This window comes from Nelumbo lutea, chromosome 3 (assembly GCF_056320005.1).
Source record: "Nelumbo lutea isolate HS-2025 chromosome 3, American lotus-T2T, whole genome shotgun sequence".
Taxonomy (NCBI): domain Eukaryota; kingdom Viridiplantae; phylum Streptophyta; class Magnoliopsida; order Proteales; family Nelumbonaceae; genus Nelumbo; species Nelumbo lutea.
This window is the reverse complement of record NC_142686.1, coordinates 44,474,856-44,613,079: the sequence shown is the minus strand read 5'-3', so window position 1 is coordinate 44,613,079 and position 138,224 is coordinate 44,474,856. Positions and strand designations below refer to the sequence as shown.

Sequence of the window (138,224 nt, the reverse complement as noted above, 5' to 3'; positions counted from 1 at the left end):
ATGCACTGCTGCTAAAGGCTGTGAGGATGGTGTGAGGATCAAATCCAAATGTATTGAAAGACTGATTGAAGAGAACTTTGGCAGTTTGGCTCCAATTAAATTGGTACAATCACTTTTTCACAATGGATGCTAAACCTACCTATTGATTATTCAAAAATTTTGACAAAAACAAGGGGTGTGGGGTTATCATCCACGTTAAAAGATTGTACATAGAATTTAAAAGGACCGAAAGTTTTTTCGCTGTATATGATATCATTAGTTGAGAAACGTGCATTTATATATGCAGGAGAGAGGGAATGGGGGATGATCCAAAGTGAACTCTAAACCTTTGCACGGCGGTTCAGTAGCAGTGGTAAATCAAAAGCTTTCTGGAATGCGTCATGGAGCCTTCTTGTCCAACCAAAAATCAAACACTTTCTGTGAAAATGTTGCAGAAGCGGTTTAGCCGTCCAAGAAAAACTTTTTAGGAGAAGGATTATTCAATCCCCTCTTTGTATGAGGTGTGAAAAGGACTCGGGATCAGTAACGCATGCTCTTTTTCATTGTGATAGAGCTAGGTGTGTTTGGTTTGGGGGTGGGCCTTAGAGCTAATAATATTGATACTAATATCTCTTTTGATATCTGAATAGAACCTTTGCTTCTACACAAGGAGTTTCATGTTGATGGTTTTGTGCAGAATGTCATCTTAAGTCTTTGGAAATTATGGAAAGATCGAAATCCATTTTATTTTGAAGAAGTTATTTCAGATCCTTACAAGGGGATTTGTTCTATTAGCATGTCCATAGCAGAGATATCTCTGACAATGCAACAGGAATCAGGAAACTCTTCAAAATCTAAAAAGGAAGGCAGTCCCTCTTTTTGCTAGGTTCCACCCAGAATTGGCTCTCTAAAGATATGTGGATGGTGGCTTTTTGTCTCCTAATAAAGGTTCTTTTGGTTTTTTTTGCAAGAGATAATACTAGTTTGTGCTGATGAGTAGGCTGTGGCTCTTTTGTTGCATCTTCACCCTTAGGCCCTTTTCATTTTTCAATAAGTTATTTATCCGGGGAAATGTAATTATCTTGGTAAGTTTTTCTTGGGAAACATTTACCCGGATAAGTGCATTTACTCATGTTCTTTTATTTCTCAAGTAAATAAGGTAATGACCATTTTAATCATAAAAATCCATTATTAAGAAGAGTATTTTGTCCTATTTAAGTGTGCAACTTTCCTCCTAGGGGCTTCTTTTTTTGGATTTGGAGAATGGGGGAAGTTGGTCAATGGGATTTTGGTTCCCATTAACTAAGAATCCCATGTTTTTTTTTTTTTTTCATCTTTATGTAGGGATTAAGAAAAGTTTATTTTCCTAGGTACCACTTACCCAGGAAAGTGATACTCATCTCCTAGGTGGATAAATAACTTTCACACATAAGAGGAAAGTTGCTAACATTTGAATGAGACAAAAATACCTCTTTTAATAATGGATTTTTATGGATAAAATGATCATTGCCTTATTTATATGGGAAATAAAAAACATGGGTAAATGCATTTACCTAGGTAAGTGTTTCTTAGGAAAAATTTACCCAGGTAAACTTACCGAAAAGCAAACAAGACCCTAGGTGAAAAAGTTATTTACCCACCTATGAGATACCCAAGAAAATAAACTTCCCCTCGTCCCTACATTAATCTGAAAAATGAACATGGGATTCTTGGTCAATAGGAACCAAAATCCCATTGACCAACTTTTACCCCTCTCAAAATCCAAAAAAAGAACACCCTCTTAGTTGTAGAAACTATTTCTCTTTTTGAAACTCTAAAAGCGTTGAAGAGGAAAGGTATGGAGAATTTGGAGGTGGAGCTTGATAGCTTGCAGCTGGTCAAACTTCTCTCAAGCCAAAAAAGTTCTCTCACCAAGATCTGGTTTTCATCAGAAATGATATTTTGAGTTTAAACGAGGACCTCTCTGTCCGGTTTAGCTGGGTTCCTAGTGAAGCGAATGTGACTGCGCACATTTTAGCAAATTTGGGTTTTGTTCACTCATGCTGGATGGACTCGGAATTTCCAGCTTGGTTTTATTCTATTTTTCACCTTACTGTGTATTAATCTCTGTTATTCTTTTTCCTGCTCTGTAGTTTTTCTGTTTGTTGGAAATTGGCTTTGAACCTCTTTGGTATTGATACTTAAGGGCTAATTATTTTTTGTGCTAGAACTATTATTCAATGCCATATCATCTTCTAAAAGAATTGGAATCAACTAAAAATCTGGAAATCACCAAAAAAGATGATCCTTAAAAATGGCTGATATCAATAATTGATTTGTGGCTGATTTCCTAAAAATCATCAAAATTGATCAACCAAACAGAAATTTCAGCACCAATTCCTCTAGCGCTGATGTGGTTCCTGACAAGGCAGTGATTTTTAGAAAATCAGCATCATGCCAAATGGAAAAGACCCAAAAAGTTCATTTGAAACTTCCTTATCATAGTCTTTTTTAATCTTACATGTGCTCATCTTCACGTCTTTTGGTCTATGGAATACCAAATGGAAAAGACCATTTTTTGGTCTTTTGAGCTTTCCGCAGGTCAAAAGACACGCTGAAAATACGTGCCAAACACCACCTATGTCTTGGACTTTCAATTTGAAAATTGGATGGTATTGAATAAAATTTGGCTCTCTACATTATTTGACACCCTATGCTGTCCACAGAGCTCTACTTGCTTGACACGTTGGTCCATACAACAACTACTTATTTAATACCATTACTATTGCGGCATGGAATTCATATGGGCTAAGCTAACATGTCACACACGGGCTGTTAAACGTACACAGCCAAAGTCCTCTCATGAAAAATAGTATGGTTTTCAAAATAGGACCGGACGGACAGATGGTTGGATTGGAAAAGTCAGGAACCAATTTAATTTTTTTAGAAAATTAGATTTTTCTAAAAACCGTTGATTTTGGTAAGTAAATCACCGACCCAGGCGGTTAATAGTTCAAACGATTTTGTCTGTTATTTATTTATTTATTTTTAATTTTTAATTTTTTTTGTCAGGATGGGTCGACCGTTCGACCCAGGAATCGGACCCTGATCAGTTCGTTCTCCGGGTCAATTTTAAAAACCTTGAAAAATAGTATTTGATGTGGATCTACCTTCGTTTTGCAAAGCAAACTATGAATATCCTATGCACCTTTAGCAAGTTTGTTGGTGTGAATTGAAGAATTATCTCAAACACCTTGGCATTTTCCTCCTACCCATCTATGTCCAGTCCAGCTCAAGGTTTAATTTATGCTGCATGTTCGTCTCCCGCCCCATACCCCTTGTTACCATCTTCTACATCCAGCTTTTAGTCTCAAGCTAACCTAAAGGGTATCCTTCTGTTGAGCCCATCAATTCGATTTCCCCCTCCGGATTAATAAGGAGTAAGACACAGAGATAGATAGATTCTTCTCTATAGATCTTCTTGTCCATCAACTGTATCCTTTATTGGGTGTCTCAATAACTGAGAACCTTTTCTCAATAGACCTTCCATCCCAGCCCCAAGTAGTAGAAAGTATATATAACTGAAATTTTTAATAGTAATTATTGATCTCAGAACATTGATATACAATTAAAACAAAACTGCTTCAGTCGATCTTCAGTTAATACATTATATATCTCGATATATATGAGAGGGAGAGGGAGAGGGAGATGGCTAGCTAGCACATCCTTTATTAATTTGTTCATTAGTTAATTAAGATAGATCAGATAATTACTTAGACAAACCATACAAGGCGCGTATGCCCTGGACGTCATCCCCATGGAGGTTCCTCTTCACAGCTCCGTCAGGAATAGAAGGATACATTATGGCCTCCGGTACCGAGCTGTGGCCAAGACCCAGAAGGTGGCCAATTTCATGCACTGCAACAGACTCCAAGTCGAACATTCCAGGCTGGGGATTAGTGCTCCAGCTCTCGTCTGCATCATAATGGAACCGACCTACGGTTGGTGCAAAAGCATGAGCTAGAGTCCCCCCACGCCCATCAAAGGAATACCCATCCCCATGATCACCTCTGTGGAACCCAATCACAATATCTGAGGCCACACCGTTCTGAACTTCCTCAAATGTGAAATGGCTCACTTGCTGCCACCTCGAGAAAGCCCTTGAGCAGATGGACCTCAGTTGCTGCAAGCCAACAACCGAGACACTGGACCTGAATCGGTAGGTTAGGTGAGTCTTGGAAGGAGGCCATCTTGGGTTGTTTGGAAAGAATGTGTAATGGGAGACTGTATGGAGAGAGCTGGGGCCGTGGTGATGATGATGGTTCTTCTTTCCTGATCGCATTGAGGTCGTGCCATTGATAATATCTGGGATACCGCATCTGGGCATCATCATCTGTTGCACCGTCTTGGAGTCAAGACTCCCGGTGACCTTGAGATGGTAATTGAGCTGGTATGTCTTCACTGCAGATTCTAGTAGCTCGTCAAACTCGTCGTCGTCGGCATGAGTGAGGCTTTTGTTTCCAGGTGGATAGTTCAGATATCCGAATTTTTCGAGGTATCGTTTAAGCTGGTGGACTCCTTTTAGGTCTTGACCCTTGTGGCATCCCTCCAGATGGTGCAGGAACTTGAAGGGCTGACCACTTGGTTTGGATTGAATTTTTTTGGGTAGCAAGAGAAGCAGGAGAAGAAGAAAAGATGACAGAAGCAGAAAGGAAACCCGAGGGGCCATCAGACTGCAACTGAAAAATACTCTCCTTAATCACTTTGGAGTTGTAATTAATGGAAGGAGCTGATCTCTGTTGATCTCTGTTGATCTCTGTTGGTTTTGGCCTCCCATAACGTCTCGTATTTATAAGCATATCCAGGGACGTCGTTGCCACAGTTTGGGGGAAAAAACACTCAGCGTAAAGGCGTAGGCGTGCTTGACATGCTAGATAGGTCATTCCGGTTCCAACTATTTGGTTGGTCCATTCTCATTTTCTGTATTCTCCCATTTGAAGGAATACCCGTTCCCTCCCACTTTCCTTGAAAAGGAAAAAAATGACATTCCATCTGGTTTTAATTCTCGTTCCTATGATTCTTGTATGAATTAATCAAACAAACTATGCATGGGAATAGATCATTCAGATTCTGATTTTAATTATGAACCAAACAGACCCTTAAGACACCAAGATCAAGGTACTGAACGACTCTGAGTACCCCAGGTTGACAATGGAATTTCATAATCACATGCAATTTTCACACTTCCCTGTTACGAGTGTATATTGTAGTACTATGGCAGGTCAAGCACGGCCTAATCTCTTATACGTCTTCTTGTTCGTTTTGGGTCTATAGAATGAAGCCTAGTCATTTTGGTCTAACCTTTGGTTGTGTCCACGTCAATCACGGCCTAAACTTTGGCTGTGTCCACGTTTGACGCCTACGTATTAAATAGGTAGGTTACAATTAGGTGGGTCAAGTGGGTTGATTTAGGAAATTAAAAGAAGTTGCCACCTCTACTTTAATGTAACATAGCTTGTTAATATAAATGGTCTAACCGATGGTTTTCAAAATCGGACTGGACCAGACAGTCGGATTGGAAAAACCGGGAACCAACTGTTTTTCTCCAAAATATAATTTTTGTCAAAAAAACATTGATTTGGTCAATAAACCGCTGACCCAGGCGATTAAGTTGTAAGTGTGAATGCAAATATGTAGAGTGTAAAAGGGCTCATATAAATTGCAAAATTAGGTTAGTTTTGCACTAACAAATTTATCTTCTTACCAAACATATCTTAGTTGTAATGGATGCAAACATGAATTCTAATAAAGCATGTGCCTTTTTTTTATCAAAAGCCCACTTGAATGCAAATTTACTTCTTTTTTATTTATGTACTTTTACATCTTATTATCAATGTAAACTAGTGAATGACCCCATACTAAGTACGATGAATCAATAATGTTAAATTTACATTATGGAATCAATAATGTTAAATTTATATTTATTAATATTTTAAATGATTATTAAAAATTCAAAAAATAAATTTTCAATAATTATTAGAATATGAATCGTTTTCTTTTGTTATGATACGTAGAGGGTTAATGGTTAACTGAGATTGATAGAATGTAAGGTGAAAGTGGTGTGGATAACCAATTTTTCATTTTCTACAGTTTTTATGAATGGATTGAAAATGGTGGTAGTGGGTTGTGGGCTTTAGCAACATCTTCTCAAAAAATGCCACATATCTAACTTTTCAGAAAAAAAAAATGAGAAGGGCATGTGTGGTGGGGGGCTATAGCATGGTAATGGGCTATGGGCTTTAGTAGAAATTTCTCAGAAATTGCCACGTATCTAACTTTCTAGAAAATGAGAATGGCACTTTTTTGAATGGTGACAATGGGTTGTGGACTTTAACAACTTCTTGTAAAATGACATGCGTCTAAATTTGAAAAAGCCAAAAGTCCAGATGGTGGAGGCTATAGCTTGAAAGCCTTCCTTTAATATATATATAATAGATATGCATTCGTCTATCATTTATCAATGCATAGATGTAATGTTGTCAAATACATGCAAAAATGAACCAGAGTGCAAATTTACTTTGAATCGAGAGTGTATAGGCGAGTCCTATGCATACTCGCGTTTTTATGTTGTTGCAATTTGAACATATAATTGAGTTTCATATCAAATTATCAATCACCCGAAAATTAATCAATGGATACAAACATTTGTAAGAAAGCTTGGAATACAAATGATAGTCTTGTCATGAATGTTGGACAAGACACAGCAAATGGAGCCAAAGAGTGTGCGGCTTGATTAATATGAAGGACAATGAATAACCTTAATTTGCAATTTGCAATAGTGGTTCTAATGCACCACGGGACTTCTGTAGTATCTCCCAACAAAAGGATGGCCATCACGGTTTATATACGAGATACTAAGCTCGGCAGCAAATTGCATGTAAACTTAGGTCCCGTTTGGTGTATCTTTTTGTATGGTCTTTTGGCTATTTATAAGTTAAGAAGACTGAAAATCGGTTTATTTCTGTTTGGTATGCAGAAGATCTCACTGTCATAAAATGAGGCGTCAAAAAGACGTGAGAAGCCTATTTTAGGCTAATTTCGGGAAGCTCCAAATGAAGTTTCCTATGTCTTCCACGTTTTAATCTTGCACGAAAAGACCCGAAATGATACACGGAAAGATGCGCATTTATCAAACGGTTTTCGAACTGCCTAGATCTTATATCAAAAACTCAATACGTCTATTGACTGTCAAAACTACGAGAAGATCTTCTGACAAAGACTTGCTAAACAGGCCCTTAACTTCTAGAAAAGCAAAAGCTTCGATAACTAAAGCACTGGAGGTAGACATCTGAAGAGGTCTAACTAGCATATACAAAACTATCAATAAGGTGATCTCCAAAATCTCAAACCAATGCTTGAGGAAGTAGGGCCATTGGCCCCATTCATCAACATTGAGCTTCAACATCCCCTCAATGAGGGCAACCATCTGGGCAAAGAATCATTGATATCAACAGTCGTAAAGGTCTGATGAAGAGCTTCAAGTGTAAGAAGAGGGATGTTCTATACCAGTATTTTAAAAACTGATTTGGAGGCCTAACCATTTTTGCCTATTGGTTGCGAGTCACCGATTCGACTGACAAGGCACCATGACAAAGTGATGAATAGACCAGAAACGATGCAACTAATCACCAATAGACGTTGATGGTTGAACATCTATTCGAATATTAAGTCCATTAGCAAACCATGCTGCAAATTTGCAATTGGATAGAGCTTCAAGTAAAGCTATCTACGAGGAAGGATGTTTTTTTACAGTTATTTATTCATTTATTTCTGATAGAATGATAGATAGGATTTTTTTATAGTTATATATCACCATTTACTCACTTCTTTTATCTCATAATAATTAACTTAACTATAAAACAACAATAATGATATTTTATATGGTGATGATCCTCAAAATACTTTTTTGATTATTAAATGCTTAACATCTACAAAATCATTTTTTATTACAAATTGACCAAATTCCTATTCAATTCCACCCATTAATTGCATGGTGGGGCTGCTTCGGCTGTATTGTCAATTTGGAAATTGGATGGTATTAGCCAAGGACTAGAAAGTTAAAGACCAAGACAACATTGTTATTATTATTATTATTATTATTATTTAAATGCCTCAAAGGCATACTATATATGACTATGAGCTTTGGAAGTTTTATGAGTACTTCATGGTAGGTGAGGAATTCCATTTTTATGAGATTTATTGTGTATGTCGGGTTTAACTTGCTATAATACGAATACGCGGAATGTGCCCCCTCAACTTGGGAAATGCCCCACCAAATGGCTCAGGATGGAGTAGAAACTTAGAATCTGATCCCACTGCCACCAAAGTTGGGGGTTAGGAGAGGGAAGGGCTACCCCTTGTGTATCCCCGTGAAGGACGTTATAGAAGTCTGATACCAAGAAGCTCCTTCCATTTACAACTAGATCCATATATATAAATAACACTACTTACAACCCAAAAGCATAAGTTATTGTGTTATGGGTCATACTTGCATATAAGTCTTTTCGCACTTCTCATTTCTTTCTAATATAGGATTCTCTTCATTAACTCCATATATATATATATATACACTATTTACATGTAAATCCTAAGAACTACTTATTAAAAATATTTTTTTTTATATACAGCTTTTCTAAAACTATAATCCAGAATAGACCTGTTCATGGGCCGGGTGGCCTGACGGGCCGGCCTGGCCCACTGACGGGCTTGAACAGGCTTTTTGGTCTGTGGGCTTAACCTAGGGCCAAAAAGCCCGGCCCGCATAAAATTCGAGCTGGCTCGGGCTTTGCCCAAATAGCCCGGCCCGAGCCCGACCCGGCTCGACTTATAGTTAAAATTAAGTAAAAACCCTATGTGATGTCCACTTAAATAAATTTTTTGATTTAAGAAGGTTGTTGATTCACTTGTAGGCCCATTGTTCATTTAAACAGAGGAAAAAACATCTGAATTAAAATAGATAATGTTCATTTGAATAGAAAAAAATTCGAATTTCTTTTATTAGGTCGGACTTCGGGTAAGGGAGATTGCAAATTAGACCCTTTCTTAGAAGCAGACCAAGCATAAGAACCAAGAGACCTAATGTGAGGCATTGGGTAGTGGAGGGTCTGCATGTAGGCAGACAATAATGTTATTGCCACTCCAAGCGGAGAAGACGTTTAGTCCAGATCCATTTAAGGTTTTTCTTTCTCCCTTGTTTCCTTATCTTCTTGGGAAGAAGGTATCGAAGTTCCCTTTCTCCTCTTAATCATCAATGTGAAGGAAGCTATGTTTTTGTTGTTTAGATCAATCAAAAGAATAAAACGGAGTGTGGCTGCAATTCAAGGCGGGTAGAGCTAGTGTGGGTAGAGAGTAGTGGGAAGGAAATTCAATTTATCACTATAAGAACTATTTCCTTTCAATAAATAATGGTAACTTGAAAAGCAGTCAACATTTATCAGCAAAATTATTGAGAAAATAAATGCTATTAAGTGTTATAGCGAATTAAATTGACATTATTGCCTTCCTCCACAAATGGAAATATCTTAGAAGTAAAAAGTATGGGCTGTTTCTCTCAAGAAAAAATCCACAATCTCGATAGCTCATTGGTACTATATAGATATATAGATTTTACATAAGAAGACATGTCAAGTTTGAGTTGGTCAGGTTGGCCAAAGTCTCAATCTTAACCAATCTGAAGTTAAATAAGGTTCATATACGAATACAAGCGTATCCTGTCAATCATTCATAACTCCACAGAAAATGCAAATGAGATGATTTGAACTCAGTCACCTAACATGTTTAGAACTTGTTGCAATTCTAAACCGCTAAGCCACACTTCATTTCATGAAATAAATTGGAATAAAACAAAATTATTAACTTTTTGTGTTTACATGCAATTTAAGTAAAAAAGCACATATTTACATTTGACAACTTAACTAAAAATTAAGAAATAATATTCAAAAATAGTACTTTATAAACTAATAGAATAAATAATGTACCAATATTCAAAAAACAAGAATAATTGTTTTTTTATGATAGAAATTAAATACAAATTTAAAACAACCAACCCAATAATACATTTCTTTTCCTATTTGGTAACGAGTCAACAATTCAACTTTTTGGGTCAAAATTTAATTACTAATTAATTATTAATTAATAACAATAATTACTAATTTATTACTAACTAATAAAAATAATTATTAATTAATAATAATTACAGTACAAATTAATAGTAATTACTGTAATTATTAATTAATAATAATTATACTAATTAATAATTACTGTTATTATAATAACAATAATTAATAATTAATTACTGTAATAATAATTACAGTACTAACTAATAAAAATAATTATTAATTAATTACAGTAATTAATATTGTAATAACATGCACCCATTTCCAGTAATTACTTACTAATTAATTACTGTAGTTAATAGTGTAATTATATAATTACTGATTATGTTACTAATTATATTAGATTCCATTTCGTGAGTGCAGAGAGCACCCATTTCCTTTTAATATATATATATATATATATATATATATATATATATATATATATTACTGTAAAAATAATTATATATACTGTATTATTACTGTTATTATTATTATTAAAAAGTACTATATATATAAGATTACTGTAATAATAATTACTGATTATCACAGTAATTTAATAAATATATAATTAGTGATTATAATTGATAATTACTGTTATTATAAATACTGTTAATAAATTTAGTAACCCAATTTTAATAATTACTGATTATTACAGTAATTTAATAAATATATAATTAGTTATTTATAATTAATAATTACTGTTATTATAAATATTGTTAATAAATGAATATTTACTTAAATTTTACTTAAAATTAAAATTATAAATACTGTTAATAAATATAGTAATTATTGTTATATTCAAATTAATTAAAAATGTTATTAAAAGTATTGTTATTGATTATTTAATAAAATACTTTAATTACTGACTATTACTAATAAATATTGTTAATTCAATTTAATTTTAGTAATTATTAATTTAATGAATATTGTTAATAATTCCTATTCATAAATTTAATAATTACTGTTATATTAAAAATAACTAAATAATATTATTAAAGGTATCATTAATGATTATTTAGTTAAATAGTATAATTACTTACTATTATTGATAAATGTTGTTATCTAACAACCGACTCTTCGACCGTTTAGTTCAAACAGATGGCCCATTCTAACAACAAAAATTACAAGCAAAAAATAACAGAACCATTATGGCCACCGGTTTTGGGTCGACAATTCAATCATCCAGTTCGAACGAACAATCCATTTTGACAACAAAAATTATAGGCAAAAAACTGAGTTTGTGAGGTCCATTAAGTAGTATCATACGTGTTATGTCATTTGAGTGTGTGACTCATACGACCCAAAAACGGAACCGTTTTGGCCACCGATTTTTGGATCAACGGTTCAGCCATTCAGTTCGAAAGGACGACCCATTTTGACAACAAAAAATTATAAGCAAAAATTTACAGAACCATTTTGGCCATACCGGTTTTTAGGTCAACGGTTCAATCATCCGATTCCACAAAAAATGCAAATGAAATGATTTGAACTTAGTCACCTAATGTGTTTAGAACTTGTTGCAATTCTAAACCACTAAGCCACGCTTCATTTCATGATATAAATTGGAATAAAAAAATTATTGACTTTTTGTGTTTACATGTAATTTAAGTAAAAAACACATTTATATTTGACAACTTAACTAAAAATTAAAAAATAATATTTAAAAATAGTATCTTATAAACTAAAAGAATAAATAATGTACCAAATCCACATTTATATAAAAAGATGATTTTTAATATCAAGAAATTTATACAAAAAGAATACTAATAATAGAATAATCATTTTAATACTTAAAATTTATAAATTTGCATATGATATGAATCTTAAAATTTTTATATACTTTTACTAGTTAGTAACTAATATTTTAATTTACATTAATTAATAACAACATATTTATTATTTAAAAAAAATAAAAATATTATATACAAAGTATTGATGAATATAATATTAAATTGAATCTATCAAATCCACTAAGTTAAGATTATATTTTTATGAATTATTAATTGATATTTTAATTTTCACTTGAAATTTTAATATTTAGTTGACTTTTTCTTAATGTTAAAAAATTAAAATAATAAAATAGTAATAATTGATACAGTAATTAGAATAGAATAGGTGCATATGTTTAGTGTCTTGGGCTTTTGATTGATGCACTATAAATAAAATTATGCATCCTGGTATACTAATCGTAATATATTTCTTCATATATATCTTTAATATTTACATTTTCTATTTATTTATATACTATTTTGTGGTCATTTTGAATTTACATTTAGTGTTATTAATGTATTTATAAAATTGGTATATATTTGCCTAGCGTATCCATGCGCTTCCATCTTTTTTGTCCATATCCATACGTTTCCAAAGCGTATCTGTATTTGTATCCATATCTGAGTTGTCTAATACGATACCCAATACCGATACTTTAATCATTGTCTATATTACTTATAAAGGTGGTTGCAAATGGGGTCCCCTTTTTTGAAATTTTTATTGGACATAAATTGTCCCTCATTTATAGATTTCAAAGAAATGATTTTGTATTTTAATATTTTAATATAGAAGTGGTAATTTTCTCCATATACACCATTAAAAGTGTATTAATAATCATATGTGAACACTTCACCTCCACATACACCATTAAAAACCTACTTTCCTCTAACATTAGCACTTCTATCCTTACGACTTTTCTCCTATTACCTCTTTCCTATCAAATGCAACCTCACCACCTCAGCTATGAGCCAACCATACACCCTAATTGGTTGCATCTAGTATTCCTACTTATCTCAATGCCATTATTGAAATTATCATTTTTTTTAACTATTACTAAAAGTATCACATGCAACACACGTGCACATTTTCTAGTTACTATTAAAAGTGTGAATGAGAATGTGGAATTTTTGTTTGACTAAAATACCCCAATTTTTTAATTTAGTCCATCTCTAATTGTCGAGAAATGCAATTTTAACAATCACTTTTCTCATTCAAATGCCTCTCATTAACTCTTATATTCAATGTTTAACTCAACATTCATTGAATCCTATTCTTAACTACAAGATCCTTATTTTTTAACAACTACATTTCTCCTCATTCAATTTCCTCTCATTAAGTCTTATATTTAGGGTATTAACTCTCATTCTTTCAATGAATCCTTATTAATTAACTATATTAAAGAAAAAAAGTGTGAACAAGAATAATTGTTTTTATTGATGATAGAAATTAAATACAAATTTAAAACAACCAACCCAATAATGGAATCTACTCGTGCAAGTAGATCCCACGTGCGAGCACCCATTTTCAGTAATTAATTAGTAATTAATTATTAATTAATAACAATAATTACTAATTAATTACTAACTAATAACAATAATTATTAATTAATTACAGTAATTAATAGTGTAATTATATAATTACTGTAATTAATTAATTATTAAATAATAATAATTACAGTACTAATTAATAATTATTGTTATTATAATAAAAATAATTACTAATTAATTACTGTAATAATAATTATGGTACTAGCTAATAACAATAATTATTAATTAATTACAGTAATTAATAGTGTAATAACATGCACCCATTTCCAGTAATTAGTTACTAATTAATTATTAATTAGTAACAATAATTACTAATTAATTACAGTAATTAATAGTGTAATTATATAATTATTGTAATAATAATTACTAGTAATTTAATAAATATATAACTAGTGATTATAATTGATAATTACTGTTATTATAAATATTATTAATAACTAGACATTTACTTTAATTTTACTTTAAATTAAAATTATTAATATTCTTATTAAAAATACTGTCAATAAATTTAGTAACTCAATTTTAATAATTACTGATTATTACAGTAATTTAATAAATATTTGATTATTTATTATGATTAATAATTATTGTTATTATAAATATTGTTATTAATAAGTACTATTAATAAATGTAGTAATTATTGTTATATTCAAAATGATTAAAAATGTTATTAAAAGTATTGTTATTGAATATTTAATAAAATATTTTAATTACTGGCTATTACTAATAAATACTGTTAATTTAATTTAATTTTGGTAATTATTAATTTAATGAACCATTATGGCCATCGGTTTTCGGGTCGACAGCTCAATCATCCAATTCGAATGGACAGTCCATTCTGACAACAAAAATTAAAGGCAAAAAATTGAGTTTGTGAGGTCCATTAAGTAGTATTGTACGTGTTATGTCATTTGAGTGTGTGACTCATACGACCCAAAAATGGAACTGTTTTGGCCACCGATTTTTGGATCGACGGTTCGACCATTTGGTTCGAACGAACGGCCCATTCTGACAACAAAAAATTATAAGCAAAAGTTTATGAAATCATTTTGGTCATACTAGTTTTCAGGTCAATGGTTCGACCATCCAGTTCAAATGGACAGTCTATTTTAATAACAAAAATAAAAAATAAAAAAAATAGCCAAAAACCATTGGACAGGTCAATGGGTTGACGATTCGACCACTCAGGTCCATTCGAATGGACACATAAACCATTGAATCAGTCATTTGAGCATGTGACTTATACAACCTAAAAATGGAACCATTCTGACCACCGATTTTGGGTCAACGGTTTGACTGTTTAGTTTGAACGGATGGCCCATTCTGATAATAAAAAAAAATGACCAAGAACCATTGAACGGGTCAACGGTTCAACCATCCAGGTCAATGGGTCGTTGATTGATTCAACGATTTTTTGCTACGGATCGAGATTAGGATAAAACAGAACCAGTTGCCTTGATGACCGATTTAAAAAATAAAAAACAGCCAAAAATCATTGAACAAGTCAATGAGTCAATAATTCAACTGCTTAGATCAATGGGTCATTGACCAATTCAATGATTTTTGGCCAAAGACCGGGTCAATGGGTCGACAGGTCAAGGGTTCCATTCCAGCCCCTACGAATCTGGGCCCCTCCACTAGTAAAAATTTAAAAAGATGAAAACACAAAGTATAAAAGATACAAAAAATGATCGTATATTCATCATATTAAACAAAAAAGTGTGACAAATCAAAATAATTTTTATAAATAGAAATAAAAAAATGTAGAAAAATTTAGAAACATATCATTTATTATCATCAATATAAAAAATTTCCACATGCATCACGTGCACACTAACTAGTAAAATAAAAGGGAAAATACTTAAACCTCTCATATATTCTTTCCATTGAAAATTAAATCTTCATTTCTAATAGCATGCTTTTTGTTTATATATTATTTATTAAATTTTGGATTTTTTTGTTTCTCATAGCAATCATTTGGGGTTTTTTGTTTATTATTTATTAATATTTTGTTAATAAGAATTCAAATGATGAGCTTATTGTGTTCAATTTAGAAAACAGATTTGTTAATTAGTGGTGCTCCACTGGCTCTCAAAGTGCTCATGTTTGATACCAATTACAAAATCTAACAGGTTTAAGTCATATGCCAATTATGGAGTTGGTTTTGGTTTCAACCCTTGTACAAATTATGAGACTCTTCAGTTATCACTTTTAACAAGTTTTATGGAGGCATGTTACAATTCTCATGTTATGTGTCAATAGATCCACGATTCAAAGTATAATAAGATCAAAAGAAACCCTGAAATGATATTTCATAAGAAGATATCAGATTATGTAATCAACTTTAAATCTTTAGTTTAACTAAGTAAAGTTGTATTTGGATTTATACCCATCCGTGAAAGTTGTATTAATGTTTGTGGTTCTTGCATAGAAACATCCTGGAAGCTTGCTTAAGGGCTTCACTCAGACCCAAGTTATTACATTACTAATAAAGGACAAGTTGTTGTTAGTTGCTGGAGGATTTCAGGGGAACTTATCTGCAAAGTAACTTTTTCTTTGGGTAATTAAACAAGCTAGTAGTTAGTTTTAACAAGGTGTGTTTAAGACAATGCTTTGACATTACCATCTTAGGAAGTTGGCTTCTTCTTTATCTTTTTTAATGAATCAATACAATACCTTTTGCAAAAATGGAACTTTGATCATCCCTTTTTACTTTTTTCTACTCTGAAATTTTTAAATAAATGGATACCTAGGAATTGAACTTAATTATAGATATGTTGTCAAATGAGGGATTTGAAGGTTTTATGTAGTTTTTGGTGATGGTTCTTAGAAATTATCTTGGAGTTTTAGTTGTAGTTTAAGGACATTAGTATAGAAGATCTTGGAGACAATTTGTGATCTAGTGTGGATGTGGTAATTGGTAATCATTACGAAATGTTGTTGTTTTCGTTTATGTTTTCTATCTTAAGATGAATCTTGTTTCACCATCCCACTTTGTTTAATGTCAATATCCTAGGAAAAGATGTCATTCATAATTTCATTCTATTATAGTACATGCTTAGCTTGCTGGTGATGGACATGATACTTATTAGATACAACGTTAATGAATGCTGCATGGAGACATCAAGATGTACTCTATAGCATCACCACTTTTGAAATACATAGAAAATTGTATATGCAAAGGATTTAATAAATTCACATTATATCTTGAGAAATGACATTTAGCTATAAGATTAAATACAAAAATATGATGTAAGCATTTTACATGGGATACCATACTTGTATCTGTGTCCAAGATTCCCTCATCTGTGGTCATGTTTGTATCCATATCTGGGTGCACTTCATTAAGATGCCAAAAGTAGCCATTATCATAAGTTCTTTTATCCTGATTTCAAAATTTACATGTGGCAAATTTATAGTGTCCTCAAGAAAGTTGTATATGCAGTTTATTAAAAATGAGTGGTGTTTGCTTTTATAGGTCTTGCCCAACTATATGGTTACTGGCTTGCTATTGAAGACATAAATCTAAGGGAAGTGTCTAAGAGCAATAGTAACAATACTAGTTGAATGCTCAACTAATCTAAAGTTGTAATAAGTTTATTTTTATTAATAAACACTCAGCTAGTCTATTATGTATCTAAAACTTGAAAAAACAAAAAAAAAAATGTTTGAAGATAATTGATTCATTGTATAAAGTTTTATTTGGAATGAACCTATTATAACCCATTACTTAGGTTTATAAAACAAAATGTCCAAAAATGTTCATTTAGGCCAAAAGGTAATATATATATATATATATATATATATATATATGCATCCCATTATATTAATTGTAAAGATATATATAATATGAGTCTTGGACTCTTGATTGATGGATTATCAACAAATTGGTATGATATGTATGCATCCCATTGTATTAATTGTAATATATTTGCTTCATATATACCATTAAAATATATATTTCTTATGTATTTATACCTTATTTGTGGCTATTTTGTCCCTAAAGTTAATGTGAGTGATGTATTTACTAAATTTGTATGTATTTTCATAGCGTATCCATGTGTTTCCATATTTTTCATTTGTATCTATGTGTTTCTAAAACATATCCATATCCATATCTATATCTAAGATGTCCGATATGATACCCAATACCAATACTTTGATCCTTGATCATAGATCACAATTATAATCAGGTCTAATTGGGTGAGACCCGGTTATCCTGATTAATAATTGATTGTGTTCTAGATTTATTTCATATAACCAATTAATAATTGGTCTAGGACTGGTCCACCTCGTTCCAAACTAGACCTAACTCGTTGACATCTCTACAATGAAATATGCACATACACCCCTTCCATTGATAATTTTCATGAAAACATTGACATAATGCTTTGAATTTTTAAAATCCCATTTCTATCTATGAAAGTGAAGATATGTTAGATTACCCCTAGAAGTGATTCACTTAAGGCCAAGCTTCTAGGATAAAGCTTAAACTCCCTAGAAGTGATTCAATAAAGATATTAATAATGTATGCAAAGTTTTTATTATTAATTAGATGCAGATTGCAAAATTTTTGTATAAACTTTATGCCTAAATGCTTTCTTGCAAAATTTAAGTATTTTTTATATTTTATTAAATTTTATTATTTATTTATGACATTAAAGGTTAATACATTTGACCGAAAAGTCGAATTATTGATCTTTGACAAATAGTAAAATAATTTTATTTTTTGTTAGTTCTAAATTATGTATTTCATTTTCATTATCAATAAAAATAATTCTTGTTTATTACACCTTTTTTTTTAATTTGATTAACAAAAATATCATAAATGTGTCTATTTTTTTATAAATTTTTATAGTTTTATATATTTTTTTCTATTTTAAAACTTTTATTACCTAACTATGACTTCATAGATGTTATGGGCCCGGGCGTAGGATCTCGTCACGGGTCAGTCCACGAGGAAAACTCCTAGCCTTCCCTTGCCCTTCCCTTTGCGTGCTAACCCTATTGTGGCGAACTAGGGGGTGATTTGTCCAAGAGATCACCCTAACTCTCTTAAGCTCTTTCTTGATCGAAAATTCAATGCCTTTATTCCAATTCCAAACTCCTTTAAATAGGAGATTACAAGAGGGTTTCGTTGTTGTACTCGGCTAGGATGATCCATCTCTTATCGAAACTCAAACTCCTACTTCTAATGGTAATTAACTTCCTATTTCTACTGGTAACACAACTCCTACTAAGAACAGGGGATAAGTAGATGGGATAAGGGATAAGGTAAGCTAGTGGTGAGTTGGCTAGAGTGGCAAGGTAAGTGGGCCCCTGATGAGCTATCGTGTGGGCCCCACTCTACTGCTGCTGTCGGGCGGTGCGTGCGTCTCACAGTGCTGCTGTCGTGCGGTGCGTGTTGCTGCCTAGTGCTGTTGCCGTGCGGTGCGTGTTGCTGCTGTCGTGCGATGCGTGTTGCTGCCTAATGCTGCTGTCGGGCGGTGCGTGTTGCTGCTGTCGTGCGATGCGTGTTGCTGCCTAGTGCTGCTGTCGGGCGGTGCGTGTTGCTGTGCGAGCTGTTGTGTGTGCTGCTGTCGGGCGGTGTGTGCTGTTGTGCGTGTTGCTGCTGTCGTGCGATGCGTGTTGCTGCCTAGTGCTGCTGTCGGGCTGCTGTGCGTGCTGCTGCCGGGCGGTATGTCCATAACAATAGATTGATCAATTTGATTCAAATGATTGAATTGATTAACCACCTCTTGGATAAAGAATGATTTTATTTTTGAGTAAGTTTTAAAATATATGGGCTTATATTGTTAAAAATATTGACATAAATCTAACTAGTAGCATTTATTAGTGAAAAATAACTGAAATATAGGATTTAATAAGAGAAAATGGGAGTTAATACTATAAGACTTAATGAGGAGGGATTAAATGAGGTAGAAAGTAATAATTGAAATTATATTTTCACCCCTTACAATTAGGGATGGACTAAATAGTTATTAAAATTGTAATAAAATGACTTTTATACCATTTCTCAAACAAATAAATAAAGGGTAATTTTAGTCCTAAAAAATAAAGATATATAGATAGATAGATAGATGGATAGATAGATAGATAGATAGAAAGAGAGAGAGAGAGAAAGAGAGAGAGAGAGAGAGAGAGAGAGAGAGAGAGAGATCACCCGAACGGTCAAACCTCCTCCTTCTTTTCTTTCTCACATATGTACATATTTACTTTTAAATTAAATCATTAAAATATAACAATTCAAAATTAAAACACTCATGGGTCTTCATTGTCTCTTATAGCTAGAATCCATATTTACTCTCATATTAATAAGATTATTCTTAGATCTCTCTCTCTCTCTCACCCACCTTAATAGTCAATGTTAGTAACATCTTCCCTTCCCATTAAAACCCATTTTTTCTCTTAAATATCTCTTAATTTTTTTTGGCTCTCTCTAATAATGTAGGGGAGTAAATTAGGTGTATTGGGTTGGTTTAAGGGCCAATTGTAAATATGAACCCTAGTTTGGACCCAAATTTGTCAACCCAGTAAAAAACTATTTTTTAGACCCAAACTAAAAAAAAAGAAAAATATTTTTCTACTATTTTATATTTAAAGAACTAGAAATATATATAAACTTTGATGAATAACTATTACTCCATTTTTCCTTGAAAATAAAATTTTAAACAACAACCCGTGAATTGCATAGGTCACCACTAGTAAACAATATGAAGAGAGAACAATGGTGTCACTGTGCACGTTTATAACAAGGGCATAATCATGAATTTAGCATCTTTGTTATAGAATAATCAACGGAATGGGCGTGTTTGTATATTTATTCGAAACATGAAGGTTCTTGAAAAGGTTAAAATACAAGAGAGGTTTAAGCATTTATATTAGAAAAATAGAAAAAGTTTAAATAATTTTTCCAAAAATAAAAAGGATAAAAAGATGAAACAACATGGGCTTTGATAGACTTTTCACTCTACTCATGCCTTTAGATTTAAAGATTAAAATATTTAAACAAACTACGACCTATAAACATTTACATTTTATGATGCCATTAAAATATTTTGATTTAACTTTACAACCTGGACATGAATCCAAGTATGAGCATTGTATAGTAAAGAATAATGCTATTGGAAAAAAAGATTAATGCTAAAATCAACCAACCTTATATTATCCTAAGAAGTGAAAACATTTTAATAAAAAGGACTTTCTCAAAAGAAGGAAAAAATAAAAAGGAAATTCTATATTCATATCTATTATGCTAGGGAAATACATGGTCTACTCTCTATAAAATTTTTTTATTGATTTTTTAAATGTATTGTCGCAAAACCCCACCTATGTTATGTTATTTAAATTCCCCACTTGTTACTGTTCTCAACTGTACAACTCATAAAGATTTATAAGATGGACTGAACAATAAAATCCCTAGATATTTGCCTTATATTTTATGTAAAATTAAATCTAATTATCATATATCATATATGATTAATATTTATTTAGACAATTGCATAACACTGCTCTTACACTATACCATATATCATATATTTATAAATATATGATTGATAATTGCTGCACGTTCTTATACATTAGTTTTAATAAAGAAGAGGAACACTGGTACAGTAGTAAAGCATCCTAACTTTTTCTCCCATTATTATATGCATTTATGCTAAAGTTAGTCAACCTATTCGGTAAACAATGCGCCCAATGTCCCAAATCATATCACTATTAGGTTGGATTAAAGGTCAGGATCGAGATTTCAATAACGTGTACCGGGTTAGGGTTGATCTTAACCCAGCCTGGCTTGTACCCCTGGGCTAGGGCTGCAAGTCGGGCCGGGTTAGGTTGGGTTGAGGCCAATCCTAAGTTTTAAATCACTAACCCTAATTCTTACTCAATTCGATTTTCAATTTGACCTACCCAATCCTAATCTTAACTAAATTCCTTCAATCATAACCTAACACGAAGTCTCAACCTAACCTTCTTCCCATCCCTTAAAAATCTCGTACAAACTCTCAAACTCAGATCTTAATTCAACTTTCACTACATATATTAATCCTATATTTTATTAGTATTTATTTTTTGATGTTTTTATTGGTTTTTTAAGTACATAATTTAGAAAAAAAAAAGTGTTTGAAATGGTAATAGTTTATTATAAGCTATGACGTATAATAGATCTTTTATTGGCAGTAAGCTATGGGTGGCAAACGATAGAGAGGAGATAAAGAAAATTTCCAATTAGTATTGATGGAGCGCGATCCGGCTGGTCTTAGCTGTCCGCTGCCTTGCTTCCGAACGGGGTAGCAGGGAACCTGAAACGGAGGAGATGGGAAAGCTTCGGGGGGAACCCGGTGTAGAGGCTCCGAAGCTCAAGTTAGAATCCTTCAAAAGCAAAGTAATACCAGATAGCGCAAAGTTTGCATACCTCCATTGTCGGGGGGCAGGGGGCTCTTATAGTCACTTCGTGTACTCGTCCCGAGGCCCTTGTCAGATCGGGTATGATTACCCTTGTGCTTGTCAATTCGGCCGTCGTCCTTTCTGCTGAGACAGAACCGTCACTGCCTAACCGTCTAACTGGAGATGGCGGTGTCAGTGGCAGTGGCAGGTGGCCGTTTAGGGTGCTGCTGCCAAACGTCAGATCCCAAGTCAGTCAGGCGTGGCGCCCTCGGGCACGGACTTCCCTAGTGTCAGGCATGGTACGACTTGTTTGGTTTTGGTGCCCAGAAGGTGATGCGAAGTGCTGAGTGAGGCGGTCTTGAGCTCGGAGGTATCTATAGGGCAGGTCAGTTCGGCGAGGTGTATCCCGAACTGTTACAAGGTGGGTCAGTTTGGCGAAGTGTATCCCGAGCTGTTACAAGGTGGGTCAGTTCGGCGAAGTGTATCCCGAGCTGTTACAAAGTGGGTCAGTTCGGCGAAGTGTATCCCGAGCTGTTACAAGGGTCAGTTCGGCGAAGTGTGTCCCCTTGTTCCCGCCTAGGCTTGGCCCCTTTTGCCGAGCTGTTGTTTCTGCCACTTGTCACATAATAGAGAGGTCGGGCCAAATCTTCCTTCATCAATTGCCCCCCACTCCTTGCGGCGGGGGTCTTGCCATGGTGCGGGGAGTTTTCGTGAGGTAGCTGGTGGATTTGTCCCGTCCTTCGAACCTTCATTGCACGAGACGCTTTTGCTAGGGTTCTTTCGGTTTCCGAGAAGGCTGGAAACGTGCTTACTCAAGAACGCTGGTGGTTGTGACCGCGCGTTTTAAATTTCAAACCAATTCGCGCCACTGGGACGTGACAGCAGGTCATTTCAAAAAGGCGCGCCACTGCTGTACGTGCGCAGGCGACTGTCAGGGAGACGTGCGGCGCGTCAATTTCAAAAAGACGCGTGTCGAAGCGACGTCGGTTTCAAAAAGACGTGCGCTAACGTTTTGCTTTTTTCGGAAAGACGTGCGCCAATCACGTCTCGACCTTAAGGGTTGTGCGGTCGGTAAGAACGTGGGCCGTCGGATCATCTTCGGTCTGCACGGTCGATTCTTGGTTACTATAGCTATAAATAGTGGGGGACCCCGGTTGTTTTGTCACTTCTGCGGTTTGTCTACCGAGTTCGCGTCCAACCTTTCAGCTCGCGTCCAAGCCTTTTCCAGCTCGCGTCAAGGCTGGTTATACAGTCTTCACGGTTCTTTGGTTTTTCTTCAAACTTTCCGGTGAGTACTTTCTTGAATTCGTCTTTTCCCCAATGTCTAGCTTTGATAGCTCAGACGATTCTTCGAGCAGGGCCAATGTAGGTTCCACTAACCGAACCGTGTCCCTAGACTGCCTCAGTGATCCTGAGGTGGAGTTTGAGGACTACGAACCAGTAGGTCGAGTCGCTTCGGGCAGTTTGGCGTCTACCTCCCGCCGAGGTCGGATGCTAGACCGGTTTGGCCCTTTGACCATGACGCCTGAGGGGCTTCAATCCATACTTCTATCTTACAATCTTCCTAGGGGGTACACATATTTTATTCCTTCGGGTAGCTTTCCTTGGGAACACGGTCCCGACGAGATCGTGATTTTTCGAGAGCAGCTCGCTGCAGGGTTGCGACTTCCTTTCCATCCCCTTCTCACCGAAGTCATAAACCACATCGGTGTCACCATTGGCCAGCTTCATCCGAACTCTATTCGGAACCTGGTGGGGACAATTTCCCTTTTTTGCGAGCAGAACTTTCCCTTAGACTTAGAGATATTCTCCTCTATCTTGATGCTCAAGAGACAGGCGGGTTCTCTTCCTGGGGGGAGACGGGCGTATTACCTTTCTCCTCGCCAGGGTTTCAAGCTTCTGCACGATCTTCCTAATAAGGTCCCGGCTTGGAAACGGGACTACTTCGGCATGCGAAGTGCACAAGGATGGCCCTTCCAGACCGGGTGGGGTGAGGCTGCTCCCGATTTGGGCATAACTCTTGATAAAGAGACGGTGAAGGGTCTCCGGCAATGGGCATGGCAAGGCTTAAAGTGCCACCACTACTTAACGGAGGCGAAGCTTATTGCAGCCGGCCTGAGTTCAGGTAGGTTTCTAGCTATGCGGTTTCTTGCTTGCTTTGTTCTTTCATTTTTTTTCTGATGTCGAACTCGTTTCTGTAGGTGTGATGGACGCGGAGAGAACTCGTGGGGGGCGTTTGTTCCAAGGTATGAAGAGGAGGAAGCGGGTCGCCAAGCGAACTCGTACCAAGCTGCCCCTGGATGAGGAGCCCCAAGCCCCAGACCATACGCCAGAGGATCTGCCCAGGGAGCCCGAAGTGACTCCACCGGTGCACGAGACTGTCGGGGCGCCTTACGCTGAAACCACACATACGGGCGCTCCTGTGTACTCAAGTGCTCCTGCTCACTCCGGGTCTGCTCATACGCGGGTTGGGCCCTCTGGCTCGAGAGCTCAAGGGGAGTTTAGGAGCGTGTTGACGCCGAACTACGCTCTTCAGAAGAGTAGGGATGTTACTTTCCCCGAGGAGGTCGCGGCGTGGACCGATCTTCCCTTGAATCAGGTCACTTGCCGCGTCGTAACACATGCCATGGTGGTAAGTTAGATTCTGTCTTCCTTTTTTATTCTGTTGCTTCTGCTGTCATTTGCTCACTTGTTTATTTTGGTAGGTGAATTCTTCGATTCATGCCTTGGCGGCCCAAGTGGAGAGGAGCTCGCAACAGGCACGAGCTGCTGAGGCTGCCGCTCATGCTGCTGAAGAAGCCTTTCGTGCTGCAGAGGCAAATACCTGGGCTGCTGAAGAGGCTGCTCGCGTCACGATGGCCAGACAGGCGAGGTCTCAGCGTGACGCCGAGGCCATGGGGGGTAGTTGTCAAGCATATGGCGGACTTGAAGTTGGATTTGCAGCATCAAGTCGAATATCTTCAGGAGGACATCAGGGAGAGAACACAGATTTTTTCTCAAGGCATTGAAGACACCAAGAAGAAGGCAGTTGAAGACTACATTGCCTCCCCGCATTTTGACGATCTGATGGTGGACTCTTACAGGAGGGGGTTCAAGTTGAGCCGGTGGATGATCCGGAATACGTACCCTGACCTCGATGTAAGTGCCATAACCACTTCGCGTATAACTCAGGAGATGGCCAATGCTGCCGATGGCGAGCCGGACTCTGAAGGAGAGGCAGGGCCTTTGGGTGTTGTTGAAGTGCCTTCCGATGGCGAAGAAGTGGATCCGGGTATGTAATTTTTTTTTTTGCCAATGTACTGTTTCTTGCAATGGAGTGTCTTTTTCCCCTTGCTCATCTTCCCCGAGCTGTTTCTTTGTCGGGTTTTTAAATTTTCATGGTCTTTTATGCCGCGAACTGATTTTTTGCCGAGCTGATAATGTGTTGTCTACGCCAAAGTTCCTCGGCTTGCCTTGTGGCACATAGGGCCTGATTTCGTCCACTTCGCTAGGTGGTTTATAGGTAGTATCGCCTCAAGTTCACGATGTTCCACGTTCGAGGTACTCGTTTGCCTTCCAAGGTTTCGAGTTCATATGCGCCCCCGAGCGCTGTTTTTACTTTATAGGGCCCTTCCCAATTAGGTCCAAGCTTGCCGATGCCGAGTTCGGGCACCATAATCTTACGAAGGACCAGGTCGCCGACTCGAAAGCTTTGTTGCTTTACTCTGCTATTGTAGTAGTGAGCTACCTGCTGCTGGTATGCCGCTGTTCGGATGTGCGCGAGGTGCCTTACCTCGTCCAGTAGGTCGAGGTTGGTGCGTAACTCATCTCCGTTCGTCCGATCGTCGTATGTTTCTAATCGCAACGTTGGTATTTCGATTTCCGCCGGGATCACTGCTTTAGTGCTGTAGGTGAGGTTGAAGGGGGTTTCTCCCGTGGCTGCTTTTTCGGTCGTTCGGTGAGCCCATAAGACACTTGGTAGCTCTTCAGCCCACAATCCCTTAGCTCGATCCAGACGTGCTTTCAGTCCACGCAAGATGGCTCTGTTCATTACTTCCGTCTGACCGTTTGCCTGCGGGTGCGCGACTGACGTGAAATTTTTCCGAATCCCCATGTTCTGGCACCACTCTTGGAACTTGATATCCTCGAACCGTTTGCCGTTGACGGAGATTAGAACCCGAGGTAACCTGAACCGACATACTATGTTCTTCCAAAAGAAGTTCTGTATGTTTCGAGCCGTAATAGTTGCCAGAGGTTCGGCTTCTATCCACTTCGTAAAATAATCTACCGCAACAACTAAGAATTTTCTTCCGCCTATTGCTAGTGGGAATGGCCCTAGGAGGTCGATGCCCCATTGTGCAAAGGGCCACGGGCTGGCGAGGTATTTGAGGTCGGAGGCAGGTTGATGGTGGATGTTAGCGTGCTTCTAACACTTGTCGCATTTTCTGACTAGCTTGACAACTTCTGCCTTCATCGTTGGCCAGTAGTATCCTTGTCGAAGTGCCTTTTGGGCGAGTGCTCTGCCCCCCAAGTGTCCGCCGCACAGGCCTTCATGAGTGTCGCGGAGTACGAACTCGGCTTCCGTAGGTCGCAGGCAACGCAAATAGGGGAGCGTGTATGACCGTCGGTATAACCGTTCGTCTATTATGATGTATTTGGCCGCCTAGCGTTGCACCCTCTTGGCCGCATTGCGTTCTGCAGGGAGGGTTCTGTCTATCAGGAAGCTCGCGAGTTGATTGATCCAGCTCGGCTCTGCTTCTAAGACGGGAGCGACCTCCTCTGTCCCCCCGAGAATACTAGGCCGTGGTAAGTCCTCTATGTACACAGTTCTCATATTGTTGTGACTCATACTGGCTAACCGGGACAGGGCGTCGGCCTCAGTGTTTTCTGACCTCGGGATTTGCCTGATGATGTGTGACCGGAAGTTGAGCAGGGCTTCTTTTACTTTGGCCAAATATGCGATCATGGAGAGATCGCGTGCTTCGTATTCGCCGGTAACTTGGTTTACCACGAGCTGAGAATCGTTGCAGATGACCAAGTGTTTTGCCTTCACCTTTCGCGCTAGGTCCAGCCCGGCGATCAGTGCTTCATACTTTGCCTCGTTGTTGGATGCCGTGAACTCAAAGCGTAGTGCGTATTCTACTTTTGTGCCGCTCGGGCTGCACAAGACTATTCCAGCTCCGCTGCCTTTCCGGTTCGAGGAACCATCCACGTGAAGGATCCACGGCTCCTCATCCCAGTTCGCGCTTCGCCTGACCAGGAGAGATGTCACACTGGCTGCTACTTCACGGGGTTCGGACTCTATGGGCTCAGGAGCTCCAGGTTCGCCGCAACTGGGGACCTCGGGCTCGACTTGTGGGGCTTCGTGGCTGAAAGTGCACTCGGCGATAAAATCTGCCAAAGCTTGGGCCTTGAGAGCGGTTCTCGGTTTGTACTGGAGGTTGTACTCGCTGAGTTCGATGGCCCATTTCGTCAGTCGACCGGAGACTTCAGGTTTGAGTAAAACTTGTCTAAGAGGTTTGTCAGTTAGGACGATGACGGTGTGAGCCTAGAAGTACGAGCGGAGTTTCCGAGCTGCTATTACTAGGGCGTATGCTAGTTTTTCTATCTCCGGGTACCTTGCCTCTGCTCCCTGCAAAATTTTACTAACATAATATATGGGTCATTGGACCCGGTCTGTTTCCTTTATCAGTACCGAACTGACCGCCTTGTCGCTCGCCGAGAGGTACAGTTCTAAGACCTCGCCCACCTCGGGCCGGGCTAAGGTTGGCACACTAGCGAGGTAACCTTTTAGTTCGTCGAACGCGAACTGGCAGTCCTGGGTCCACTCGAACCCTTTGCCTTTGACTGCCTTGAAGAAGGGTAGGCAGCGGTCTGCTGACTTAGACAAGAAGCGGCTTAGAGCGGCTATGCGGCCGTTTAGCCTCTGAACTTCTTTTACTTTCCGAGGTGGTTTCATATCTAGAATGGCTTTTATTTTGTCCGGGTTGGCCTCAATACCGCGTCGATTGACAATGTAGCCTAGGAACTTGCCCGAGGTGACGCCGAAGGCACACTTGTTGGGGTTCAACTTCATGCTAAATTGACGCAGGATTTGGAAAACAGAATCTAAGTCTTGTATTAACTCTTGTGAAAACTGATTCTTGACGACCATGTCGTCTACATAGCACTCTATCTTCGTACCAATCAGGGGCCAAAATAGCTTATTTACAAGTCTTTGGAAAGTCGCCCCGGCATTTTTTAGTCCGAAGGGCATGACTTTGTAGCAATACAGGCCGAACTCGGTTATGAAGCTAGTTTTTCCTCATCGGATGGGTCCATCCTAACTTGGTTGTAGCCCGAGTAGGCGTCCAGGAAGCTTAGCAACTCGTTTCCCGAGGTCGCGTCCACTAGGCGGTCAATTCTGGGGAGGGGGAAGCAATCTTTCGGGCAAGCTCGATTCAGGTCGGTATAGTCGACGCACATGCGCCACTTGCCGCTTGCCTTTTTTACCAACACCGGGTTGGCCACCCAGCTCGGGTAATGGACTCCCCTTATGAAGTTTGCTGCGAGGAGCTTCTCGACCTCCTCGTCGACCGCTCTCCAGCGTTCTGGGCCTAAGTTGCGTTTCTTCTGTCTAATGGGTCTGACTATAGGGTCAGTATTAAGTTTGTGAGTTATCAGTCCGGGGCTAATGCCGGGCATGTCGGCCGCGGACCAGGCAAAAATATCTAAATTTTGAAGTAAAAAACTCACCAGTTCGGCTCATAGGGGGTCTTCGATGGAAGCTCCGATGCTTAGTGTGCGAGCTGGGTCCATAGCTGAAGTCGGGATTGGGACTGTTTCATCCGTGGGCAAAGCTCGCTCCTCACCTTGCTCCGCAGGCCGCTCCAGTTCGAGGTCGTCGGCCGCTTTGGTTTTTCCCTTCAGGGCGGCAATGTAGCACTTGCGGGACTCGAGCTGGTCGCCTCGCGCTACCCCTATACCGAAGTCCGTAAGGAACTTCATGGCCAAATAGTAGGTGGAGACCGCCGCCCGTAGGATATGCGTGATCGGCCGCCCTATTATGGCATTGTATGGGGAGGGGGTCGCGACTACCAGGAAATCATGGTTGATTCTGACCGCACAAGGCCATGTGCTGACTTCCACAGGGACAGTTACTTTTTCGAGGGGCCTGACTTCCTCTCCGCTGATACCTACCAGGGGAGTGTTCGCGGGCTTTAGCTCGCTCCTCTGTAACTGCAGCTGGTCAAATGCTGATTTTAAGAGGATGTTCGCTGAGCTGCCCGAATCTACGAGTACGCGCCTGACCTCGAAGTTGCTGATCCTTAGCTTAATGACAAGCGCGTCATCATGTGGGTAGTGGACTCCTCGCGCGTCGTCCTCCGTGAAAAAGATTGGTTCTTCGGTCTTTGGTCTCTTTGGGGGGTTCCGTTTTCGAGGGCCGCTTCGCGAATTGAAGTCCGAGCTGCTGCCGAGGTACACCCCGCTACCACCGAACCTCCCACTATTACATGGATGGTTCCCCGAACTGACCTCTCTTCCGGAGGCTGCTTCTGCAACGGTTCGACAGGTCTGTTGCTAGACTCGGGGACATCCTTTTCATGCTCCCCTTGCCGACATGTTTTATTGTTATTGTTGCGCTGTACAAAGTTTCTCAAGTATCCGCGACGGATGAATCCCTCTATCTCGTCCTGGAGGTTATTACACTGTTCGGTGCTATGACCATGGTCTCTATGGAAACTACAATACAAATTCTTGTTTCTCTCGTTCGGATTTCCCTTTAGGCGAGGTGGCCACTTAACGTACGGAGCGTCTTTGATCATCATTAAGATCTCTGTCCGCCTCGTGTTTAACGGCGTGTAGTCCGTCCGAACTGCTAGGGGGGCCCAGAAGGACTGGTTCGGCTTCGACTCCCGGTTCGGGTTTTTTCTATTCACCGGGTTGGAGAGCTCGCCTTCTCTCTTTCTTTTCTTGTTCCCGCCTTCGATTCGTTGGTTGATTTCTTCCTCTGTCCTCATGAACTTATCTGCGAGTTTGAGGAATTCGGCAACGGTCGCGGGCTGGTTGGCCACCATGTGCCATTTGAATTCTTTGTGCGTCACCCCTCTTTTGGCCGCCGTGAGCTGCACTGCGGGGTCCAACCGCGGTATCTGCAAGTATGCTTCGTTGAACCGCTTGATGTAGCCCCGAATAGATTCTCCTTCTCTTTGGACCACTCCGAAGTTGCTTTCCTCTGTTCTAGGGCATCGTCGGCTGGTGATGAAGTGTGTGGTGAAGACTTGCACGAACTAGGCCCAACACTTTATCGACCCGGGGGCCAGGTTCCTGTACCAAGTGCGGGCTACCCCCTTGTGGGTGGTGGTAAAGGACACGCACATGCACGATTCGCTGGCCCTGGCGAGGTGCATTTGTGACTGAAAGGCGTCAACGTGGTCGTTGGGGTCGAAGGACCCATCGTACTTGTCCAGAGGTGGGAGCTTGAAGTCTCTGGGTAAGGGGACCGCCAGGAGTTCCGATGCGAGGGGGGAAGGAACAGAGAGATCCGGGGCAGCCCCTACCTCGTCTGAGCTCGTGTCTTTGCCTCTGAATTCCGACAAGGTGCGGGTGGCGGTTCGGCGACTTCGCCGTTGAGCGGGCCTTGTGCTGGTGCTGCTGGCCTCCGTGTTACCGAGCTCGATGGGCCCGGAATGCTGGTAGTCTGCCGCCAGGGCGCTGAATCGGTTTTCGGTGAGCGGGAGCTCGGGCTTGGAGCGCCGGGGTGCCGACCTCGCGGGCGAGGTTCCCGACCCGACTGCGGGTTGCGAGGCGGGGATGACATTTTTCTCTCTTCAGCCTAGGGACGAGGCCTGGCTGTTGGGGTGGTTCTGGGGTCGGGAGGCCTTCGCCTGGCGGGGGCGCCCATCCTGCGGGGAGGCCTTGACCGGCCTCGGAGCGGGGTGGCGAGGTGGAAGTAGTGGTTGGTTCAGTGGCAGTTGGGGGAACTGCTGTTGATAGTGATACTGGGAGATGTTGTGCAGCACTTGGTGCTGGTGAAGCTGGATGTTGCTGGAACTATTGCATTTGGGCTTGCATTGCCTGCATGCACTGCATCAGGTCCTCCAATCGGTTTTGGCTAGCTGCCAGGGGGACGGCAGTTGGTTCAGTGAAGGTTGTCTCAATGGGGAGAGGAAAGGGGACGCTTGTGGTAGGAGGGTTTATGGGTGCCACTGCTTGTGGTGCGTTCAAGATGGGGATCCCATCCGCCGAAAGGGGGATGGTGAACTGTCCAACGCACACTACGGGGACCTAAAGTTGCTCCCCGATGGCGTTTGTCTCCGTGCCACGTCCGGTGTTGCTGGAGGATGCCATGAGTGTTGGGTTTTTTGAAGAAAAAGGGGTTATCGAAGTTTGGAGGGAGGCTTTTTGAAGCATTTCCCACATACGACGCCAATTGATGGAGCGCGATCCGGCTGGTCTTAGCTGTCCGCTGCCTTGCTTCCGAACGGGGTAGCAGGGAACTTGAAACGGAGGAGATGGGAAAGCTCCGGGGGGAACCCGGTGTAGAGGCTCCGAAGCTCAAGTTAGAATCCTTCAAAAGCAAGGTAATACCAGATAGCGCAAAGTTTGCATACCTCCGTTGTCGGGGGGCAGGGGGCTCTTATAGTCACTTCGTGTACTCGTCCCGAGGCCCTTGTCAGATCGGGTATGATTACCCTTGTGCTTGTCAATTCGGCCATCGTCCTTTCTGCTGAGACAGAACCGTCACTGCCTAACCGTCTAACTGGAGATGGCGGTGTCAGTGGCGGTGGCAGGTGGCCTTTTGGGTGCTGCTACCAAACGTCAAATCCCAAGTCAGTTAGGCGTGGCGCCCTCAGGCACGGACTTCTCTATTGTCAGGCATGGTACGACTTGTTTGGTTTTGGTGCCCAGAAGGTGATGCGAAGTGCTGAGCGAGGCGGTCTTGAGCTCGGAGGTATCTATAGGGCAGGTCAATTCGGTAAGGTATATCCCGAACTGTTACAAGGTGGGTCAGTTCGGCGAAGTGTATCCTGAGCTGTTACAAGGTGGGTCAGTTCGGCAAAGTGTATCCCGAGCTGTTACAAAGTGGGTCAGTTCGGCGAAGTGTATCCCGAGCTGTTATAAGGGTCAGTTCGGCGAAGTGTGTCCCCTTGTTCCCGCCTAGGCTTGGCCCCTTTTGCCGAGCTGTTGTTTCTGCCACTTGTCACATAATAGAGAGGTCGGGCCAAATCTTCCTTCATCAAGTATCAAGTTAAGTGATTATCTTAAATGAAATAAATTCATCTAAATAAATCAAATTGTGATATATCATATATATATATATATATATATATTTATATATATATATATATATATAATAGGGTTCGGGCCAACCCTGCCCTGGTTGCAGACTTTCCCTGGGCCCTGGCCCTAATAATAGGGTCGGTTTCAATATATCGGATTGGGTGAAGGACTTTGGGTTGACTTCAATTCAAGCCAACCCCTTAATCTGTAGTAACTAAACACAGTGCATTCTTTAAGGGGGCAGGTAATAGGACCCTCTAACGTACGAGGAGAGTGACTGTGTCTGTACTCTGTACTATCTGTAGCAAGGAGCCAAGGATTGCAATTTGCAAAGCGGTGATGTTTGTTGGTTCGATGAGTCTACGACTACGAGGCCCCACTGTGTACGAGTCATTGGCTCCGAATCACGATAGTGGGGAATCCGAATAACATGAGAGGCGAGAGAGCTTTTTCTTCTGAAACAATTTTACAGTTTCACAGAACGGTCATGGCTCTCACCGCAGCTATTAAACCCCAATTTATAAAATGTCGTTGTCGTTGAGGTGGGAGACCTCTTTTTTTCGATGCTTTCCCTTAAAGCTGCCCGCGAATAATGGCCGCCCCGGGCAGCTTAGCCGGAGCTGCCCGACCCGTCTCTGGCTGTTTAAGTTGGGAATCACTTTTGGAGAACGTCCTTCCTAGTTTCAACGCTAACACTGGTGAAAAACAAGCATTCTGAATTCTCAACACCCTTAGTCCTTTCTTCTTCTCTGTCATTCCTTCTTTCTTTCTCGCCATGAGCCTCTTTGGCCTGGGCAGGTAAATTTTGTTCTGTTTCTAGCAAATTCCTTTTCTCTTTTATTTCGTTCTGTTTTCTTGCTTTCGATTTACCTCTGTTCTTGTATATTTTCATATGGGGTTGGTTTGGGATCGTTTACTTTTGGGCAAGTAAATTGATTAGTTCTCCCATTTTTCTCTGATTTGGGTAGTGAAAAAACTCTGATCCTGGGTTAGTTTTGTTTCTTACTGTCGGTTTTGTTGTTTTGATTAATTCGGCTCTTTTCTTTATCGTTTCAGTATTTTTCATCTTTCGTTTAAGATTTACTTTATTAATATAATTATTGATGGGTATTTTGAGTATCTGATTTCTTTGTGCATGTGAGTTTTAAATTCTGTCTTGACTGAGAACTCAAAAAGTCTCTTACCTCTGCTATTCTTCTACCGAAAATCCTTTTAATGCTTATTTTCATTTTTCTCTTTTTGCGCTGAGACTATTTAAGTTAATTTTCAGTAAGTATTTGTAAGAAAAAGTGATATTCTAAGTGTTTTTTTTTTTTTTGCTTTTTTTGGGGGGGAGGGGGGCAGACGAAGCTGGGGTTAGGTGGGGTGGGTTTAGAAATTTTGTTTACTTGAGTTCTGGTTGTGCAAGTAATGCTAATGTTGCATTTTATAGAAGATTATTATATTGGAGATTGCATATGTGCATGAAAATATTAGACATTTCAGTAAACTTAATGTGAATTTAATGGTTTACATTAAGTATTATATCACAAATATTTGAGTTTTGAGCATTTAGATGCTTTTCCTTGTAGAAAATTCTCCTTTTGCTAAGGGTGCTACTAGGATTGTCAATATTTTTGTGTCTTTAAAGCAGAATTGACATTGCTAGGCTTGCAAATATCAATTGGAAGTGGAAGGTCTTTACTATTTGTTGATTGGGAAACTTAATTTTTTCTTTCAAAAAAGTGCCAATTAAAATGGAAAGAGAAACCGATCTATCAAAGTTAGAGGTTGCATTGAGAATTGAGATGATGTTTGAATTTAAGGTTGCATTGATTTACTGATGCACCATCCAGTTTAATTAAGGCAGCTAGGCAATTTGTAGGCATTTTGGCCTGGTAAAACGAGTAAACGCCTAGGTGACAACTAGATTTTACCTAGGTCACATTTATAATTTATGTCTTTAACCATACATAATTATTACAGAAATAATGACAAGATTTTTGAATAACCTCTTTGTTCCAAAGTATAACAGACATATATACAAGGTTTAAGAGCTCTGTTTTTTAGCTCTAAATGCATTCACATCTACTAAAAATCAATTACTCATACTCATATCAATAAACAAGGGAACATAATTAGTTGTTTGCCCCAACTTATATGTTTATATTATACTGCTTGCCTAGTTGGCCAGCTGGGTGATGGGCCTCCAAAATGCATAGGTGGCCATCTAGTTAATGCCTAGGCACTGCTTTAACTATTCTGGCACCGTTGTATTAAGTATGTAAAGTAAGCAGTAAGTTGCACAACATGCAATTGTATTTTTAGAATGGAGATACCAAAATATCTGAATAACTATATCTATATTTAGGTTAATTTCAGAACACAATAAATTTGATCAAAGCCTTTATTGGAAGCCAAATGCAAATAGTGGATAAGAGGGGATAATTATGATAAATTTATTTTCTTCAAGGACCAACTCTTTGTTAGAAATCCCAGTCTTATGGTCAGCATTTAATATTCCAACTCTACAAGCGTACACAAATTCTGTAACATAATTGAGTGCAGGTAATTTTGAATGTTATGACTTTAATATAAAGGCTATCACTTGATATCACAATAATAAATGTCATGATGTAGGATTGGAGACCAAGAGATAGCTCAATGTGACCTTTTTCCGTTATCTTGTTTCAATAATTCATAACCAGGGAGAGATTGAAGAGGATGTCACCCATAGAATCAGAGTAGAATGTGCTGAATGAAGGGTGTGTCCGGAGTTTTATGTGATAGACAAATACCACTTAGATAAAAAAAGGAAAATTCTATAAGCTGATAAAAAAAGGGAATTTTCTATAAAACAGTTGTAAGGCTAGCTATGCCATATGGAGCAGAGTATTGGGCAGTCAAGAAACATGTTAAAAAAAATGAGTGTGGCAGAAATGTGTATACTAAGATGGATGAGTGTAAAAATTAAAAATGATAAGATCAGAAATGAAGTCATTCACAGGAACTTAGGAATAGTTCCAATAGGTGATAAAACAAGAGAAAGTAGACTCAGATGGTCCTACTCCTCAATGAATACAACCTACCTCAAAATCCTTTCGGTAAATTCTCTTCTGTAATAAACTTATTTTCACACAATCTTTTGTTCCTTTCCATCCATATTGTCCAAACCACTAAAGCTGGTCCTACTCCCCAAATAACCTTGCCTTCCTTAGAAACACCTTTCAGCTGCCAACCCCTTAGTACCACCAATACATTTTCTGGAAAACAAAAATGAATTTCAAACAGCCCCAAAAACCTTGCCGAAAGGTTTCTCCCAACCGTCCAGTGAATCAGAAAATGATCTAAACCTTCAGAAGCTCCCCCAAACATTACACATCTGCTAGGGAACGCATTCAGACCTCTCCTAGCCAAGACATCTGCTGTCAAACACTTACCCAGCACTACCACCCATAATAAAAAAGCAGCTCTTGGAGGAGCTTCAGTATTCCACACTTTAGCTGCTAGGAAGTCCATCATCTCCACCTCTGTGAGCTTATTGTAGAAGGATCTGACTGTGAAATTACCTTCTTACCCTGCTCATACTATCAGGTGTAATGGCCGAGGTTTGCTGGATCAGCTCCATCCACATCTCAACCTCCCAGTCATTTAGATCCCTTCTAAACATAGGGCACCAATCTACTGAACCTGCTACCCAAGAAAAAGCCTCAGCAACCAGGCACTCTTTGTTCTATGCAGTCTCAAGGAGGATAAGGAAGCTCTCTTTAAGTGGATGATCTCCACACCATGTGTCAGACCAGAATTTAATTCTGATGCCATCTCCCACTGTGTACTTGATACCTTTTCTAAACTCCATAAGAGCTCTTTGAATGTCTCTCCAAACAGAAAAACCATAGGGCAATCTTATAAAATCAAAATCCCAGTCAAACATTATAAAGATATAGCCCCAGATGGAATGTCTGCTTATTAGAATATGATTCATGATGATGATGATCAAAATATTAAGAATGTCTGCTTATTGGAAAACATAAATTTAAATGGGCATTGTTGAGAGGACTATTATTTACTAAATTTAGGGGCTTTCCTTGTTCCTCAAGTAGTTTAGCTGTGCTGTATATAAACTTGCTTTTTAGCTAAATCAGGCCTTTATGCTTCGTGATACAAATTATGTCCTTTATTTTATGTGGTTTTGTTCCCTTCAATTAACAAAAAAAAAATAGAGTTGAGTTGGTAAACTCCTCAAACCTCTCATTTCTCAGTTGTAACTCTTTTTGACTATCCTTCTCTCTTCAGCATTTCCTTAACCTCAATTTCCTACATGTAAGCTTCACTTGATCTTATGGACCTTGTATACACAAATTATTGGTCAATGTTAGATAATGTTCATGTGAATCTCTTTTATCAATAAAGTTTTAAAGTGGCCCCTTAAACATGGATCAAATTCAAGGGTTAAAAGAATTAGCTTTTATGGTTAAACCAAGCTTTTTCTTTCCTTGCTTTATGTTAGGGATTTTCTACTTTAAATTACCGCTACTGAATTTCTAGAACTTAATGTGTATGTTAGTATAGACTCCAGTTGTAGTTGTTATCACTTCTGTTTCTTGATTTAACATTTTCCCGACTTTCTTTTTTCTTTATGTGTCAAATTTGCTTAGAATTGAAATTTATCAAGTTCTAGCCTTCTAAGTGATGGCTTGTGGACAGGCATCATTAATATGCTTAAATTGAATGGATAAGATGACTTGATCTGCTACATATGACATATTAATTTTCACCTTTGGATTTACTCTTGTTTGTTATTTCTGAGATTGAATCTGTACTCATGATAGCTCATGCTGTATGTGCATTTGTGTATTCTTTTTGGACGCTAAACAAATGCATTGTAAAATTGTTGGTATTCATTTTTTGGAATGTTATAGCTGCTTACAGGGCTAGTAACTTCCTCAATACTTGTCAGAGGTAAAATTGTTAGATGTTCTTAGATAGATGTTGTTGGCTTCTTTTTCCACGCTAGGATCAGCTGTGTCTATTTGTGGTGTTGAAGATTACTATTCTGGTCATTAGTTTATGAGTTTTTTGAGGTTTGTAGTTTTATGTCTTTCTTTGCCCTGGTTTTCTTCAAAACTTCCATTTGTATGTAACAAAACAAATCTTTTAAAAGATTTAGTATTTGCATTCTGTTTATTCCTTATAAGTACTCTATTCATTCCATTGATTATGTCTTGAAAAGATGAACTGCATTTTTTTCATGAAGCTAATTTATATAGAGATAGGTTGTAATCATCATGGTTGTTTATCCTCCTTAGGAATTTGAATCCTCAGAAGTTCATTCTTAATGTCTCATGGAACTTTATCTTGCATAACTGTTCTAGATACCCTTAATAATTGATTGATTTGTAAACAGAAACCAAAAGACATTTCGCCCAAAAAAGAGTGCACCCTCAGGCAGTAAGGTCTGTTCTCTGTTCCATTAAGGAATTATGTTCTCTCCTTTTGTTTGTTATAAATATATGAGGTTACTGACCATTTATCCTTCTTTTTTTTATCTGTTATATTATGTTTTCTCCTTACATGGATTGGTAATTTGTTCCTACCTATAATTAATTAATACAATAAGTTTTTTGCTGATAAAAAAAATACCATTGCCTCTAATTGTATTTTCAAGAGCTCAAATCATCACCATCATCATCATTTAAGCTTTGTCCAAACTATTTGGGTTGGCTACATGAATCCCATTCTACCATTTCATTCTATTCAGTGCCATATCCATTGTTAAATTGTGACTATTTCTCATCACAAATAGCATTGTTGTGGCACGTCACCTCCAAGGATTGTCATAGCATACCATTGTCCGTTTCTCACCACACTAAGCTCTAATGAGTTCATGAGATACATAGTGATGTGGCGTAATCCAGCTGCTCCCTGCTGGAGACGATCTGGCGGCCAGCAACGACGAGAACTGAGGTTCCTGCAAGAAAGGAGTCAGAGATCCCGGGGTGGCTTACCCGGCAGGGACACTCCGATGGCTAAGTTAGCACTTAGTAGTAGAGAGCTTGAAGATGATATCAGAGAAATAGAGAGCTAGAGAGCAAAGATTACACACATCATACCTTCACCCCTAGGGGGTGAGGTCTTTATATACCGGAGTCCATGCGGGTTTGGTGGAGTGGTTCCTGGATCCGCGTTGTGATGGGATCCGTTTCCGTGTTAGGTGGGGATAATGCCACCAACCGGTAAGGTTGCCCACCTCCGCCTAAATCGGGGAGTGGGTGAGCTAATGTAGCCGTTACAAAGTACGATCTCATAAGATGCGGGGTACGGTGGTGAGATCCTCGGGGTTGTCATGCGGAGATTGACCTGACTAGGTAGCGAGCTGCCTGTGAAGTGCCGGGCTGCTTGGTGGCGAGCTGCCCAACATGCTCTGAATGCCGAAGTGCCTTAGTACTGAGGTGATCTTACACCGAGGTAGGCTTTTCTCGAGGTGGATTCTTTCTGAGGTGGTCCATCTGTCCGGGTTCGATCTGTAGCGGACTCGATATCGTTATCCTGGTCGCAATATGATACTGGGGTGACTATAGTTCGGGGTATCAAGGCACCCGAGGTTGCTTTGTAGCGAACTGATCCGTCACTTGTGTCGAGTCACGTCCACGTGCCGATCTGATCATGTTGAGTTGTCACTTATGCTGAGTCACGTCCACGTGTCTCCCTGTTACGAGGTCGGGCCAAATTTCCCTTCATCACGTAGCATATCTAGAATGTATCATATTAGGTCCCTTCTTGTCTTCACCATAGGTGTAGGTTGCCTGTCGACTTCAACCTCTTACCTCCATGCTTATTAGATGTTCCCTAACAATAGGTGATAAAATGAGATAAAGTAGACTAAGATGGTTTAGTCACATGCATAGAAGACCCCTGACAGCACCTGTAAGAAGAAGTGATCTGTTGCAAGTTGAAGGGGCTAGAAGGACTAGGAGTAGACCAAAAATGGCATGGGTCAAAGTAGTAAGAAATGATTTAAGAACTCATAATTTAACACTGATATGACATTAAACAGAATGGAATAGTGAAGCAGGATTCATGTAGCCGGCCACATATAGTTGGGATAAAATAGTTTTTCTTGAATGCTTGATCATTATTCTGTTGGGCAGAGGACATGATGAAGATTGTTACTGTTTTCCACATTGGACTTCTGAGCTGCCAATGATTTTGTTACCCTTGTTTGCCTTCTTCCAAAACTTTGTGAATACAATCTTCATCATGGTAATCCAGGAATATTGGGTATTGGAGTGGCCTGAGAAATGAACAGCAATATCTTATCCTTATTCTCAGGCTTGGTGGGAATAGGTGATTCTACAAGGGTTAAGTTATTAGCTGCAGTACAAGGGATTCAGATTGCCAAGTGCCAACCAGATTGGGGTGGAAAAGCTACTAATTGAAGAAGACTCAAAGGTGGTTGTGGGATGGCTGTTGGATCCAGATTCTGTCATTTGGAGTTACAGGGACATCATAACAAAAAAAAAGTGAAATGGTTAATAAGGCACATGACAATTAGAATCCAATGGGTGGGCAGGTCAGCAAATGCAATGGATAATTTTCTTGCTAAACAATGGACTTCCCGGGAATTATTATATTGGGCTGCTTAACCAGTAACCACTGTTAAAGGAGAGGTCACATCTAGTGCCTCTCCTAGGGATGCCTGTAAAAATTTTATCCTCTTGATTAATGAAATATCTATTCAATTATCAGAAAAAAAACTTGTGAATACAATTATTATACAAGGTGTATTAATGATTTTCTAAAAACATATGCAACATTTTTCTTTTCAATTCCAGGACCATTATATAAAAGAGAACAGTTTCTGGGGTTTTCTGATTGTAAGCTAGGCTTGGCTGATTTTCTACAAATTGGTTTATGCAAATGCAGGGTGCTCAGCTCAGAAAGCACATTGATGCCACACTAGGTAGTGGAAATCTGAGGGAAGCAGTAAGGCTTCCTCCAGGGGAGGATGTAAATGAGTGGCTTGCTGTTAATAGTAAGCTCTCGTTCCTAGTTTAAGAGTGAAATTTCATTTCTCTTTCGCCATAGAGTATTTTTTTTTCTCTTTGGAATTTAAATCTTCAACCATGGTTTCTAATGCTGTTATTGTTACCCTTTTAGAAACTACCTTCTTGGTATATGCCATTTTTCTTTGTCATTTAAAATGTTTAGATCTCTTATTTTTGGGTATTTCTTGCAATTATTTTCTGAAAAATGGGCAGCTGAATTAAGATAATTGAGGTTTTTCATTTTTTTCAGCTGTGGATTTCTTCAATCAGGTGAATCTACTCTATGGCACCCTCACTGAGTTCTGTACCCCGGAGAATTGTCCTACAATGACAGCAGGCCCTAAGTATGACTTACTGCATATTAGTTCTCTGTTTGTTCTATAGATAAGCATTTCAGAGTTGTGTTCCACCAAATATAAATGGATATGAAATTACCACCAAAGCTTGTCTGAGTAAGATAGTGAGTTAAGAGATAAATGAAACAAGGTTGATTTTGATAATGACCATAATAAAATGCTATCATTGGTGCTATAATGGCCATATATTGTTTCTGTTAAACATCTCATTTTTTTTCTGAATAAAATACACATTTTGTTATTGCCCTGATGAAATGACACCAATTAAATGTTTTCCCCATAATAGTGGTCTACTAAAGTTAACTTTGGACTTTTGTAACATTTTCATATTTTTTAGTTATGTGTTTAGAGGAGTGTTAGTAAACAATGCCAGAGTGCAACTCCTTGGATGCTGCACCTTACAGACAAGGTGGGACCCATGAAAAGAGGTCCAACTTTGTCTTGTAGTTTCCTTTTTCACAAGTCCCATCACGTCTGTAGGGAAGAATTACTAAAGAAATGTATGAGAAAAAACAACCCAGAAATCTTCCATGTGGAATCATGGTTAGAAGCCCAAGCATGTTCGACATGTTCCCCTCAGTTTACCTCCCTCATTCAAGGGCAAATTTCAACCCCCAAAACCTGTGATGTCTCACCAAAATAAGTCCTCTTTTCTGATTTTTTAAATTAAAAACCAAAAATATTTGGGTAGATCTCTAATACAAGGTTGGATACAGGCTAGATGTGGAAGGGGCCACGTGGCCAATTCAGAGAGTTCACCAATCCAATGGATGTTTCAGGAGGCTGTCTAGAGTGATAAGAGTCTAGACAAGTTGCTACATCATGGGAGAAACAGAAACTCATCTACTCGTACCATCATACATGTTTCCATTTCATGGGTTCTTCAATCACCAAAATCTCTTCCTATGTCCTACATGAAAAGACATAAGCACCCCTAAAAGGGTGCAAGTAGATGACTTCATCTCATCATATAAGTAGGCATATAGCATTCTTCATCTTAAAATACTTTTTTTTATCACTTTTTAATTTTAACATAATTTAGAAAATTTCAAATTCTCATTATGGCCACTGCAACTGTTAAAACAGTATATGGTAAGGGTGCAAGATCATTACCCCCTATTTTCATTATTTGAAAGCTTGATAGTGACTGCAATCCCTTCGGGGGGCTCATCAATTTTTCTTCTGAACTCTCCATCAATTGCCTAATGTGTGCATCCTAGAACAAGAAATACGTTTGTCATTCATATAAAATTTGAGTTCCTGAATTTATGTGGATTAAATTCCACAGGTATGAGTATAGATGGGCAGATGGCGTACAAATTAAGAAACCAATTGAGGTTTCTGCACCAAAATATGTTGAATACCTCATGGACTGGATAGAATCTCAGCTTGATGATGAGTCAATATTTCCTCAAAAACTTGGTAAGTATCTGATGCCAGTTTTTGTACAGCAGATTTGTCTTATAAATTTTATTCCGATTAAACCTAATGAAGCCCAACCCCCAGGGGATTGTCTTCAACAACAAAAGATTTCTCACATAGTAAAATAACCAAGGCCAAATATTGGCACAACTTTGTAAACCTGACCATCTTATCCACATTTTTTGGACATCTGCAATATATTTTTTATGGTCAAAAGAAGGGTGTGATAGCTGGATGTCATCATGGAAACTATTTTTATGCAAGAGATCTCTTTGGCAATATATTGAATGGTTATTTCTGCAACTTTTTTGTGGCATGACCAAAAAGGGCAGATACTTATGGTCTGCCATCAATACTGCAGTTTTGTGGGCTATTTGGGTGGAAAGAAACAACAGGGTCTTTGAGCAGAAAGACCCTGTACTGCTGGACGAACTCAGGGGCTGGATGTCCATTTCTGATGTATTAAAGATGATGTCTATGCAAATTTTTTTTGAGGGTGGACTTTCTTTTATTTATTTATTTATTTTTTTTTTAGGGGGGGGGGGGGGCGGGGGGGTCCTAGTACTGATTATATTTGTAACAGCATCTCATTGTAGAGGACCTTCTATGCTTTTGACATTAATACAATATACTGAACCTTTTCAAAAAAAAAAGAATATATTGAATGATTATTTTACCTCTGAGCATGTAATCATGTCAATTTTGATGATATGGTTATTATGGTAAATTCAACACAATTGGTTCATGTTGTAAGTGTAACATTCTAACCTCACTTTTGTAGGCACACCCTTCCCTCCCAACTTCAAAGAAGTTGTGAAGACCATATTTAAACGCCTGTTTCGTGTGTATGCTCACATATATCACTCACATTTCCAGAAAATTGTGAGTCTTAAGGAAGAAGCTCATCTCAACACCTGCTTCAAGCATTTCATACTATTCACATGTGTAAGAATTTCTTACCATGGCAAAAGTTTTACTTAGCTTTGTTTCCCAATTTAAGGCATGCTTTAAGACTCGTTGATCATATGTATTGCAACTTTTATCCATTTCATATGGCTTAAACATTTAGAATTTACAAATTGGACCATTTCAAGATTCATGGTGATCAACCTTATTGTCTAGGGATTGACTTGGATCCGGGGGCACTGGATGGTACCATGTCCTTTACTTATTTGATCCGGACATTAAATATCCTCTATGCAGATTTATTGAACAGAAATCATGAACAATATCTAGCACTGTAGAAGCCCACACTGGACATTTCCAAAGTTAAAACAGTTTTTTATTGTTGTCTTGAAGAAATTTATTCCTTAGTAAAAAAATGAAAAAGGAGCTTGTATTAGAGCTATGGTTTATTTTTTAAGAGAATAGGGTTTTCCAAATTGAGATCACTACTGTATTGGGGATACCTAATGTAAAATGAAATGTAAGCAACATGAGGGGCAAGGTGGAGGCGTGGAGCAGCCAGCCTCTATGGTGTTAACACACTTGTACATATCTAATTCTTTTCATTTTAATTAGTAAAATTTACTGTTGCCAATGAAAAAAAACATCTATCTTGGTCCTGACTCGTGAGTAACCCAGAGAATTCCTCTTGAACCATAAAACGTTAGTGGCTGCCTCACCAGGGAAGAGTAGGTCCCTTAATTCTGACAATATGAATAAAGTGGTTCAATTTGCATCTGAAAGATGAAGTATGACCAGTTGCCAAGTGGCAGGACCACAGGGTTGATTTACCATACTCTACTAACAAAAATTCTTCTGAACTGGATTTCTGTTATTCTTTGTTGCTGAATGCTAAAATCACTCCTTAGTTTACATGTTGTATGGTTCTATGCAGGAATTTGGTTTGATTGACAAGAAGGAGCTAGCACCACTTCAAGAGCTTATAGAATCCGTTATAATGCCTTACTGAACTGGAACTGTATACCTGGAGACTCAATTTAGATGGTTACTAAAAAATTAAAATCAATAATGTTATTGTCTAAACAGCTTGGTTTTGCTTGTTACTTACTATTAATGTGTTTCTAAGTGTAGATACTCTTGGTCTTGTAAATAGCTGTCTTCTTATCATACAGCAGCTCTGTTGGAAAACCATGGTTGCTGCACAAGTTCTCCTTGATGAGATGACGTGCTTGCTTTGCTAATTAGTCTTTTTTATTTGGTACATGAAGTTTCTCTTTCTTGTTCTCAACAACTTTACTGCAAACAATTCATAAGTGTGCTTAGTTTGTGCGTGATTTCCAGTTCTTTGCATTGGAGTTTATTTCTTTTCTCTGGAATTGATTGTGGTGTCATCTGTCACTATTTTGTATTTTCTTTTCAGTGGGCGTTCGGCCATAAATCCTGCTTTATCAAACAAAAAATATATTGAAAATCCTGAATTTCCCGACTGCATTAGGAAATTGAAGTCTTTGAAGCTAATCTTGAAAATTCTGGCTTGGTGTTCAAAGGGCCAAAGCATTACAAGAATCTAGGATCCATTGTGGTTTGCAGGAATAGAGGTATGGAATCGGAATCAGAATGACCCAATTCAATTCTAATACTTTGGTTGGAGGGCATCGGAATCCCATTCTTATTCTCATTCCTGGTGAAATGTCATTCTCTCATTTGTCGGGAATGAGAATTCATTCTAGATGATTCCAATTTCCATTTGAACCATATATAGAGGGGAATAGACTATTCTGATTCTGTTGGATTTCATTTCTGATTGGAATTGCTAATTAAACGGATCCCTTAATCTTTTAAGATAATCTGAAGAAATTAGAATTGTTTACAGACAGTTTTCCCCAGTTTAGCTTAGACTCATTTCGCCAAATGGATTTTTCAAACTCGGTTTTTTATCCAAGCTACAATTCAAGGCGCATGCTTTAGAACGCTGATCCTCGCTTTATTCGGGGTTTGTCAATTATACACAACACATCTGAAAATGGGTCACCTTAATACTTAGAAGGTAGAACTGACCTGACTGCGCTCATCAAAACACCTGTTTTTAAGGGGTTCTTGTTAAATTGTATGGCTATTTGGTACTTCCCAATCCCTAACGACGCTATAGGTTGTACCCTTTATTTTGGGTAAGATACTCAAGCTCCAGATAAGAAAGTTTATCTTTCTCCTTGTAATTACATTTGTGATTAATTAATGAAATGTGGTTATTGATAAAAAAAATACTTAAACTATTCTTAAATTTTACGAAATTAATTTATTATACCTTTACTGTTTCAAAATGCCTTAAAGCACCTTTTAATTTTTTCGACAATTTACTCACTCTACCCCTACCATTAGTGTACCATCACCTTCCAATGGCATATATAATAAAATTGGACGTGTCATGTCAGCATGTCTGATGTAGGACCAACTCAGTTTTAGTCCTTAGAGAATGTTGAATGGTCTTATTGATCAGAGTTTTATGGTTGCCGATGACTGTAATGGCTTCTTGAAGAAATAAGAGAGAATAGGGAGAGAGAAGAGAGAAAAATACCTGGAATCGCTCACAGATGCCTAGAATCACTCTAAGGCATGGGAATCACTCACCATAGCTAGCATAAGCTGAAAAAACTCAATAAACATCATTGCCTTTGTGTAAAACGTCCATACATATTTATAGACTCTGAATCAAACTGTTAGACTCACAATAGTCTTAGGAGTCAAAATGTTAGACTTAATAATCTTAGTAGGATTCAAAGTAAGTTGTCATATCCTATTTCAATTCAAAGAAGACTCAACATTTCTAATCCTACTTATGCAATGACTTTGAAATTTTAAACATAAACAAAGTATAACTAACGATTTAAACCATATCGTTAGACCCCATAGAAAATTGAAAAAATGATAAAAATACCCTTGATATCAATTCAGTCCAAATCCCAAGTGCCATCACTAAACCATATCAAGACCTGTTGTAAGGCCTTCTTTCTAGAATAAGTATTCAAGGGTGTTGATCGATTCCTATCAACGTCTCTCCTTTCAACAAATCTATTTATCTTTTTTTTTTTTCTCATTATTTGAATTTTTAGTTTTTTCTTAAAAAATAACAAGCTTATTTAATGATTTAATTCACGGTTGTCTCCTCTGAAATGGTTACTTTTACCAATGCATCTTCGCCATTAATGACTCTACAAATTGCCATTGGTATCTGTTCAACTTGTTCTCTTTTAAAGCATCTAATTAAGTAGCGCCTTATGAATGCTAAGAGACGATTCGTATTAGTAAGTTTCCTCTTTCTCTACTCCACAGAACAACGAGGGATGCATACAAATCGGATTGGATTCAAATCAGGGTATATCTGAATTCAATCCGATAGTATATGATCGAGGATAATTTGACCCGACCTATGAAACGGTGACATGTGGACATTGATTCAGCACGAGCGGTAGCTCAACATTGCAGCCTAGTGTGACCAAGTGGCGGGCCCATGAAGCAGCTCGCTACATTGTAGCTCACAAAAAGAAGAGCTCACCACAACGCAAGCTCCGAGTTCCCCGAGCTACCTTTGAAGGGATGCTCCGAGGCAACTTTAGCTCGCGAGCTAGGGGAATTAACTCGCCCGAGCTCCCAAGAAGACAAGTCATCCCAAGGACCAATTCTATCAAGGGTAATCCTGAAGTGTTTCGACCTCGCTACAAAGTAGCTTGTGAATGAGCCGCATGAGCGCTCCTCAGGAAGCTTCTATCTGACAGGTCGTACCGATCGGACTGCGCCACGTCCCTTACTGATGGCGCAATCCCTGTCCTTTCGACAGTCTACGTCCACGTCTCTCGGCAGACGGAGGCGTGCCTGCCACCTTGGAGACGTGTCACTCACCCGGGTGAGAAACACGTCACAACGGCCACCTGCACAGCCCTACCAGGTAACGGTTGTGGCAAGAGCCCAATGGCGGTTATGCCCGACCTGACATGAACGTCCCATTAAAAAGCCCTTGGGGCAGAAGAGAAACTTGTTCTTGAGACTTCTAATCTCTTGAGTATAGTGGTAACGCACTATCTGCACTCTTAGCTTTCGTCTTCTCCTTGCTTCTCCTACAAAGTACTAACTTAAGCATCAGAGTGTTCCCATTAGGCAAGCCCCCGAGGATTCTTCTTCTTCTTCTTCTTCATCTTAGGTATCTTCTAGGAGCCACGTGAGTGCCAGTTAGGAGTGACCGGATCGTGCTACATCATTTGGCATCGTCTATGGGATATGCTTCGAAAAGCCTTTCTCTAAACCTTCACAGCTCTTTCTTCCTTGAAAACTTGATACTCATGGCTTCCTCAAGCAACATTGGATGAAGCATGGAGATGGATAACTCCAGGGAACAGCCCCAGCTTCCTACTGTCTGCATTGGACAGTTCACCGTCCCCCTCTCAGCGGACGGGATCCCTAGTTTGAACGTGCCTCTTACAGGGGCACCCATCGTTGCTCCACTCCCTACTACAGTTGGAGAAACCTTCACCGAACCCTCGGTTGTGCCCCCAGCGGCCAACCCAAACCAACTGAAGGACTTGGTGCAGTGCATGCAGGCCATGTGGGCCCAAATGCAACAGTTTCAACAGTTCCAGCTCTATCAGCAACAAGTGCTACACCAGGTCTTCCAGTACCAGTATCAGCAGCAATTCCCTCAACTGCCTCAACCTTAGCTTCAGCAGCCGCAGCTCTCTCCTCGGCACCCAACCTCACAGCGAGCTAGGTCTCGCCGTCAGGAGGAACACCTTTCTCGCCAGGGAGAGGCCCCCCAGAACCCTCCTAGGAGTTAGGCTTCCACCCGCAGCAGAGGAGAAAGACCATCCACTCCGGCCTTACTGCGGGCAGTCAGGCCGAGAGGACCTTAGCTCGCCAGGTCCACGTCGCTTCAGCCCTCAAAGCCCGATACCCCATTCCTAGAGAACCGGTTTGAGATCCTGGCCGCAAGCTCCAAGCAGGATCTCTTTGTCCGCAGCCATCACCAGCGGCCTGAGCTACTTCCTGCACACATTATCCCTAACAGCATAGAGGTGAGCAGCACAAACGCCAAGCCTACCAAGAAGCAGAGACACCGCCGCCGAGCTCGCCGATCTGCCACCCATGACCTACCCGAGCTCGGAGGCAAAGAAGAGGTAAGCTCGAGCAAAGTCAAAGCTCCCCTCCTTTCGGTTCAATCCCCCTTATCTCCTGAGCTCCTGGCAGTCCCAATGCCTAAAGATTTCAAGCTCCCCCCTCTTGACAAGTACGACGGGTCGTTCGACCCAAATGATCACGTGGATGTCTTCCAGTCGCAGATGCACCTGGCGAGAGCCAGTGAATCGTGCATGTGCGTGGCCTTCTCCACCACTTTCAAAGGAGTAGCCCGTACATGGTATCGGAACCTGGCACATGGATCAATAAGAAGTTGGGCATAGTTCGCGCAAGCCTTCACGTCCCACTTCGTCACCAGCAAGCGATGCCCGCGAATTGAAGAAAGTCTCCTCAACATAGTGCAAAGAGAGGGAGAGTCCATCCGGGGCTATATCAAGCGGTTCAATGATGTGTGCATGCAGATACCGTGCTTGGACCCCGTCGTGCGCCTCACAGCAACCAAGAAAGGCATGACGCATAAAGAGTTCAAATGGCACATGGTCGTTAACCAACTGGCGACCATAATCGAATTTCTTAAGCTCGCAGATAGGTTTATAGCCACCGAAGAAGAGATCATCCAGAAGGGCGAGGGCGTGCCCGAAAAGAGGAAAAGGGAAGGAGAGCCTTCCGGTCAAGGGGACAGCCGAAAGAAAAAGGATGCAGCTTGGGGGGCAAAGCCGAGTCAGTCGTTCCGAGCTCCAATAGCGGACTGAACAGATTACACCCCACTGAATGCGAAGTGGGCCGAAATCCTGATGGCAATCAAGGATGCCCCGTATGTCAAGTGGCCACCCCATTTGAGGGGAAATCCTAATGAAAGAAACAAGAATTTGCACTGCAGTTTTCACAGAGATCACGGTCATAGTACCGAAAGTTGTAAAAACCTTCGCGACGAGATTGAGGAGCTCATACGTTGTGGATATTTAAGGAACTTTGAACAAAATAATAATAATACAACAACAACAACAACAACAACAACAACAACAACAATAATAATAATAATAATAATAATAATAATAATAATAATAATAATAATAATAATAACAATAATAATAATAATAATAATAATAATAATAAACCAGGTCGGCAAGGGGAGCACGGTAAGGATGCTCCCGAGTCCAGCAGCAGGCCAGTCAAACAGTCACAGAGGCAACCTCCGGAAGAGAGGCTGGTTCGGGGGACCATCCATGTAATAGTGGGAGGTTCAATCGTCGCAGGTTGTACTTCAGCAACAGCTCGGATGTCAGTTCGTGAGGCCGCGTGGGAAGAACAGAATCCTCCGAAGCGGCCGAAGACAGAAGAGCCAATTTTTTTCACGGAAGATGATGCATGAGGGGTCCACTACCCCCATGATGATGCACTTGTGATAAAGCTGAGGGTCAACGACTTCGAGGTCAGGCGCGTACTCGTTGACTTGGGTAGCTCGATAGATATCCTCTTCAAAGCCGCATTCGACCAGCTACAGTTGTAGAAAAGTGACTTGAAGCCCGCAGACACTCCTTTGGTGGGCTTCAGCGGAGAAGAAGTTTGGCCCCTTGGGAAAATAACAGTACCTGTGGAAGTCAGCACATGCCCTGCGTAGTCAGACTCAACCACAACCTCCTAGTGGTCGCGACCCCCTCCCCATACAATGCCATAATAGGTCGGCCGATCACCCATGTCCTACGGGTGGTGGTCTCCACCTATCATTTGGCCATGAAGTTCCCTACAAACTTCGGTGTGGGGGTAGCGTGGGGTGACCAGCTCGAGTCCCACGAGTGCTATGTCGCCGCCCTAAAGGGAAAGACCATGGTGGCCGACGACCTCGAACTGGAACGGCCTACAGAACAAGGCGAAGTGCGAGCCACGCCCACGGAAGAAATAGTCGCAGTCTTGACCTCAACAACAGACCTAGCTCAGATGCTTCAGATCGGTACTTCCATCCAGGAACCTCTATGATCCGAACTGGTAAGTTTATTACTTCAAAATTTAGATATATTTTCCTGGTCCGCAGCAAAGATGCCCGGTATAGACCCTGACCTTATAACTCACAAGTTGAATACAGACCCTGTAGTTAGGCCCGTTAGACAAAAGAAACACAACCTAGCCCCAGAGCGGTGGAAAGCGGTCGACGAGGAGGTTGAGAAGCTCCTCACAGCTGACTTCATAAGAGAAGCCCATTACCCGAGCTAGGTAGCCAACCTCGTCCTAGTAAAGAAGGCCAACGGCAAGTGGCACATGTGCGTCGACTACACCGACCTAAACCGGGCTTGCCCAAAAGACTGTTTCCCGCTCCCCAAAATTGACCGCTTGGTGGACACGACCTTAGGCATGAGTTGCTAAGTTTCTTAGACGTCTATTCGGGATACAACCAAATCAAGATGGACCCGGCGGACAAAGAAAAGACTGTCTTCATCACGGAGTTCGGTATATACTGTTACAAGGTTATGCCCTTCGGGTTGAAAAACGCAGGGGAAACCTTTCAAAGGCTTGTAAATAAGTTGTTTGCGCCATTAATCGGCAGAAAAGTAGAATGCTATGTAGACAACATGGTCGTCGAAACTCAATTTTCGCATGAACTAATACAAGACTTGCATTTTGTTTTTGAAATTTTGCGTAAGTTTAATATGAGATTAAACCCAAACAAGTGTGTATTCGGTGTGACCTTGGGAAAGTTCCTAGGGTACATCGTCAACCGGCGCGGCATTGAGGCCAACCTGGATAAAATTAAGGTCATCTTAGATATGAGACCACCTTGGAAGTTGAAGGAGGTTTAGAGGTTGAACGGCCGCATAGCCGCCCTGAGCCGCTTCATGTCCAAGTCGGCGGACCATTGTCTACCATTCTTTAAGGCAATTAAGTGCAAAGGGTTCGAGTGGACCCAAGACTGCCAGCTCGCGTTTGACGAGCTCAAGAAGTACCTCGCTAACATGCCAATCTTAACCCGACCCGAGGAGGACGATGTTTTAGAACTGTACCTCTCGGCAAGTGACGAAGTGGTATGTTCGGTACTAATAAAGGAAGTAGATCGGGTTCAACGACCCATCTGTTATGTTGGTAAAGTATTGCAAGGAGCAGAGATGAGATATCCAGAGATAGAAAAGCTAGCATACGCACTGGTAATTTCAGCTCGGAAGCTCCGCCCGTACTTCCAAGCTCACACTGTTATCGTCCTCACCGATAGACCTTTGAAGCAAGTCTTACTTAAGCCCGAGGTCTCTGGTCGGTTGACGAAATGGGCCATTGAGCTCAGCGAGTGCGACCTCCAGTACAGGTCGCGAACTACCATTAAGGCCCAAGCCTTAGTAGATTTCATCGCCAAGTGCACATTCAGCTCCGAAGTCCCCAGGCCGATTGAGCATGAGGCTCCCAGCTCAGGTGAGCCCGAAGCTCTCAGGTCGGTCGTGTCCGAGTCCCGTGAGGTAGCAGCCAGTGTGGCATCTCTCCTAGTTCGGCCAAGCGCGAGCTGGGATGAGGAGCCCTGGATCCTTCACGTAGATGGCTCCTCGAATCAACAGGGCAGTGGAGTTGGAATAGTTCTGCACGGCCCAAGTGGCACGAAACTGGAGTACGCGCTACGCTTCGAGTTCGCAGCATCTGACAATGAAGCGGAGTACGAGGCGTTGATAGCTGGACTAGCTCTAGCCAGAGAAGTAAAAGCCAAGCACATCATTATCTGTGGCGACTCCCAACTTGTGGTCAACCAGGTCACTGACAAGTACGAAGCTCGCGAGCCAACCATGGTCGCCTACTTAGCCAAAGTCAAAGAGGCCCTGCTCAACTTCCAGTCACACTTCATCAGACAAATCCCTAGGTCGGAGAATGCTGAGGCCGACGCCCTATCTAGGTTAGCCAGCACCAACGACATCACCATGAGAACTGTGTACATAGAGGACCTACCTCAGCCTAGAATTCTCGGGGGGCAAAGGAGGTCTCTCCCATCGTTCAAGCAGAGCCAAGCTGGATCGACCCGCTCGCGAGCTTCTTGCTATACGGGACCCTCCCTGCGGATCGCAATGCAGCCAGAAGGATGCAGCGCCAGGCAGCCAAATACGTCATGATAGATGAATGAATATACCGGAGATCCTACACGCTCCCCTACCTGCGTTGCTTGCGACCTACCGAAGTCGAGTTCGTACTCCGCGACAGTCTTGAGGGTCTGTGTGGTGGGCATTTGGGGGGCAGGGCCCTCGCCCAAAAGTCACTTAAAGGGGTATTATTGGCCAACAATGAAGGCAGATGCTATTGAGCTCGTTAGAAAATGTGACAAATGCCAGAGGCACGCCAATATTCACCACTAACCCGCTGCCCATCTCAAGTATCTCACCAGCCCGTGGCCCTTTGCACAGGGGGGCATTGATCTATTTGGGCCATTCCCGCCAGTAATGGGTGGGGGGAAGTTCTTAGTAGTAGCAGTGGACTACTTCACAAAGTGGGTAGAAGCTGAGCCCCTTGTAACGATTACAGCTCGGAATGTCCAGGATTTCTTTTGGAAGAACATCGTGTACCATTTCGGGCTACCTCGGGTATTGATTTCTGACAACGGCAAGCAATTCAAGACATCAAATTCCAAGATTGGTGCCAAGACATGGGAATCCGACAGAATTTTACTTCAGTTGCGCACCCTCAATCAAACGGTCAGGCAGAAGTCATGAACAGAGCCATCCTCCGCGGACTGAAAGCACGACTGGACTGGGCTAAAGGGTTGTGGGCAGATGAACTACCCAGTGTTCTATGGGCCTATCGAACCACGGAGAAGACCGCCACGGGAGAAACGCCCTTCAACCTCACCTACGACACCGAAGCAGTTACCCCCGTAGAGATCGAAGTCCCTACACTACGACTAGAAACATATAGTGACCAGACGATTGAAGATGAGCTCCGTACCAACCTCGATCTACTCGACGAAGTAAGAGACCTCACGTACATCAGGACCGCAACTTACCAGCAAAGAGTAACTCGGTACTATAACACCAGGGTCAAGAAGTGGAACCTCCACGTCGACGACCTGGTCCTTCACAAAGTTATGGTACCTGAGCCCAGCGCTGGCAAGCTCGGGTCCAACTAGGAAGGACCTTACCGAGTGAAACGAGTGCTCGGAGAAGGAACGTACGAGCTCAAGACTCTCAAAGGGAAACAAGTACCTCGAGCATGGAATATTGTCAACTTAAGACAATACTATCTGTAAGAACTAAGTAGGCCACGAGCCACTCCTGGAGCCTAAGGGCCAAGATGCCGAGCTAACATGACCTCGGTGCAATAGGACCCAGTCGCCTTTATGGCATAGGCAAACTCCAAGAGTCACTCTCAAAGCCTAAGGGCCAAAATGCCGAGCTAACAGACCTCGGCGCAATAAGACCCAGTCGTCTCCATGACATGGGCGAACCTTAAGTGTCGAGCTGACCAACACCTCGGCATCAAGAAAGATCTAGCCATTTCGATGATGAGGGTAAAGTATGAGAAGCGTAAGCAGCTCGGGCTTAAACCCCACCAAGCATAGCTCGTTCTAGTATGATGATCAAACTAAGAGAATAGACGACGAGCGTATAGCTTGGGCACACGTTTGTCGTGCACCATAGAGATGCCTTAAATAATTTAAGGGACAGCTCGAGATAACGATTATCAAGGAGTCCTACTTTGGGTATGTAGCTCTAATAGCTTGGGAGTTGAGATCGCCTTAGCATAGATAAAGAGAGCACGTCATACTTGGAAGAAAAAGGGAGAACTTTCATTACCATTTCAAAAAAAAAAGAAAAAAAAAAGAAAAATGACAATGCAATAACCGAGCTAAACAGCTCGGGAAAGTTTGACTATCACAGGGCACAACCGCCCAACCAAAGACCTTTGAAAGACCGGGTTTATGGCACTCGGAAGCCACCAGAAGTCTAGAGAAACACATCCTCAGGGATCTGCCTCCTCATCCTCATCCTCTGGGGAGTCATGCTCCTCTTCCTCCGCTTGATCCGCCGTCTCAGGAGACAGGCCCTTCATAGTGATGCCGTCGAGGTTGAGCCCGGAGAACTTTTTTCGAACCAGCCACCGATAGAGCTTAAACCCAGAGCGGTACGAACTTGAGCCGTATTCCACCTGGAGGTCGTGGTATTCATTGGAGTCTCTGAAATCACAAATCGCTTTCTCTGGTTCAGCCTCCACCATCTGGTCAAAGTTTCAAGTCCGATCTAGAAGAGTGGACTCCAAGTCCCGCACCTGCTGCCGGAGGAGCTCCCTTTCCGCCTCCACCCTCGACGACTCCTCCCCATAACACGCACTCTCTTCAGAAAGCCAAGCAATTTGAGCCTTCTAGTCGCGGACGAGCAGCTCTTGAGACTCACTCCCCTTGCGAATGTGATGGAGCTCGCCCTGGAGCTTCTTATTAGTAGCCCGCTGGTCGAGGGCGTCGCCGCAGTGGATGCGCGTCTGGAGAGACATGGCATGGATGGCGGAATTCACTTGCCAACCGAAGAGAAGATCAGAGGACAGTGAAAGGAAGCAAAATGAGAAAAGAAAAAGGGAAGGAATCACTTACCACCATGCAGTGGGCAGAGGCAAACGCGGCGAGGTGCCTGGGCTCCATATTCCCCTAGTGAGCGACTTCATCGTTACTAATCGCCTTACAGCTCCTCTAACAAGCCACGAGGTAGTCGTTCACCCCTTCCCAGTTCCCCACTGGGAACGGAGGGTAAGGGTGTGGCTGGAGGGGGTTACAGGGAGCCGCCCCCTGCTGAGGGAGCTCGTTCCCTCCGAGACCAGCCCCACTGGTCCCCTCGGATGGAGGTGCTGAGATCTCAGGCGGAGGAGAGGATAAAATCGGCTTGGCAGATCCGAACTCAGTACCCCCCGAGGGGGGAGTCTGGTCAGGGCGCGACTTCTTAACTTGGCGCCTCTGGTTGCTTGAGAGAAGGCGGCGCGAGTCGATACCAGACATGATGGCTGCTAAAAAGAAATCAGTGTTAGTCCGGTAAGAATGAAATATATATATGCATGTGAACACAATGTCGTGACAAAAACCATGCGACCTAAAAGGACAACCTACCTGGGCTCAGGCCGGCCTACATGAGCTTCTCCTCGGCCAAGTAGTCCGAACAGAGGAAGCCTACTGATGCCCAAGACAGCATCGTTTTCTGAGTTTCGAGGTCCAGCTCAGCCCCGGGGTCCTGGATGGCGCCCCTCCAAGAAGTTGGGAAGGGCCACCCCTCAGGGTTATGGACCACAAAGTAATCCCGCTTCCAGGCGGGAACCTTATTCGGTAGCTCGTACAAGAGTTTATAGCCGTGGCGGGGAGAGAGGTAGTAAAAGCGCCTCTCTGGTAGAACCCCAGGAGCAGCATTTTTTATACAAAGAATAGAGGCAAAAATGTCAAGGTTCAAGGGAAGACAGTACTCATGACACAAAGATATAGTCCCAACCATGTTCCGAATGGCGTTGGGGTGAAGCTGATCGATGGTGACGTTAAAATGATTTAGCACCTCCACTATCAAGGGGTGTAAGGGGAGACGCAGGCCAGCCTTGAGCTGTTCCTGGAAGATTACTATGTCATTGAGACCATGCTCCCAAGGGAAGTTGCCAATATGGAGGCTGTAGGCCAGGTCCCCAGGGAGGCAAAAGTAGCATATTAGAGACCTGAGTCTCTCCGTTGTCATGGAGGAAGGGCCAAGAGTGTTATGCTCCCTCCCCCGAGAAGTAGATGCTACATCACCATAGGCCTCCCGAGCCTCTGGGACCTACTCCCAGGCTCCCCTCGAGCTCGAGGGAGCATTGTCGTCCTTGTTATCGCCCCGGTGGTAGGTGCGGTATGGGTACCCAGACATGGTTGACAGCGCTTGGGACTCAGCAGAAGAGACAAAACAAAGTAAACTGAAGAGCTCAGGAAGACTAGATGAATGTGCGACCTCAGAATCCGAAGACAGCAAGATGGCGTGAGAGAAAATGAGGCCTAGAGGGCCCTCCTATTTATAGTCTCCACCCCTTCAAATCGACGACCCAGATCAAAGCAGATCCAACGGCTCGCAGGCGCACTGACCGCACACACCTTCTGAAAACTGAAGGTGATTGGCGGCACGTCTTCCACGATTAAGGTAATGACGGACGCACAACGTCCAGAGTTAAGAGCCACTTCAGTACGTTTTCAAAATCGGAAAAGTCAGGGAAGTCAGAAAATCTCTTGATTCCCGTGAATGCATTTAACGTGAGTAGTCAATGAAGTTTGAATTTCAGTCAAATCAGTCCATCATGCTTCACGAACTCCTCGTGCCAAGGCAATGCTCTCAGCTCAAGGAGTGGGGGGCAATTGATGGAGGACAATTTGACCCGACCTATGAAATGGTGACACGTGGACACTGACTCAGCATGAGCGACAACTCAGCATTGTAGCCTAGTCCGACCAAGTGGCAGGCCCATAAAGCAGCTCGCTACATTGTAGCTCACAAAAGGAGGAGCTCGCCACAACATGAGCTCCGGGTTCCCCGAGCTACCTTTGAAGGGATACTCTGAGGCAACTTTAGCTTGCAAGCTAGGGGAACTAGCTCGCCCGAGCTCCCAAGTAGACAAGTCATCCAAAGGACCAATTCTATCAAGGGTAATCCTGAAGTGTTCTGAGCTCGCTACAAAGTAGCTCGCGAATGATCCGCATGAGCACTCCTTAGGAAGCTTCTATCTGATAGGCCGTATCGATCGGTCTGCGCAACGTCCCTTACTGATGGCGCAGTTCCTGTCCTTTCGACAGTCTACGTCCACGTCTCTCAGTAGGCGGAGGCATGCCTGCCACCTCGGAGATGTGTCACTGACCCAGGCGAGAAATACGTCACAATGGCCACCTACGCAGCCCTAGCAGGTAACGGCTATGGTAGGAGCCTAGTGGCGGTTATGCCCAACCTGACATGAACGCTCCATTAAAAAGCCCTTGGGGTAGAAGAGAAACTTGTTCTTGAGACTTCTAACCTCTCGAGTATAGTGATAACACATTATCTGCACTCTTAGCTTTCGTCTTCTCCTTGCTTCTCCTATAGAGTACCAACTTAAGCATCAGAGTGTTCCCGTCAGGCAATCCTCCGGGGATTCTTCTTCTTCTTCTTCATCTTAGGTATCTTCTAGGAGCCACGTGAGTGCCAGCTAGGAGTGACCGGATCGCGCTACATTAGCATATATCTGAGATTCGATCTTATCGAAAGATTCAATTAATAAATTATTAAAAGAAAAAAACATAAAAATTTATATAAAGTATATATATATTACATAAAAATGCAATATAAACATATTTGTAAATAAATACATTGGTTTGATTGAATTGGATCCTTTCAAATCAGATAGGAGTGACCCAAAGTTGATATGATTTTCAATTGAACCTGATTATCGATCAAACTAGATCATGGTCTGGTCCATTTGCAGAGGTGTACCTCACCTTTACAAGCCGTTCATACTTTAGTGGATCGTGTCATGCCGACCCATGGGCCTACATTGGTCGTGCCTGCCTCCTTTGGGATCTTTAATAGTTCAGGCCCTGCATGGTAGGAACCCAAGTGGGCCTAGGCCAAGTCAAGTCGTGTTACAGGTTGGGCTGGGCCACAGTCCAGACTAGGCCATGAGAGGCATATTTTCTAAAATTTTGAAAAAAAAATCTTAAAAATGTATTTTATATGAATTTTGATGTATACAAATGTTTATATTTGAAATAATAACAAATAGGAATTAAAAATTACAATATAATTGGAATAAAATAGTATAATAAAATTGAATGTATATGTGTATATATATATATATATATATATATATATATAATTGGACGGTCCATGTCAAAATGTCTCTCCATTGAAAGATGCTATTTATCTATTTTCTCAATTTTTTGCATTTTTTCCTAGTTTCTTTTGTTTTAAAATATAAAAAAGTGATCATTGTTTGTTTTAAGAGAAAGAGAGAGAGGGAGAGTGTGTGTGTGTGTGTGGAGGGGGAATAATAATACAACATAATAAAGTAAAGTATTAATAAGTAAAATAAAATTATATATATATATAGGTTGAGTTTAAACAATCAAACATAATACAACAAAAATAAAAACATTATTTTAAAAATTATTAATTTAAAAATCTACTAAACTTCCACTTAAAACTAATAAAAAATTAAAAACATTTCAATTCCACTTAATAAACACTAATAAAAATAACAAATTTAAATACAAGAAATATTATTATAGTTTTAATAATAGTTTGATTTAAACATAGGTTTGATATATTGCAAATAGAACCCATGTTCTAATGTTGTATTTTGTTTTGTTTATTCTTTTTATTTTATTAGATAACTTTGTATTAATGCATTTTTAATTAATTAATTAATTAATTAAAATTAGTAATTTTTATGAGTTGAGACCTTTACTATGCATAGTGCCTAGAGTACACAAGAGACTTATAAAATTTAATAAAAATTTAAAATGTAGAACCCATTTTATCACTCAGACAAAGAAGACAAGTTAAACAAGTCTATATTGACCCATTTTCGAAAACAATTTTAGTTTATAATAATAATAATAATAATCTATATATAATTTGAATTACTAAAGTTAATACAAATTTTAAAATTTAACTAGTTTTTATCTATCAACTATTAAAAGTTAAGAAATTAATAAAGATTAGTTGTTCATAAATTAAAAAAACTAAAATACAATTTAATTATATTTAAATATAATTAATATTGATAAGATAATTAAAATTAATAATAAAAAGTAAACAATTATGAAAAATAATAAAAATAAACCATTTGCATTACATATAATGATATAAAACTTAGCCCAACATTGGGCTCAAGCAAATAATTAATAAATATGAGAGTATTGATAGTATAGTTAAAATGAATAATCAAAAGTAACAAATCATTTATAACTTAGCCTAACCTGATTAGATCTATAAATTTCCATGATCAAGCAATTTTTTTTTTTTTTGAGTTAGGTCTACCTCAAAGATGCACCAAGCCTACATATAATGTGGGTAGTAGGGCTGCAAATGGGTCAAATTCAAATTAAATCCAGCTACATCCACATTAATATCCGATTATGAAATTTTTAGATTTGCATCCACATCTAATTATCATGTTGGATTTTGAATTTTAAAATATAAATACATATATATTAATATCTACAAAGATGAACTCTTCGCGGTTCCATGGGTTCGGAATTCTCGCTGCAACAGGATCTGTTTCTGTGTTAGTTGGGCCTGAGCTCGTGCTCTTTAGATCCGACCCGATATGAATGCCGAAGTGCCTTGGGACCAAGGTGGTCCTGATGTGACCTTGCACCGTAGACTTGTCCCGAGGTGGTCTGGTTATCCGAGCTCGATCCCTTGAAGTCTTGGTGTGTCAGAGTGAGCTGCCAACGCCAGGTCGACGCCTGGGCCAGGCCGCCAGGTTGGACACCATCAACTTGGCAAGTTGTTGCCTGAGTGGTTCCGCAAGGTGGTCCTGATGTGACCTTGGCACCGTAGACTTGTCCCGAGGTGGTCTGGTTATCCGAGCTCGATCCCTTGAAGTCTTGGTGTGTCAGAGTGAGCTGTCAGCGCCAGGTCGACGCCTGGGCCAGGCCGCCAGGTTGGACACCATCAACTTGGCAAGTTGTTGCCTGAGTGGTTCCGGGTGTCACCTAATTGTTCTGAGGTGCCATGTGTCACATGTCATTGAAGGGCCAAATCCACCCTCATCAATACCCAACAATGAACATCAAGAAGCTTTCAAGATGACCGGGCCCACCCTACTCTAAACTTGTACGATGAGTTTGGTTTATCTTAAGCGCTCTCTCTCTCTCTCTTGCTGTAATCTTATCTGAATTTTGATCGTAATCCAAACGAATGTACAAGAATACAAATCAAATAAAATCGGTTTACTCATGCCCCTGGGAACTATAGATCAGCTGCAACAAGAGTTGATCTTGTTATCAACATGAAGCAAAATTTGCTAATTTTTTCATTTCTCATCTCCACACTGCTGCAATTGTCTCACTTGATCATCATTTCTGTGAAAATAACAGAATAATTTTTTATCTCCTGATCTTAAAAAATCTCTCTATTAAAGGATACACTTTGTACAGGTAGGTGGTGTTGAAAATTTCATCCATTGGATTTTATTTTAAAATTTTGAATGTTATACACTCAATTTTAAAATTTTGAATGTTATTGTACACTCAATATACTTGTGTTTCATTCAATGTACTGGTGTAAGAAGAAATGGTACAAGATAAAACTCCCAAAACGGCGTATCAGATGAGAAAAAGTGGGAAAATCGATAAATAGCAAACCCGTAATGTTTCAATAAACGCCCACGGTTCCAAGGCCCAACAGCGGAAAAAAACTCCTCCGAGGTGGAGGAAATTTACATAGAAAGTAAGTCTTCTTTATTTTATATCGGGCCTCTCGTCACGACCGATTCTTTTTCAACTCAATCTGAAACGCATTCTCTCAGGGAAGCCTGTAATAAAATGTGTTTCGGAAAATATAAGAAATAGCAAATAAACCCCTTTATCTGATTCGGGCCAGGCTGGAAAATGGCTCGGGATTCGCTTTAGGTGCAGGTTTAGCTGCTTCCGGAGCTCCAAAAACATTCCAAAACCTCAGAGTTTCATCGGCAGCTGCAGATGCCACTGTGCACCCGTCGGGACTCTGAAAATATTGAGAGAGGACGAACAGAGTAAGAATATTCATCCAGCTTTAGGTGATGAAAATCAACAAGCAACAACTAACAACCATGGATTTGATTGAGTTCGTATATACCTGAGCCATGAATAGAACTCTCGAAGTGTGGCCGGTGAGCTCTGTAATCTTAACCATGGATGGGTACTTCCAAAGAGTAAGTTGGTTATGGGTGAAACCGTGGGAACTGAGCAATTCTCTTTCATTCTTGTTCCACAGCAAGGAGCAGACCTGTGAGCCTGTATTCACAGAGTTCAAGCAAGCACCAGTGTGTGTATTCCAGAACTTGATGCACTGGTCTCCTCCACCACCACCTGAGGCTAGTAAGTTACCCTGGAAAGGACACCATGCCAGGGCTTTCACGGCAGCAGTGTGTTCCTCCAGCCTGTGAAGCCACTGAGTCGGAGAGTTAGAGGCGGCCACTGAACGATCCCATATGTGGAGAAGGTTATCGTTTCCTCCACTGGCTAGTTGCTGGCCGGAGGCCGACCATTTTAGCCCACAGACCTCTTGATGGTGTCCTCTATAGGTCTCCACAATGTGAGACCTTATTCTCACATCATTGTTGATAATCAGACCATCCATTCCTCCGGTGGTTAGGATGTGGTTGTTCCAATCCATGGAACCCACCCGGGATCGGTGGCCGCCTCGCAGAGTTCTCAGCTGTAGAGAGTAGGAACATACCCAAGTAAGAGAAAGATCACACAGCATTATGAGATGTGATGCACATAAAAAACAACAATTCTAGAGGATTCACAGACCTGTCGATTGGCCCCAGAGTCCCACAGTTGGACTTCAGAGTTGTTCAAGCCGACTGCAATGTGTCTCCCATCAGGAGCCCAGCTGACACTAGTAACAGGTCCATTCTCTTCATCAACGGTGACAAGTTCAGAAGTAGACCCATCAGAAGCATCCCACAAATATACTGTGTTCCCAAGGGCAATGGCCAGAACATTGCTGCTACCCCAATCAAGTAGATTCAAGTAGTAATCGTCTACAAGTTCTGGGGCATCTAATGTCCTCTCTGAAGACTGTAATCATGAAAAGAAATCAGAAACTTGGAACTACCCCATAGAGTAAATAATACAAACAATAAAGAATAAAGAAAGAATACGTACTTGGGGGATGTGCCTTCGAGGCTTTGTGGGCTTCGGTTGGTGAACTGATGGTGCAGATTCTGGGAAGTTTGACTCGACCGAGGTGGGGGGCTTGTTCTTGAAAGCCAGAATACGGGTCCTGTTCAAGTTCAAAGTCTCTGCAAGTTGTTTCCTGTAAGCCTCTTTCGATGGAGAGGTCGTTGCCTGGTTATCTTTCTCCACCCTCGCCCCTTCCATTACCATGTAATGGGCAAAGTCAAAATCCATTGCAGAACGATTCGGAATGAATCTGTCCAACTGCCAATTTCACACATGAAGATCTGAGTTAGTTATTTTCTGAGGAAAGCTTGGGAAGAAAATAGAAGGCATCAATCAAACATTAGTTAGTTCCTTTTTGAAAATTTGCTCAGAGAGAGAGAGAGAGAGAGAGAGAGAGAGAGAGAGAACGGGTATTAAAAAATCCGTTATCATATACTCTCAATCAAATACCAGAAAAAAAAAATGAAAACCATATAGAAATTTCAGAAGTTATATGAGAAACCCAAATAAAGGGTCCAAACATTAGTTAGTTCCTTTTTGAAAAATTGCTCAGAGAGAGAGAGAGAGAGAGAGAGAGAGAGAGAACGGGTATTAAAAAATCCGTTATCATATACTCTCAATCAAATACCAGAAAAAAATGAAAACCATATAGAAATTTCAGAAGTTATATGAGAAACCCAAATAGAGGGTCCAATAGAGTGCTAGACTTACATTTTCCCTTGAATTTCTCCTCTGTATGTTCTGTTCTTGAAGAGGGTACCGAGATTGGGTTTTGTTCGAAGAGGGGAAAGATCCTGAATCCATGGGGTTAGCAGAGAACAACAAAAATAAAAGGAAAAAGGAAAAAGAAAAAAGAAAAAAAAACGAAAAACCTGCAAAACAAAGGATCAGACACCCAGAAAATAGTAGGAACGAAACCTGCAAAATAAATAATCAGATCAGCGAAATATAGGGAAATGAAGAAACCAAAAGATAAATAGAACGAAATAGAAATTGATCAATGGTGGCGTTTGTGATCTTTGAGTGAGCTTGTATAGAGAAGTAGCAGTTGAGATTAGCGAGGGAGCGCTCTCACAGAGATCATATATATACATTTAAACCCTAGTTCAACTCCACTTGGACCGGTTCTAAGTTATAAACTTCTAACGGCTAGTTTCCAACGTCTCTATTGTGTATTCCCAGAAAAGGAAAATGTCGAGGTAGGCAGGGCTGAGAGATCGGCTTCAGTCAGAGCAAGGCTCGGTTGTTCGAACAGCATTTTCATACTTCTGTACTTTATTTCATTATTTCATGGCTGTTCGAATGGGCTTTGCACTGACTGAATCCGGTCTTCGCTGCAGGGAGCCACATTTTTTTCATAATACAGTTTACTCGTTATATGGGTAGGACAGAGTAGGGTTTTCCGAATTCGCGCCCTGGGAACCGAATTCGCTGCAGAGAGATTTCAAATGCACGTTGAGATGTTTATGTAAGGCATTTTTGAGTCACTTTCTGAGGGGTGCATATGTGAACTCGGATTTTTTTATGTCCACGAAAAATCCGAATTTTAAGAGTCTAGATTTTCTATTCACGACAACTCTACCCGCATAACATCGCAGCCACAAATGGGGGATATCTCAGCTTCTTATATGTTATTATGCATGGGGAGATGTTCCTAATGCACGGAGGAAGTATTTTATGGGTAGGTGTGAGTAGAGTTCTTGTAGGCAGGAGATCTAGAGTCGAATTTTACATGGGTTTCATCTCACACCTCTATTCCCAACAAATCAGCGACACCGAGTGAGACCATTTAGTTAAAGGTTGCAACTTGAGCATGGTTAGTACGAACCTAGACCGAAAAGAGTAGGGTCGGATAATTGGTTTAAAGTTCAGTTAAGGTTAGGGTTGAAAAATATGAAACTGATTTAACTTTGAGTTGGGTTAGTGTTGAGGCCTTTTGACTAATTTTGACCCAATCCAAACCTGATTTAATTTCGTATTTGCATATATAAATATGTATTTATACATGTAACTATTGTACATGTACATTTAATTACTATTCATGAATGTATGCATATGGATATATGCATCCATAAATGTATATATCTATATATTTATGTATTTTTTCATTACAATTCTTTACATATTTATGTATATACATATTTATATATTTTATATTTATATATGTGTGTGTATCTGATATAGTGCGATCTAGTGCTCCCTGCTGGAGGACAACTCGGACATCGGGCTAGTGAAGCTGCTTGGTCGAGCTACAAAAATAGGATGCTAAAGTGTATGGGGTATTTTACCTGGTGTGGGCATTCCGATGTTTAAGTTAGCGATTTGGAGGTTTGAGAGAGCTGAAAGCTAGTTTGCAAGAGGATTCAGAGAGTTGAGTCACGCGTACCTTGTGAGACTGGAGGCAAGGCCTTTATATAGGCAATCTGCTGTGGGCCTCATGATGCGTGTCCGAGATCGTTGACCTATCTAGTCCAGAGTTGGTTTCTCACCCGAATATGGACTCCATGTAAGTTGATAAGGCTTATCCAAGTCCATCCGAATCAGGCGGAGATAAAATAAACTCCGCTAACATGGTGTCATGATCCTGAGGAGATAGGAGACAGTTGGCTTACTTCTAAATGAAGGTTACATGGCACCTCGGTAGGTCGGTGCACATAGTTGAGCTATTCACACCTCGGTCTATCTGGATGGCCATAGGTGCACGAGGTGACTGGGATCGCTATGGTCATCGAGGTCGCTAAGGTGTCATTACATCATTCTATTGCTCCACATGTCATCACATCATTTGATGGGCCAAATTGTCCCTCATCAATTGCCCCCACTCCCAAGCCTGACATGGTCAACTCGAGGCGGAATTATCTTTGAGTTGAAAAGATTCGGCCCAATCTTCGGTTCAGTAATGGTTCAACCAACGGTTCAGACCTAATAAAATCAAGTGGCTTGACCTTGGGGGCGAGGTCATGTCTCGAGCACGCACATACGTCACACGAGGATTAAGCTCTGTGAACGTCAAAAATGCACTCAATTGTTTTCACCTCAAAATACAAACAGTCACACCCTTGGGAACCATTGGATTTGTTCGATCTGGACCATTTGTGCTCAGCTTAGGCTGTTATAAATAGGGCCCTTGGGGACCCATTTCCATCATCCCTACTGAACTCTGGTGCATACTGAGGTCGCAAAGCACGGTGTTCTCAAAGTCTTCAATCAGGTTGGTGAGGTCGGTCAGTCTTCTTGTTCAATGCATACAATCTATGGTTACTAAAATGCTAAGCACCAACAAACAAGGACCAACCATAGTAACTCCATCCATGTAAATAGCTTTTCTTCTCTAAAGCCCATAAAAGCAATAAAAAAATTAACTAGATGGATCTAATACTAACCCAAAATGTAGCACCATGCGAAGGACCAAACCAACTCAGTAACACTTGCAGTCAGTCACGCTTCAATCTCTAACCTCGAAAACTTGATAGAGCCCATGGAGATGACGATCTCTATCAAGTTCTCTTCTTCATTCATCTCATTAATTTCTAATAGCAGCTCCGTTATGCCTTGTTGTCAAGAAATTGACCCTGGAAACATTTCTAGCAAATTAGGCGTTTGCCTTGACTTGTGTTGTTCTTTGGGGTTGACATAATGCATGCCCATCGGGGAGCTCAATCTCAATGAGGCTATCATCATCTAAAATTGGATCATTAGAGCATCTTGGAATCCGTCCCATTTTTTTGGGAGATGGCAAATCAGCATTCCACTAATCACTACCAGATGAGTGATCCATGCTTTTACTCCCCGATAGAAAATCTGGTGACATGATCCCATTATCATTAAGCTTACCTCTTCCACCCCAATATTGGGTTTTTCTCATGTGCATCATCCTCGGTTTCTTGGAGTGGTTCATCTGCTACATCCTCTCTCTTTGCCAATATTACAAGATATCCAAACAGTTAGACAGTTATAATTAAGTTAACATGGCGGTACACTCGTTGTTGCGATCTTGACTGATTTTTCTACAATTTCTTGACTGATTCTTTCATCCCTAGCTTTTGATCCTTCAAATTCTTGACCTCCGATGAATCCGTTTCACTCTCTTGAATTTTTTCGGCAGCCTCTGTTTTTCATCATGAATTCAGATATGAATTTTGGATCTCCATATTACCTTCACCCCTCAGATAATCCGCGGATAGTGTTGGTTTCTTGTCTCTTAATAGGTGAAAACTACCCCACCTAGTCTAGAGCTATGTAGAATGCATTACAGGCAAAGAATAAGTTTTCTTTTGTCGGTGGAATGCTGGAACAACCTAAATCTTCCACAACAAAAGGACAAATTTGGGACAAATGCAATTCCATGGTGATTTCATGGATCTTTAATTCCCTAGCTCATGAACTCCATGATAGCATTGCATATGTTGATACTGCTAGAGATATTTCATGTGATCTTAAAGAAAGATTTGCACAAAGAAATGCTCCTCACATCTACCAACTGAAACACGATCTGTCAACCTTGCACCAGGGCGATCTCTCAGCCACCTCCTACTTCACCAAACTAAAAGGACTATGGGACGAGTTAGCAATTCTTGCTTCTCTTCTTGATTGTAGCTGCGATGTGGCAAAAGAATAGTTGCAAAACGCAAAAGGGACAAACTTAACCAATTCTTGATGGGATTGAATGAGGTCTTTAGAAATATCCATTCCAACATCCTAGCTACTAAACCACTCCCAACAATGAATCGAGCTTACACTCTAGTGGGCCAAGAAGAACGACATCAGTCCATACTACCAACCAAAAGTTCAATTATCCCAGAGGCCACTGCTTTCTCTGTCCCACGAACCATTGGGCGATATGCTCGTCCCCGGTCAAAATGTGAGCATTGTAAGCAGATAGGTCATGTCAAGGAACGTAGCTATGAGTTACATGGCTACCCAAAAGGATGGGAAAGAAAGAAGCCAGCACGTGGTCCAAAACAGAGTTCCTTGGTGATTGCATGTGCCACGATGACTAGGTCTTTACCTGAAAACAAATATTCATCTATATCTATGATTGGCTTAACTCCAGAACAATATATTAATCTCATGAGGTTACTCAATGCTGATACTTCAACCATTTGTGCCTCTAATGCAACTGATAAGACTTCATTTCTTTCTGATAACAACATGTCCACTCTTCAAATCATTGGGTACTTGATAGTGGGGCATCTAATCACATTACATCTACTTTATCTTTGTTCTTGGACATTTCCCCACTATTCTCTACCACCATAGTTTATCTATCGAATGGATCCACCTTTTCAGCTAGTCATAAAGGTTCCATTATGTTGGACTCAAATCACATTGTGCATGATGTTTTATACATCCCTAAGTTTAAATTTAATCTCTTGTCCATTAGCAAACTCACGCTCCAATTGTAATGTATTGCTGTGTTCTCTTCTGCTTCTTGTACATTTCAGGACCCATCTTCGATGAATCTGATCGGCAAGGGGGTGCTGTGTAATGGAATCTACTATTTCCCATCCATCAAACCTTTAGTTGCTATGTCTCTTCACATTACAGAATGCTATATTTTATTTGGCACAACAAATTGGGGCACGCATCATCTTGTCAACTATCAATCATCTCTAATGAAAGCTTAGCTTCACCAAATAAAGCTTGTGATATATGTGAAAAGGCCAAACACACCTGAATTCCATTTCCTACAAGCTCTTCTCGAGTTTCAGCTCCATTTGATCTCATGCATTGTGACATATGGGGTGCTTACCATACACCTACACACTCATGTGCTAGGTATTTTTTAACCATAGTTGATGACTACAGCCAGTGTACATAGGTATTACTCATGAAAAATAAGTCTGATACATACAATTTCTTGATTTCATTTTGTAACATGGTGAAAACTCAATTTCACATCGTTGTTCGGGTTGTGCGTTCTGATAATGGTAAAGAATTTCTCTCAAGCCCAATGCAGCAATACTTTATGGGCAATGGCATTGTACATCAAACATCATGTATAGACTCTCTTAAAAAAATAGTGTTGTTGAAATAAAACACTACCACTTACTAGAAGTTGCATGGGCCTTGAGTTTTCAAGCCTCATTCCCTTTAGTATTTTAGGGAGAATGTGTTCTTACTGCAACCTACATTATCAATTACTAGCCTTCAATACCATTACAAGGTAAATCTCCTTATGAGTTGTTGTTCGGCAAAACCCCTTCTTAGACCCATTTACAAACCTTTGGATGTTTGTTCTATGCTCAAGAACATCCTATTTCAAAGGACAAATTTGCACCAAAGGCCTCTAAATGTATCTTCATAGGCTATCCTTTTGGTCAAAAGGATACAAAGTTTACAACCTTCATTCCCACCGAGTTTTTACTTCTCAAGATATTTCCTTCTATGAAACAACCTTTCCCTTTACTACCACCATGTCACAACCATCACCTATACCACCTCACAAAAATGTGGTCATCCCTTTACCCCAGTTTGAGGACCCATGTGTTGGCCTTTCACCCTATACAATACCTATTGGCATCCCTTTACCCCAATTTGGGGACCCATGTGTTGACCTTTCACCCTCTACAATACCTATTGACATCAACAACATAAGATCCATGGATAATGAAGCCCAACCCACTGTTAACAGTCCCCATGAGAACCCGCCCATTGTTAATGATGGTACCACCCGATTCTAATTTAGAAAGATTACCCACAAGCCCAATGCCACATCCTCAACATATTAGGCACATTCCATCTCACCTTTGTGACTATGATTACAATTTATCCATCTCCCTCTCCAACACCATTGCTACAACTCCCTTACCAATTGAACCCACCACTTACTCCCAGGCTGCACGTGACCCTAATTGGTGCAAGTCCATAGAAATTGAGATTGATGCATTGGAGCATAATCAAATTTGGTCCATTGTGGACCTACCACTTGGAAAGAAACCAATAGGATCCAAATGGGTGTATAAATTGAAACTCTGTATTGATGGAATCATTAAGCACTATAAGGCATGACTAGAGGCTAAAGGTTATACACAGATTGAGGGCCACGATTATCATGATACATATGCGCCTGTGGCCAAACTTGAAACTCTACGGTGCCTTCTCGCCATTGCCGTTATAAAAGGATGGGAACTACCTCAACTGGATGTGATTAACGCCTTCTTACATGGTGACTTGTCCGAGGAAGTATACATGACCATTCCTTCAAGTTTTCCTAAGCATGCTGGAAACAAAGTTTGTAAGCTATAAGGATCTCTATATAGGCTCAAACAAGCCTTTCGTTGCTAGTTTGATAAATTTGCTACCGCCCTAAGGAACTATGGTTTTACCCAATCAATCACGGATAACTCATTGTTTACCTCCAATCATTCGGATTCATTTGTGGTTGTCCTAGTGTATGTTGATGATCTAGTCATCACCGAGAATGATGCTCTACCTGGATTGATGATCTTAAGACATATCTCTGTGGTTATTTTCATCTCAAAGATCTTTGGCCCCTCCACTACTTTCTAGGGCTTGAGGTCACACGTTCTAATTTTGGAATTTTTGTATGCTAACATAAGTATGCCATGGACATCATCACTAAAATAGGCATGATCGGTTGCAAGCCTGTATCTCATCCTATGGAGCAACAGAAACAATTCATTAACATGGATAGCCCACCATTGACTGATCCAACCCAATATCGATGGCTCATTGGCCGCCTCATTTACCTTACCATCACTAGGCCTGAATCGAATTTTCTAGTCACATGTTGTCACAATTTATGCATGATCCTCATGAAGAACATATGCAAGCTGCTCTTCGCGTTATATGTTACATCATAGTATCTCCAGCTCAAGGAATTTTCTTATCTTCATTTGTTGATTGCACCCTTACAGGTTATTGTGATTCTGACTGGGCCACATGTCCCCTTACATGGAGATCGACTACGAGATATGTCACCATGCTTGGAACATCTCCCCTATCATGGAAAACATAGAAACAAGCCATTGTTTCTCAATCCTCCTTAGAAGCCAAATACTACGCCATGGTCATGGCTACAGTGAATTAGTATGGCTCAAGTGCATTCCTCGTTACCTTGGTCTTACCTTACAGCAACATATTCTACTTCACTATGATATCCAAACAACTATCCACAATGCAACAAATCCCGTCTTTCATGAGTGGACAAAGCATATTGACATTGACTACCATTTTGTTTAGGAATACGTCCAAAAGAAGGACATCCAGCTCTACCACCTCTCCACTAAGTCTCAACCGGCCGAAACACTTACTAAAGCTCTAGGGGCTGACCAATTTCATTTTCTTGTATGCAAGTTGGGTGTCACTACATCTCCAACTTAAGGGGTGGTATTACAGAATATCCGAACAGTTAGGTGGTTATAAATAAGCTATTGTGGCAATCAAGTTGTATGTATATATGTATGTATGTATGTACCAGTTCACAAGTGAAACAATAATAAGAGTCTTCAACTCATCGCATGTTGTGCTAAGATTTGCATCTTCTCATCGCAAACCTTTCCCATATCACATATATGTATTTTGTCAGCCAGTTTTTTCTCATTAATACTTGTAAGCTCATGTTTCACTGAGTTCTCTACACAACCAGTTTTTTTCATTGTGAATGTTACGAAAAGAGTAGATGAAACCAAAACGATTTCCCTCTCGTCGTTGGTGGCTTCCGTGTTAACGGACGCTAGTGCGGATTGAGCTTGCCGCTTCTTTTTTTTATAGAAATAGAAACTATGCACACACCAACGAAGCTAGAAACTATGCAGACACCAACTAAGCATCTTTCAGATCCATTCCTATGCCTCTAAGTGTAATCACTTATTTTGATTTCTGGGGACGTGCTACCCCTTGTTCTATGTAGCCCTTTTCTGGTTCTATAAAAAAAAAATTGAGCTCACCGCTTCTCATTGGCTAGTTCATGCATCCCGAATGTAGACTCTTGAGGTGTAGACTACTTTGGAGATTGAGATGGATGGGTAAAAATGGAGGGAAAGCCAATTGATAAAGTTTTCATTGAAAGAATTTGATCTTGCCCATGAAACTAAGACCAGAACTGCAAGTAAGGAGAGCAAGATTGAAGATCTCATTTCTTTCCCTCTTCTATGTGTAACTTTAAGTGTAAGTGTGTAACAAAGCTCCTAAATTTCTGATAATTGACTCATGGGGAATACCATTAACAAGCTTACTGAGCTTTTTTATTTTGTTTCAAGAATATAATTGAGAAGGATTTGCTATTTTGCCAGAAGGAGATCATAGTGGTATTTCCAATTGAGTATCCTTTTTATGCCAGAGACGTGGTGGCCCCTCCTCCACACACATAGTCAACAACTGCCATAAAAACTTGGCAATCTTAATATCATTCTTATTGTGCTATTGTTCAACATGATTCATATACAGGAAAAGAAAGTTTAAGAGAGATATAGTGGAAAAAAATAGGATACAAATGTAAGCTTCATTAAATTCCAAAAATAAATACATTTAGATATAAGTCTTAGATGATAATAAACGAGTTATATAAATATAAGAAACACCTACTTTGATGGTTTATGTGAAGTGTGAACTATTTGGGCACACTTGGAAAACATTAAAAAAAATATAGAAAAATTAAAGATGTGCGTGTATATCTTAATTCTTGTAGATAAATATTGTTCTTATTAAATAAATATATAAATTTTAATAGTCAACTGTTTTTTTAATTTTTTAATGAATATGAACTAAGAAGAAAAAATGACTAAATACTATATTTTAGGGGGTGTACTACAACATGAACATTTTTGTTTTCATTTGTTCTTGAAACCGTTACATCGACAAAAAACAAAAACATGTTCTTGAATATTGTTTTTGTTTTCAAAGGGAAAAACAGAATTATTTTGTTTCAAAAAACAATGCATGATTTTGGAACTAACAAAATATTGGTTTTTAAAACAAAAACAAGTTTTGTATTGTAGAAATTATATGATTTATGTAACATGTTATTAAATAACTAGATAAAAACATTCAAACAAAAAATTCAAGAACATGTTTTTAGTTTCAATTTAATAGAAAACATGTACGCAACCAAGAACATATATATATTTTTTGTGATTTTGTTTCGAAAAACATTCTATATCCAAACTAGATGGTTTTGATTTATTTTTCAAACTGGCAACATGAAAAAAAAAGTTCATGTAGTAGAAAGCCCCCTTAAAGTGTAAATTCCTTAAACCTCCCATGAGTTTTCTAAAATGGCCTTAAACCTCCTCTAAGTTTTGACCTACCCTTAAACCCTCTGACTTTTGGGGATAAAATGACTTACAAATACCTTAACTTACTTTTAAGAAGACGGAGAAATTAAATGTCTATTATGCCTATACTAATTCTTCCTATCAAGTTAGTAGATTTTTCATAATTCAAACTTTACCCTTAAACTACTAATATGATTAAATATGTTTTATTATTTGTTTTTTATATGGCATATGAAAGACAATTGATAAAGTTTTCATGGAATGAATTTGATTTCACCCATGAAACTCAGACTAGAATTGCAAGTAATGTGAGTAAGACTGAATATCTTTTTTTTTTTCCCTCTTCCATGTGTAACAAAGCTCCAAAATTTCTAATGTAATTGATGTTAGGCCTAGCCCATTATGGGATATTGACTCATATTATAGCCCACTCTCCTTCAGCCAACTATTTTTTTTTTTTTTTTCAGAAAGAAAAACAAAAACTAGGGTTAGATCCTCTTTGCGCGCGGTGTGTTGAAGAGAGAGACGAAAAGAGAGAAATCGAAATACTGTGCAGATTTCTCATTGCACAGAGTTCATCAAACGGCCGGAACTTTCTGGTCCACCGTCCGATCGAGCAGAAATTTGGATAGTAAGTGGAGAAATCATTTTTCTTCATTCTGAACGGTCGGATCTTTGATCGGAGCTCTGAATAGCCGGTTATTTGAGGTCTAATAAAAGCAATTCGTAGTTGTTCGGGAAAAGAAAACATCTCGCGGCAGTCTTCATCAATTACTCTGATCCAGGGACATTTGTGATTCGATTTGGCTGAAATTTGGTGGGATTGTTCGAAAATCACAGACCTACGATCTGAACGGTGGAGATCTAATTTGGAATAGTGAAGGTCTCCATGTTGTGGCCTGAACAGTAGTTGCGTTTGTGAGTTTTTTTGACTGTTATTTTTCACCGCTTTTGGTATTCTCGTTTGTATGTTTGAGAATCTGTATTTGCTCTAAGTTTGTGAGCATATTGTAGTGTTTGAGTTGCTGTAATTATTACCTCAAGTTATTAGTGGAGATTTTTTGTTGGGTCTCATTGGCCCTGTGGTTTTTTACCCTTCACATTGGAGGGGTTTTTCACGTTAAATATTGTGTGTTTCTCTGCTTGGCTTATGATTGTTTTTGTTGATATCTTGCTTGAAATTGTGATAGTTGAATATCTATAAGTTTTTATTTTTGGGAGAAATAGTTTGTGAATAAACTTAGTTTCTTCTCAACAATTGACCACTTGCAAGGAATGCCATTTTAACAACCTTATCCTTTGTATGTTCATAGTTAGTCGGAACAAGGCTTAGTTGAATTGAGCTTTTTTTTTTTCTTTTGTTACAATAATTGGGTAGGACATCATAAGGGCATTTCCAATTGAGTATCCTTTCTATGTCATAGACAAGGTGGCCCCTCCACACACATAGTCTTGCCATAAAAACTTGCCAATCCTGATATCATTCTTATTGTGCCATTATTCAACCAAGATTATAATAAATGAGTTATCTATATGTATAACATATAATAGAAAGAGGAAAGAGGGGAGGTGAGGGTCCTCTCACCACAAAGCTCACACGTACTTCCTCCTCTTCTTTTTCACACGTGTACATTTATTTTTATATTAAATCATTAAAAGCCTCATGGGTCTTTATCGTCTCTCATAAAATCCATATTTACTCTCTCTCTCAATTACTTTGATGCGTAAAAAAGTAATGATTATCAAAGCAAAATTGTATTTTTTTACACTTTTGTACTCTGAGAAGAGAGTATAACTATAACTATTTTTTGGATACAATTTTGAGTTCTTTTGATAATTAACTTTTGACCAAAATTAAAGCATTAGAGCATAAGATAGTTGGAGCAATTAATGATGAGCCCACACTTTTGCATCCATTTCAAAAAAAACAAGATGAATGCAAAAATGGTTTAAAATGTGAACTATATTTGTATTCATGAACCTAAAATGAATAAATATGTAGTGTACAAATTTGTGTTTGTATTGCAACCAAACAGTAGCCTTAGGCTCAATTTAGAAAGAGTACAAATACAAATATGTAGGGTGCAAAATCAAAACTTGCACTTGTACTATATACAATACAAATAGATACAAAGTAATACAAAATATAAGGTTTTGCACTCTACGTAATTGCATTTATATTCCTAAGCCTTAAGCTTTGTTTAAGTGTAAATGAGAATTGGGGTAAGCATTTGGTGGAATTGTTAATAGGATAAATTTCTTAAACTAACATAAAAATGAAAAAGTCTATTTTACCCTATATTTTTCTTCACATTTTCAACAGATTCCTGCTTCTCGGCATTGTACCCGTCCTTGCAAACCACAGAAACAGATCTCCTATCCGTGGGATTTCAGAAACCAAGAACACATTCTAAGATCTCGTTCGGGAATGACGATGCCTTCTTTTTCTCCTCCTCCGACGAATCCTTTTGCCTCTTAGAAGCCATGCCTACTCAAACCTCAAAATCTAAACCGCCACGCAGATAGGAGGACAAACTGAAAAGGGCTTTAGAGAGACAGTGGTGGTCGCTAGTGCCGACGATTTCTTCAGCCTGTAGGTGATTTGCGCAGATCTGAGATCGTTTTCCTCCTAAAAGCAGGTGACTTGTGCAATGGAGAAGGCAGGTGGCGATTTCTTCAACCACCGCTGAAAGCTCTCTATTTTCTCCATTCTTCCCCTCTGTTCGTCAAAAGTGGCGGTTTTGAAAAATATATATATTGAGTCACTCCTCTTGAATCTAGCGGGGAGAAGTGAAAACCGGAGCCTGAAGTTTCTATACCCACCGTAATTCTCGGGGGAAATTTGCAGGCCAAAAGAAAGCAAAAAAGATGGAGATTTTTATTGCAATTTTGTCCATGTTTCTTGTTCTGGCGTTACTCCCTCTTTATTTATGGAACCGCCGTCAGGTTTCTAGATCTTCTGATGGTCGAGAAGAAGATGAACAGGTTCGTGTTTTTCAATTATACATTCAGACGTGATTGCTTTCTGAAATTTTGAAATCCTTCCAATGCAATCTTATTTTTTTCCCTTTCTTTCCCCGTTATAATTTCAAGAACTTGAACCCTAGCTCTAATCGTGCTTTTTTTGGTGGCTTGGATTATGGCGTGATACTGCTCGGAATACATTCTATGTGCCTTTTTTTTCTTCCCCCTAATTTCACTTAGGACTTTAGAGATGAGCATAGTGTGCCGGATTTTCATTTTATTTTTGGTTTTTATCTTTTATCAATTTTTTTTGTAGTCTGTTGCAAATTAGAATTTGATTCTTACCGAGCGTAAAATTGGGTTTAAAAAAAAATATATATATTATATATATATATATTAAGTTTTGATGGAATATTAACGAAATTTAATAATAAGTATAGTTAGTGAATTATTAAAAACAGTAGGGATAGAATTAATCAATTAATTAAACTGTAATGATAGTTTAAAAAATTTACCCTCATCAATAAGTGGAAAGTTTGCATCTATAAACTTTTATGTTTGAAAAGATTCTTCTACGTCCAACCGTCACCTCTCACGTCTATAAGAACAACGTCTCCTCTTTGTCCCTCAACGGTCTCCCCTCTTCTCTCTCTTTCTCTGAGATTTGGCATTTATCTTTGATTGACCACTTCGTCAAACCGTTACATTAGTAGCAAATAAACACTTCCTTGAAGCAGTCGTTCTGTTCGGTAGTCTCTCCCTTGCAAGGAATCAAGAATCTTTTAAAAAATGAGTAGTCTCTCGTCTCGTATAAGGTCAGATTTGGTTTCCCAACTCCACATTCTCCAAATTAAATTGTCGGAAGAGAATTTGTTTTCACTTTGGAAGTCATTTTTAGCAGAGGTTGTTGCTCCGTAGGTTGAAGCACTCCAAGCTTGCCTGTACAGTTATAGGAATTATCTCAAATGGCCAAACTGGATTTAGGGTTTGCTCCAAAAGGAAGTTCAGTCATAAAAGAATCTCCAGATCATGCTTATCTTCTTCATGTAGTGCATTTCTCTACTTTTTTTTTCTTGTATTTGAGCCATTTCTTCCTTTAAATTTCTTACTCGAGGCCCAGATTTTATGTGAAATGTCATTATGCTATTCAACTCAGTCAAAGTAAAAGTTCGAACTCTACATTTCTCTTAGGTTGTGTTTGGAAACCATACAAATGGAGTGTAAATTCCGGGGTAAATTTGCACTATGGTTCATTTGTATTTGGCAATATTACATTTTTGCATTGATAAATGATAAATCAATACATATTTACATAGATAATAAGATATGCTGAATTTGAAAGGAGTACAAATGCAAATATGTAGAGTGCAAAACCTTAGACATTGTATTATTTTGTATGTATTCACATTATACATATGTGAATTTGTATTGCTTTCAAATTGAGACAAAAGTACATCAATAAAAAACAAGTAAATTTGAATTCAAGTGGGCTTTTAATAAAAAAAACATATGCTTTATTGGAATTCGTGATTGCATTAATTATAGCTAAAAGTCTATCTGGTAATAAGGTAAATTTATACTCTATACATATTATTGAACTAGTTTGGTGTAAAAGTAAATTTATACTTAAAACAAACGCAACCTTAAGTTCAAGGTGGAATCTCATAGATAGACTACTTCCTCGGGAGCTTCATCTACGGCACACTCGTTAAGGAAACATTGAATTCTTTTTTATGCAAAAAAAAAAAAACAAAAAGATGCAGCAATTAGGGCTACAAACAGATAGGATTGGATTGGATGAACGATCCAATTCAATAAGAAATGTAATACATCGGAATTCGATAAAAAATTGTTAGATTTTAAATATTATAATTTGAATTTGAATTCGAATTTAATTTGATTTGAATTAAAATAAAAAAAAAGACTTGATGGTACAATATAAATAATATAATATAATATATAATTTTTCAAAATTAACAGATCGGATCGAGTCATGACACATCGGATTAAGGTATATTTGAATTCTACCCATTAAAAAATTCGACTTTTCCAATTCAATCCAATTCATTAACATCAAGCGAGGTATTCAAATCTAACTCTTACCGAATCGAATTTGGACTCGTATTGAGTCTGATCCAATTTATTTACAGTCCTGAGCAGCCATCATTGATTTAAAGAGAATATTACTGAAGAGTTTGTGACAGAGTTAAAAGGATATAGATATAAGTAAAACTACGTGTAGCCATATTTAAAGTTATATGTACTTAAACAAAATAAAGGTGATGAAAGGACCTCATTATCTATCCAATACGACGGTCCCCTGTGGGCTATCAACCTGCATAAATGCTATTGCTTCCAAATCGGCAATAAGGGCACGAATTTCAGCATCATAAGTTCATAACTCCTTGTTGCCCATCAAAACGATCCTTTAGCTATAACTATATTGCCATTTGAGCATTTGAGGATTAAAGCTTGTCCCACACTACGTGTTAGAGGTCATTAGAGCTAGGGGTGTCCATGAAAAACTGAACCAAAATCTGAATCGGAAAATGTGGTTAATAGAACCAATTGATTTGATTTCAATTTGGTTATTTTGAAAAATTGAATGATTGATTTGACTTTTAGTTAACCTATAAAAAATTGGCAGTTAATCAAATCAACTGGTATATATATTTATATGTATTTTTAATATATGTCACGTAATTTCTATATATTATATAAATATATATTCATTATATATATAAATATATACATATATTATATTTATAATATACTATATATCATTTATTATTTATAATATAATATTATACATATATTTATATAATATATATTATAAATATAAAAAGTTGAAGAATCGAAGAATCAAACTGGTCAAAAATTGAAATCGACAGACCGGTTAATTGATGGCACCGGTTTGGTTTTGGTTTGAAGAAATGGAAAAATCGGTAGCACTGGTTCGGTTTGCAAAAAAGTGCCCCATGGTTCAATTCATGGACGCACCTAATAAGAGTCATCAATTTATAATGTTGATGGAGTGAGAGAAAGTGTGTTAGCATTAGATAATGTATGTGTTGTAGATGAATTGGCCTAGTGTATTAGAAAACTATACACCATTTCCAAAGAAGGGAAGAAATTTTTGCTCAATAAGGTATCTTTGCATGACTCCAAGCCAATTTTGTAAAATTTGATGAGGAAGATGTTGGTGCACCATCTCAAAGACTAGTCCTATGGTAACTCAACTAATGTGTCATCTCAAGAGACTAGTCCCATGATAACTCAGGAGCGACACCCTAGTTCTGACCCCAAGGAAGAGATTATCAACTCCTTTCGTGACCATTTGGAGTTATATGTTAGGATTCTTTTGTTAGATGGACATTTGAATGTGGAAGTGCATACAGATGCTGATTGGGCAGGGGTAGTCGATGACTGAAAATCTACCAATGGGTATTGTACTTTTGTGAAAGGAAACTTAATCACTCGGAGAAATAAAAAGCAAAATGTGGTGGCTAAATCCAGTGCTGAAGCGGAATATAGAGCTATGCCTCATGGAGTTGTTGAAATCATATGGATAATAAACATGTTAGGTGAATTGGGTTTAACAACCCCATGTCACTCTATCGTGACAATAAAGCTGCTGTCAACATTACTACTAATTCATGATAGGATGAAACACATTGAAATGGACAAGCATTTTATTAGAAAAATAACTTGTGAGTGGAGAAGTGTGCACTCCATATGTCAGCTTAGAAGAATAACTTGCGGACATCTTTACCAAGGGTCTTCATCATATACAACATAATAATTTGTGTGACAAGTTGTCTATGATTGACATCTATAACCCAACTTGAGGGGGACTGTTGAAATAGTTTACTTTGTTTCTATTTTATTATTTTGTCTAATTAGGGTCTGTTTTGTCTGATTAAATTATTTATTTTATGGCTATTACTGTACTTTAGTTACAACAGGGGCACAATGGTCTTTTCCCTTTTCTTTTGGTCGTCCTATAAATATTAATATATTCTGGCACCACTAGCTATTCTTTTTGGTTGCCAATCTCTCTTCTTCTCTTATACCTTCTCCCTTCTTCCTCTCTTATCTTCTCTCTCTTATTTTTGTCGTTTCTCAACTATTAAGAGGTATCACTTATCTGAGTAAGTGATACCCATATCCTAGGTGGGTAAATAACTTTCTCACATTAGGGAAAGTTGTCAACACTTGGATAAGACAAAATTGCCTATTTTAATAATGGTTTTTTATGGTTAAAATGATCATTGTCTTATTTACTCGGGTAATAAAAGAACATGGGTAAGTAACTTCCCAAAAAACAAACGGGGCCTCAAACTTTTATTGGACAATAATAAAAGTAAGAATTAAAATTAAAGTAGAATAATCAAAATTGGAACAAAAGTAGGAATTAAAATGGTGGCTATCAGAAATTTAATTCCTAGGGTCATGGTTTTCAGCAAATAGGATAAAATAGGACCCCATAGTTCAAGGGCTATAAGACACAAATCAACCAAAATCCTGTTTAGTGTGAAATTTGTAGGAAATTGGAACATGAGGCACTTGATTGTTACAATCTATTCAATCTTACTTATCAAGGAAATGCCTCCCATAAGGACTTGAGGTCGAATGATCTAGCAGATTCTGAATGGATACCTGATACAAGAGAAAGCAGTTGCATGACTAACGAATTCATATCTGCCACCCACAAAAAGCACCCAAAAAACGTCCTACAACACATCCCAACCATGTATTGGGAACATCTCCTAATTACAAGTACAGGAGATGTTCTCAATGCACACTAAGATATGCATGTGGGGCGTTTTTGGGGCGCTGTAGATGTGAACTCATGACTAACAATGCAAATAAGTGCATTTACATCTATGAAACCATATAACGGAAGAGACAAGGTTATCGTTGGTGATAGGAGTAAGCTTGATATATCTCATGTCGTGCATTGTTGACAATCTAAAATTGGATAATACTCTTCCTGTTCCTGGTTTGACAAAGAGTTATCTTTTAGTATGACAGATGATCAATGATTATCATTAGGTATGAATTCTCATTGTTTGGTTTTGTTATCAAGGACAAGAAAATAGGGAGAATCCTAGGAATGGACAGTAGAGATGGTAGACTCTATTCTCTTGATGGAGAGTAATATGGTCTTTTTATTATTATTAATTTTTTGAAATCTGTTTAGGCACACCTTAGAATAAGCTTGACATCAAAGATTAGGACATCAAAATGATGAAGTTATATGGTCTCTTGAGATGACACAAGAGCCTATTTGATAACAGAGGGGGTGTGTTAGAGAATAAAAATCAATTAAGGGACCTCACTTAATAGCTTAAGTTTTTAGGTTGAATGGTTCATTAAGATAGGGAACTGATATACAAAGGGCTTCTTTCTTCAAACCCTTGACCCAATCCTGGTCAAGCGGAGCTACATCTAATTAGAAACTGTACTAGCAATTTAACTAGTACCTTCGAATAAAATTTACGAGATGGATTGCCCTTTTCATCACTTTCGTTGTCATTTGGATCAACATTTCAAATAAATACGTTGTACTTTTTGTTGGGAAAAGGGGAAAGTTGGTTAATGGGAATACGTTCTTTTGTAAAGGCTTTATTTGGTTTGTGGGATGAGAAGGGAAAATATGGAATATTCTAAAGGGAAATTGTCTAAAACTCACCATGAGTTTTTAACATTTCCCTTAAACTCACCATAACTTTTCAAAATGTCTAAAACTCACCATGTCAGTAAGTTTTTTTTTTTCCAAAACTCACATTCTGTTAATGCACCGTTAATGCTTCTTAACAGAGATGTCCATGTTAGCATAGATAACAATTTTCATGACCAAATTACCCTTGAATGGTGAGTTAGAGGAGAAATGGTCTTTTTCAGTTTTTAATTTTCTTTTTTTCTGCATTTTTAGTGTTTTGTTATAATTTCCAATGTTTTTTATAATTTATGTTTTTTTTTTTTGCATTTTCTATATTCTACAATCTATAAATTTTCCTGTATTTTTTGTTATTTATTTGTAATTTCTGTGTTTTTCTATAATGTTTAGTGTTTTTTCTACAATTTTTATTTTCTGATTTTGTTTTTCAATTTCTATAGTTTCTATAATTTGAAAATAAATGTTTATTTTTTTTTGCAATTTCTATAATTTTTTTATATTTTTTGTAATTTCTATGTATTTTATATTTAAAAATATTTTTTAAACTTTTTCCTCTTTTCATGTCTAAAAATTAAACTGGTAATATATTAACACCTGTTAATTTTTTTTTGTATATATTTTATATTTTCTATGAAGGTTAAAATGGTAATATATTAACACCCGTTAGTCTGTTTAACGTCAAGTTAGTGACATTGTGAGTTTTTGACATTTTGAAAAGTTGTGGTGAGTTTAAGAGAAATGCTGAAAACTCATGGTGAGTTTTAGGCAATTTTCCTATTCTAAAATATTCCTCTCTTCCTATGTGGGATGGGAAAAAGTAGGGATTATAGATCCCAATTCTTGGGATATGGAATCCCACCATTTTAGTAGGAAACAAGTGGGAATGTACGGGGAAACTTGTTTAACAAAAAAAAAAAAAAAAAACATTAACAAAAACACATTCCTTGTAGTATTTCTAAGAGTTAATACTAGATCCAACACCCATCAATAAATTATTAATGGTTTAATAAATATTAAGAAAATAATTTCATTAAAGCAATTAATACATAACTTAAAATAAATAGCTAATAAAATATTAATCAATAAAAAGTAATTTAACAATCAATTAATTTGTCAGAATAAAATGCTAAAATTATTAATTAAGTCATAAATATTAACAATAAAATATAAATTAATAAAAATTAAAATATTGGTTAATTAATTATTTAATATCAAACCAACAATTAACAATAAAATACTAAATCATAAAAATATGATTAATTAATAATTAAAGAGAAAATATTTAATAATTAATTAATTAACTAATTAATGAATAACTAAATAATTATATAATTAATACTTTAATTAAAAATTAATTAATCAGTGAAAATTAATTTGATAATTTATTAATATTTAATAATAAAATATTAAAATTATTAATTAAGTCATTGGTATTAATAAAGTATAATATTAATAAAAACTTATAAACTAATAGAAAGTAAAACATTAATTAATGATAATAATTAATTAACTAATTATGGATTTTAAATAATTAATATATAATTAATAATAGAATACTAAATAATAAAAAATATTATTAACTAAATAATCATTAACAACAAAAATAGTTGATAATTAATTAAGTAATGAATGAATAAATAAATAAGGATCTTGTAATTAATATAATTAATGATTAAATAAAAATAAGTAAATAATAAAAATTTTAAATAATTAAAAATAATTAATAATGAAAAATAATATTAGTAATTAGTTCATAATAAATATTAATAAAATAAATTTTAAAACACTAGTTTTAATCTATAATTAGTTAAGTAATTACCAAAATTAATTATACAATTATTTAATTAAATTATTAAGACTTAATAATAAAATATAAAATAATAAAAAATACTACTAATTAATTAATTAATAATTGTTATTAGGGTTCATTTTTCCACTATTTTCCCTTTTGCGACAATACAATAGAACTATTAGAACATGAAAAATTTCCATCCATTTTCGCTTTCTCATCTCATCCCATTCCATCATTTCCCATCCCACCAAAATCTTCCCACAAATCAAATGCAAATGTATGACTCATGAAAAATGCATTTTCCCTTGGAAAAAAATTGAGCCACTTTGTAGATAAATATTTCCCTTTTTCCATGTGGATAAATCACTTTTGGATAAAATACCCTTGTTAGTAACTTATACAAAACTCAAGAATAAAAGTGGTAATACAGAGAAAAAAATACTAATTTAACAGAAAAGTGATTTTTTTTTAGAAACTTAAGGCATAATTGATTGGTGCGAAAGAATATGGATGATAAATATCAAGAAACTTCATGCATTTAGATAAGGGAAATTCTCCAAAAGACCAAAACCCACCATCACTTTTTCTGAATTCTCTTAAACCATCACAACTTTTCAAAACGTCCAAAATTCACCATGCCAGTAACTTGACGTTAGGCATATTAAAGGATTTTAGTAAATTACCATTTCACCCTTTCCCCTAACCTCTGCGTTTCCTCCCTTCTCTGTCTCCAGCCCTTCGCCTCCATCTCTCATTACTTCTTCTCTGATCAGCAATGTGTTGTTGATGAGAGTAAAGCCGGTCATCGGATTTGCTCCTGCTTCTTTAGACTAAAGAAAGAACAATTAATTGTCGCTGCTGTTGGATTCCTGCCACTAGATTCTCAAAAAAATTCACTTTGAAAAAAGCCTCTGACACAAAATTCTCAGTGGAAAATCCACTTTGCTTAAGCTTCTACCGATGGATGCTCACCAGAAAATCCACACCTTTTGGTTTCTCCAATTGGAGTGCGAGCTCGATTGAGAAGTGTTGCGGGGAACACTAGGCTTTGTGGTATGAGCCCGTTACCAGTCTGTTCATTTACAGGTTCTCCATCCACGGTGGGGGAGACAACGATGGAACGATGACCCTCGTTGATGCTGCCTTAGATCTCACCAACTCGAGCTCGTCCTTCCACCATTGATATTTCGAACACATTAACGACAGAAGAAACTTCTCAGTCTCTTCTTTCTTCTTCTTCTCCTTCCCATCTCCACCGAACGACCAACATTTTGTCACGTCAATGCTTCTCATCCTCAAAGTATACTCTCTGAAACACCAAATCACAAACTTCAGCCACAAATTCAACCATGTTCAAATTCAAAACAAGAATTCCTAACAATAACCATTGACACTTACCGGAGACAAAGGAGAAATTTGTTGTCTTTCCAGTTATTCGATCATTTGGTCTTGAATTTCCTTGCGAACTGGAAAAATTTGTAAATCTCCTATTTGGTAAGTGAAGAAATTCAGCGTACTCCACTTGCCCCTCCGTCTTGTGTAGCTGCAAGACCGAAGGCCACTTCATCATGATTCCAAATCCCCTGGGAAGAAAATCACGCCTAACCATGCTCTCACGGATTGAAGAAAATCCCCCGGGCAGGTAAACTCCTCTTCCCGTTTTCCCCGTTCAGCTCAAGGACCTGCTCTGTGCATCGGCGGAGATGCTTGGAAAAGAAAGCCTTGGGACGGTGGCGATGAAGTGGCTCAAGGACGTGAACCCATGTGCGAGGAAAGAACTCAAACAATCGATTGGGAATCTTTGGCAACCCAACCTGGTTCATCTTAGGGCTTATTATTAAAAATATGCCAATTCACCCATTCGGGGGCAGTTTAGTAAAAAATTGTGGTGACTTTAAAAGAAATGTCAAAAGATCAGTGACATAGGTTCATTACATATTATGAAAAATTGTGGTGACTTTAAAAGAAATGTCAAAAGTAACGATGAATTTTAAATAATTTTCCTCTTGATAAATATAACGGAAAATACGAACAAACCTAATATTTCTGAATCCCACTAAATCTATTAATATTCAAAATGTCAAATATTCACAATGTATGTACCAACACCTCACCCCTGAATTGCCATCAATTCCAACTGACACCTACCCCAACATTAGTTACAAATTCTGACCCTGCGCTAAACCGTCGTTCTCCCGTAGCACGGTACCTCACAAGTCATTGTTCATCAAAATAATATTGACCGAAATTACTATTTTACCCCACAACTATGACAACGTGTCATGCATGTTCACAAAGCTTTCAATAGGAAACCAACGTTGCCTTTTCCGATAAAAAAAAAAAGAAACCGCGGTAAAAGTGGGATTCGACCCCAAGTTCGTTATTGGTTGGGACATATTTACCCTAAGGTGAAACCCTTTTATCTGCCTTCTCGAAAATCAAAATAGACATCGGACGAAGAAGTCTGTAATTCCCGCAGCGTCGCCGGGTTCTCTCGCCGGAAAACAATTCCTGACTTCTGACGTTGACGAAGGGACGGCATTTTAGAAATAAACACGAAAAAGGAAACAAAAATAAACATCGTTTTGTTCTCTGCCTCTTTCCTCCCTATTTAAAAATTTTGATGGCACAGGCAGTTCCTCTTTACCTCACCCGCCTATTGGTTCTTCTCTAAAATACGAATATTCATATCCAGCGAGATTCAGGTATAGGTCGTACGTTCTCTGGAATTCTGATTACCGGACAACAAACCCACTGGCTTCCTCAGAAATTTCGGTTTGAAACTAAGGAATTTTGTCGGAAATAAGACCTGCGTTTGATGATTCGGCCTTGGTTCTCATTCCATTGTTGTGAATGGTGCGATGAGCGGGTCGACTTTGCAGAATTGATGGATTTATTGGTAGATGCAATGTACTATCTGGAAACTAGTATCGCCTTTTCGGTTGTTGGATCTATTTATCTGAAATAACTTTGGATTTGTTTCCGATCTTCTGAAGTTGAGAACATTTTGGTTCTGGAATTTGGAATTTTTGCATTTGTTTGGGGTTCATTTTGACTATGAGGTAGTGGATCAATGTGCTGTTTTTGAGCATTTGATGGAGGTAACGATGTCGAAGGTCATTCACGAAGGGTGGATGGTGCGATATGGCCGGAAGAAGATTGGCCGTTCCTTCATCCATATGCGGTATTTCGTTCTTGAACCTCGGCTTCTCGCTTATTACAAGAAGAAGCCAGAGGATAATGTTGTGAGCCTCTTGCCTTACTTTCTTTTATGATTTTTTAATCTGAGGAACAGTTGCTCTATTCTTAGTTAATTGCCGGAACATTAGTTACGGTACTTCTAAAAACTTATGCCCTTTCTTTATTATTGCTAAGTGTTATCTTTCTAGGTTTCATGATCCCTTTTTTTTTTACTCTGTGCTCTGTATATTCTAGGTCCCAACAAAAACCATTCTCATTGATGGGAATTGTAGGGTGGAAGACAGAGGCTTGAAGACACACCATGGGCATGTGAGTTCCTTTCTTTTTCTAAATCCTTATTATGTCTTTCCGGTATCATAGATTTTCCCTATTCTTCATCATCTTATCTTTGAGTACAATGTACTATTCCAAGTAGGTTGAGCCAGTCCGAGTAAAACCCAACTAAAACTTTATTAATTTTAATTTACCAACTTTTAAATGGGATTTAAATTAATTAAAACTAATGAATATGAATTATTTTTTATTATTTTATTTTATTTTCTTACTTTTTAATTTTATTATTGTTAGATAATTTTGTATGTTTAAAATGATATTCATTTTCATTTTATCTTATTATTTTTATTAATTTACTAAGATAACCAAATATTATTAATTTTTACTCTTTTATAAGTTCTAACAAAAATTATTTTTATTAAATTCAAAAATTTTATTAGTAAAATTTTTTATTGACTTTTATTAATATTAATTATTTTTATATTGAACTTAAATGGATTTATAAATATAGTTTTTATCAACAATAACAAGATAAATAGTTATTTTACTATATGTAATTAGTTTCTTAAATTATTTTTATTAAATTGATTAGATAACCAAATATTAATAAATTTTACTCTTTTATAAGTTTTAACAAAATTTATTTTTATTAAATTCAAAAATTTTATCAGCCGATAAATTCTCCATAGATACTATGTATGGGCAAAGAGTGAAGAAAGAAAAGAAGGTGAGAACCTGCTCTGATACCAAGTTATAAATCACACCTGCAATAATCTGAATTAATGGAAAAGAAACATGAGAAAAGAAGGAGATTGAAGAGAGAGAAGTGATGGGGGAAGATGGAAGAAAATGAGGAAGAGAGAGTAGTTCAAAACCTCTCTTTAGCCCTTAATGATCTCTTTTATTCCTTTTGTTGTAAAAAATAAGGACAATTACACGAGTTCTCTTAGTAGGGCGTCCATCACTAAAGACAACAACAAAAAACAATAAAAAAAGAGAAAATAGGTCCATAACTAAGGCCCACTACCTACTAACACAAGTCATAAACATAACATAAAAGGAGAAACAAAGAAACTAAGGCTCCATTTGGTTTGTGGGATGGGGATGAGAAAAAGGGAATATTCCAAAAATATTCCTTTCTCTCTCATTTGTTTTGAGGGAAATGGAGGGATGGGATGAGAAAAATGTGGGATGCCAGATCCCAAAATCATGGTGAGAAACCACTGTAGAGAACCCACGACAACGAATAGAGGAGGGAGAGAACCAATGCCTTCTCCGTTACCATTGGCAATTTGCTACCTCCCCTTCCCCGTTTGAACCTAGAAACAGAGCAGTAGCGGCAGCACCCCCTCTCAGCCACTCCCTTCCTCCCTCTCTCCCCTCTTCTTCTCTTTCTTCTTCTTCTTCCGTTTTTCACCCAAAAAAAGCATTGTTCATTGTCTTCTCAACAAAGAACACAGGAAATACCAGCGGCGGTGACCAGGATCATTTACTCTCTAGTATCTCTCCGTTCATCATCTTCGCTTTCCGCCGGCGAACTACTGTCTCCGGTGGCACTATTTGCTTTCCAATGGTGACCAGCGACATTGTTCATCGTCTTCGCTTTCCTCTCGTCACAGTGCTTTTTTCATTGTTTTCCCATATATAAAACCAAACAATGGAAGAGTAAATTTTTACACTTTCCCATCCCATCCCATCTTTTCCCATCCCACCCAAATCTTTCCACAAACCAAACGGTGCCTAAGGGCCATTCGGCCCATTATCTCTACAATATCTTTTGTAGTCAGTGTAGTAAGTCATTTTATGCAGAACCCTTGGATTCCACATTGGGATGCAGTTTTAAGGATTGTCCGGTACTTGAAGGGAGTTCAAGGTCGTGGTTTGTTATATAAGAGTGGATGAAGTCTTAAGATAGAGGGCCACACAGATGCTGATTGGGCTGGTTCAATATCTGGCAAGAGGGGTCCACTATAGGGTACTATACCTTTCTTGGATGCAATTTGGTGACATGGAAGAGTAAGAAGCAGATTGTGGCAGCAAGAAACAATGTGGAAGCTGAATATAGAGTCATGTTACACACTACACGTGAACTAGTATGGTTGAAGAATATTTTACAAGAGATGGGATATACAATTGATAGCCCCACGAAGCTTTATTGTGACAATTAAGCTGTAGTCAACTTTTCATCTAATCCAGTTTTCCATGAGAGAACAAAGCATATAGAAGTTGATTGTCACTTTGTGAGAGAAAAGGTGCTCAGTGGAGTAATAAGTACTGGACATATAAACAATGGGCAGACCTGTTCATTAAGGGGTTGGCAATGGAGGTGTTTAAAAATCAGAATTTGAGTCTGTTGTTTAGATCTCAGAACTGGTTGTATCTGTAATTTGTGGTGGCTCTAGGCAGCCTCTAATGGCCTAGGCTCCTTTGTAATGGTTCTTGTTTTAATAAATTACCTTACCTTTTCAAAAAAAAAAAAAACATTTGTAACAACCTGGGACTATATGGTATATACTCACCAGCTTGAGGGGGAGTGTTAGAGTCGGGTATACAGGGCTAGTTTGGTCATTTCAATTTATATTAGTAGTGTGGTGTAATGCCTTTTATGTTTAGGCTTAAGTACTATGTTCCATACTTAATTATGGGCATAAGCGTCTTTGTATCTGATATCTGGCTGACTAGAGAAAGTGATATTTTCTTCTGCTAATCTAGGGCTGGAACTAGTACAGATCAGTTTTGTAACAGGGTCAAAAGGTGTACTAAGTTACTAACTTCTTTTCTGATGCTCTAGCCAAACAGGATGTGGGAAGGGCTCAGTCTTTGTGGGTTTGCTTGTAATTTTATGCTTTTTGGGGAGGGCTAAGAGAGTTTACCTCTCCCCTTGGATGTTATAATTGTTTATCCATTTCTTTAGTATAAAGTTTTTGTTATTGATAGAAAAATTATGGGATTTGGTAACGGAACTAGCAGATAAAAGGTTTTTGTGCAACTGTGGAACATGAAGAATAGAGCTTAGGGAAAGATTACAAGTAAAGTGGGAAGGCATACCAGTCATGTGAGTACTAGCTCTAAAGTCCACAGTCTAGGAGCTAGGAGATGAGGATTGACAAGAAAGACCAGTACCTGATTAGCAAAAGCACTGGAAGGATTACTACAGCCCATAGAGTTAAAGGACCCAATTTTCTCAAGCTGAGTCTATAGGCTCCTGAGCTTCTCCATCACATCAGAGGAATCATGTAAAGGAGCTTGAACACAAGGGGACAGACAATCAACTCCCCTAATAGCAAGATGAGCATTTCCTTTCTTAGCTGTTTTAAACTTCGCAAGCTTCAAATGGGGATTCAAATTCCAACATTGGTCCTTAGTGTGTTTTGGTTTCTTATAGTACTCGCACACCACTTCATCAGTCTTCTCATTTACACCCCATCCATTAACACTTTGTGTAGGTTTAGCAGAATGTTTACCAACTTCAATCTGTATTGTGGCATCCCTCCTATTCTCCTCTGTTTGCACCAAGGAGTATGCTGTGGCAAGAAAAACAATATCCGTACTCAAGATGTGCTGCTGAGGAAAATTATACTTCGCATTCAAACTGCCAAGAAGTAAAAAATTTTGTTCTTCTCAACATATTTTCTGTAATTTTCACCATCCTCAGGATTCTTCCATTCCATGGCCTCCAAATATTCCATTTCTTCCTAGAGAGACTGTAAGGAAGAGAAGTACATAGCCATTGTCCTCTCCCCCTAATGCATATTGCAAGCTTCCCTTCGGAGTTGGTAGACCCGAGCAATGTTCCTTTCCTAGGAATACGTAGCATTAACATGATCCCAAATGTCCTTGGCAATGGAAAGAAACATGTAGTTACGGGCTATATGTAGCTTCATCGAATAGACCAATCATGACATGACTAGAGAATTATCTTGTTCCAACTTGGCAAACTTGGAATAACCAGATTTTGGCTAATTGGCTTCACTTTTTTGCTTGTAATGAACCCTAGATTACCTCTTCCTTCGACGGTAAGCTTGGCAAACCGGACCACTCTAGAAAGTTGGTTCCATCAAGTTTTACAGTGGTTATCATTACCACTAGAAGTATCTACATTACATGAGAACACTCCATAAATAGTCTGTACTTAGATGATTCTATCTGTCTTGGTCAAGCTACACAACAGCCCTACAACACTCCAATATCCAACCAGTACACACTAGGCCCATTAACATAGGTCAACGCATTGTTGGAAGCCAACAGAAAGCCAAAGCTGAAGTTGGAGGCAATATATGTGGACAATAAAATCTCCCAAAAATTAACCATGGTTCAGAAAAATATTAAACCACTTCCCGTAACTCCAGAAAAGAAAAATGACTTGAGAGCAACAGGTCTCAAGCAAGAAACACCCTCGGATAGGAAGGAAAAAATTCCATACATCGAACGTATATTTTTCTGTTATTTCTGATTTGAAAATCTATGAAAAATCAAGGAAGCACCAAATGGCGATGAGAATCATACCAAAAACTCCCTTAAAACAGGGCACACAAAACTCAACCAGTTTCAAGGGTTGTTGCTGGCATCATCCAGTGGCGGTTTGACATCAGCAATTCTGCCTAGATTCAGGGGTCAACAAAGGAAACTCTTCCAAGATCCCTTCCTGCTTTGATTCCAAGTTGTCAAGTAATAGGGAGGAAGAGAAGTAAAGAGGAGAAGAAGTCTTTGTAAGAGTAGAGTGAGTTACTGTTCACAACCCAAAAAGTGATTTTTATACTATTTGCATAAAGTTAAATAAATGCCCTTGAATGGGCACCCAAATACAAAAAAATAAAACATTAAAAGACCAAAAAGCCCCTGCTCACAATACATAGTCTCAATAGTCTATATGGAGCCACCTTTCGGTGTATCTGTTCCTGGAAGCAAGGTTTAAAATGTCGATGTCGATGGAAATGTCGCTTACCAAAATATAGGACATATGTCGGAAATGTCATGGGAAATATTGTAAAAATTAGAGACATTGTGGAAATGTTATGAAATATGTGGAAATATGCAAAGATATTTTGTAAAATGATAAAAGAAGCATGAATACATATTTCTAGACTATTATCTTATTCCCAGCCATTATATAAAGCTAAGAAACTAAGATCAATAACAAATTAGTAAATGATGATTTATTGATTTATTATGCATTTTGATGTTTTTACAAGGTTATCTGATATTTTTTTTTCTTATTTTTAATTCTGATTTATTATAAATTCTAATGTATTTATTTCACACTAGTAAATAGAAATACATTTATTCTGATTTTTTAAATATTAAAGTTATAATACATTATGTTTTATTATAAATTTAATAAACTGATTCTCCTTTTTGTAGTATTAAGATTATGATAAATTCTGATTTCTTATAAAACTTAATGAATTTATTATGATTTTTAGTACTAAATTTATAATAAATTATGATTTAGTATAAAATTTATTAAATTTATTCTGATTTTTTATATTAAATGTAGAATATGATTTATTATGAAATTTAATAAACATTTTCTGATTTTAATAAATATTTTTAAAAATACTAACTAGTTAATATTTTATTACTTGAAAAATATTTTATGTTTTATATTATAAAGTAATTAATTTATTCTTTTGTTTTTATATTTTGTTAATTCTTTTTATAAATATTTTGTTTGAAATATTAAATAGAAATTATTAATGGAAATATTATTAATGTACATTAGTCGACATCTTGTTGAAATTAGTTGACATCCCATCGACATAATAGGAAAAACTGCATTTTTTTTTTTGTTATTTGGACCGATTTTGTCGACATTTCCGAACGTTCGTTTGTTGATGATTAATCTGTTTTTTTAATTCATAATGCATTGATTCTGGATATTCTTACTTTTCTATTTCCATAGGCATCTCTTCTCCATTTCTTTTTGACCACTACCTTTTCTTTTGTTATTTTGTTGAACAGATGATTTATGTTTTGTCAGTTTACAATAAGAAGAAGGGCCAGCGGATTATGGTATGTGATATTTGCTTTCTCTTTGTGGAATCCTATCAAGTTCTTTGTCCTCTATTTTACCTTTTGTGTAATTGCATGCTATTACTTGTCGTAATTTCTGTTATCAGCCTTTGTTTACTGAACACTCAAATAGGTTGCCATAGACTATGAGATGGTCATATGCTGGAGTTAACCAACCTTACCAAATTAAAGCCGAAGAAGACCATGGAGTTTTTTGGTCGTGGCCACAATTTTTATTTATTGGTAACAATTAGAAGTTAAGACTTTATTAAATCATGAAAGAATGAGTTATATACAGTAGGGTACATGCCCAGAAGTATAGGCTGGCAAAAAAGCATTCTAACCTATTTTGCTTTTTACAATGCAATTGAGCCCAAGAAGCTTTCATTGTTACCCAATCTTTGCAATCATGAAAACTATCAGAAGAATAAACTGTCAATAAATGACTGATATCTTGAATTAATCACATTACTGTCACTGCCTGTCACCACAATATCATCAACATATACAACCAGGAGAGTTAAGGCTGAACTTGCTTACTTGAAAAAGAGAGTGTGATCAGATTGATCCTGTACATAACCAAATTTCTCCAAGGAATGTCTAAACCTGTTAAACTATGCCCTTGGAGACTGTTTCAAGCCATACAAGGCCTTCTTCAATTGGTAGAATTTTCCACTGTCTTCATTATAGAAGCTTGGGGGAAACTCCATATATAGTTCTTGTAGATCACCGTTTAGGAAAACATTTTTAACATCCATCTGGAACAACAAGCATGAGAAGTTTGCAACAAGAGACAACAACACTCTGATTGTGTTCATTTTGGCAACTATTTCAAAGGTTTCTACATAATCAATACCATAAGTCTCTATGTATCCCTTAGCAACCACCAGTCAAGCTTTGTATCTTTCAATTGAGCCATTTGCATTATACTTCACTGTAAATATCCACTTGCACCTAACCGGGTTCTTTCCTCTTGGTTGATCTACTAGCTCCCAAGTATCATTTTTTATAAGTACATCTATCTCAACTTTCATTGCTCCCTTCTACTCAAGTACTACCAGGGCTTCTACAGTCTTAAGAATGGGTACAGAAGCAATGGACACCAAAAAGGACTTATATGATGGTGAGAGATGGTCATAAGAAAGAAACTAAGAGATGCAATGGATAGTAGATGAGGTGCAACGACGCTTTCCTTTGTGTATTGAAATAGGAAGGCCAAGATCATCTATGCGAAGGTGAGGTTCAATGGTACTGGTAGGCATACCATTTGCAGTAGTTGTGGGTACAAAGGGTGAAATACCTAAGTCTAGTGCCACAAAGGAGACTGGAAGTGGCTTGGACTGTTTATTACTAGAACCAACTTGCTTCCACCATCGTTTGTGGAACACTCTCAACTCTCTACTTCTAACAGCCCCCCTCACTAACACTTCCCTTCATTGACAGGAATAGGCAATGGAACTTCCTAAGCAAAAACACCCTGCTCACCACTCTCCCCCTGAGGTGAAGTCCTAGAGGAGTAAGGGCCATCCTCAAAGAATGTAACATCCATATGCACAAACCTAGTTCCAGGGAAAATGATCATAACAACAATACCCCTTTTGATTTTGTGCATACCCAAGAAAAATACACTTGGCTACCTTAAGATCAAACTTAGAATGTTGAAGCCCAAGGATTTGAACAAAGCAAGTGCATCCAAAGGTCTTAAGGGGAATAGTGCACTGGTCCTTATCAGGGTACAATAGGTTAAAAGGAGCTTTTATGTCTAAAACCTGTGAAAGAACTTTGTTGATAAGGTAGATAGTTGTGTGGATGGAATCCCCCCAGAATCGAATAGGAACATTAGAATTTAGCATGATGCTCCTAACAATTTCAAGAATGTGTTTACTCTTTCTCTCGGCTATTCCATTCTGCTGAGGTGTATGAGGACAGGTACTCTGATGGATAACCCCATTCTCAAGTAGATATGAAGCCAAGGGTTTTGCAAAATACTCCTTGGCATTATCAAATTTGAGATTTTGTTTTTTACTCCAATTTGAGTTAAAACCATCTGGTGGGATGCATGGATCAGAGTAGGTTTTCTTCATATTCTCGCATATTTCCTTAGTAGTCTTCACCCATAAGTAATTTCTACTGATGTGTGGCTACATAGAGTTGCACAACCAAGCCATCACTAGATAGTTTTCTTAAACCCATTTAGCATAAGTCGAGTCTTCCTTTGCTTGTTGCTTTATGTCTCCAGTTATATATTCAAGCTTCCCCCTTCCCCCAATAGCCATCATAGCTGATTGGGCCCATTCTAGGTAATTTGTGCCATCAAATTTATAGAAGTAATCCAAAAGGTATTATTTGACATACTCCCAGACCCCATAGATCATTCTCTAAAGGATTTTGGTTCCTTCTCAACTATCTCCATACTAATCACACCACCAAGACCTTACAAATACTTAAGAAGGTAACTGAAACCATGGTTTTCAAAACCAGACCAGACCGGACGATCGGACCAGAAAAACCAGGAAGTGGTCAGGTGACCGGTTCCGTTTTACCCCAAAACCGTTGATTTGGTTAGCAAACCGCTGACTCAGGCGTTCGAACCGTCCAAACCGTTCTAACCGTCCAATGGGCTGTCCGTTCGTTTCAAATGGTCTGACTGTTCAACCCGGGAACCGGACCCCTGACCAGTTCATTGTCCAGTTCGATTTTAAAAACCTTGACTGAAACAGAGCTTATGCAGTAATCCAATACTCCCTTAACAGTCCATAGTGAAATCAGAACAGTCGAAGTAAATGGGATGTCAAAAAACTAGAACTGACCTGTTCTCTGTAGAAACCCTAGAACCAACCTAGGGAGGAAACCAAAAAGACTCAGCCGCTCCTTCCCGAAGATCCCATTTACTTTCTACAAGCTGTCAATCTCTGAAAAGAAACTATTCCCTACTCAGAAACCACTGAGTGTCAGTACCAATTGAAGGTTTAGCCCCTAAACCTTAATCTGATCCAAAGAACTCTGATTCTTCCTGGTTATTGGTGATCCCCAAGATTGCAGATCTTGGGCAGCAAAAATTTCTCCAACAAACCTCCATGAATCAGGAAAAACAGACTGAAGTATCTAGCCCTAATACATCCTCATGTATCCGGCTGGAAGAAGCCTACATGGGAACCCTAGCAAGCCCTAAACCTTGCTCTCATACCAAGATGACTGGTGCTGTTCACAGTCGGCCAGTATTCTGGTGCAGATTCAGCAAGAAAACCAAGGAAAAATGAAGAGAAAAACTAGAAGAAAGAAGAGAGTAGGAGAAGAGAAGAAGAATGAGAAGAGAAAGGGAGCAGATCAAATCAGTTTCTTCCACCCAGATTTAATATTTATATGTTTTTATAATAAAAGATCTACAATGACATCTATGCCCCTGCCGCCCAAAACACTCCTTAACAGACAATAGCAGCAACAATAACAACAGTTAAAGCAGGCCCAGAAAGACTAATAACAAGGCCCAAAAAGACCAATAACAGGTAACTAATATGGCAGGGACTTCACTAATTTACTAGACTGTTACTACACAGGATTAACAACCTGTTTTCCCCTTATTTTGATTTTGTTGTAGGTGATCAATTGTATGTAACTGTACTGTTTAGATTTGCTTTCATCTATGGGTTTTTTGCTCTTTAATGTCGGATTTATCCTTGTTTCAGATGGCAGCATTTAACATCCAGGAGGCACTGATGTGGAAGGAAAAAATTCAGCATGTCATTGATCAGGTTCTCCATTCTTCAAGGGTGACAATACAATGTGCTATCTTCCTACATAGATTTTCTAGCATTTTCATTTGAAACATCTACTATTTACTGGTGGATGTATTCAATACTATTCATTGGCATTTCGTACTCTTATTGTGATTTTTGGACAGCAATATTCCTCCACCAACCATTTATGTATTTCTTAATCTTAAGGACTGATTGTATATTCATCCACTGCAGCATCAAGAGTCACTGAATGTTAATAGTCACAAGTCAACCTTGTTATTTGAATATAAATCTGGCATTGATGATGGAAGGGCTGTTTCCTCATCTGACAATGAAAGTCAGTAAGTTGCAATTACCTTATCTTGCATTCTTTTTTTTTTTTTTTTCTCTTGGTAAGTAATAGAAAATTTTATTGATTAATCAACAACAAAGTAATATACATTCGGGGCATCCCAACCAAAGGCGTGAGGTGCAGCCTTGATTGCATAAGATATATTACAGTTGAGCCCAATACATATGATCCCTAGTCCCCTTGCTTAGCTAAATAGTTTGCCATCCCATTTTCTGATATCCTTTCCTATTGAATCCTTGCAACTCTATTTGTAGTCAGCCACTTAAATGTCTTGAAAACCTCTCCAGTCCATATTACCGTGTCTGGCTCCTTCAATCAAGTGACCACCAACTTTGAATCCCCTTCATTGAGAAGTTTGTCAACATTCAAATCTCTAGCAACCTGTACCCCTTGTAACACAGCTTGGAACTCAGCATTGGTGGAGTCCCCTACTCCGGTTGGACCTGAGTATAAAACAATAATATGTCCATCTTTGTTTCTGAATACTTTCCCTATTCCCTAAGGTTCCAGGTTACACAGCTTCCATCAAGATTGAGTTTTATAAAAACTTCTTCAGATGGTACCCTCACTGAGAGAGCCTTTTTCTTGTTGAATGGACTCTTTACTACAGATTCCCAGTTCCTCCAAATATCATCAAAAGAAAAATGGGAAAAGATATCCATGGTTTTAACCCAATGTATAACCTTGTTCACAATAAACTCCAACATTGCACCCTCATTTGTTTCCTTAACGAAATTTCTTGCATTTCTCTCCTCCCAAATCATCTAGGTCAATGCATCCTTGACACACCTCCATATGATTCTACCCCTCCTCGTAGGCTATTCAAAGGTCACAGGGTCAAATAAGCTACTAATCTGCAATGGAAAAGTCCACCTACACCCAAATGGAGAAAAGAAATCTCTCTCTAGTACCTGCAATAGAAGGACAGGAGATTAGTAGGTTGTAACAACTCTTACTGTTATATTTTCAGAGGATACACCAGTTTGGGGAAATGTGCAAAAAGGGTTTTCCTTTTTGCAAATTATCCAATGTATTTATCATCCCATAGTAAATTTCCCAACAAAAAGCTCCAATCTTATATTTGCAGTGTTGATTACTGAATTCTGCTTCATTAAACTTCCAATATCATTGTTTGGTTCAGTTTTCTATTCATATAACTGTCAAATGGCTTTTGGCTTGGTATATGTCTCTTGTACTCTTATGTCTGATATGGCATATCATATATTTCTGTTTTCCATCAATACCACATTTTTTATGTTTACTTCAATTCCTCTCTCTCTCTCTATCTATCATTTTTTATGTTTACTTCAATTCCTCTCTCTCTCTCTCTATCTATCTCTCTGTGCGGTGGTTTCTATAACTATCTAAATGCCATTACCATAACTTGGTCCCAGTGGTCTGAAGTCTTGGGAGGGGTGGATTGGATATGGATGTAACGCCCAGCATTTTAACATTAACTAAATGCTGAGACTGAAACCCACATTTTCATGCTTGTCACTCTGAGGTTAAATACCATTTGACCATGATATGACCCTGGATGCTGTAGCTATCCTGTTGGTTAAAAAGAGTGCTCTAGCTATCCTGATTTCTGAACGTTACTCTTATTTTGTGTGGATATTGACTTGTAATTTTGTATTCATCATTCAGGCACTGTTTCCACACGTGAATTAATGATGTGATTATAATTTTATGCTTCTATTTCCTTCATTGTATGGATTTGTTCATCACTCATGATATTTTTCACTAGTGGATTAAAAAAATAAAGATCCTCACCATTCTTTAATGACCTTATTTGTTTCTGCAGAACAACCTTTTCTTTTTTTTTTTTTTTATATCCTTTTGCTTGCATTATGCTTAGACTTGCAACTTTCATTTTCTGAAAAAAAAACTTAGGTTCAGTGCACAGGAAGATGAAGCAGAGAGCCGGCAAACTTTATTTCAGAGAAGAGCAATAAGAAATGGTAATTTGGGATTTACCTATTTTTACAAGATTTTATAGCCATGAAATTGTTTGGTGGAGTTCAACCAGAGCATTGTTATTTGTTCAACTTGCAGGTGCTCCTGATTCCATATTTGATTGGGCCAGAGAATTTGGTTCAGAATTGTCAAATAAAAATACCTGTAATAAAGTTTTCTCTGCAAAGCATTGGCATCTTGTCAAATGCCAGAATGGTGACTTTCCACTTATGAACTTTCCCTTTTGTTTATCCATATTCATACTTAGCATGACTATCTAGTTAATTAGTAATTGGAAGTTTTAGGGTATTAAAGTCTTGGATTTGTTAAAATATTGCCAGTAAATAGTTAATGATATTTTTTCGGAAATATGCAGGACTTCGCATTTTTGAGGAGTTGCTTGAAGTTGATTATCTTGTATGGTTCATAATTACTCTTATTTATATAGTATGATTTTACTATATATTAGATTTCACTGATTTTTAAGTGATGAATATAATGGATATTGTATTACTTGTAGCCAAGGAGCTGTGGCAGAGCAATGAAAGCTGTGGGTGTGGTGGAAGCTACATGTGAAGAAATATTTCAGCTTATAATGAGCATGGACGGAAGACGGTTTGAGTGAGTATTTCTCAGAGTCTATTTACAAAACTCATTTTTGTGGTAAAATTTGTTATATTAAACAAAATCTATCTAATGGTTGTGATGGATTTTATTCAATACTTCAACTTTAGGTCATTGGATTATTATCAATTTCAATCTGAAACTTCTCACATAGTTTATGCAGATTATCTTTTTCCACGGTATTTGTGTTAGATTTAAATTTCTGTATGGTTAGTGTCTTATTATTGTTTATTGTCTAAGGTTGTTTTCAAATTATACACAGGGCAAAAATTGTCTAAAGGCATCAACTTAAAAAGAATTGTCATGCACTGGTGGATTTAAAATAGTTATCAAATAATGACCAGATGATCAAATAGTCAAAATTACCTTTTTTTCTTCATTTTAATGTTTTCATAAATGTCGGGGAAATACCAATATAATCATACTATTATTGACAAACAAGAACAAAACAGAAGAATCCCTGTGGTTGTGAGGGAGGTATTGATAGACCTGTGGTCTATCACGAACAAGAATAGAAAAAACCTGCAGCCTAATTGGATGTCTTCAATCTTGGTTGTGAGGGAGGTATTGATAGACCAGTCTTTGCTTTTCTTTTCCTTTTCTCAATCTTTTCTATTCATCATCAAACCAACAAGTCCAACTTCTACACTTGTTTGACGATGCTGGGCATGCCACACATAAAGTTTGTACAAGAGTGCTCAACAAGGACTATAGTAATAAGGTACAACATCAGGATTGTTCACTCTCCCCCTCAAACTGATGTGAGTGCATTAGCATCAGTTTGCCCATAAGAAATAGATGTCTGGATCTCATCATGGCCTTGGTCAGCAATCTGCATCTCTGAGGCCACATGAGGAAGAGAGATAGAGCCAACAAGAAACAAGTCTCGAATAAAGTGGCAATCCACCTCAATGTGCTTCATCCTTTCATGAAAGACAAGGTTAGAAGTAATCTATAGCATGGTATTGTCTACATGTAGAGGGATAGGTGTAGAGATAGGATGGCCAATGTCTTTAAGTAGTGATTTAAGGCAAATAATTTCACTGCACACCAATGACATTGCCCTGTATTTATCTTCTGTGGAGGACTTGGAGACAATTCGTTGTTTCTTGCATTTCCATAAGATAAGAGAATCATACATGAAAACATACCACTCAGTAGTGGAGTGACGAATGTTGGGACAACTTGCCCAATCAACATCAGCATAGTCCCTCAAATGGATAGGAGAGGATGGGGAGAAGAATAGTATTTGTGATAAAGTGCTACGAACATAGCGGATAATCCAATGCACAACAGTTAGATGGGTTAACGAGGAGCAGAGACAAACTGACTGACAACCTAAACCGCATGAGAGATGTCAGGTCGAGTCATAGTAAGATAGATAAGGGACTCCACAAGTTGATGATAGATGGAGGCATCAGTGAGTAAGGGACCTTCTGACTTGGACAATTTAACATTCAGCTCCAAGAGAGTATCAACCTGCTTATGTAACCTCTTTGGTGAATTAATGGAATTGTTATTGATAAAAAAAAAGTATCAACCTGCTTATTATTAGTAAGGCTGGACAACTTGACAAGATCTGAAGCATATTTGTGTTGGCAAATGAAATATCCCCAACGATTTCTTTGGACTTCAAGTCCTAGGAAATAAGTGAGAGAATCCAACTCCTTCATGTGAAAGAATCTATAAGGCAGAGACTTGAGGTCTTGAATTCCTTCTATATCATCTGTTGTCAACATGATGTCATCCACATACAAGAGGAGAATTATAATACCTTGAGGCCTTTTTCCAAACAAAGAGAGAATGATTAGAATCATTCTGACTATACCCGACATCCACAACATCTCTGAATTTCTCAAACCATGCACGAGGGGCCTATTTCAGCCCATAGAGAGATTTCTTCAAAACACAAACAAGAGATGGATCACTACCATACCTTGGAGGGGGTTTCATGTACACTGTTTCCTTTAAATGTCCATGTAGAAAGACATTTTTCACATCCAATTGATAGATAGGCCAAGAGTGCACAACAGAGAGGGCTAAAAGAACACCAACTATAGTGACCTTGGCAACCAGAGCAAACGTCTCCTAATAATCAATGCCATACTCTTATATATAACTCTGAGCCACAAGACGGGCTTTGTATCGATCTAAGGAGCCATCAGATTTCAACTTGATAGAATAAATTCACTTGCTCCCAATAAGAGAGCCATTAGAAGGAGCTTGGACAAGGTCCCAAGTGTCATTCTTATGCAAGGTTTAAATCTCAGCATCCATGGCATCTTTCCAGTAGGGACTACTAATGGCTTGCTGGTAAGAATGAAGAATATCTATGGAAGACAAGACAACAAAAAAGGAACTATGATTTGAAGGGAAACCATAACGATCAAGTGGTCTAGAAACATGGGTAGAGGAAGAAGGGGTCATAGGAGTAGGTGTCGAATCACGAAATCGCTTGTAGGAGAGGACAAAAAGATCCTTCACAACTGTTGAAGGTGGAGCATCATGTGAATCAAATCCGTACAAAATAGAAAGAACAGGTGCAGATAACTTGGCTACTCCTAAAAAAGGAAATATGCTCAAGAAAATAGCATTCCGAAAAATACGAATGCAGCGGATTGTCATTCCGAGAAAATGGCAAAAAAAATCCTTTGTAGTTGGGACTATACCCCAGAAAGGCACGCATAATTGATTGAGCGGAGAGTTTAAAACATTCCCGAGAGGGAAGATGTACGAAACATAAGCACTTAAAAACATGAAGGTTGGAGAGATTGGGAGGACAACCAAACAGTTTTTGATGAGGAGACAATTTAGCCATGACAGATGAAGGAACACAATTAATTAAATACACAACCGTACTAGCTGCCTCAAATCAAAATGAAGATGGGGCATGCAACTCTTGAAGAAGAGTTTTCAAAACACTGAGAATGTGCCATTCTTATGTTTTGCCACACCATTTTGCTGAGTGTCTAGACAACTCCATTGAACTTGTATTCCAAGATTTCTTAGGTAGGACAAAAATTCACCATCATTGTATTCTCCCCTTGAGTCCAAGCGTAGGATACGAATATTAGATTGAAACCAAATTTGAACCATAGCATGAAACAACTGAAAGGTTGGGAAAACTTCTGACTTATGTCTAAGGAAGTAGATCCAAGTGTACTTGGTGCAGTCATCAATGAACAATACAAAATACTTGTATCCCAATCATGAAACAACAGAGGAAGTCCATACATCACTATGTTTAATTTCAAAAGGTGAAGTAGCATGTTCAGCTTTGTGAGGAAATAACAAAGTATGACTCTTACTCAAACAACAAGTAACACAAGATGTATCAAAAGACTACAAGGAGGGAATCCTATTTCTAATGAAATCAAAGTCAAACAAAATTTTAATTTTTTTGGAGTTTGGGTGATCCAAATGTTCATTTCATAAATCCCAAATGTTATTTCTTTGACCCAAACCAGAATTCAATGAAGAACTAAAATAAGCAGACGATTGTGCTGATTGAGATCCTTCGAATTCTAGTGCAAACAAGTGACCCAGTCTATGCCCCTTCCCTTTAACCTTCCCAGTGCATTGGTCCTCAATTAAACAACCATTAGAAGAAAATGTTAGAATGTGACCTTCATCAACCAATTGACCAACTAAAATAAGGTTAGTGGTAAGTTTGGGAACAAAGAAAGTTTTGGTAAGGGAAAGGGAAGTCGAAGGTGAGAGCTTCAAACACAAATCATTACTCCCAATGATATTTAGTTTCTTGCCAGTGGCAGTAACAATATGCTTATGATGGGTCTTTGAAGATTTATTTGATGGTTCATGGTAGGCTCCAGTCATATAATTGATAGCTCCAGAATCAACTATCCAAACATGAAAGGAAGTGGAACAATAACCAAAGAGCTCACCAAATAAGCCAATAGCAAAAAATGCAGATGAGATAGTAGAGGATACCAGTTCTTGTATCTTTTCTCTGTTCATGGGAGCAAAAGATTCACCTTTAACATTGGGAACATCGATCACCTGTCCTTCAGATACCTGGTGGCTGATTCTTCTTAATATTACCTTTGGAGGGACGGACAGAACAATATGGAATGATATAACCATGTGGCTGATAGCATGTGCATACATTCTTCTTGTTGCAATGTGAAGCAAATGTTCAAAACCTTTGCATTCATAACATTGGGTCTTAGACATATCCTTTCCACCAGATTTCTTACTCCCTTGTGCAATAAAAATTGTCTCAGCCCCAAATTCAAGTTGCTTCCCTTCCAGATTTGCAATAGTCATAAGTCTAGTCTCCTCTCTCAGCAATTCTCCCAATCCCAGAATCTAAATTTGGTAGTGTACCCCTACTCAGATTTCATATTCAGGTCTCAGTCCCATGAGGAAATGGTTCACCTTCTTCTTCTCAAAGTGCTTCTGTAGATACTTAACACACTTTGCTGAATTAGATGGCTCAATGTAAACTAATTCATATTCTGCCCACAAGTCAAGAAACCCTGCATAATATTCCTGTATCTTTTTATCTCCCTGGCAATAGGTAAATATTTCAGATTCAATTTGGTATTGTCTTGACATATTGGACTAATGATAGACCTTCTTCAGATAAGAATACATTTCATAGGCTGTTTGCATTCTCCTCATAGGAATAGCAATGTGAGAAACAACAGAGCTGAGAATCCAGGAGACAAATTTTCCATTCTCAAGTTTCCATTGTGTAAATGCTTTAGTGTCTGATTCATCAGGTTTATTAACAGCCCCTTTTAAGTATCCTTCGAGCCCTTTTCCTTCAAAAAAGAAGTCAAAAAGTGAAGTAACAGCCCTGATATTTAGTTTCAAGGTTTGTTAATCTCCATACCTGATCCAGAGATTATGCAAATGCTGGAATCAATATCCCAGCAATCAACCAAGAGAATCTCTCAGAAGAGGAACCCTTGACAGCAACGCCAAAGCAAACAATATGGAGAAATAGCAGAGATATCAGGTCCAGCAGATATGTATACTCATTCACCTCAGTTATACAGTCCACAGAGATAGGTCAAACTTTGGAGGATCAAAATCCTTTAAAGAAAATGCCAAAACAGATCCAACCCGATAGTTCTCAGTGGTAATAGTCCAAGCCAGCAGTGTTTCAGGACTGTTGAACTGGAGAGAAAAGAAATACTCTCCAGAACTGATACAAATGCAATTTAGTAGTTTATGCCTTTATGGAGTGAGAATACCCTAGGGTGACACCAAAACTAGGGTTCAAGAAAAAAATGGATAGCCTATTGAGCAGAAAAGTCAGATTCACCAATCTGATGTGCAGATTTCTAGAAACTGCTGTCCAAGAGAGGAGAGATCAGAACTCCCCAAATACTTGTCCAATCACGATGAGATTTTCTGAGTAGGTAAACCAGGTCTGGGTGACATACCAGTTACAATTTCCCTTTGAACATATGTTTTCCCAAAGAGTTCTATGAAAATCTCCCTTGCTGAAACCACAGACAGATAACCAGGATTGGGGTTGACTGAAACAACCCTGGCTTCAGTCGATGAGTCCAGAAACCAGTAAGATTTGAGAGGTTAATGAGTGAACATGGAGTAGACAGTCTATGGAGTAACCTGCTCCGATACCATGTCACACACACATTCAGTTCATGCAAAAGAGTTCAACAAGTTTAGGGTGAAAAACAGAATCAATCGACCCCACCCTAGAGAGTCAGAATATATTTCTATGAAATATGCATATTTACAGAAACGCCCTTGTGGAGCAAAGAAGAGAAAATAAGAGAGAAAGAATTCACAAGATAGTATATGACAAGGACTATAGTAATAAGGTACAATATCAGGATTCTTCACACTTGTTTGACAATGTTGGACAAATGGATAATCTCAATCAGGTCACTGGGATACCCTTCCACAACTATGTGGTTATCTTGAGCCCCTAGATATCACTAGGCTTTGAAATTCATGAAAACTACTGCTTTTGTAATGCTGTTAGCATTGCATTTGCTAAGTGACCATCCCTAGGACTTGAAATCCATGAAAATAAAAGGGTTGTTGAAATCCTGGGGGCAGGCTACCCCCATCTCTTTTTTTTTCTTTCCAATAAAAACTGGACTTAAAATAAAAGGGTGGATGTTGATTTTTTATGGTTGACTTGAAAAAAGGTATCTAAATACTGTTAGTTTGTACTATTTTATCATGTTGGCGTATATCTCTTTCTTTCTGCCCTGTTTTGCAGGTGGGACTGTAGTTTCCAGTATGGTAGCTTAGTTGAGGAAGTAGATGGACACACAGCAGTGATTTATCACAGACTGCAGCTAGATTGGTTCCCAATGTAATATGCTCTACCAATCTAGATTAACTATTTTGTCCCTGGCTTGCATTTATTCTCTTGTCTCTTTTGATGATTATGCATAGATAATTTTCTTGTATATGAGTTAATTCTTCTTTGTGCATTGCAAGCTTTATTTATTTACATGCCTGTGTTGATGAGGTTGTTCTCAATACTTGATCTGAATACCAAACGAGCTAAATCTTCTTTTTGTCACCCACATTGTTTATCTTCACAAGTTATCTTTTCTGATCAAGTCAATGTTAAAATGGGTCCATAATTATAACAACACAATAAATCAATGTTGACTTTGAGATTAGGAGATCAGAGATATGAGAAGCAGAAATACAATTTAGAAAAGAGATGAGAATGAAGAGAAGGCTTAATGAATCTGTCTTGAATTTGATATGCTACAATTACATAAATACCCCAGACACTCCTATGTAATTTCATAAATATTAAATAAGCGTAGAATGTTCACCTATACCTGCATCATAGCATCCCTCCTATTCATTTTGAACAAGAAAATATGTTGTGGAGAGTGACAAGATATCAGCATGAAGGATGTGTTGCCTAGTGAAGTCATAGTCAACATTCAATGCAATGAGGAAATCAAAAACTCAAATTTTCTCAATGTACTTCCTGTATTGTTCAGCACCAACAGGATCCTTCCACACCAAAGCCTCTAAATGATCAATTTCTTCCCAAATTAATTATAAGGAAGAGAAATACATAGCAATCGACCTCTCCCCCTAATGCATATTACATGCTTCACTTCGCAACTGATAGATTCTATTAGTGTTTTTAGCTTGAAAATAAGTGGCAATCAACCTGTCCCAAATATCCTTGGCTGTTGAAAGGAACATATAGTTGTGGGCAATGTGTGGCTGCATAGAGCATTCAAGCCATGACATGACCATCAGACTATCCTGCTCCCACTTGGAATGGTTTGGATCTTCAAGCTTTGGTTTAGCTTCCTTGCCAGTAAGAAAACCAAACTTAACTCTCCCACTGAGTGTAAACCAAGCTGGTTGGGACCATTCAAGGAAATTTGTTCCATCAAGTTTTACAGTAGTAATCTGTCCCCTAGCATTATCATTACCTCCCAAGAAGACATAGGTAGGCATATGGACATCTTTGTGTGAGTCCATCGATCACAACCCCTCCAAAACAATCTTTCTCACCAACACCATAATATCCCAACAACAGCTGAACACCCAAAATCCTTTCCCACAAGGTTGAACACAAGTTGCAGAATAGAACAAGGGAAAAATAGTGAAGGAAAAAAAAAATTCTCAAAAATATTTTAGGGCTCCAAAAAATCGGGGACCACTTCCTGTAGTCTCAGAAATTACCCATGATTCAAACACTAGAGGTTCCAAAGGAAGCCAACCCACCATACAAGTATACAAGCCCTAAACTCCAAATCTAGAATTTTCACCAATTTGCATCTAGAAAATCCAAAAAAAAAATCTCAAACAGCTTCAACCTACAATGAGACCTAGACCAAAATTCCTCTAAAATCAAGGCACATCAATGTGCACCAAAAACACATAGGGCTGACGTCAACTGGCGGCCTGTTGACGTCAACAATCTGTCTGAGTCCTGACCAGCAGCAGATAATTTCCTTGATCATAAGGTGCTTTGATACCAAGTTAGTTTTATCAAGAGAATTAGGTTTGTCACTGTTCACACCCAGAAGATTTTCATTTAAACATAATGAAAAAATTGCAAAAAAGCCCATGACTAGGAGCCCTAATACAAAAACATATAAAAGGACAAAAATGCCCTTACATTCTCAACATGTTCAAAGGCAACAAAATATGTTTTCTGGTATATTCTCACACTTGGAAAGGGTATAGATGCTATGATCCTATCCTTTATTGTCATTTTATCTTTGTTGATGTTATTGTCTACTTGCGTTTTTTATGTGAACTCTATTCCTACAAATTAGTTTATGTCTGCTTTGCCCGTTCCTCTTGGTATGCTCCTATTTCTTCTATGGAGTTGCTACTTAAGCTATCAATTACTCTCCTCCTAGCAGGCAGGCATTGCTACTCCACCAAGAAGCTCAACACCAATAGTTCCAATTGTTAAGTATGCCCCTAATGACTTACACTTGCCTATAGCTAGGGGTCATCATTGGCCAGGCCATGCTTAGCACTTATGATAAGAGTTATAGTCCAGGGCTAGGTTTGGCTTAGACCAGACCCTAGGCCTAATATATAAGCCTGACTCAAGTAGGGCTGGGTTGGGCTGGGCTTTGGGCTTATGACATCAAATAATGAAAATTTAATTATTTATAAAAATTTTATATTATATGATGTACATGAAAAAATATTGCATGGGCCCAAGCTAGGCTTGGCTTGGCTTGGCTTTGGACCTATAATACAAAAAATAGGGTCTGCACTTCAGAACATGGTTGTCTATCCTTGTATAGATGAATGCATGTGCTTTCATTCTAACTCCTTGGCAGTGTGAGACATGGGACGACACTTACTATTGAGTGTACAAATCTAGAGAACAAGTTATTCTCTCCTACTATAGTTGAGTCATGTGTCACCTTGTGAATAAATATAATATAATATAATATATATTAAAGTTTTTATATAAAATATTTAATAAAAAATAAAATAAAACATATTTGTATATATAATATACATATCAGTGAAATGACTCTTTAATCCTTCATCATTTTTCAAATTTGATCAGTTTGTAACAAAAATATATTTCATTCAAATTACCCAAAACAATATTGGAGTTTCCCCAAGTCTCTAACCAGACCTGTGAATGTGAGTATCCATGTATAAACAAAGGAGAATACAATTTGCCTGCATTTTGATGGGGATAAATGTATGAAACTTAACTATAAATCCCGTAAACAGAAAGAAAGGGGCACAAACCATATCCAAGGAAACTTAACTATAAATATCTATGTAAAAATACCCAATACATAGACAGAACTAACAGAAAAACAAAACAATAAAACCAGAGCCTGCAGCTACAAATAAACTAGAAGGTCTCGGCCAACAGAAAGACCAGACATGTCAAATTCAAAAATAGAAGAAAACCTTTCAGGTATATCAGAAACCAGAGTTTTGGCCATATGATGACCACAGAAGCTGCACAGTGAGCTTGATAACAACCATGCCCAACAAAAGAAAAGGAAAATTTCCTGTTTCTTTTTCATCTATAAATTGTTCATGAGTACAAACCAACTCTTTTGTCTCACTATCCAGTTTGTCTAAAGAAAGACAGATATCATAAAAAAAAAAATCAGATGATTAAGCCATCTGAAAGAGACCAGATGCACTCAATCTTATTCCTCAAAGGGAGAAAGTACTAGTTATGCCAGAAGAAACCTTGATGCACTTGCAGCATGGTTCAAAGTATTGATACGTCCGTGTATTGGCAGGGGCGTATCAGTACTTAAAAATACATGCTCAATGGTTTTTTTTTTAGTTTTTTTTTTCAAATTTTTATTTTTAAAGATGCTTTTTAATGGTTTTTTTACTGAAATAAACCAGGGTCCCGAAACACCTGTAAATAGGTCTATCGAGACCAAAAGATACGATACGATACGCTCGATACGGGGCGTATCGTATCGATACTTTGAACCTTGACTCGCAGTACTCATTGGCCACAATTTTTCTACTTTGCAAAATCAGTAACATGGGCAAAAATGGAGTGCATGATTGTGGACCAACCCATCACTGTAGACAACTGTTCCATTAATCTTCATATTATGTATGCACTTTTCCATGCTGCATTCTTGATTCAGAGTAACCTCACTGTTGTTAGGAATGCTATTAGACCTGTTATTGGGTTGTAAGTGGGCCTGTTTAGATGTAATCAGGGGTATTCTTGTAATATCCCCTTTTATTTGAACATCCTAATATATAAGCCAAGTGGGGCACCACCTCTACTATCTTTTTTGGCAAGCTCTCTTCTCTTCTCTGCTCTATTTCTCTCTTTTCTTCTTCTTCTTCCATTCCAGATGGTATCAGAGCAGATTTGACAGTAGATCGGTGCTCGAGTGGAACTTTCTTCGTTTTTCTCTCAGTTTTCTCTGGGAAGGATTGTAGCCTTCAGATTTGAGAAGAAACTGATCGGGTAACGGCTTCTTTACTATTTGTTTCCCCTTTTTGGTCGTGGGGGACCAAAAGGGTCATTGTTTGGGTGTCTCCCTTGTATCCTGTGATGGAGGTTTGAGTGTGAGGAGAGGTGTCTCTCTGTGTTTTCCATAGTTGTGTGGTCTGAGGTCCAGTTGGCTGAGTGGTAAGCCTTGTTTCTTGGATCTCTTTTTTCATGTCCATGCTTCTTAGTCAGCTGTAGTGTGTTTTTTTTGTGCTGGATGCTCTTTGCTTTACTTGGAAGTTCAAGACTGTTGCAGTGTTTCACCTGTGGTGTTCAGCTGAAAGTCTTTTCCCTCTTGTTTCTGGCTTGGAGGTGTTCAAAAGTGATCTATGTGTTACCTACTTATTGTGAAAGAAGTTTGGAGCATTCTTGCTGATTACAATGGACTGTAAATTGGAAAACAAACCTGTTTTCTTTGGTTGTTAGTGCTCTCTCTTCCTGGTACAAGTTGCTTGTAGGCTGTTATATTTATTGTGTGTGAACAATGTCAACTGATGGTTCAGCCATATCTGAAGTCACTGGAGGTCAGAATATGGTCAGTCAAGGAGCTGAAAATTGGGGTTTCCCTATTGCTATTATAGTCCTTGATGGACTGAACTATTTGGGGTGGTCCAAAATTGTTAAATTGTATGTTGGGTTCAGAGGAAAGCTTGGATATTTGTCCGGTAATATTCCTCAACCCAAAGAGGCTGGTGCAGCCTATGATAAGTGGATTCAAGAAAATTATTTGGTCATGTCTTAGCTTCTAACTTCTATTCACCCCAGTTAGAGGAAAAAATTTATGTGGGATGAAACCGCAAAGACACTATGCTCATATTTATCAACTACGGGTTGAGTCCTCTAATCTGTTTGGCAACTTGTTTATGAGGAACACATTTCTTTTTATAGAAATAGAAGCGGTGTTTGGATAACCCTATTAATTTTTTAGATTAATTATTCATATAGATAGTGTTGAAGATTAGTCAGTTCCGTGTAAGAGTAGTTGTTTTATGTTAATTGTTAAATAGGAAGTGGGGACCACAGCAGTTATATGAGTCCAAATTTTATTATTTATTTGAGTCTTTTATGTGCCTTTTAATGTTTTGCTGCCCTATAAGGGCATAGTAGTCTTTGTACTCTTATATTTTTAATATAAATATTAAGTGAAGGAGGCGGCCAGATCATCGCTCTCTTTCTTTTCAAGATCTCTTCTTCTTCTCTTCTTCTCTCTTCAAGAAAACACTATTTTTTTTCATATTTTTTAATTCAGCAGATTTCTACTTGGTATCAGAGCATCGGCTAGGGTTCTTGAAGCTTTCTCATGCAGCCCTAGATCGGCCAACTGCATGAAGTAATAAAGGGCTGATCGATCCACTATAGATTGCCCAGTTATTGGATTTTTTGGTGGGATCTAGTCATCACTCATCAGGAAGGTGATCTTCGTTTTAGCATCAAAATTAGGAAGAACTAGAGTACGGGGAAGAGTCCTAAAAAAGCTGGACTCCTGGTTTTTTTTTTATTTGATTTTGGGCGCTCAGGTATCGTTGGGTTTCTTTTATTTTTCTATAGGGGCAATTAGGTTTCTGGAGTTTTTTGGGCCTCCTGGAGTGGTCAATTCACTCTTCTCTCTGTTGGGAGACATTGGGAGGAGAGAGATTTCTCTCTGGATAGGTTTTTCTTATTCCAGAAGGGTTTATTTTTGTGTGTCTGAGTTTAAATTGTTCTTGGAGACTATCAACCTATTTCTTTCTTACTGTTGAACTGTTTGAAGAAAGATGGAGAGTTGGAGTACCAAACTGGAAAACACCGGTACCATGAGACTGGGCGTTGGAGGTAGTAGTGATATTTTTGGGTTTGGAATCATTACTACAGTAAAACTTGATGGTACAAACTATTTAGAATGTGCACAATCAGCCAAGATGACCATTGGTGCCCGTGGAAAATTAGGGTACATCACTGGGGAGGAAAAAAACCTGATATAGATTCTTCTTGATGGGTACAGGAGAATTACATGGTGATGTCCTAGCTACGTAATTCTATGTTACCTCACATTGACAAAAATTTTCTATGGGCTAATACTGCAAAGGAGATTTGGGATGGAGTGGCTGACACCTATTCTCAGAAGCAAAATGTAACCAGAGCCTATCAGTTAAGGAATCAGGTGATTAGTATAAAACAGGGAGATAAACCCCTTGCAATATATTTCTCCATGCTGAAAACCCTTTGGCAGGAGATAGATCACTTAGAAACTGTGGTGTGGGGAAGTGTAAATGATGCAACAACCTATCAGAAACTGGTAGAGAAAAATAGGGTTTTTGAGTTCTTGGCAGGGCTAAACCCTGAATTCGACATTGCTAGGCAACATATTCTTTCTAGGGAGAGTGTGACACTCTCTCAAGCCTATGCCTTTTCTAGAGGAGAGTAGGAATGTCATGTTGAGACAACCTAGGATTGACCAGTCGGCTATGGTTAGTACAACCAAACCCAAACCGAATGGAGACAGGGGGAGCAGTGAGACTAGGAGGGAGGATAAGGACTTGGTGTGTGATTATTGTAAGAAGCCTAAGCATACCAGAGAGTCAGAGACATTTGTTGGAAGCTCCATCCACATCTTATGCCTACTCGAATCAAGAACAAGAAGGGAAATGCAAATGTGGCCACTATAGGAGACTCTTCAGCCCCTCTTTGCCAAACTGATTGGGAATCCATTGTAGTAGCAGCAGTCAAAACAAAATTGGAGAGGTTTGGACATCTTATGAGTAAGAAAAATACAACTAATTCTAGCCTTTTAGATGGACAACAGAGTGCAAGAGCCAACTACACCACCTCTTTTACTCATACAGGTAGTTCATATGCAACTGCAAACTTTGCATCCACTTCAGGTAAGGAGGAACCTCCCTAGATTATAGACTTAGGAGCATCTGAGCACATGACTAGTGTACCTACCCTTTTTAGTTCTTATTAGTTGTGCTAATAAGCAGATGGTTCACATATTTAGGTAAGCATGACTAATGTACCTATCATCCACTTCAGGTAAGTAGATGGTTCACATATTCCCATTGCTGAAAGGGGACAACTAGAGTGACCAATGACATTACTTTATCTTCTATATTACATGTCCCTAGACTTCATACCAACCTACTTTCTGTTAGTTCTTTGACAAAAAATTTGAATTGTTTAGTGACCTTCCTTCCTGGTAATAGTGTTTTGCAAGATCGGGAGTCAAAGAAGATGATTGGGAGTGGTCGTGAGGCGAATGGAGTCTACCTTCTGGATGAGATTCTGAGACATCAGAGCCACCGTGTTAGCAACAACAGTAGTAGTGGATCAGAGTCAATGAGTTAGATTATGCTCTGGCATAATCGGTTGGGGCATCTTTCTTTTTTGTTCATTAAAATTTCTTTTTCCAAAGTTGTTTGAGTTTGTTCGATTATCTACCTTAGAGTGTGAAAGTTATCAGTTGGGAAAACATTGTAGACATTCTTTTAAACCAAGTAATAAAAGAAGTGTTTTTGCTTTTAATGTTGTTCACACTGATGTATGGGAACCATATCATATTCCTTCCATGGGTGGATACCGTTATTTCCTCTTGTTTGTGGATGATTATACACAGTATTCTTGGACATATTTGATGAGATCCCATGATGAGGTTCCTAACTTGGTACGACAGTTCCACTAGATGGTTCTCACACAATTTGGAGTGAAAACTAAGGCCTTCAGATCTGATAATGCTAGGGAGTATTTTGAGAAAGATTTGACCACATATTTTTTGGAGCATGGTATAATTCATCAAAGCAGTTGCACATATACACTGCAACAAAATAGAGTAGCAGAGAGAAAATATACACATTGTGGAGGTGGCAAGAAGTCTTATGGTGTGTGCTTCAGTTCCTATCCACTTCTGGGGAGATGCAGTTCTTACAGTCGTACACTTAATTAACCGTGTTCCTTCATGAACTTTGGGGTTTAAGGTACCATTCGGCCTTCTCTTTCCAGATGGGGAGATTTCAAATACCTCTGAGGGTTTTTGGTTGTGTTTCTTTTGTTCACATTCTTGGCCTCCATTGCAAGAAATTGGATCCTAAGGCCAAGAAATGTGTTTTCCTTGGGTATGCTCAAAACCAGAAGGGGTATTGTTGTTATAATCTTGTGTTAAGGAGCAAATTTGTCACTATGGATGTTACCTTTTTTGAATCCACCTTTTTCTCGAGTGGTTCTCCTCAAGGGGAGAGTCTTGGGGAGGAGAACTCAGTTTGTTTCTCTTTCTGTTTCCTTTGTGCCCCTAGTTTTGCCATCAGCACTTCCATCAATTCCATTACCTGAGCCACTACAGGCAACCTCACAGAGATATCAACACCGATAGACGATGGTTGACTCCACACATGCTCAACCCACACCACTCTCCATCAGTCCTTTCGAGGCTCCAGATTCAGTAGATATAGTTCCAAGTATTCCCCTTGAGCCTGAGCCTGTTATTTTTTCTAATGATAATGTTTCTGTACCTAGCACTATTGTTGCAGTTGATCCCACTGACCTTGATCTTCCCATTGCACTTCGCAAAGGGAAGAGAAAGTGTATAACCCATTGCATTTCACACTATCTCTCCTATAGTGCCTTATCACCCTTTTACCGAGTTTTCCTTTCTTCCCTAGATTCTATGTCTATACCCAGGAATGTTACTAAGGCTCTCTCCAAACCTAAGTGGAAAACAGCCATGCAAGAAGAGATGGAAGCCTTGGTTAAAAACCAAACTTGGGAAATAGTTGATCTTCCTCCAAATAAGGAGACAGTCGGATGTAGATGGGTGTTCACTGTGAAGTTTAGGGTCGATGGCAGGATAGAGAGGTACAAGGCCAGGTTGGTTGCAAAAGGGTATACTCAGACATATGGCATTGATTATTTGGAAACCTTTGCATCGGTGGCTAAGATGAGTTCAGTCCGTATCCTCTTGTCTCTAGTAGCCACCTATTCATGGCCCTTGTTTCTGCTTGATGTTAAAAATGCATTCCTCAATGGTGATTTGTAGGAGGAGGTATATATGGACATTCCAGTAGGTTTTTATGAAAATGTTGGTAAAGGAAAGGTATGTAATCTCAGAAAATCATTGTATGGCCTGAAACAATCTCCTAGGGCTTGGTTTGACAGGTTTAAAGGGACACTTACCCATTTTGGGTACACATAAACCCAGTCTGATCACACCCCCTTTGTGAAGAGGAGAGATGCTCTTGTGTCAATTATAATTGTGTATGTGGATGATATAGCGGTTATAAGAAATGATCTAAAGGAGATTGATTTTCTCAAAAAATTATTGCAACAAGAATTTAAGATCAAAGATCTTGGTGAGTTCAAATACTTCCTGGGAATTGAGGTTGCAAGATCCAAGCAGGAGATCTTCATTTCTCAGAGAAAGTATGTACTTGACCTACTGTGGGAGACTGGGAAGCTAGGAACCAAACCAGCCGACACTCCTATTGATCCAAATCATAGAATTAATGTTGTAGATGGTGAGTTGGTAAAAAATGTGGGGAGATATCAAAGAATGGTGGCCTGATTGTTATGTTTGTGTATGGAACAACCACATTTCCTATGCCGTCAGTGTTGTGAGTCAATACATGCATGCACCTCGGGTTCAGCATTGGGAAGCTATTGAGAGAATACTTGCATACTTGAAGAAGCACCCCAACAGAGGTGTCCTTTTCTCAAATCATGAAAATCTAGAACTGGAATCTTATACAGATGCAGACTGGGCAGGTTGTTTAGATGACAGGAGATCTACCTCAAGAGTATGTACCTTTGTAGGTGGAAACTTGATCTCATGGAAGAGCAAAAAACAAGCAGTTGTGGCTAGGTCAAGTGCAGAGGCTGAGTATAGATCCATGGCTAATGGTGTCTCAGAACTACTTTGGGTTAGATCCTTATTGAGCGAGATTGGGGTAAAAATAGAGGAACCTATGATGCTATACTGTGACAATCAGGCTGCAATCAATATTACCCACAATCCAATTCAGCATGACAGGACAAAACACATCGAAGTAGATAGGCACTTCATAAGAGAAAGGTAACAACCGGAGAAGTTTCTTTGCCTTATGTCTTTTCAGAGTTGCAGTTGGCTGATGTCCTCACTAAAGGGGTTGCAAAGAACAAGCTTGAACATGGTCTACACAAGTTGGGAATGTGTGACATTTACTCCCAACTTGAGGGGGAGTGTTGAAGATTAGTCAGCTTTGTGTTATTTTAAGAGTAGTTGTTTTATGCTAATTGTTAAATAGGAAGTGGGGACCACAACAGTTATGTGAGTCCAAATTTTATTATTTATTTGAGTCTTTTATGTGCCTTTTAATGTTTTGCCGCCCTATAAGGGCATAGTAGTCTTTGTATTCTTATATTTTTAATATAAATATTAGGTGAAGGGGGCGGCCAGATCATCACTCTCTTTCTTATCAAGATCTCTTCTTCTTCTCTCTTCCTTCTCTCTTCAAGAAAACACTCTTTTCTTTCATATTTTTTAATTCAGCAGATTTCTACGGATAGCAAGCTATGAAATAGCACACAAGAATATCTCTATTGAGTATTGACGATGGCAACAGAATCATACTGCTACTTCATTTTTAAAATCCAATATTACCCACAAGCAAGCAAATAGACAATCAACTATCAAGAAAAGCCCAAACTTTAGTATATCAAGTTTAAAAGGATAACGTTGAGGTTGACAAGAAGGCAAGTTAAATATATGTTGAAGAAAAACCAGATTGAAGAAATCCAGATTACATGGTATTATTACATCGTTTAAATAAAAGATCAAATTTCTGCATAATGATATTAACAGGGTTTGCATGAAAACCATTTGATTGGTACAGAAATCAAATTGCAGTAAAAGATGAGAACTATTCTCAGTTCTCACCAGTTGCAATCAAATCCAACATATATTTCTCAGAGGGAATAAGGAAAGCGATTGGAAGCTGATGTCTTCAATGACAACCAAAAAAAAGAAAAAAGAATCTGAAAACAGAATAAATCTCGTACCTTATAAGATTATTCTTTTTTATGTATTTGTGCTAAAAATTTAAAGATGTTGTCCAGAAAAATGTGGGAAAAAAAGAGCATGAGACTATTTAATGTTGGAGATGGTGAGAGATGTTTGTTGGAGTCGATCTCTCTAGTCTGTGCGGTGGTAGAGGAAGAAAGGAGATCAGGGCTTTTGTGCCCAATGTCTCTTTCTGTCTAGGTGAGTGAAATTGAAATTAAAAAACACTAGCAAACGTGTTCTTGTTCCATGGGAACATCCAGAACGTGAGAAAAGTTCTCATGGAATAATACCAAACGGGGGCCGAAGTTGCAAGATCAGGCAAAGGCATCTTCATTTCTTAGAGGAAGTACATCCTAGATCTTTTGCAGACATTAGTAAGCTTAGAGTCAAGCATGTAGGTACACCAATTGATAGTAATCACAAACTGGTAAAGAAGGCGGTGAACCTCTCTCTAATGTAAAGCAGTTCTAGAGGCTTATTTGGAGATTGTTGTACTTGTCCATGTCTAGACCCGACATTGCTTATGCTATTGGGGTGTTGAGCCAGTATATGCATGTCCCTAGGACCTCATCTTGCTGCTGTAGAGCATGTTCTGAAGTACTTAAAAAGGTTTCCTAGTGAAGGTATCCTCTTTTCCAAGCATGGCCACTTGAAAGTAGAAGTCTTCACAGATGTCGATTGGGTTCAATCAGTTGATAATAGGAGATTTACTACATGTTATTGCACATTCGTTGGAGGAAATTTGGTAACCTGGGGAAGCAAGAAACAAACAATGGTTGCTAGGTCAAGTGTGGAAGCAAAATATAGGGCCATGGCACATGGAGTTGCAGAAATTTTGTGGTTAAAGAATATGTTGAAGGAGTTGGGAGTTGAAATTCATAGCTTAATGTCATTGTACTGTGACAACATGGCAACAATCAATATAGCCAACAATCCTGTGATGCATGAAAGAATAAAACATATTGAAGTTGACAAGCATTTCATCTGTGAGAAGCTTGAATCTGGTGAAGTATGTATCCCTTATGTAAATCCTATGCATCAGTTGGGTGACATCTTCACTAATGGTGTTTCAGGTACCCGACATATGGATATCTTTACCTAGTTTGGAATGATAGATATATACAGCCCAACTTGAGGGGGAGTGTTGTTAGGAATGCTATTGGACCTGTTATTGGACTGTAAGTGGGCTGTTAGCGGGCCCATTTATATGTTTACCTCTGTTAAGCTGTAATCAGGGGTATTCTTGTAATAACCCTGTTAGAGTCATCAATCCAGGGTATTTAAGTCATTCCATAGTTTTACTTTAAGTTGTTTTGTCTATTGTGTTGAGACTGAATAGTGTCCCATACATAAAGAGGGGCATAAAGGTCTTTGTACTTGTATATATATATATATATATACATATATATATATACATTAATTCTGGTCAGCGAGAGGGTGATTTCTCTCTTCTGAAGACCAGCTGAACTATCTCTTCCTCTTTCCCTCTCTTTCTTTCTCTCTTTCTCTCTTCCTCTCTTCTTCCTCCCTTCTCTCTCTTTCCTTTTATTTGAACACCCTAATATATAAGCCAAGTGGGGTGCCGCCCCTACTATCTTTTTTGGCAAACTTTCTCTGTGCCATTTATCTCTTTTCTTCTTCTTCTTCCATTCTAGATTCACAATTCAGAAGAGTCCCTTGAGAGTTTGATGACCCATAGCAGCAGTATGTCCAATTAGTCATGGTAGTAGGAGTGGCAGCAGCTGGCTTTTACAATACAAATCCTGTATTATTTGTTGCTTGTCTTTGTATTGATTCTTGGGATGAAGATTCCTTGAGTCAAAGAACCAGGTAATGTTCGATTTGCTCTTCTGGTGACAAAGTAGAGAATTAGGTTTCAATTTTATTGATTTAAATCACATGGACTGTATAAATTGTAAGATTCAAGGATTAAATCATAGGATTCAAACGGTTATCATAATATTTTTGTAGAAAAGGATTCAGACACAATTTGAATTGAAACCCTTGTGGTTCACAAATTGTAAGATTTTGACAATTATGGAGCCAATATTTTAATTTTAGGCTCTTTTGTATATTAGGCTTATATAAGCATTCTCTTGGTTTGAGATAGGGTTGGAAAGTTCAAGGAGAGGTAAGCTATTCTAATAATCTTTTATTGCTTGGATTTCTTGTAGTGGATTAGCCCCTCCTCCTGTGGGTATAGACATTGTGGTTAGGTCAACCCACATGAATCTTGCGTATGCTGTTTAGCTATTTATTTTCTTTATTTTTCTTGTTTAGCTTCTTTTCTGCTGCAGATTGACAAAAGAACCAAGACATTTAAGGCTTATTTAGAAGGGCTGAGCCCCAATACAAGTCAGCTTTACCTACACCACTCCTCCCCAAGGACTAGGCTAGCTGCTGCTCATTGTCCAATCTCTTAATCCTTTGGAACAAGATGTTTCCTTTGGACAACATGGATGTAGTCTCCTGAATAATGACTAACATATAAGATACATTGAATATATTGAGCTGTCTGTTTTGGCTAGCCTGTGCCTCACCTAGTCTGTTTGGCTTTGGGTGCAGGACCTTGTTTTCCTATAACAACATGCTCTTAGTTACAATCAAGTTTAGTTGTCAATGATTGAACTCTTTTGAGATTCAAGTAATTAGTGCCTTTGATGATATGGTTGTATGTTTCTTTCCAAAGTCTCCAGCACAGTGCAAAGGGAGGCATCTTTCATGAAATCCCGCCTTGAGCTAGAGTGCATGAGGTTACTATCCTGATCAAGTCAACGAGTTTGGGTGGGAAGAGCCAGGATGGTCCAAAGTGGGATCTTATTCTGGTTCATCATCCAAAGGGAGAGTGTGCAAAATGCAGTGGGAACCACCTCTAAGAGATCTTATAAAATTAAACTTTGATGGGAGCAGCATTGGAAATCCTGGCCCTTCAGGGGTGGGAGGGGTCTTTAGAGATGTGAATGGATTGATTTTCGCAGGTCCCATTGGTTGTGGGAATTCAATAAGATCTTAGTTGCTAGCAGTGCCACAAGGATTGAGACTGGCAAGACAAATGAATTTGAAAGGTATTGGAGTTGCAGGGAATTCTAAGGTGGTGGTGATCTGGTTCCTGCTTTATTCACAATAACAAGGAAACGTGGCAAACTAGCAATATAGAAAAGAAATCAAGGAGATAAACTGGCTTGTGAGGGATTCAGTTGTTACTTACAGATGGATGTGAAGATCAGAAAATGTAATAGCTGATGGTTTGGATAAACAAGGGGTGAACAGGGAGTGCATGTTTTGGGAAAAGTTGTAACCATTTATAAATTTGGGATAGGAGAATATGAACTATTTTTGAGGAGGTTAAGCATTGTATTTTCAAGGGGTTAGGGGGTGTTCTGGACCAAGAGACAAACCAGTGGTACATAATTTATTCTTATTTTATAATGTTTCTGTTACGCATCCAAAAAAAGGGACCAGATTGTTGTTAGACCTTACAATGGAAAAAAAAAACGGAAATATATTATTGAAAACATTATACTGATAAAAAATAGGGTCGTTTACAAAAACACTATAGTTTTACATATTTATGAAAGCCTATCCTATATTTTGCATTTTACTAAAAGACCCCCTATATGTTGCAACCAATTTACTTAGTTGACTTTCTGTTAATTCGTATTGCCTTCTGGAAATGGTCAGGTGACCACTAAGCAAAGCAGAAAATATTTTAAGGCATGGATCCATGGCTGTTATTCCAAAAGTACCCCTAGCACTTCAAGCTTTTAGAAAGACCTCCCCCCCTGTCCCCCAACAAAACCTGTTTGGAGAAGACAATGAGTGCATGTAATTGGCTTCACGTTTCAGGTAGGTGCCATTTTCTGAACTCCATATTCTCTGATAATAATAGATTTAAAATGTAAATAATGAATACTGAGCTTAAGACGAAGAATAGACATTATTTATGGTGATTTTTCCTTCATGTGATCCATGTTTACATGCTATCAGTTGGCTTTCATCAATTAGAATTGTAACCTCATTGTGATGTCTCTTCTTCATCTTTTTGTTGATATGGTAAGAAAGTTTGCCCATGTTTTACCAGGGGCAAGAACAATATTTCCATTTTTATTATCTTTTGATTAAATTTGTATGAAAGGAAGTTAGGGTTAAAATCATCATTGTATTTTAGTAAAATGCAAGCTATAGGGTAGGTTTTAGTAAATACATGAAATTATAGGGTGTATTTTAGTGAATGACCCAAAAATTACTAGAAACATTAAAAAAAAATACTGAAATTTTGAACTACAAACAATTAGAAAGTTGATGTTTCCATCTTCTGAATCTAATAAGACCTTTCTAAATGTTTGTACACTGCAGCAAGGCTTTGGGAAGCTGGTCAATTCTACTCTTAGAAATGAAAAGTAATGTATTAACATTTGCCTAGTACTTTTGCTAGTGCAGGTTTGTCTGGCCCCGTGACCTTTGCTATGTGCGTTATTGGCGTCGTAATGATGATGGAAGTTATGGTTAGTGTTTTTTCCATCTTTTTTCTAACTGTTACACTCCTTTTTTCCTTTCAACTCTTGCTTTACCCAGGATTCTTGCTTCTTATTGTGCAGTTGTTCTATTTCGTTCTAGAGAGCATGAGAACTGTAGTCCACAGCCAGGATTTGTTCGGGCCCATGTTGAGAGTATAGTTATTTCCTCTCTGGTTTATACTGAGGATTCATGAATCTAAGAACTGTATAGATCTATTAATTGCTACATTTAATTAATTAAAGCCAATAGTCCTCATGTATTTTGATGTTTTCATCAGGTGGAGGATTCACCATTTCCCCATTAAAACCTCATTGTGGACCTCGAGCAAAAGTGCAGTATCTTATGCAAATTGATCTCAAAGGGTGGGGAGTTGGTTATTTTCGATCGTTTCGGAAACATTGCCTCCTCAATATGCTCAATAGTGTAGCTGGTAGGCTCCTATGTCTAAGTTGTACTTATCAATTTGGAGTTTCAATAGACACATGTTTATATTTGTGAAAATTCTTCCATCTTGGCATGTATGCTATAGTAAAACCTTACAATGAACATGCCTTAAGTTGTAAAAAAATGCAGCCCAACTCTCAGAACAAAAATTATAGTCACAAAGTCATGCCTGTCCCTGTTCCAAGCCCAATTAGCTAAGCTGTCCACAACTGGGTCTCTTTCTAGATTCCAAAAAATTGACATGTAAATTAGAAATATGTCTTCCTTCTCATTAAAAGAATCTAAATCTCTATCGTCCTCTAGCAATCCTTTGAACTCCATCTAATGGTATTTGCTAGGCCCTCCTCAATGGCCAAAGAAGGATAGCATAGTCTCAATGCAATCATTATGCTTGTGACCATCAGAAGAGCCACCCCTTAAGCCTTGGTAGAGTTTAATTCCTCTGAGTCTACTAAATGTTGAAATGGTGTGTCCATCTTGATTGTTAAAATTCCAACTCTGCTGACTGAAACTGAACCTGGGTTAAAGTGATCTACAATCAGATTGTAGTTTCACCTTTCTACTGAATAAGTTATTGAGGAAGTTGTGAACTTTTTAATGGTTGAAACTGAAATTGCTTTTGAAACAATATATTTGAAAACATGTCAAAATTCAATGGGCTAAATGCAGTAAGCCATTACAAAAAAAAAAAAATTTGTAACAATATATTTTGTAATGTTATTTGAATACATTACAATTATTTTTGTAACAATATAATGGCCAAAACTGAAATTGCATTTGGCTGATCTTTTAATCCATTGAATTTCAAGTTACATATCCCTTGAAAGTCATTTGAACTGTCTAATTTCATTTCTGAAACTCCATACAGCCATTTGATCAGTAGCCAGCTGATCACCACCTTAGAGTCGTCTTCAAAGATCAACTTTTCAACTCCCATTTCCTTTGCAAGTATGACTCCCTCTTCATCACACCTCCAATTCTAGAAGGTCCTGGGTTGCCCACACACCATCAAAATTCAGCTTCTATCACCCTCTGCCTGGAGGTACTGTTAAGACCGCTGAAGCAGAACAACAGAAGATAGTTAGTCAGTTTTACAAGATTCTCATCGTGATCTTCAAACCCTGACGTACCAAAACGGATGGTCATGGTGTCGGTGAAGTCTGCCCAAGATTGACGAGGATGCCCCCGTCAGTTCCACCGAAACCATAGGATAGCTTCCCCCTCAAGATGCGTCGAAGCTAGAGCCACCCTGTCTTGCCCAGGTGTCTCATGGTAATCAAAATATCGCTTGGCTCTGAGAATCCAGGGAGTTGGGTCACCGCCTGAGAAGATGGGGAAGTCGATTTTTGCTGCTCTCATTGCCGCCGGCCCTGTTCTGCGGCTGTTTTCATTGCTGTGCTCCTCTTGGCTTCCTCTGCTGTTGTTTGTTGACACCTGCTCCAGCCGATTGAGGAGAGCAGTGAAACCTTCCTTCATTTCTTTGAGGTCTCATGACATTTGATGGATCTCTACTTCCATCTGATCTACCCGGGCATCTACTGACGTTGTCCTTGTGTTGGTCATGCTGGCTCTGATACCAACTTGTTAGGAACCTGCCTAACTCAGGGCTCTTTGAGGGAGCCAACCTCCTGAATTCGATGGTAGGGAAGAGGGAGAGAGAGAGAGAGAGAGAGAGAGAGAGAGAGAGAGAGAATTAATGCCGAAAAGATTCATGCCTTTATTTCCCTTGTGTTTAACTACTTATACTGTTTTACATTCTTTAATTCCTTTCTGTTACAACTGTTGCAAGTGGACAATTAGTTGTGCTGACGTGGCCTTCTCTTGTAAAACTGACCAACTATCTTCTGTTGTTCTGTTTCAGCGGTCTTAACAGGTACCCAACCCTTTTTTACTTTTGTCTTACCAGGTGCAGAAGCTGCAATTGCCCTCTAATTCCTGACTTAAGTAGAGATATGAGTTTCTTCCCTCAAGAGCTCTCCTAAAATAGAGTCCATATCAGCAATGACTCTTCCATTAAGGATACTGGATGAATCAAATCATGTTCATGACGTAGTTTCATAAGGAACTGCATGACCTTCCTTTCATTGTTAAGTTTTTGAAATTTCCCAATGAAGGAAGGATCAATAGTATGGTATTTATCATCTCTACTTCAGTCCACAGATAGATGAAACCAGCATATAGTCTCTGTGATTTTCTTGTCTCCTTGAGTGTAATTGAAGATATCATGTTCTAATTGAAAATTTTGGGCTACATTGGTTTGCTGATACAATCTTTCTAAGTTTTCCATTATTAACCTCTCATTATTCCAAATCAGTTTCAGATTCTCATCTGGTTCGACTGTTGTCTCATCAAGGAAACCCCCAAAGACTTTACTTTGACATAATATTGAAATTGAAACATCCACATACTGTAGTTTGCTCCATCAAAGTGTGAAACCGAAACTGAGATTAAGACAGCAAGTCAGTCTTATCCGAAACAGGGAAGGACATATCATTGCTATGTCCTCAGGACCAATTGGACATGGGGATTCCACAAGGGCTGAACTTTATGCAGTGTTTTATGGACTACAGCGGACAAGGGAGATGAATCTCACTAATTTAGTTATTGAAGGTGACTCTAAACTGGTAATTGGATTGCTATAAAATAGCAAGAAAGCAGTATGGAATTACAGAAATGAGATTAAGCAGATAGAAATGGCTAGTAGGGACCATGAATACAAAGTCACAATGGGTACAGAGATCTGCAAATGGGTTGGATGACGCTTTAGCTAAGTAAGGGGTTAACAGGAATCAATTGTATTGGGCCAGTTGTATGGTGATGCTGCAGTAGGTAGTAATTGCTACCCTACCCAAGGGTTCTTTGTAATACTTCTGTTTTATATTAATAAAATGCTTCAGTTACTAATCTGAAAAAAACCAGTTTATCTGAGCCATAGTATCAAGCAGTAAAGCAAGACAGTGCTGTATACTGAATGAAAATCGACCAAAAGATAGCTTTAATAGATCAGTACTCCCAAACCTGAAGAATAAAGTGTAAACACCCAAGACTCTTAAAGAGATAAATGGGGAAGAGAATCAAAAGTTTTTCCACTGATACGGCAAAAGTCCTAAAAGCAATTCTGTTGGCACTCAAAACATGGTTTGAAACTTGTTCAAGTTGACCAGCTAAATAAGGTTCTTTTGAACAACCGACCTGAGAGACCCTTTATTACATAAAAACGATAGAGAATCTAGGTTCCCTTGCCCAGATTCCAACAGATAAAGAAGAAACTCTGAAAATACCAGATGCAATGAGCTTTTTTTCACATTTCCAGCAGATCAAAATGTGAGCCAAAACAGCCCTCTAAAACCCAATAAAGAATCCCCAAAATACCTAGAATGATTTTCAAAAAGGTTCCTATCAGATAGAAAGTGCAGCTCCTAAGGGGAAGTATCATTGTATCCTCTCATCTTCAACTTTCAAAAGAAAACTGCAATTGTAGAGTGCAGGAAAAGCAGCACTTGCATCTTAATGATGAAGACACAATACTAAAAGAATGAAAATCAATCCAATCAATGGTCATAAATAAAAATCGATCCAATTGAACTTCTCTATCCAAAGAAGAAGAGAAGACACTCAAGAGGTGTATCCGATTGAATACCCCCACCTCTAAAGAGTACCTGTTATTTACAATATTGCCCTTGAAACAATATATGGTTTACACATTGTTATACAATTAAAAGATATGATACAACCAATCCTATCTTACAATTGTATGATATGAATAAAACTAGATATTATGTACAAATCTGTCTACAAAAAGAAGTTGGTGAAGTTTTGCTTTGCTTTTTATTCCTTTTTAGTTGTCAAATCCCACATTTTCTATCTTCTTTTGTTGATACTTTTTCACACTTTGTATACCAAATTATGCTCATTTTTATCTATAATATGTGTCAACAAAAAATGGAACATGTCAGGGATTTATATCCCAAACATCAAGGATATTTTAAACCAGGGATCTTTATATGAAAAATTCTTTAGATATCTGAACTATGAATAGATTATTTACAAACTGTAATTATCTACTATGGCAGGGCTACGTGAATGGTTTTCTCAAACAGCAGATGAAAGACATACAATTCCAATGATCCCAGTCATGGTAAATATGACCTCTGGTCCTCCCTCAGAAAAGGTTCAGAAAAATCAGGAACCTTCCATTCTTCGATCATTGGATAAGTTACATTCTGTTGGGAGAAATTCTATGATGATAGATGAATATTCTGATGATGATGAAGAATTTCAAATAGCTGAGTCTGAACAAGAGGTTTGTATTCCATTTCTGTTCTCTTGATCCTTTAATGCCTTATTCCTCTATACGAGTTTCTCCACTGTTTCAGGCTGGCTCAACTAGGCAAGAGATTGAACCCAAACAGACAGGTTGGTGATGACTACATTGTGTTTATTGTATGTTCATTATAATTTTATCCTTTTATCATCCAAATGTAGTGAATTTCTAATATAACATCTTTCAGAAACTGAAGCTGATAAGGAACCAGCTGAACAAATTGATATGTCCTGTTTTTCTGGCAATCTACGAAGGAATGACAATGATAATGGCCGTGACTGTTGGAGAATACCTGACAGCAACCTCTTCAAAGTCCGGAGCAAGAACTTTTGTTTCGACAAAACAAAGGTTATGCTGATTTCTTGTTGTCATGCTATTGGTACATCTGAATTATGTTAAGGAACATTTTATGGCACTATTAGCCTTGAGTTGGCTTCCTTATTTGCAATATGCATTTTGCAGATTCCTGCAGGGAAGTATCTGATGGAGCTTGTTGCAGTTGATTGGTTCAAGGACACAAAAAGAATGGACCATGTTGTGAGACGTAAAGGCTGTGCAGTGCAAGTATATTGAATTACTCCTTCCCCTGTCATCTAAATGGCATATTGGTAGTACTGGTAAAAATCCTTGTCCTGGTATATGCTGCTCAAGTCTTGGGATGTGTGGCTAGGTTTTGAAACCTACCATTAGATGGGTCAAGAAGGTGACTGCCCAGATCAGACAGTGATCCAGTTGGTCAATCTTCTGATACTTCTTCTCTCTCCAACCAATGAGATTTTAATAAATGAGTATATGGCATTAAAAAGTTAGGGAATAGAGCTCACTGTATTTAACTACTTTCTGTTCACACAATTTATTGGTGAATTTCAACCTTTTGGGTGGCTCCACCAGCTGATATTCTTTGCCTCTTCAGGTCCTTATTTTTCTCTCCTCTAATAATACAAGGGTAGATGATATGGGTATCATGATGGTCCTAGAGTCAATCTAGGCCCAACAATAAATGACTAGCTCCTATACCTTGTCACCTTTTTTGAACTAGGTCCAATAAAATGCAGTATGGCTTAGGATGGGGCTGATCCTTCAAATTCAGTGTGGTCACCATCTCCAAGGACACAAAATACTTGCAATTCCCATTATCAAATTATACTACACAATCTGCCACCTGCTGTACAGCATATCTTGAAAATATTTCTCTGCAACTAGTCCACTTCAATTTTGTTGGGAGTGTTAAAAAATTTGACATTCTGATAATGCAAGTGCATCATGATCACCCCAAATCTCATCTTTTTCTGTTTGGTTGCTGAGTTCAGTATAAGAATTTTTTTTTTTTTTGCATGGATCACCATTTTAGTGGTTCTCTTCTTGCTCATCTGCAGCTAAATTCACCTGTCTTGCCTTGCATTCAGATGACATATCTCCCTCTTGCAGTCTTGCTAGCATTTATAACAAATGATACACTATTCTGTCCTCTGATTTTGTACACTGCCTCTACCAGAATTCATCCCTTGCTTTTTATAGGAACTAGAAGAAAGTTTTTGGGGTTGATTTAGTTCTCCTGACTTGGACCAGTAGATATGATCTTGATGCCTATTATTATTTAGGGGTCAACCTCCAGTCTTTTGAGTTGATTTTCCACTTCAGTCACCAATTATGTTGCACCCTCCAAAATGTCCAGACTAACTTAGCACCTTGGCAAAGAGATTGATACCAATGGAACTTAATTTTCGCATAATTTAAATGTAGAAATTGTCTTCCATATTAATTTTAGCATCTTTTGGCCAAGTCTGAACTTTCCCTTTTTTTGGAATGTATTCGCTTCATCTAGATCTACTGCCACCATAAAGATGCATAACCCTTTACCGGGAGTGCCACCAATTTGATTTTCTTATTATCAGGAATCTGTAGGTAATAGAAAATCCTCATGATGGAATTCAGCTGATCCTAAGGATTCTGAAATCTCTACTCTTAGGTGGGAATCTATTCCTCCGCTTTGGCCCTTTTTTTTTTATCAATAACAGAAATCATTTTATTAATGGACAATAAAATTACAACCTTCCAGGAAGAGGTAAAGAGGCTTAACCCTCCCGAAAAAGAAAAAAGATAAGAAGATTACAATACAGCCCAAAACATCTGTTCCCTTCCCACCCCTTGTTTCGCCAATGTATCTGCAGAAGCATTTGCAGTCCTCTTCACCCATTGAAACTGAACTCCAACCTCCTAGATAGCCATTTAGCTTCCCTTCTCTCATTTGCATATTTCCACAGTCCATTGTCCTTCTGTAACCAGCTTAAAACCAACTTTGAGTCTCCTTCAACAGTTAGTGTATGAATATTCAGCTCCTTTGTCTTCTTAAACCTTCCACTAAGGCACATATCTCAGCTCTGAGAGAGTCACCACTCCCAATGGCATAGTTCTCGAGGCGCCAAGGCGAGGATCGGCAACTGGGGGGTGCCTAGTTGCCTAGGTGATGGATTTTTTTTAAGTAAAAACATGTACCCTAGGGTAGTTCCCTAGGTTTCATGAGAAGAAAAAGAAGAAAGAAAAGAAATTTCGAAAAATATAGGGGCTGAACCCCTATTTCTGTTATAGGAAAAGAAGAAAATAAAATTATGGTTCAGGTTTTGAAGTCTTTGAGGGTTTTGAAGAAAAAGAAGAAAAGGTGTTGATTGGACAACATTTTATGTTTTTTCTTACTTATTGGTTCAGGTTTTGAAGCCTTTGAGGGTTCAATACAGCATTTAGCAATGTTTGTGTTGATTAAACCCTAACAAATAAGAAAATGACAAAAATAAATTAGTATATAAACACTTAAAATGAATATTTTAGTTTAAAATGTCTATTTTATAATTATAACCTCAAAAATTTAAGAATATAAAAGCTTGTTATAATATGCTATAGAAAACTGCTTGGCGATTAGGCGAAGTGAGACTCCAAGGGTGCCTTGACGCCTAGGCGTCACCTAGGCGCCCACCTAGGAATCGCCTTGACAACTATGCCCAATGGGGCCTGAAAACAAAGCAATCACCTTTCCATTCTCTTCTGTTAACACCCCACCAACACTCGGGGGCCCAGGATTACATGGGTGCCCCTAGTTAGGCAGCTATCCCAAGGCACATAAGAAATTAAATGTTTTAGGGCCCATAAAGAAAGTCCACTACAGCAGAAATAAAGTAACTAAATAAATAAACAAAACTAAAGCCCACTCGGCCTAATCTCTCTACATGAAGCATGTGTAGGCGGAGTACTCCCAGGTTGTTATTGGATGTATGAGGGATCATTTCTATGGCTTTTGAGATTTGAGACATGATGAAGGATACAAGAACCCTGTCATCCAAAGTTAACATCTCGTTCATGTGGTTTCCAAGGTCTATGAACTCTATGGCTGCCAGCTTAGCTAGAACATGTAGTTAGAACCTCTATATTTAGTAGCTGACATTTTGGGATGCTGTTTTTCAGTTTTCTTTTATTTTGTTCTAGGTGGCCTGGGTATTACAAGCTCCTGGTTGCTACTTGCTAGGATGTAGTATCGTGTATAATGTACTAATCTCATCTTTATATGGTCAATTACAAAGAGCAGTTGTGTGATGAATGTATTTCAAAACTTCTTGGAAGAAAATATGACCATACTCATCCCCCCTCTCCTTCTGGTACCCTGAGTGACCTTTTGTTCATCAATCATCTAAAGTCAAATTCCCCCACCTATGTATATAAGGGAAGAAAAAGAATTATATATATGGGTCTATGCACTGATAAAAGAATGTCCATAGGTAATGGACTTGCCTAGACATATAATTCTCATTTCTCAATCTGTTGCTTGTGTAGGTTGCTTCAGAAAAGGGATTTTTCTCACTGGCCATCAATCTACAGGTAAAGGTCGATTTGGGGTGTTCATTTATTATGTTAATTGATGCATTTGACGACTAAAAGGCAATATTGCATACTATCATTACAGGTGCCTGGGTCAACTCACTACAGTATGGTGTTTTATTTCGTAATAAAACAATTGGTGCCTGGATCTCTCTTGCAACGGTTTGTTGATGGTGATGATGAATTCCGTAACAGTAGGCTGAAGCTCATTCCATCAGTTCCTAAGGTTTGCTTCTTAACCAAGTATAAATACTGGAAGGTATTCATCTATATATTCCAAAACTGTAGGAAGCAGTCTTCAGTCCCATTATGACTCGTGTCAGTGACTTCTGCTTGTACATGTATGAATAGCCAAAAAGTTATCATAGATGGATTATCCTTCTGGACTAATATTCAGCTATTAGAATACAAGGTAAGAGAAATAATTGTTTGACTGTATTAATGGAGGCAAAAGTTGGAAACAATGTTGTCAGTGCATTAAGGTGATGACTAATCATCTTGGCCTCCCTTGGGTGATGCAGTGACAAATTGTTGCCCAGGTGCTGAGTAGTGGACCACAATATATATGTTCTAAATTTAAAATATTGATGCAATATTATATATATAAGTTAATGCAAACTACAAAGGAAGGCTAGATAAGTTGAAATAGTGAATGGCAATTATTGTTTTTCAAAGAATGACTGCAACCTTGACTATTTAATGTGGTTCCCTTGTTTGTCACAATTCTGCCAGCATACCACTGTTTGGAAGAATTAGAAGTCCACTATTGTTCTTTTATTTTACACCTTGTTTCTGTCTTATATACCACCGTCCAACCATGTACCATCAGAAATCCTTAGAGCAACTAATGTGCATATGACAAAATAAAGGCACATGATATTATTTTAAATAAGAGATAAATTGATGTAGGACCAGCTCAGTTCTAGTCCTTAGGGAATGTTGAATGGTTTTCTTGATAAGATATTTATGGCTGTTGATGGCTGTAATGGATTCTTGAAGGAATAAAAGAGAAAATAGGGATAGAAAGAAGAGAGAAAATACCTGGAATCACTCATAGGGTGCCTAGAATCACTCTAGGCCATGGGAATCACTGACCATAGTTAGCATAAGCTGAAGAAAACGCAATATATTTCATTGCCTTTGTGTAAAACGTCCATACATATTTATACACTAAAATCATAATAATCCTAGGAGTCAAACTGTTAAGACTCAATAATCCTAGTAGGACTCTAACTACGTTGTCATATTCTATTTCAATTCAAAAGACTCAATAACTCTAATCCTACTCATGAAATGACTCTAAAATTTTAACCATAAATAAACTATAACTAGACAATCAAACCCTATTATTGGACTCTACAGAAAAAATTATAAAATGGCAAAAATACCCTTGGTGTTCAATTCAGTCCAAATCGCAAGTACCATTACTATGCCATATCAGGATCTGTTCTAAGGCCTTCTTTCTAGAACAAGTCTTCAAGGGTGCTGATCGTTTCCTATCATAAATAGAAGAAAATAAAATTTTACAATAACTTTGTGGTTGATCAGGTGGACTAGGCCAACTAGTGAAGTCAACCTAATTGATCTAATTGATGCTTGTTAGTGGTGCAGTCAAGATGGCAATCAATAAACTAGTCAAAGCTTCAATATCAATGGTTGGTAGTTTGTCTATATTTGACTGTATTAAATATACGACAAACAGTGCAATCTATATAAGAAAAATACTTCTATGAAGTTCAGAGTTTAAAAGCTTCTATTTATTGGGAACTTGTCATTAACATTAGAAGATGGGGCTAACATGGGAAATGGGACCTTATGTATGACAAATCCAACCCAGATGGTGCCTACCATATGAGCTGTTTCAGTTGTCCATAGAGAATTCCAAATGTCTTTTGATGAATACCCAAGAAATTTTACTACTAAGTGGCAAAGATTTAGATACATTGCTGATTTAAAAGAATGAAACCTTACATGAAAAGAGAACTAACAGTTATTCATAATTATAATATCTGTACACCAGATATTGGAAGCATGGTTTTAGATGTGTTGCTGATTTATAAGAATGAAAACTTGCATTTGTTTGCCTGATCCTAGTTGCAAAAGTCATGCAGGGCTCATGGATTGTACGACAGAGTGTTGGAAGCAGTCCTTGTTTATTAGGCAAGGCAGTTGATTGTAATTACATCCGTGGTCCCAAGTACTTAGAAGTAAAGAACTCCTTTCATTGACTTTAGTTCATGATATTATATCTAGAAGTGCTTGCCTCGTAGAAGATGGAAAATGTTGCAAATTACAGAAATGATCACTTTGCAGATAGATGTTGATATTGGTTCTTCTACTGTTGCTAATGGAGTCTTGGGGCTTGTGTGTGGCGTAATCACAACTCTGGTGGTTGACATGGCTTTTCTTGTGCAGGTAAGTGTTTTTCTTTCTAATGAAAAATGGCATCTAGGGCTCTGTTATGTCTGTAAGCACTTCCTATAGCAAGCAGGTGATACAGGGGCATCAGCTCAAAATATTTGGGCCTATGTTCAGTCCAATATCAAGGTCCAATATTGGCCCAATTTTTTTAGCCCAAGCAGTCAAAATACTTCAAAGGCATATGGTTTCATGAAAACAAGCATTGGAAAAGGAGTATGGAATATGGAGCCTTCAAATGGGAATAATGGACGTCCAACACTGGGATTTAAATAAAAAATTGGAATGATTGAAAGTTGAGGTAATTAAGTCGTAGGTTTCATTAATAGGGGTTTGGAACATTCATAGAAATTTAAAAAGCATTGGTCTTCTCAAGTAAGAGTTACACATAAGAATTGTTAAATAGTGGGAATGGGTACAGTTACTTCATAAATGATGAAAAACTACATGTCTTGGTATATTGCATATAAGTGCCAACTGCCATGGGGGATATCCATGGGAAGTATTTTTTTTCAGTTGTGTATCCTTTGCTTAGTAAAGCTTTTCATCTCTCTTTAAGCACTTTCTCTTCTATATTCCTTCGTCCAGCTGTTTGGTTTGTTATTGCAGTCCTTTTTCATCTCTCTTTGCACACCCTCAAAGTTTCCAATAATATCAATGTCCACCAGAACCAAAGGGCCAGCCCCAACCTTTACTTTATCTGACCCCAAGTGGGCCCCACTCCCTTCTTCCTTTTTCGATCTCTCCCCCGAATCATTCCTCTTTTCTTTCTCAAAATCTCAAAAATTCATAGACCCAGCATATCAGCCTCACTAAAACCGAATTTTTTTTTGTTCCCAAACTACCTTCATCTTTAACCTCTGAACCTACCTCAGAGAAAAACTTGTTCAACTTCCACCTCTTCGAACCAGTTGGAATCTGAGAATCACTTCCTTCCTCCTTCCTCAAGAAAAAAGAAATCAAGCCAACCACCTGGGTATGTTCCTTCTATCACCACTCTTAAATCGAAAAGTTCTTTGCCAAAGTGAAGCAAAAAGGATGTTGGAACAAGATGAATTTCCTCCTCTTCAATTAAAATACATGCACTCACTAAATTCTTCTGATCCAGAGTTCTTGAGTCGATGAATCTAAAGATCCCACATGCATCCTCAACATCCTTGAAAGTTTGGAAACTCCAGGCATGGAGAGGGATGTCGAACATGTTAATCTAGACGAAACTTGAAGGCCCCACGTTTCTCAACGCACAAACGAGAGGATTCCATCTCCCCAACCTTAATTCTAGAACCCATACTTGATCTTGTTCATTCTCAAGGATATCCAAAGCTTCTTTCTCACTACTGAAGGAGAAAATAAAGAACCCCGCACCAAGTCTCCTCACTTGGAAATGTCTGCTTGGCTTCCATTTAGTCACCGCCCAGCTCCATTCAACTTCTGGCTCAGAGTTAACTAAGCGACCAACCAAGCATTTGTTTAAAAGCTTTAGTTGATTAGGGTTCCTTCAATTGAACTTGTTACCACCTCTTTCTTGTGGTTCTCCACAAAACAGAAGTTTCGTTAAATATCTAACCCACATCCTCCTTTTGCAACCAGCTTGTCACTAATTTTGAGTCACTCCAAGGGTTTTATTTGAATCCTTTTCTGCAAAAATATTACGACTTTTGTTTGTATCCTACAATTTGATTCATAAATCTTATTATACAATTCTTTTAGTTCACTCTGGTTAAAATAAATTTAATTAAGAATTAATTTTCTACTTTGTCATTTTTTTTATATTTAGTTTTATCAAGGGAAACTTGTTTAAATCCCTTACTAAAATTTATTTGCTTACATCATATGTAAGTTAAAGAATCATTGTATGTGAATTATTTGACTTTCAAGTCAAACTTGATTATATCATCTTAGGCTTCTATTATACAAGTGGTAAATGCTATTGTTTTAGGTACATATATGGTAGATATGGATTAAAATAAGGTAAAATCACTTACTATTTAGGATTTTAGTATATCTATAGTTTTTGACAAGTTTGTAAAAAATAGAAATAATCATAAGACTTATGATATGATTCACGATCCAATTTGATTCAACTTTCTTTATGATTTATTATACGATTACAATTTTTAGAACATGTAAAGAGACATTGCTCTACTACTCATTGCATTTCACATTATTTTTCTTATTAGTCTCCCATAGTCACAAAGAATGATCTTGCAAATACTGACAGGCTGAAGCAATTATTGCATCAAGAGTTTAAGATTAAGCACCTAGGTGAGCTTCAATACCTTAAAGTTTCTAGATCAAAGCATAGGATTTTTGTTTCCCAATGGAAGCATGTTCTTGGCCTTCTAAGGGAGACTGGTAAGTTGGGTGCTAGATGATACACCTATTTATTAAAATTGTATGATCAATTTGCAAATCTAAGGCATATGTGAGTGGAGGCTTTGCAGAGTGGGGAGGTTCTTTAGGTGATAGGCACTCTACATTAAGTTTCTATACTCTTGTTAGTGATAATTTAGTATCTTAAAAGTGGGAAATAATCAATAGTGGCTCATTCTAGTCCTGGAGCCAAGTACAGATCTATGGTCCATGAGGTGTTAAAGTTTCTATGGCTTCAATCCTTGCAGAGAAAACTTGGAATTTAGGTGGAATAGCCCTTGTTATTGTATTGTCACAATCATTTTTTTTTTTTGATCAATAACACTTTCATTAATTCATCAGTAGAAAATTTACAAGTGGAAGACAAACACACTTATCTTCCAAGAGTCACAAAGAACTTCAAGAAATGAAAAAAGAAAATACAAAGATACAAAGACACTAACGTTACAGCTTAGCCCAAAACAAAGAATCCCTTTCTGCCCCTTGTTTTGCTAAACCGTCAGCTAGGGAATTGGCTGATATTTTAATCCAACATGTCTTAACTTCCATCTCCCGCACCAGCCATTTGAATTTCCTCTTCTCATTATTATGCTTCCATAAATCACAATCATCTCGCCTTTAATATAGCACACAATCTTGTCCAACATGATAGGATTAAGCATATTGAGGCTGACAAGCACTTTATTAAGGAAAGGTGTCTTTGGGTGAAGTATGTTTGCTTTATGTTGTATCTAGCATGCAATTGGCTAATATTTTTACCAAAGGAGTTACTAAAAATAAGCTGGAGTATGACTTGATTAAGTTGGGAGTGATCAACATATTCTCCCAACTTGAGGGGGAGTATTGAGAGTCTTTTTGTTGCGAAAAACCCAAGAAAAACATATTTGAATGGCACCCAAAAATCAAAGAAAAACAAAGATAAAGAGAAGCAAGCAAAGATATCACACAGATTTACGTGGTTTGGCTTATAGCCTACCCCCATGGGCGTAGGAGGAGCTGAAATCCACTATGTAGTCAGCAATGGAGAAGAAATAGAGTTGTGCACTCACAACCTCGCTCACAGAAAACCCTAAACCCCAACTACACCCAATGTCTCACACTTCTCTTACAAGACAAGGACTAAGTATACATGAGAGAAAACCCTCAAAATACATAACTGTCCGTATTCGGTTCGGACCCATAAGTTGAATATGGATCGGGTCAGTTCCATGCTTCCACCACAAACCACTATGAAATTTTGCCTTCAGGTTTTCTCAAATTAATTCAGAGCAGATTCATGAAGTGGGTCGCCACAAACAATTCAAGGCACAAACATAACACTTTTCCTTCTTTGCTTCCTGCTCTCTCTTGCTTTCTCAAATTTCTGCTATTTTTCCTATTCTTTTGTTGATTTACAAAACCTAGAACAAGCTAAAGAAAAAATCCAAATTCATTTGTTTGCTTAATCCATTACATATTTAGACTTGAAAGAGATCAGTTTCCTAGGTTAACAATGGATATGGCACTGAACAGAATAGAACAGAACGGGACAAGGATTAGATGATGGTGAAGATGACTTTTAAGAAAACTAATATCTAAAGAAAACCTTTTTTAGACCAGAAGTCTGAAACTGATATTCGATCACAAAGTGATGTATTTTCAGTGATTTGGCAATATCTTCCAAATCAGATCAGAACCACCAGGTCTTGGTCTCACTTTGGCTCACTAAATAGGGGAATGAAAATCATTGTCATGACCCCTAAGTTTGAGTTGTAAAGGCACATCTAAGTAATCTTCCTAAAGTAATTAAAATTGAAATCTAATAAGCTGTGACTACTTATTAAACATGAAGGAAAATATTTTATCCACATACTTTTGTTACCATTACATGGATGTTATGGAAGGAGATAGAAGGCCATTACCCAATGTTGGTCCTAGCTATCTGGGGTCTTGGGAGGGGTAGACTGCGTACAGCCCTAACCTTCGGCATGTTTTGCATGAAGTGGCTACCCTCAGACTTAAACGTTCATTCTCATGCTTGCTAGCCTGAGATTTTACCATTACACCAATTAATGGTCCCTGTGTTATGGAAGGAGATAATACTTCCAATTGCACCTGGAATGAATGTCTCTATAGACTTCTGAGGATACTACTTGCCTTATTTTGGGTATAGATCTTTCAATGGGCCAGATTTGAAGAAGCATATCCAAAAATGAGTACCAAAAATCCATATGCTGAGATGGATGAGTGGAAGAACTAGGAAGGAAAGGGTCAGAAGTAGTAAGAAACAATTTAAACGTTCAAAATTTAATAATGGATATGTCACTAAACAGAATGGAATGGAAAAACAGGATTCAAACAGTTAGACAAGGCTTAGATGATGATGAAGATGATGAAGATGATCTTTCAACGAGCCAGATCTCCCTTGTGATAATGCCATAATATTCTGGTGAACTTGTCTCCCCCCACCCCCCAACTAGATGATTACATGTGTACATTTACAACTGGCATGCATGATTTGGACATCACCCTCCCCTCCCCCAAAATGTGTTAATTGGGGTTGATTTCTATCATACACAAAATTTCCTTTAATGGAGGTTTTTCATGATTTATTTTGCATCCAAAAGGCTGTAACATTTGTTCCTTGTTACAGGGAAACACTGCAGATGAGTTGCCAGAACGACTTATTGGTGCTATACGTGTCTCACATGTTGAGCTGTCATCTGCCATAGTGCCAATACTAGAATCCAACCTGGCGGCCGAGTGAAACAGTGACCCTCCTGCTTTATGTGCAGTAAATTTTTCCTACTCGTTTCTCTGTGAATTCCCAAAGTAATTGATGCATTTGAACTGCATGACTTATTATATATTGATAATCCAGTACAAATCCAATCCACCAACTTTTTTTCTGTATAGGCAAACCACCTGCATCAGATCGGATGAACCGGACTATGCTGTAGTGTAGAGCCCATTCACCTGCTGCATTTGGGAGGTGCCTCAAACAACCAGGTGCAGGTAGATTGACCCAATGACGATTACAAATGTATGTATATTTGAAATTCTCACCAGACGGAAGAATTACAAAGTAGCTTAAGTTCTTTTCCTTGTTCTTTCAGTTTGTTTCCTTTTTCTTTTCTTTTCTTTTCCCCTTGCTTTATTTTGCATTGTCTCGCTAAGCTTTTTTTAGTTTTTTTTTGGAATATAAACAAAATATATATATTAGATAAGAGAAAGATGTACAAAGTTGTCAACTCTTGGAATCCCATCAGGATAATCATAATATTCAAAAAAAGATAAAGGATGAGTTTTAGCCTGCTAGAAGACCTTATGAGTTGGTACATTAAACATTCTATTTACAAAACGAAAAGTAATATTAAGGTTTAAAACAGAAATTAAGTTTCTGGTTCTCATCAAAAACCAGTGGCAGAACCAAGACTAGACATCTTCTGTAAAGCTTGGACTATCTGCTTCGCATCCGAACACATATATACTTCTTTTTTACTCCAATGTTGTAATTCTATCATCGCCTGCATAATGGCATATAGTTCTGCTTGGTCAGTAGAAGTAGGATGTGATGTTCTTCCCCCGATAACTTTCATACAGTTTAGATTTGTATTTACTATTATAATACCAAAACTGTATATGGAGTCTGAAAATTTCCCTGCATCAGTAAAAACAATCAGCTCAGTAGTGTTAGAAATAGACAATTGCATTATTTGAATTCCAGAAAGGGATTGATGTAAATTTGATTGAGGCCTTGATTCCATGTATTGTTGGAAGATTTTATTAACAATGGAAATAATCTGAAAAGGTAAGATTTGCTTTTTCCTGAAAATTTTCTCATTCCTGGCATACCAGAGGGATTGTTGGAAGATTTTATTAACGTTTCTTTGTGGAATTCTTTTCTCGAAAATTGATGCACTCAAGGAACGTGAACCCATGCAACACATCCAGGATGAAGGCACAAAAGTACCAAACCCTAGGCAGATTATTTCTAGGGTGACAAACAGATCTGATCTATCCCGATAAACTTAAAATGGATAGGTCCAAATTTGATTTTTTAGTGAATGTCCAAATTTGATTCATTATTAGACCTGGATTCAGATATAATACCCAAAAAAAAATATACATTTATTGTATTCTCTTAAAAAATAAATTAAAAATTATCAAAATGTTCATATATATTATTGTAGAGGCATGTGTTGTGCGCATGTGCAACTAAGTCAAATCAAAAATCTTTTTGGTATTAATTGTCTCCCATAAAATCCATCTTTGCTCTAATAACTACCCTCTT

General features: G+C 38.4%; 3 protein-coding genes, 2 long non-coding RNA genes and 1 pseudogene across 10 annotated transcripts; 3 read left to right on the top strand and 3 right to left on the bottom strand.

Moving 5' to 3' along the window:
- Window positions 1-3,539: 3,539 nt before the first annotated feature.
- LOC148864617 (metalloendoproteinase 2-MMP pseudogene) lies at window positions 3,540-4,761 on the bottom strand (annotated as a pseudogene).
- Window positions 4,762-32,326: 27,565 nt separating this feature from the next.
- Window positions 32,327-44,107, top strand: LOC148864616 (MOB kinase activator-like 1A). Its single transcript, XM_088979134.1, has 7 exons — window positions 32,327-32,860; window positions 37,449-37,497; window positions 39,968-40,076; window positions 40,340-40,433; window positions 41,734-41,867; window positions 42,649-42,812; window positions 43,708-44,107. Exons 1-7 carry the CDS (start codon window positions 32,838-32,840, stop codon window positions 43,780-43,782), a joined length of 648 nt encoding a protein of 215 aa, XP_088835260.1. The 5' UTR covers window positions 32,327-32,837; the 3' UTR covers window positions 43,783-44,107.
- A 15,937-nt stretch (window positions 44,108-60,044) lies between these two features.
- On the bottom strand, window positions 60,045-63,061 carry LOC148864615 (cell division cycle 20.2, cofactor of APC complex-like). Its single transcript, XM_088980086.1, has 5 exons — window positions 62,425-63,061; window positions 61,696-61,971; window positions 61,339-61,608; window positions 60,659-61,240; window positions 60,045-60,547 (listed from the first exon to the last, which is right to left on the bottom strand). Exons 1-5 carry the CDS (start codon window positions 62,515-62,517, stop codon window positions 60,407-60,409), a joined length of 1,362 nt encoding a protein of 453 aa, XP_088836212.1. The 5' UTR covers window positions 62,518-63,061; the 3' UTR covers window positions 60,045-60,406.
- Window positions 63,062-73,957: 10,896 nt separating this feature from the next.
- LOC148864614 (uncharacterized) lies at window positions 73,958-76,158 on the top strand. The gene is made up of 2 exons (XR_016109372.1): window positions 73,958-75,730; window positions 75,817-76,158. It is a non-coding gene; the product is annotated as an uncharacterized LOC148864614 (long non-coding RNA).
- Window positions 76,159-82,897: 6,739 nt separating this feature from the next.
- LOC148864613 (uncharacterized) lies at window positions 82,898-84,201 on the bottom strand. Its single transcript, XR_016109286.1, has 3 exons — window positions 83,789-84,201; window positions 83,363-83,699; window positions 82,898-83,220 (listed from the first exon to the last, which is right to left on the bottom strand). It is a non-coding gene; the product is annotated as an uncharacterized LOC148864613 (long non-coding RNA).
- Window positions 84,202-84,750: 549 nt separating this feature from the next.
- LOC148864612 (protein ENHANCED DISEASE RESISTANCE 2-like) lies at window positions 84,751-137,251 on the top strand. Of its 6 annotated transcripts, none has more exons than XM_088974343.1 (23): window positions 84,751-85,635; window positions 85,826-85,900; window positions 91,826-91,876; window positions 95,563-95,628; window positions 95,848-95,954; window positions 97,859-97,926; window positions 98,021-98,137; window positions 98,298-98,338; window positions 98,442-98,542; window positions 104,772-104,867; window positions 120,448-120,512; window positions 120,606-120,677; window positions 120,803-120,955; window positions 125,043-125,272; window positions 125,346-125,385; window positions 125,481-125,641; window positions 125,756-125,857; window positions 129,116-129,160; window positions 129,246-129,386; window positions 131,272-131,367; window positions 131,474-131,575; window positions 136,584-136,724; window positions 136,847-137,251. In XM_088974343.1, exons 1-22 carry the CDS (start codon window positions 85,486-85,488, stop codon window positions 136,695-136,697), a joined length of 2,193 nt encoding a protein of 730 aa, XP_088830469.1. In that variant the 5' UTR covers window positions 84,751-85,485; the 3' UTR covers window positions 136,698-136,724; window positions 136,847-137,251. The 6 variants fall into 6 exon arrangements, 4 of the variants coding, with proteins under 4 accessions (XP_088830469.1, XP_088830468.1, XP_088830471.1 ...); XR_016108933.1 differs by having other exon boundaries at window positions 84,816-85,635; window positions 136,584-136,762; XR_016108932.1 differs by having other exon boundaries at window positions 84,843-85,635; window positions 95,563-95,646; window positions 136,584-136,762.
- Window positions 137,252-138,224: the final 973 nt, after the last annotated feature.

Excerpts from the sequence above, each read along its gene's own strand:
- LOC148864615 (XM_088980086.1), bottom strand. The coding sequence starts at position 62,517 with ATGGATTCAGGATCTTTCCCCTCTTCGAACAAAACCCAATCTCGGTAC. Across the intron at positions 61,241-61,338 it reads ACTCTGGGGCCAATCGACAG|CTGAGAACTCTGCGAGGCGG; the intron begins GTCTGTGAATCC and ends TACTCTCTACAG. Across the intron at positions 60,548-60,658 it reads GAGTTCTATTCATGGCTCAG|AGTCCCGACGGGTGCACAGT; the intron begins GTATATACGAAC and ends CAATATTTTCAG.
- LOC148864612 (XM_088974342.1), top strand. The coding sequence starts at position 85,486 with ATGGAGGTAACGATGTCGAAGGTCATTCACGAAGGGTGGATGGTGCGA. Across the intron at positions 85,901-91,825 it reads TGAAGACACACCATGGGCAT|ATGATTTATGTTTTGTCAGT; the intron begins GTGAGTTCCTTT and ends TTTGTTGAACAG. Across the intron at positions 129,161-129,245 it reads CACTGGCCATCAATCTACAG|GTGCCTGGGTCAACTCACTA; the intron begins GTAAAGGTCGAT and ends CTATCATTACAG.
- LOC148864616 (XM_088979134.1), top strand. The coding sequence starts at position 32,838 with ATGAGCCTCTTTGGCCTGGGCAG. Across the intron at positions 40,077-40,339 it reads TGAGTGGCTTGCTGTTAATA|CTGTGGATTTCTTCAATCAG; the intron begins GTAAGCTCTCGT and ends CATTTTTTTCAG. Across the intron at positions 42,813-43,707 it reads ATTTCATACTATTCACATGT|GAATTTGGTTTGATTGACAA; the intron begins GTAAGAATTTCT and ends GGTTCTATGCAG.